The following is a 144179-nucleotide window of genomic DNA, read 5'->3' on the forward strand; positions in this document are numbered from 1 at the left end:
CTGTCTAAGGCAGTAGCGTAATATTTGAAGAAATTGTTCAGATCGGACCACTATAGCATATAGCTACAACACAAACTGGCCGATCAAAATTCTTGTGAGGAATTTTTTGTATTTGTCAAGGGTATCAAAGCTTCGGTGTAACCGAAATTTGCGTTTTGCTTATAATATATGCGGATGATTAGACCCATGGTGACTTCGTTTTTACCAAAAATTACTTCCTTATTGATCACCTCAAATAACAGTCAAAAAGAGGCAGCTGAATGAGTGGAATTTCATTTTTGTATTGGTAATATTATTCTTCATGCGGAATATCATCGCTGATTAGTCTGTGTCCCCAAAACTATGCAGAAAAAACTTTCTTTGTAAAATTACTTTGTTTAACCTTCAGAAATTTAGAATTCAAATCAGCTCCTATTAGCTCGATACTCTTGACCCATCAGTGTTCCAACTTCATTAGCTCAGCTGGAAAATACTTTTTCTGCAAAGTAGGCCTCCTTGACGGCGATAACGTACTCAAGCAACATTAATGTCTGTTCGTCGATCAAGTTCGGAAACATAAAGAACTCGCACGAAGTCGCCGATTTTTCTGTGGCGACGACGGAGGTGTGAACCTATGCGTTATCAAGGTGGAAGAAAATTCTCTTCGCACTATTAACATTACTCAACAAATCTGAAGGAAAAATTTGCGACTGATGTTCTAAGAGGTCTGTGAGGTGTCCTAATTACGAATTTTAGCTCAAAACTTTTCCATCACGTACGACTATTTTTTTTATTTTAGTAAATGGTGATGGTTTGAAATCAAAACTTCTTGTCTACAGCATCAAAAATCCAAAGTGCTAGGAAATTTTTACTAACATATTAGGGTTTAGCACTCCAAAATAAGTAAGAAACAGCCTTTAACATCACAGTCGCAAAATGACTGTAAACTAGTGTAAATGGCATAGTAGAGCCCTATGACCGTTTTGTCCTTCCTCATGGAGACGTCGTAGATGACACCTTGTGAAACATAGAGGATGGTGACCATTACCTTTCCGTCCGATAGGACTGCCTTCGCCTTCTTTTGGAGCAAGTTTGCCGAAGAAGTCCACTGTCTCGCCTGTTCCTTGGTCTATTATTGTTGTTGTAGCGGCCGAAAACTTTCCAGAAGTAATTTGGAGGAATGCTGCCGGTTTGACAGTCTTTGGCCGGCTAAAAATCCGGGTCTGTTCCGATTACGTAAACCAAACGGACGCAGGAACTGGTCTTGCTCTCTAGTATGTACCAGTGGTACCCCGTTTCGTCGGCGGTAACGACAAGACAAATAAATTCCTTCGGAAGGCGTTTAAACAGCGTCGCGCATTGCTGTGAAGTGGTCTTTCAGTTTAGCTTGTTATCTAGAGTCAGAAAACGGGTAATCCATCGCGCCGCCAGCTTTCTCATGTCCAATATTTCATGCAGGATGCTGATGTCTTCCGCTATCTCGCTCAGAACCGGCGGTCTGCCAATGGAGATCGTGAACTTTTGTCACGTCATCTTATATCTTACTGCACAACTCGACGTGATTCATCGCAGATCAACATGCGACTTCATTAAACCAATTTTTGACGAACGCCCTCAAAGAAGAAACGCTTTTTGATTTAACTGCGCGATTTCCCTTCCAAAAACAAGCATCGAAACATCGGCCAATATTGGTCTCTTTTGCAAATCCGCGTATAAACCGTTTCTATGTGATTTATTTAAAAGTAATATTTATTGAAATATTGTGGAATTATTGACATATTTACATATATGTAGATAATATACACTTTTACATTATACGAGTACGGAATCACACAGGGCTTGTCGCGCGAATACAGTACACAAGACGACAATTGTCCTAACACATTCACACACACACACACACACACACATTAAATGCATTCACACATACTTATGTAATACTACAAACTTAGTTTTGCTTTAATGACATGGCTAAGGCGAATATTTTCATGATAAACACTAACGGTGCTACAAGTAGTCTACTCTTTTTTTGGTTTTATCTTCTTTGAAAGCTCACAGAATCGACTCACTTTGGTGAGCGCGTCACAAATTATTAACTAACACTTAAAATTGTGTAAATAAAATTATATAACCTAAATAAAATGGGTTTCGTGCCTCCAACTACGCATTCTGATTGGGCTGTATGACCACCCAGCCGTCGTCGGCGAGCGCTTCGGGCGGCTGCTGCTGTTGTTGTGCGCTCACACCACCGCTCGACGGCGGCATTCTCGCATTTCCAGCGAGCAACTCCATTTGTTGCTGCGTGACGTTAGCGCCACTCGGTCGCACCGCCGAACGTGCCTGCTCGGCAAGCAGGTTTTCGCGTTGTTGCTTCAGATTGTTGTAGAGCTCCAACAGCTCTTGCTGCAGAACAAAAATATGTTATTTTAAATCAGTGCATAATAGGTTGGCATGTGTGCTCACCTTCTCCTTAATTTTCCTCAGCATCTCTTGCTTCTTCTGTCGCTCTTCTGGATCCAAGCCTAGGATAATTTTCTCCTTGAAATCCTGCGCATAGTAGAGTCTCGTGTCCACCCGCAAATATTCTTTGGCCAAACGTCGGTGTTCTCTGTAGATGGCTTGTGACTCTTCGTTGTCGGGTATCGGCTGTTCGGGTTGTAGTTCGGGATCTAGCATTTCAGCAAGCGGCGGATCGTCGCTGTCATCGTTATCATCCACATCTTCGTGTGCGGCCGCATTGAAGTCGCTGTCAGCCATGGAAGTACTCGTCATCATCGGCTTGGTTTCGGTAACGGTGAGTCCCTCTTTGCCATCGTTCTTTGCTATAAAATAAAAAATAACAAAAGTTAAACATTTGATTATTATTACTAAATATATACAAGTAAACAAGTATATAATAAATTTTTTATTTGATTAAATGAGACTTAGTTATATTTGGTGGCGTATTAACCCGACTGGAAAAAATATGTCCTTTGCCACTATATATACCGGACAGCCAAGACTAAGGTGTCAAAACAAGACAAGACCATTCGCAACAAAAACCCAAATGCTTTATTTGTTAATCTCAAAAACTTTGAATATAATTCTATCTCTCCCGACTTGTTTAAACTAAACGGTGTACAAATATCACCCTAAATGTAGGCAACGTTTTACAACTTATATGCTGTACGATAATAAAATCTTATATAAAAAATATAAAACAATTTTCTTTATAACTTTATAAGCAGTTAAATAGTTATTTCAAGCTTATACATATACATATATGATTATGAGCCATAAGTTCTGACATCAGACCCTGCTAGAATTTTTATCCAGTCAAGGAAGTCAACTAGACAGTATCCTTCATAATTAAGCGAGGATATACTTTTGCTCTGAATCAACTGTGGAGTGGAGCGGTCACGTAAATTTAAAAGATAATTGAGATGGATCTTTGCACAGAAGATATAGAAAATCCTTTCACATAATTCTTAAACCCCAAACCAAAAATATTCACTTAAATCAAAAAGACAAAAAAATGATTATATGAAAGCACATAGTGATCGTTCTTTTTGATCGCCCAAAATAGAATATCTCACTAGATATAATTAGGAGCATGAGTTTAGTGATCACTAGACTTAAAGTCTTGCGTGTCTTTGTATACAAGAAAAGGTAAGTTGCGTCTCTGGAAGATCATTACAACAGAGATTTTGTTACGAAAGGAGTAAAGAATGGTCAGATAATTCTAATAATTCCAAAGATAAAATTCTACACGTCATAAACGAAAGGAACTGCCAAGCTTTCATAGCAATCGCAAACAAGGCCTTCCACTTCTTTGTTCATGTCGTCACGAGCTGATGTATTTTTCCGTCTCGCGCACTTTGAAAAAGTAACGTTGGGACAATATTGTAGTGTGTATTTCTATCACTTTTATTTGGTCGTTCAGTAGGTAATTTCGTTTGATGACAACAGCTGATCTTATTGAATTTTTTCACAACTTCACACATAACCGCTTTACCGATATACAATATTTCAACAGCTGATATCGAAAGGCTTCTTTGGGGAAAAAATTCTTAAACTTTTTGGAATAGTTTATGTTTGGTGCCTTATCGAAGATGGAAATTAGAAACAGCACATTCGGCATATTTTTCTGTTTTACTATCAAAAGGGTAAAAATACAGTTCAAAGAAGATGAAATTGTGTAATGTGTACAGAGAAGATGCGTTGCCCGAACGCCAAAATTGGTTTGCAAAATTTCGATCTTGTCGTCGTCGAATAACAACTCAAGAGATTGCTTAAAGATTAAATTTGTCTAACCCGACCGTTCGCATGAAATGTCTAGGATTAATCTCGAAGCTTGACATTTAGGTTCCTCATATTCTGACAGAACGAAATTCGCTTCGTCGCTTAACGGCCGTGATTTGCTTACCAAACGTCAAATGAGTTGTTTAAAAAAATGTAAAGGCGCAAGAGATCATGGTCTAAAAAGAATGAACCAGCTCTAGTCACTGCAAATGGCGACAGTCACCAAAAAAAAAGTTATGTTGTCTGTTTAGTGGGTTCTCAAAAGATTTTGAGATTTTGACTGACAATCCCGCTATTAATTCTGAAGTGTGCTCTGTTCAGCTGGACAAATTGAGTGATGCACTCAAACAGAAGTTATCAGAATTGAACGATTGAAAAGGTGTAGTGTCCCATCTGGATAATGCAATACCTCATACAAATTTGGATGACTCGGCAAAAGCTTTTGCCGCTTGAATGGTATGTGCTACCCCACCCACCATATTCACCAAACTTGGCACCTTTAGACAATTACTTGCTTCTGTACCGACAACGAGAGTTCGCTGAAGTTCAACTAATGAAAATATTTAAAAAGTGAAAGATATGGTGCTTGAAAATCATCAGCTTAGTCTTAAAGAGATGGCAAAAGATCTCGACATCTCTCGCGAGTTCGTTCGAATGATTTTGGTGAATATTTTGGGTATGAAACGCCTTCTTGCTCGACTCGTTCCGATAAAGCTGAATTTTTTTTTTTCAAAAACATTATCGTAAACAGGACCTGCTTGACCGTGCGAGTTCCGATCCCACATTCATGGAGAGAATTATAACTGACGATAAGACATAGATGAATGACTTTGACATGCAAGCAAGTCAACAATCATCGAAATGGCACCCGTTTTCAGTAGTTTGAAGAGATAAAACAAAATTCGCTAAACGAGCTGAAGGCCATTCCAAAAAGTGATTATGAAAATATTTCGAAGATTGGAAAAATCGTTGGCATAAGCTTATTACATCTGGTGGCGATTGCTTTGAAAATGATGATTAATTAAATATTTTACGTTTTATTTACAATTTCCGGTTACTTTTTTGTGAAAATATAAAAATTATAGCTAACTCAATAAAAATGCGAGTTATTATTCTTTTCAGAACTATAACCTTAGAATAGAATAGATGGAATAGATTATTAACGAGGTAATGCACCGCGACCTAGGGTCTATTGTGCCCTCTCCTATATCACATGACTTCCCAAAGTTCCAGCAGCCCGAATAGTTCCAGGAGTTTGCCGGGCGCTATTGAGGTGATGTGATCCCTGCTAATGTATATGGAACCCTTCTTCTACAGATTGCTGTACAATCCAGAATTAGGTGTGATGGTGTTTCCTGTTCCAGATCGCAGAACCGGCAGTTAGCACAGGAGACTATGCCCATTTTGAACAAGTGCTTCCTGAGCTTGCAGTGCCCTGTGTAGACCTATCTATCTATCTACTATAACCTTACTATTAAGTGTAAAAAAAACATTATTAATACATACTATAGATAATCCAACAACTGTGTAGATCTGTTTGATTTGCTGTCGTCATTATTGTTGTAGCATCACACATTATTTTCTTTTGTTTTTGTACACTATTTCGTTTGTTTGTTTTGATTTGCGTTGAGTTTCTTAATAAAAATTATTTCTCCATATTTGCAACATCTTTTTTTCACAATTTTTTACTACTTTATTTAATACTTTTTAAAATTTTTTAATAGTTTGTTTACTATTTTTGCTTGAGTCTTTGGTTTGGAGTTAAAAAACAATCTATAATCACAGGTTTGAAATATTAAAATAAAAGCTGTTGAATATTTCTCCGGTGACTCAGTTCAATGAAGATAATTCAATTTCATAATTTCTTACTGCAGTAATGGTGCAACAATTTTATTGCGGAAGTGATGGGATATTTTAAACACAAAGCGAAATATATATCATGGAGTTAATGCAAATAGCTTTCGTAGTACAAAACCATGTGTAGAATGATCTACTGTTAAAACACAAAAGAAATTTTGAGAAACAATAAGTAAGGCTTGATATTCGCCAAAGCTTGAAAGGGGTTTTGAGAATAGTACCATAAAGTAATAAATTAGAAACTCTGCCAAAATTATTATAGACGGTGCTGTTGTATCTAGTATTGCAGCAGCAGTCATTGTGAACTTTTCGACACTCGCAGGACTAGAATATAATCTATGAACAAATATCACAAGTATCAGCTCAAGTTCGAAATGAAAACAATAGATCTTTCATAGTGACATACATACATACATAGAGTAAACTGAACAATAGTCTGTGCTGATTGGAAGGCGATGTCTCCCAACTACTCGTTTACTTCTGCACGAATGCGAATAGAGTTGGCAAGGAGATGCATGGAAGGGCTTTAAGGGGTTACATGGATAAACGTGTTTCAAAAAATCGAATTATTATTAATAAATTCTGCAGCACTTCTAGAATATTGCCCTAAGTTCTCAAGTTTATCCGACTAATCGTTTCGGAGATACAACCTTTGAGAACTTGTGCGCTTGCAGCTAGCTAGGCTAACTGCGCCGTCCTTAAACGCGTTTTTTCTCGAAACTGTGTTTTTGAAGTCGGTTGAAAAGGTTTCTCGAGAACTACTCAACCGATCTTCATGAAATTTTACACAGGTCTTTGAGATACAATTCTTAAAGACTTGAACGAAAGAATTTTTTTTGATTACAATTATTTGAAAAAAAAATGTCGCGAATTTTTTACTGAAATTTTAATTTTTTTTTTAAATCAAAGTTTTTTTTTCCTGTAAGAGTTATCCTGCCAACGCGGGCGCATCTTTTTCCCGATTTCAGGATTTCTTTGCTAATAGTGTAAGTTTGTAATAGTAAAAAATTCGAATAAACTAATTATTTTTATATGAGAAAAAATTGTTGAAAAAGGCTTTTTTACCCGAGGAAACCCATGTAAACCCTTAACATAAGTTACCAAAAGAGATACAAAAATAGACTGAAATTAACATTCCAATAAGGACATCGTTCAACAAATATATATTTTAGACAACTACAACAATAAAAAGTATTTCGAGCTATATTTGAAGATGAGTACTCTTCCTTGAGCTAACCGCCAGAATGATAGGATTTGAAAAGAGTTTACGATTATGCGAGTAAGATTGAAAGGCACACCTAGATCTTTTCCATTTTTTGATTGGTTATAACTTCAAAAATAACACAATAACGTGGTTTTTGAGTTGAAGCCTTTTAATCCCTGAGTCAATCAGCTATGATCAGTTTTTCTTTAAACGTGTTTATCTCGAAGCAACATTCTTTTTTCATTTGCTGAGACAAATAATCTGATCACTATCAAATTTGTTTCTGAATGTTCTGTATACAGTTCTCCATACAATATCCTAGCAGTTTTATGATCCGGTCAAAAATCGAATTTTGGCAGGCCAAAGACCAAAATTATTGGTACAATTCACTTTTTTCTCAACTTTTGAATTATATTTTTTTCGTCTGTAGCTAATTGTACGAACGATATATTCTACTGAAGGTCTTTCTTTTTTAGACTTTGCGCTTGGGGAAGGTCAGTATTACTGCAGCTGTGGAGGACCTTTTTTTAGCGCAGCCAGTGATCGCGTGAAACTCGAAAAATAATTTATTTTCTTTTCAAATATTTTACTTTGAATTCTTAAAATAAACTAAAGCTCTTGGTATTTAACTAATCGACTAACCGGATAGGGCATTATTGGAATAATAATATTCGGTTTGCAGTATCCAGTTAGTCGTAATTTGTCGACTTTTCGATTAACCGTCGTTTTCAACTATCCGGTTTACCCTTCGTTTTCGACCAAAAAAATCAAAGGTTGCTTGGATTCAAAACAATTTTCGTTTATTCAAATACTGGCAGTAGATCACCAACTTTACGACTAACCGGTACTAACCAGTTAATACTCATAGAACGGTTACAAACCGGTTACAAATTCGAAAAATCGCTTTTAAGGTTAGTCGAATAATTTTAAGAGCCTAAAAAATAACCTTAAAATTAAAAAAAAATATGCAGTCGTTTTATTTTATTCCCAAAAGCCGCCTTTTTATAGGCTCTCATACCAAGTATGCTTCTTAAACTTCAAATTCGGTACTCAACTCCGAAGTAAGTCCGCATTTCCGAAGTAATGCCTTTAATTTACAGTAATAATTGTACACATTAAATAACTAAACTGGCTATTTGGAGCCTAAGGACCTCGAAGGTAATTAAAATGCAATCGAAAAAGGGGTAAAGGAGCACATTTTCGGCATTTAAAAAAATTTTAATAACAAAAGTTCCGACAACCGTATTATATCCGACAGCATATTTAATAAAATTAATTAAAATATAATTTCTTTTTAATTTATCCAATTTTTAATTTTTTTTTGCTTTATAGTATTTCGCACTCAACACAACAAATCATTAAAAGCACACATCTCCACATTCACAAGTTTTTGTTTACATGCGTGTTGCGCGGCGCGATCAGGAAAATCGAAAAATCGATTGGACACAAATTATGTAAAGCAATTCTAGCACTGCTTTTACACATACAAACACACAGATGCCAAACTTATTTAATGATTTTTCGATAATTCGAAATCAGTATGAGTTTTGCACTAAAAAGTTCGAACTAAACAGTTATGAGAAATATTTCGATTTTCCTTGCGGCACAAAGATTCTAACACCTGTATGTATGTACATATGTATGTGCGTAGGTGAATAAATGGGGCAATTATTTAATGGATACCGCGCCGCGTACAATTCGAACGCCGACGAAAATTCTTCGTACAATGTACACAATCACGCTCGCTCACAGACTGAGACTAGCCGTGCGATCTCAACGTCGCCGACAGCAAGAACAATGAGCTATGAGTGTGGCAACGGATGCGGATCAGCATCCCCAACGAGATTTCCACTCCACGTCCACACATAGAGCCAAGTAATTACACAATTATGCACATTGGCGTTTGTCTGTATGTATGTATGTACGTGTGTATGTGAGCACGTGAAGTCGTGAGTGACGGAGAGCCATAAGGAGCTCATGCAAGGCGGCTCTTCTCAATTTGGACAGCGTTGACGTCATACAAGAAATACTGTGAAGGTATGTGCCCGCTGACGACTCATCACAATGAAAATTAGTCGTACGCACAGTGTGGCAAGCATGCTTAAAATGTGGTTAATTTTTTTTTTTTTTTGTAAATAAAAATAATAATATTTGGGAGCAATCAGCACATAAGAGATGGCTGGGATTTGAATAGCATCCCTCTTCGGGGTTAAAATGGGTTTTTACTGATAGAGGAGGCTCTCCAGATAAATATCTCAAAAACCAGCGGCAGCAATGCACATATATTTTCTTGATCTGGAGGACCTGCTCTATCCGTTCATACCCATTTTAACCCGAAATCGAAGGGTGATGTTCTAAAATTTACCCCAAGAGATAATTAGCCATGCTGTGTGGGTTCCTAAAAGTCTTTGCTAAGTTTGACTTTAATTCTTGGTCATTAGATTGATCTGGAGATTTGAATTTTTATTTTTGAGCAATGAGAGAAATTCTCACCACTAATTTCTCACTCAATCTAGAGTCGCAGACGGACAAGTTTTCTTTCGATTTTCGAAAATTACGTAGTGAAAACTATACTGTGCACAAAATTTCGCTTGTTGAACAAAATAAATACATTACAATCTAGGTAATAGCGACGACAGGAGTGTGATCAAAAAGCAAAGTTGTGAAAATTAAGACTTATTGAAAACATATGAGTGCAGATGAAGGAAAATTTTATAATTTGCGGGCTCTTAACCCGTCGATAAACACAACGAGTCAATATGACCGAAATATAAGTGTTATACAGTGACAGAAAATGATTCGCAAAACTGTTATGTGGAATGCTGTTGTGTTGACAGTCCTTAGCCGGATACAAATCCGGTTCATACCGATAACGAAGACCCGAGCATCGTGATCCTTGCGCAACTTCGTTCTGGATACTGTAGTAGGTTAAACTCCTACTTATCCAGAGTAGGCCCCCGACATACATACCCAATATATGGTCTGCATGCAATGAGTCTCCGAATGACACTGGCCACCTCTTTGCATGCCCCACAAACCCCACTCATCTAACACCCCTCTCCCTTTGGTCAGACCCGGTCGAAACAGCACGTTTCTTGGACCTTCTGTTAGATGACATCGACGACAACTTGGCAAACCCTTACCATCCTAACGGGTACTAGATACCCATTAGGACAACAACAACCCCGGCATCGTAGGAACATACGGAGATATGTGTTTTTTTATATTCTGGGTTTTTAAGCGGAATAAGTACTGTCTGCTAATATCCAACTCATGATATCGGTTGTCTAAATCTTAGAACCAAAACGGATATCGAGAATTGTTATAAAGCTTTTAGTAGTGGGCTTGGCTCGTTATAAAGCTTTTTGTAGTGGGCTTGGCTGATAGGCTAATAATTTCAAGTTTTTTGTCTAACAACTAACCAACAGTTCAAAGGTCAAAATCACTTTTTTATCTCAAGTACCGCCCTCTCTTCTACCTTACTGCATTCCAATCAATACACAGATTTCACGATGTCCATCAACCGGCTGTCGCTCACGAATTGAACGTGCGGACAACCAACCACCAGAGCCACTAGGGGCCAACGTCACGACGGACACTGACGCGCATATTGTTTTCACTTTTAAAGCTTAGGCATTTTGTTCTTGTACTTTGTATTTGGTAGGTTTTTTAGAAAATATTTATTTAGAAAACATGCTGACGTGTCAAAGTGATTTCTAAATTTGGGACAAGAGCCAGCGCAAACAAGTGATCAACGACAACTTGGGAGCGTTCATTTGACGTACATACATACATATATATTATTGTATGTAAGTAGATATGTGCTAGGTACAAATATTTACAAGTACATATGTATGTAAGACCACTTTGGTATGTGGAAATATGTACGATAATAATCACAGAGATGCCAACGTAATGGAAAATAGATTTCATGTAGCGAAATTGATTTTAAGAGGTTACTTTGGCTTGGTGGCTTCAGAAAGGAAGACATTTTTACTGTACTGTATTATTTAATTCTATTAGATCTTTAGATATTCGTTTGAAATCCAACGCAGAAGCGCTCTTGTCAACAGGTGCTACTTTGGACCTAGTAGGCGATTGAAAAGTAAAGTCCTCTTTGGACGAACAAAAACCAAACTCTATAAGTCACTCATTATTCCCGTCCTGCTATATGGTGCGGCGTCATGTACAATGACATCATCTTATGAGTCGGCCTTAAAAGTGTTCGAGAAAAAGGTTTTGCGGAAGATTTAGGGTCTTTTGCGCACTGGCAATGATGAGTACCTCAATCGATGCAGCGAGTTATATGACGACGTTGACATAGTTCAGCGAATCAAGGACAGCGGCTGTGCTGGCTAGGTCATGTTGACCGGATAGAAGATAACATTCCAGCTTTGAAGGTTGTCGATGGAAGCAGAGTAAGGAAGACCTTCACTCCGTTGGAGAGATCAGGTGAAGAAGCACCTGGCTGAACTTGGTATCTCGAATTGGCACCAAATTGAGAAAAGTAGAAACGATTAGCGCGCTGTTGTTAACTCAACTATATAACCTCTTAAATATGGAAGTAGAATCGATCGCTTGCAACGGAATTGCGTTGCACAACAAAATGCGTCACGCTAACAAGGCGAACTACAAAGAGAATAATTACAAAGTGAGTAATTTTATTTGCTTTGAAATAAATTGTAAGTTTGAAATCTTAGAAATATACATATTTGAACAGTGCTGCCACTTGTTAAAAAAAATATGTCAATAAATTTGATAGGATAAATGATAACAAATGGAAAGTTTGTGAGAAATTTTAAAACTGAAAATTTTTTTTCAAGTGTTGCCATCTTTTCACTTTTTTTCAATTAAAATAAATTAATAAATCGAATAATGTAGAAATAAATACATTGAAGATAGTTTTATCTGGAATTTTTTTTAGAGAGTTGCCACCTTTTTAATTTTGTCAATTCAAAAAAATTTACATGAATTCTTAAACCCAATAATGTGGAATTGAATGCATTGAAGATAGTTTTATCTCTGAACTTTTTTTTACAGAGTTGCCATCTTTTTACTTTTGTCAAATGAAATATATTTACACAAATTAATAAATCCAATAATGTGGAATTAAATACAAGATATTTTTCGCTCGGAATATTTTCTGGTTAGGGTTGCCGGTCCAAAAAATTTGTGAAAATAACAGCATTACAGTATTGGAATATATGAATTTTAGGGTTGGTCCAAAAAAGGAATACATTTGCGCTTGGTACTCTGAAAAACAGGTAGGAAAATCTCTACAGGTATGAGCTCTGGTTACAATCGACCTTTGGTCGCGATGCAATCCTCGTCTATTTATCTTAAGTATGAGCTTTTAATTGTAACGGGAAAGTCCTCCCCTTCACATTTCTTATGTTTTTCTTATTATTATGTAGTAAAATAGCTTGATTCCAACTTCGTGAAAAATGTCTGGTTTTGCTAGAAATTGAATGCTCTACAAAATAACGGGTGACCCAAGTAGAGTTAATCTTTTCAATAACATTTTTAAAAACGCCGAAGAATGTTCTTTCGAATAATAGAAAACATTCCCGTTAAATTAGAAGTTTTTGTGTTTTTTCTTAAAACTTCGAAATGGATCACCTTTACGTTTCTTACGTTTTTTCGTGAACCTAGCCGATTAAAAGATATAAACGGTTGAAGCTTGATTATTTTAAGGACATTTTTTTTGCTTTGCAAAACTCACAGTTTCGGGAATTTTTTTCGGCCCGCCCTAATGAATGGTATTTGAGAACTCAATGTTGGGAAGCATTTTCAATGGAAATCGACTTCAGTTAAGGGGTTATATCTTTCTGTTAGCGTTAAAAAAATAAAAAATAAAATCACGGTCACCGTCAAACACCTTTCATGGAGGTATTTCTGGAGATCTTAGCTTTTATTTTTATTTAAATAAAATATTGATATAAAAAACCTTAAGTCAAGTCAATAATTTGATTCCTAAAATATAGTATTTGAAGTTCTAACAAGAAAAAAGTGGTTTTTAATCTCTATCTTGATATCTCTTCACTGTTAATACCTTTCTATTTTAAACTCGATATTTGTGATACACTCATTGAAATTCCGCTTTGTTTTTGTAAAACTAGAACGGTAAGTGTCAAATATATGAAATAAAATACAAGATCTAAAGAAATATCATATAAGTTGTTGTTTAAGAATTTCGTTTTTTTGAAAAAATATTTTAAAAATACAACATGTAACTTACATACCTAAAATTGTCTCTGATTCACCGCATTTTTTTATTTATTTTTTATGATTTACTTTTTTTAGAAATATGAGCAAGTTATCAGTTTTATGCCTCGACAACTTTTCGGAAAACTTTTCTTATAAAAACCATAAATCTTTTATTTTATTTTAATTAATAATAAAAGCACTAAACGCACATCTGCTTGCATTAATTTGTACTAATATGAAAATACACATTTCATTTCGCTCGCAGATCACCTACACAGGCACAACACAGCTCGGCAATATCCTTCTAATTAATCGCGGCGATAATGACTCACTCGGCGGTGCGACGCGTAATAGTGCGTTGTGCGTTGTGAAAATCGCGCTCGATCTCCTCTACGTGCTATTTTCGTTCATTGAATTGGTCCGTGGCGTTGAACGGCTCACTACAAACATAAATCTCAATTATTGGCCGAGAAAACCCCTCATGAAATTCGTTATGTTTGTGCGAAGTGAAAGAAAACACAAACTTTCCTATTTAAAGACTATTTATTAGCAGATTTAGCCATTGCATGCATATGTCAGTACAATTGTGTATACTTTATGTAAGTGTATACACTTATACATATGAAAATACATGAAAATTCAAATGTTTTTGAATCTGTTAATCTTTTGAACTGGCGGCCACACTTTTACTTTGCAGCAAGAAAAACTATAACTTTTTCGCCTTTGTTTGTGTTTGTTTATGCGATAAACCGAAAAAGCAAATTTGAAAAATCGAACAAATTTCCTAGAAGAATGGAAAGTGTTTTACGATTGCGAGGTATTTCCAAAAACTGGAGAGTTTAGTTAATTTTCGCGGAATTACACTTTGTAAAATAAAGGTTAAAGTGGCTATACAGAGCTATATATAGCACGACATTGTGTAGAGAAAAATCTTTTCAAACCGACGAGGAGTTATAAGCAACAAATGGTAGCGTATCAGTCTTTTGGAAACTAGAAAATATAACATACATATAGGTTATAATAATAGATTGAACATTTTGGAGATTTTAAAGCAACATGGCTATCTTTTCAGTGCTTTTTCGACTTCAAAATCCTTATCTTAAAACAAGCAGTCTAAAGGAAACCTTTGGAGATATGTCGATCCCTTCACGATTAGAAAATAGGATAAATTCTTAACTTGTAACCCAGCATTCATTATTGGATAATATTCGACCGAACAAATCACGTCCAGCACACAGTGAAGAAAATATAGAAGCCGTAGCTGAGAGTGTACGAGTACATTAAGACCGCGGAGAGTCGATTCGCCGACGTTCGCATTAACTCAGACTGACATATCGAACGGTGCATTTTAGATCGAGATCTTAAATTGAAAGCGTACGAAATACAGCTTGTGCAAGAACTGAAGCCGCTCAACCTTCCCAAGCGACATCGCTTCGCTCTATGAGCTCTAGAAAAAATCCAAGAAGTTTTCAACGGAAATTTTGTCAGCGATGAGGTCCATTTCTGGCTCAATGGGTATATAAACAAGCAAAATTGCCGCATTTGGGACGAAGAGTAACCTGAAGATATTCAACAACTGCCATTTCATCCAGAAAAAACAACGGTTTGGTGGGGCTTGTCAGCTAATGGAATCATCGATCCATATTACTTCAAAAATGATGCCGGTGAGAACGTAACCGCCAATGGCGACCGTTATCGCGCCATGATAACCGACTATTTGATGACTGAAATTGAAGTTCGCGATCTCGGCGACATTTGGTTTCAAGAAGACGGCTCTTCTTCTCATAGATCTCATCAATATCTAGCCGTCTTCTTGAAACCAAAATGTTGCCGAGATTGCATTGGATTTATTGTGAGAACACTTCGGTGAGCAGATAATTTCACGTTTTGGACCGGTCGATTGGTCACCAATGTCGTAAGATATCATACGGTAAGACCTTTTCCTGTGGGAATATATAAAGTTTAAAGTCTTTGCGAAAAATCCCGCTTCGATTCAGACCTTAGAGCAAAGCATCACGGGTGTCGTTTGATCGTTACCAGTCGAAATGATCGAACGAGTCGTCGAAAATTGGATACAACGGATAGACCATCTGAGATGTAGCTGCGGCCAACATTTGAAAGAGATAATCTCAAAAAATAAATACAAAATAATGTTCTTTCGAATGATAATAAACATTCCTCATTAAATTTGACGTTCCTGAGTTTTTTTTTTTTAAGTAGGGAACTTTGAAATTATTCGCCATTTATATACGAGTATGAATATTAAATCGACATATTTAACATATCCAGCAACATTTCTGAACACGAAATGTGTATTCTTCATGCACGATCTGTTTTGTCATATTTTGACACATTTTTGACACTTTCAGTTCATACTCTTGTAATTAACACACCCGCGAAGTAAACTTCCTACTTTTATGGAATTTATGCAAATCACAAATCAAACCTAATATTGACTTATGTGTAACTATCGTGATTCACGACCTATTAACGATGAATAAGTGGGAAAGAACGCAGCTGAGACATGAGACAGTAATAAAAACAGAATTTACGAGGATGCGTAATTAATATTACACATTTCGAAGGTATTTCCAAAGTAGCTGATCAAATTATATTAACAATAATGCAATAAAAATTAATAAGCTCAATTTATAAATTTAGTGACCACCGCTAAATGACTTATCACTGAAAGTGTGAGTTCTCGCACTGTAAAATAATTACTCAAGTTGCTCGCATGGAAGGCCTACTGTAAATATATGTAAACATCTATCTGTCGCAATTTTATTGCTATCTGCCCATATAGCATCTAATGAGTCATAGGAATCGTCAAGTTGCCATTGGTGGTTGCTCATCCTCATCTTCACAGACCGTAGACAAATATATGTGTGTGTGTGCGGTGCGAGATTTTTATCCGCTGAATTTCGAAAAATTTTAATATAGACACGTAAATGTAAACAAAGGAAATAAAAAAATGCGATATTTTTTTAGGTTGTGTATACCCAGCTGGAAAACTTGTTGTTTTCAATTTAGTTGAGGTTATGTTAAGTCTGATTAAAATATAAGTCTAACATTAATATCAACTCATTTCTCAATTGGCCGCTGACGTCAGAGTTGAGAGCTGCTCATAGGATCGATTTTCGTAACCGGAACAGATTCGGACTGTCACTCGATTAATTTATAATCAATTTTATTTTTTGCCGTGTTGCTGTATGCAAAGTGTTGTGGGTTGGTGTTTTGGATGCCTCTCCGGTTCAGTACGCATTGTCAGTCTGTCACGCTCCATACAAACGCACACATTCAACGCAGCTGCCAGTTTTCTTTCTGTCAGTTTCATACTTTTCCGCTACGAAATCAACGTACCCATTCTGATGCCGTCTTAGCTGTCGTTGCGGCCTATATCCAAATCATCGCCAAGGAGATTATTGAAAAACTTGCATTTCAAATCGCAGCATCACATAAGCACTCGGAAGTGTCTTATAACTTTCAGCGGCTTCCTCGAAGCAAAAATGCTCGGATAAAAATAGAGCAAAGCGGCCAAATCATGAGATTCGACGAATATAGTTGTTGTTTTTACAAGATTCTTGCCGTCATCAGGATAAATAACTGAAGATCCCAAAATCTCGTATGGATCGACTCAACACATTTCGGTTAATGTTTCGGGTATGAAGCGTGTCAATGCTAGACTTGTATAAAAAGACCTCGCAAAAGAGATGCTTGACAGCATAGCTGAGGACCCTACATTCATCAAACGCATCATTACTGGTAGCTAGACTTAGGTTTATCAATATGACGTCGAAGCTGTGCAGTAATACAACGAATGGTGCCCAAAAAATTTTCCGAAATTAAAAAAAAGGCCATCTCAGACATGCTTGTAATCGCTCAAGAGCCTGTTTTGAAGGCATTTTTTTGTTCAAATTTGATCTAATCAAATCTCAGCCATCTCAGGCGAGGGGAAAAATGGATTAAGTGTTGACATGCTTGTATTTGCTCAAGAACCTATTTTGAAGGCATTTTTTTATCAGTCCGGTTCAAATTTGATCAAATCAAATCTCAGCCATCTCAGGCGAGGGGAAAAATGGATTAAGCGTTGACATGCTTGCATCCGCTCAAGAACTTATTCTGTAGACATTTTTGTCAGTCCGGTTCATATTTGATCAGGTCAAATTTTATCAAAATTTCTCAAGATTTAGCTTTGCATTCGTAGGTCAATACAGGCAAACCACTCTAGCGTGTTCTTGACGTTTCCCAACTATATAAAAAATAATAATAATAAATAATGCACCAAACTTTGAAGCATAATGAATATAGAAATGGCAAGTACTATTTATCATTACAATTAATTTTAATTAAAACCCAAATACTTAGCATTCTTAGACCGCCCGAGCATACCCGATCCCGCGTATTAGATCGCCCGTGCAACACTGCTACTTTCTTTCCACTTTCGCCAAGTTGACAATATTTCAAAGCCAATGCAATAATTTACAATTTCACAAGCATCGCACATTAACATAAATGGCATTTCGACATGCATAAATCAACAATTATATTACAGGTAATTTCAATAAAATATCACTTTGTATGAGACATTCATTCCGAGGCAGCAGATGCGGCGCACTCAGCAAATTTTTGCACAATTAAACAATTTTCGTTCAGCGGCTCTCAACAATGAACAGACAAGCCTACCCAGCACACACAACCACACATACATACATACATCTATATACATATATGTGCATATGTACATATGTATTATAAATGTCCGTATGTAGTGCAAATCATTGTGATGAGTCTACAAATGCACTACCGCGACGAAGACGGAGGCGGCGAGAGGGGGTCGGTTGTAGATGAAATTTTTCATAAATTATTGAAATTGATGAAAAATATACTTTTCGCGCGCACCGTGTGAAAACTTAGAAAATTTATATAGTCATAAATATTTGGTGAGGAAAATTGCCGCAACTTTTTGCGGTTCAGAGAAATCGACACCACACACACACACACCTACATACATATTAACACAATAGTATACAAATTTACTGCAGTGCCATTAATTTGGCCCAACAGATTTAATATTTCGAAAAGTCTTTGATTTGGACATTAAGGAGACGTTCTACCAAACATACACCCATACATATACAATATATATACTTATACATAGGTATACACATACATATGTAGATATGTGCTAAATTTATTGGCGAGTGCGTTGCTACAGCAACATCAAAATATTTTGACTGGTTGAGGCACTTCTACACCGATGATTTACTGAAGCGGCGTAAATGTCGCTGACGAATCCATTTCGACTTTTCGCTGAGTCAGCGCAGTTTCAGCGCTAGAGCTATAGTTTATGGCCCAAACGAATGCACGAAAAATTGGTCGGAAAATGGCGTGTTCATATGTATTAATTTATATATTTTGAAGTAGATATAGCAACTACTTGGCCAGTTGGTGAAGTGAAAAAAGTTATTAAAAAATTTAGAATGTTGCCTACTATTAGGCGCATGAGCTGAGGCATTAGTTAAGCTACTTAAACGTATAACTCTATAGGTCTCTTATTTAATTATATCTGCATACATATAAACACATAACTTGCTTTCAATTTCTTACTTCAAAACCTCATTAATGAATAACGATGCCTACAATTAGGCGCATGTGCACTTTAGTGTACCTAAAAGTAAAACAATATTCAACAGTTAAGAAAAATAAGTAAAAACGTTAACTTTGGTGGCAACGAAACTAAAATACCCTTCACAAATATTAAAGTTTCCATACAAGAATTTGATTCCGATCATTCAGTTTGTATGGCAGCTATATGATATAGTGATGCGATCTGAAAAATTTCTTCGGAAATTACACTATTGTCTTAGGAAATAATGCAATCCAAATTTGGTGAAGATATCTCGTCAAGTGAAAAAGTTTTCCATACAAACACTTGACTCCGATCACACAGTTTGTATGACAACTATATGTTATAGTGAATCGATCTGAACAATTTCTTCGGAACTTGCGCCATTGCTTTAAACAATAATCTTTGAAACATTTCTTGAGGATATCTCGTCAAACAAAAATGTGTTCCATACAAGAACTTGACTTCAGACTGATCAGTCAGTTTGTATGGCAGCTATATGCTATAGTGGTCCGATAAATGCAGTTCCAAACCATGAGCAGCTTTTTCGAAAGAAAAGGACGTATGCAAAATTTCAGATCAATATCTCAAAAACTGAGGTAATAGTTCTCGTATATGTATATAGAGGATAGACGAAAATGGCTAAAAAGACTCAAATTTTTGTCTGGCTAAGGAGTGTCAACTTGGCAGCATTCTGCATACATATTTGTGGAATAAAACATTCACACAACAATAACAACAACCGAATTTCTACTTTCGATTAAGTCATATAAATTAAAACGTCTAATATAAATTCATAAATATGTTTATGTGTGTTTCAAAATCATTTTTATTTCGATAATTTATAGAATTATAAATACGAGCATGAACATAAATGTGTTCTCTTTTAACTTGACTGCACGAAATTGTGCGTATTTTTGTTGATTTCTATAATTTAGCGTATTCACATAAATCTCCTAAGAATTTCATTTTTAATTTATGCGTTAATTTTATTTCTAATGTGACTAGTGTGTTTTTCATGGAATCAAACGATTAGCGGGAAAATTAGCATTATAATATTTTTAAAAATATTGGCATTATATTTGATTAGTTTCTTCAAAATTTCAAAAATTTTGGATATGCAATTTTCGAAAATGAGTTTTCTTTGGTATTAGTCTTTCTTGGATGACAATTCCTATACCATTCGTAATTCGAAATCGGGTTAGATGGTTCAAAAACTTGATTTTCTTATTTCATAAATTATTAGTAAAAGTATTGAAACATATGTTCCTAAAATTTTAAATAAAAATTCCGATTCGTGATGTGAATAGCTCTTCTTCTTCTTTGATATAGCATTATTAAATTTATTTCATTGATTCAATTTAAAACTAGAGATCAACCGTTCTCAAAAATAAAATATATGGATTCGTTTAGTTGATTAATATTTTTTATAGGTCGCTCAATAACTTCTTCTACTGTGAGTAGTTTTCAATCTCTTCAGTTTGATATACATATGTACATATGTATGTACATACCACTATGAGCAAAAAATAGTAAGACTGTTCAAAATTTTAAAATTCTTAATTTAATCTTCAAAATTTATGTCGTCTCCCTCAAAGTAATCACCCTTGACAACAATTTACTTGTGCCAAAATTTTTTCCAATACTCGAAATCGTTGTTAAAGTGAATTTCCGGAATAGCCTGCAATTCGTGTAGCGATTCAGGTTTAATGTCTTCAATAGACTCAATACTGTTTGACCTGCCTTGACGTTTTTCGGCTTCAGCTCTCCTTTGCACGATATTCGACCGATTGATCGTCTGCTTCCGGACCACAATCATAGATCCAAGACCCAACGTTTCATGACATCCTGGTAGTCGGAAAGCATTGTTTCACAGGCGTTAACGCGTTACTGTTTTTCGAAAAAATTTAGTGATTTTGGCACCAAACGTGCTTCCACTTTTCTTAGGCCCACATGATCTTTCAAAATGGTTTCCACTGAAATTTTCTATATTCCAACGCTATCCGTAAGATCTCTGACTTTTAATCGTTGATTCTTAAGCACCAGTTCTTTTATTTTATTGACTAGTTGATGATCAGTTGATGTTGATGGTCGTCGCGGACGTGGTTCGTCGTTAAAGCGTTTTCGATCCTCTTTGAATAATTTGTACCAATCAAAAACACTTGCTCGCGACAAACACTTATCACCGAGGGTCTTTTCCAACATTCTGAACGTTTGATTCCGTACACAAAATTTAATGGAGTTTTACTATTTTTTGTCCACAGTAGGATGGACATTAGATCGCGTTGATTTACAGTGTGTCAAAAATCGGAAGAATCGCATATGCCTAAAATATTCTAGGAAATATTCTGAACAAGTTTGTCCAAGAGACTATGAGTCCAAAACCGGTTTCGAGCCAACGATTTTTAATGCGAAGTTTTTTAGGGATCATAAAAATTTGTTCAACAGTTTTTGAGATATCCGAATGAAATTTAGTGGATAGGTGCATTTTGATATTGATCATTTGTCGGAATCGGTCGGATCAGATCGCATTTGTACAATTCCCCATACAATAAATAATTTTATTTAAATTTATTTTTATAGATTATTATCTTTTAAATGTCGCTTCAAATCGGTTTTAGACCCTAGTCTCTTAGGCAAAGTTGTTCAGAATGATCCGTACAACATTTTCCGCATACGCGAATTTGTGGAAAAAATCGTCCCGCTTACTATTTCACTTCTTTTCAACCAGATGGCAACTCTTTCAAAATATTTTCGATAGCTTTCTGTTTTAGTTTGATGTAAATACTGTATTTTTTATGTATTTTAAAAATTTAATCGCATTAAAAAATTAAATAAAAACAGGTGGCAACCTTTTTCAAAAAATATTTTTACCCATAACTTCTGTTAAAAAGACTTATAGGTTGAAAATATTTTCATATCTATGCTATTATTCATTATTAAATTTGTAAACATCTGGCAACTCTGCAATTTGTTTCTTGTAGATTTTGTAATATTTTATGAAAATATTTAAAAATTTTAAGTACATAAAAATTAAAAAAAAAAACGTGTGGCAACCTTTTACAAAATATATTTTTAACCTTTATTTTGTTCAAAGACTTGGAGGCTAGAAATTTTTATCTATGTACATACATATGTATGTATGTGTATTAATACTAGTGTTTAAATTTTTAACAGTTGGCAACCCTTTAAGTTGATTTTTTATTTAAAAAAAACCCCTCAAAATTTTTTTCCGAATTGTCATTATAGTTTGTAGTACATATAGTAATATTTTATGTATTTTAAAAATTCAAACAGGTGGCAACTTTACAAAAAAAAATTTCCAATTCTAAATTCTCGGTTTTTTGTGTTTATTTATATATTTCATATATGTTTAAAATATTTTAAATATATGGCAACTTTCTATTTTTTGTTTTTTGAGTGTAAAAAATATTCAAGCCGGTTTAACTTTCACTATGATGGCTTCTGTATACTGTGAGTGTGACGACATATTGTTTGTCACATAACTTCGTTGCAGGCAATCGATTTTATTGCCAGGTCTTAACAATTTTCACTTTAATGAAAAAAAAAAATTTAGGAAAGTATTAAGTTGTATAATATTTAAATTGAAAAATAATTTTCGTTTTTCAATAATTTATGTCGTCTTTATGACTGTAAACATTTGTATATTGTTATAGTTATCTAATATAAACATACAGTACGTATTCTTACAGATAAAGAATGTACTAAATATTATATATAGTATGTCTTTATGTATGTACATATACAAATGTATTTTAAAACACATTTCCGAATATAAAAATATAAAAAACCGATTAAATTTGGAAATTCTTTGGAGATTCTGAATACGAAGTCAAGTTTATGTGTGGCAACGCTGTGCGCTACACAACATCGTCGCAGTCAATTGATTTTACTTTGCTGCCTAATGAAATTCCACAGCAAACATGTAAACATTAGTAGCGAAAGCTGCTGCAAAACAAACGAACGTGTGCATACAGGGAAAAAGTGATAAAAAAATGAAATTTTTAGTGTGATAATAGAAATTGCAACGGTAAGTTTTTCAATCAAGTTACTAAATTCCAGTATATTGAAGATAGTAAATGTCATAGTTCGCGTTTCCACCAACACAATTTGTCAACAGCAATGGCGAAAACAGCTGCGGAACGCGCGAAAGCGTACAGAGCAAGAAAACGTGCAATGAAACCACCGAGAAGGCAGGCGAAGAGTGGAAAGCAGAGAAGCCAAGAATACAGGGAGAGGAAAAAATTATTGAAAACAAACGCGAACGAAATTTCTGACATAAACGGGGTTGCCGAACTACCAGCTGATGAGGAGGCAACAAGCAATTGGTCAACTAGTAAACAGACTAAAACATCGGCAGAACGTATGAGGGAATACAGAGAGCGAAAACGTGCTAGCAGACCACCGAAAAAACAAGCTAAAACTAATACAGAGCGGAGTCAAGTATTTAGAGCGAAGAAAAGATTATCGAGCCCTGACATTCGTAGCTTTGCTGCCATGTATGTTGTTGCGGAATTGACAAACGATCAGGAAACCACGAACGATAACTTTAACGACTTTGAATGCGCATCGAAGAGTTAGGGAGATTTAGTTTCAAAATATCCTTAAAACTTATCGATTTGGATGCTAAATTTCAAGTTTATGACACTCCTAGTGAAGCCTCAGTCTTTGAGGACGTAGTTCTAGGGCCATTACTTTTTTTTGTATTTTTAATTTTTGTTTTAGCTTAAGAAAGCATCCAGGGTATTTATGTATGTACTAGTTATATAGAATATAACAACGAGAAAATAAGTTTTGCAAATAAAGTAACTGTAATTAAGTGAATTAAGTCAAATTTCCCCAAGGTAGCTGAGCGCCATTTACTTGCTCACGACCTCTGGGTAGCCAAAAAACATACGTTTGAAGGTGAGCTAAAGTGAGAAGGCGGAAGAAACATTTAATACAGTTCACTCACTCAAAATAATGCGAGGAAAGTTTGGTGAACAAATGAAAGACTTGTAAACAAGAGATTTCCAAACAGAAACTTTAAAATGTCTTGGAATAATTATGGAGAAGTCCGTGAAGATCCGTGGGCTTATTGAATGATTTGTCATTGCATCTATTTTCTTCCGATTTTGACTGTCGTGTTGCCTACGAATGATGAGTAGACAAAAGGCGCAACTACCAGCGATCGAATGAGCCAACCAAACTCGTAAATATGAACTCGATTACGTTTCGGCGAAGGAAAATAGATCAAAGTTTTCAGAGGTAATTTTCAAAAAGCTAAAGAAATGAGTAAACTAGCCTAGTCTGGATAAAAATTTTGTCGAGAAATAAACCAAGAAAGAAAATGGATTTGGAGGCATAAAGTAAAAGAGGGCTTGGGTCTTCAACTGTGACCCAAATATTATATTAGCACTTTTATGTTTATAAATAAAAGTACAAAGTTTAGCAATGTTTTTGCTCCCAATTTGATTACGATTGACCAACTGTTCGCCACCGAAATGCCAGATGCTATTGCCAACATGGCTGGTGACTCATTGAGAGCATACTGAGTGATGGCGTGTCTTCAGAAAGCCGACCAAAAAATCCACACTAATAAAAAAATCAATCTACGATATATACATACATATTTAAAAAATATTTAATACATATGCATGTATCTATGTATGTATATAGAGAAAAGTGAATGATTGTTTGTGTTTTTATTTTGAGAAAAGTGGGAAACTTGTTTTCAGCTCGTCGCGAAAATCGTCACGCGGCACAGCCTCGCAGCCTCGGCGGCTACCAATAACAATATAAAATACCGCTACAAACACACACACTCAAAAATAATAGATATAATGGGTGATCCAAGTAGAGCCGCTTTTTCAATAGCCTTTTTTCTTTGGTGGATCACGCGTGAGTCGTGTCAAGCTGTCATGTTATTTTTGTTCAGTATTGTTCGACATTTCATCATGAAAAGACTTACGCCTGAAAATCGTTTAAAGATATTTCAACTTTATTACGAAAATTCTCATTCCGTAAAGAATGTGTTTCGCGCGCTTCGCTCAACTTATGGTCAACATAATCGGCCTACTGAGCGCACTATTGGATAATATTCGACCGAATAGACCACGTCCAGGACGCAGGGAAGAAAGCTGAGAGTGTAAACGAAGGCCGTGGAGATTCGATTCTGCACAGTCCGAGTGGCTGTGATCGGCGCCGAATCGAACGTATGGAACGACTTGGCACATTTTACGTCGAAATCTTAAATTAAAAGCGTGCAAAATACAGCTTGTGCAGGAACTGAAGCCGCTCGACCTTCTCATGTGAATCGCATCCCTCATTGAGTTCTTGAAAAATTCCAAGAAGAACTGACGTTTTCAAGACAAATATTGTTTGGCGTGGTTTCTGAGCTGGTGGAATCATCGGTCCACATTTCTTCAAAAATGATGCCAGTGAGAACGTAACCCGTGACATTTGGTTTCAACAAGACGGCGCCACTTCCCACACATCGCGTCAACCAATGGATTTACTGAGAGAACACTTCGGTGAGCAGATAATTTCACGTTTTGGACCGGTCGATTGGCCACCAATATCGTGTGATATCACACCGTTAGACTTTTTCCTGTGAGGATATGTAAAATCTAAAGTCTATGCGGACAATCCCGCTATGATTCAGGGCTTGGAGCAAAACATCACCCGAGTCATCAAAAAAGAAATGCCAAAGAATGTTGTTTCGAACGATAAAAACATTCCTCATTAAATTTGAATTTTCTGTGTTTTTTTTATAAACAAGTAGGGAACCTCGAAATGGATCACCTTTTACATACGTATATACATAAGAAGAAAACAAAAAATAAGAAATATCGCAAAATTCTTGTAGACAAACATCGCGGCTCATTTTACGACTGCCGCCAAATACAAAACCAATGAAAATTTCTCCGCACTAATAGTATTTTGGGCTTGTTGGTCTATGGGGCGGACCGCGAGCGACGAGGCTGCAATGCTTTGACTGCTTACGCATCTCGAAAATGTTTTTTGCACACATGCGTTGCAGATTTACTGCAGCGATACAAAATTGCATCGCAAAATTTTAATGATCTACGTTAATTCGGCCGCAGTGTTGGCACTCGCGCGCTCTTTTGGCTAGACCCCACACCCCGGCAGGCATAACACACTCGCGTAATGCAGCGTATTTTGAGTGCGCGCTGAAACGCAAATATGACGACTGTGAGGTTTATAGACGAGAATCTATAAAAAAATATATTTCAATAAAATTAATTTAATCCAATAAAGTATAGAAGTGATAAAATGTTATAATAAAACTAAAGAAAGGCAATAAATTAAAAAAATATATATATGAAAATAAAAACAAAGCAAATCATCGAGTTTATAAAAAATATAAAAGGAAAATAAAATAGGATATAAAATTTAAATAAAAGAATTAGAAGTGAAATTAAAAAAAAATATTTTTTACATATCTCTTTAGTCCATACTTTTCAAAAAAATATTCGAAAATTTTAAATGAAAATTTCAAATATTTTATGAGTTATAAGTTTCCAAAGTATATCCACTCAGTTCAACCAGCTCGATTAAAGAATAACTCAAACATTTTTTTTTTAGAAAAATTGCACTGTGTACTTTTAAAATACATACATACTATATGTATGTAAAAATATATCTTGAATATTAAAAAAAAAGTATACACTACTTTTTTAACTGTGTCCCTGAAACGTTTGCTTTACTAACCCTGTAACATGGGTTTCAAAACTAGACTTTTTTACTGTCTTATTATATTGTACTACAAGCTTAACTTGCGCCGAGTAATGGTTTTGGAGATACAGCCCTGAAAGAAACTTTGCATTTATTTTTTTGAAGGTTATCTTTTTCAAATGTTGGCCACGGCTACTTCTCAGACGATCCAACCGTTAAGTCCAATTTTCGATGATACGTTCGAGCATTTCAACTGGCAAGTGACGAATGACACGCGTGAGTGTTTGCTCCAAGATCTGAATCAAAACGGTATTGTCCGTATAGACTTTAGACTTTACATATCCTTACAGGAAAAAGTCTAACGGTGTGATATCACACGATATTGGTGGCCAATCGACCGGTCCAAAACGTGAAATTATCCGCTTATGGAAGTGTTATCTCAATAAATCCATTGATTGATGCGATATGTGGGAAATGGCGCCATCTTATTGAAACCAAATGTCGCAGAGATTCAATTTCATAAATCAAATAAGCGGTTATCATGGTGTGATAGCGGTTGCCATTGACGGTTACGTTCTTACCGGCATCATTTTTGAAGAAATATGGACCGATAATTCCTCTTCAAGAGCCCGTTGAGCGAAGCGATGTCGCTTGGGAAGGTCGAGCCACCTCTGTTCTTTCACAAGCTGTATTTTGTAGGTTTTCAATTTAAGATTTCGACGCAAAATGCGTCAAGTCGTCGGACTGTGCTGTGATCGGCGCCGAATCGAATCTCAGCTTTCTTCCCTGCATGCTGGACGTGGTCTATTCGGTCGAATATTATCCAATAATGAATGCTGGGTCCCAAGATGGGTTATGGTGCTGGGAATGATACGCTAAGTAGGCCGATTATGTTGACCATAAGTTGAGCGAAGCGCGCGAAACACATTCTTTACAGAACGAGAATTTTCGTAATAAAGTTGGAAGATTTGTAAACTATTTTCTGGCGTAAGTCTTTGTGTATTCAAGCCAAGAACTACTCAACCGTTCCTAAAAAATTAATTTTTCGAAATTGAATCTTGTTGCAAAGTTACAGGAATGAGAAAGTAAGTAAGGTCTATAGAGGGCGTGGCCCAGACACCTGACAAATTTTCAAATGTGTTTTTCTCGAAGCTACACTTGCGACCAATATTTCTGAAAAACTGTTGCATCGATTGCTTTAAAATTTAAATGGATTATGTGGCTATCCTCCGAACTAAAAATTTTGAAAAATAACAAACCATTTTTGTTTTTCATGAAATTTTAGGGTTTCATGTTTAAAAGCATTTCAATTTCATTTTTGAATTATATCCTTTGAAAATGTCAAAAAAAAAACCATGTAAGCCCTTAAACACAATCAAAATTCGATTAAATCTTAAAAAAAGGACTAAAATTTTTCTGTTATTAAATCTTGTACCCACGAAGGATAAGTTTTCCAGAAATTAACCTGCTGTTATCCGTAGGTATTTATAAAAAGCATAAAAATGAGTTTCAGTTAATACGAATGGTGCTTCCCGAAGCAGCACACAACAACAAATACATAAATTACTGTCGCAGAAATGCTGCAGACAGATCGCCACCACAAAAGACAAAAAAAAACAACAACAATATGAGTCATTTATAAATACCCAAATGTAATGTACATACTATATGTATGTAAGAGTTTCTTTCTTGTAGGAATGTGTATATGTATGTATGTGTGTAAGGACATTTCTTCATCTTTAAAAATAGCCTGTGTAACCAACCATCTGTTGTGATTTTCGTAAGCTGCTTAACAATTTTGTTTTATATTATTTTATAATATGTCGTTATTAATCTTTTTAGAATGCTTATTTTGTGTGTGTGTATGTGTGTTTTCTATAATTAGTTTTTGTTTTTCGAAAATCGCTTTTGAGTGATTGTAGTTTGCAGAATGCACAAGTCAAGTCTGCTGGTGTAAAATAATAAAAAATGTTGTTATTTTTTTTTTTGGTAACTTGGCGATTTTTGAACTCGATTTAAGGAAAATTGTTAACTTGGAATTTTGTTTATATTTAAAAAAAAATTTAACTAAAGTTTATTATAACCAAGTTGTTGTTGTTGTAACGTCAGAAAATGTTTTAAAATAATTTTAAAGAACTCTGCAAAATAAAAACCGAATCCGTAGACTCGTTTGTTGTGGGAAGTTTTTTAACTATCGTATCGTAACGGTTGTTGTTGTAGCGGCAGAGAAATATGCTGAAGAAATTTCAAGGAATGGTACCTTGGCTGGAAAAAAAGCTGGATCAGTTCCGGCTACTTAGACCCGACTGTCGTGCGAACGGTTATCGTAGCGGTGAAATTAATCAGAACGATATTTGCCCAAAGGACGTGAATTGAGGTAAAAATTTAGAAATACTAGGTAAAATTTTTTAAGGTTATGCCCAATTTTTTCAATCGTACTAAAATTTCATGTTCTTGCTGCAAAAACTTTAAAAAGGACTAGTTTTTTTTAAGATGGGCTGTGGGGTTCAGTGTGGTGGTGGGTGTTATGGTGGTTGTTGTTGTAACGCTTATCTAGTTATTTAACGGTCGGCCAAGGAGGACGGGCGAGGGTGCTTGGTTAGTCCTGCGTGGACCGATTTAAAAAAAAAATGAAAATCAAATATTAAAATTAAAAGATAAAATTATAAAAAAATAAAATTAAAAAAAAATTAAATTACAATTAAAAAAAAAAAAATTAATTAAAAAATTTCAAAAAATTAATTTAAAGTTTTCAAAAAATTATTTCATTGTTTAATTTAATGTGCAATTCATAATAAAATTATAAAAAAATTAATTAAAAAATTTTTAAAAAAATTAATTAAAAATTAAAAAAAAAATTAAAAACATTTAAAGAATTAAATTAAAAGAAATTTTAAAACTAAACTTAAAAAAATTAAAAAAAAAGAAATTAAAAATTAAAAAATATATTTGAAAAAATAAAAATTTTTAAATATGATATAAAAAAAAAGTTTAATTAAATAAAACAATATTATTGATATTAAGGTCAAATAACTATATCAGTTCACATATTGTTTGATTTATAAAAATTTAAATTAAAAAAAAATATTTGAAAAAATAAAAATTTTAAAATATGATATAAAAAATAATTTATAATATAGGGCATCAAATCAAAATAATAACTGTTTAATTTATAGTTTGGCTCATAACACGGCTCTGCAACTCAGATAAATTCATAGTTCTTATTTATGCATCACTTTCTTATATTGAGGTTATGTATTGAGTAAAATTTTGGGTTTATAATAGTTACCAAAGAAAGATATTTTCTAAATTCTCTCCCAACGGCTGTTTTTGAATGCAATTTTATGTGCTAACTACAACTATATAGAATATTGCGAGATTTTAAAATTCGTAAATAAATAAAATACAAATTTCTATGTAATTTTAGAACTAAGTTCACTCACCCCGAAATAAATCCCAAGCACGCTGTAAAAGCACAAAAATAAAATATAGTTACAGGTTATATATAATTAAATTCGATAATAAATGTATAGCTCAACTCACAGGGTCCACATCGATTGACAGCGGATTCATATTGAAATTAGCTTTTTGCGTTATGCCGTTGCGTATAGTTTCATAACGTTTTGAAGCCGAAGGTGACGGTGTCATATTGAACATATCTCCACTAGTGTTCTGCTGACTTGAGGAGGATTCAGACTCTTCGGGTATAGCATCCCAACATGTTAATCCAGCTATACGTGCGGTTGGTACAGGTGTTGTTGGAGGCACAGTGAAGTTGGAGTAACCCTCTGTGCTGTTTGTAGGTGTTATCGAGGAATCTGTTGTGTTTGTGTTATCTGCTGTATTTGTTGGCGTTAAATCTAAAGTAGTGCTGGAGTTTTCGGTGGACCTCATACTGCTGAAATCAAGTTGATAACTGTCAGTCGATTGTGTGGAATCCGTGCAGACAATCTAAGAGTACATACAAAATCAAAATGTGAGTAATATGAGAGAATCAAATTAATCAAGAAGTGTTTTTTGTGTCTTTTCTGTAGTAATAACCAACCTGAAGATGTTTAAATTCATATTCTAACGGCACGTCAGCTCCCGGGAAATCAGCCGTTACCCTTTTCATAAAAGCCAACACTTGTGCCATGGGTGGACGCTTTGCTGGCTCCTTCAGCCAACAATCTTGCATAAGATTTTGTATTGGTTGCGGTATTTTAGCATTCATTGGAGGACGATGGCCTGCAATAAGGGAGTGGAAAAAAGTACTATATAGAAAACTATCGAAATTGATTTGGAGAAAAATTCAGAATGTGAAAACTGTACAATATTTATTATTTTTTGAAATTTTGTATTCTTAAAGACTATAATTTTGACAAAAGACACACTTATCACTTCAAGCCCAACTTCTCACCTTTGTGTATTTGCCATTGTATTGAATAGGCGTTTGTGATTTCGGCAAAAGGCTGTTGGCGCATCAGCACCACCCATAGCACTGTGGCCCAACTGAAAACATCACATTTTTCGTCATACATGCACGATGAGAAAACCTACAATTTTAGTGGAAAATTTTAAAATTTTGGTAAATGAAATTATCTAGAGATATGTATAAACTTACCTCTGGTGCCATGTACACAGCCGTTCCGCGATTATTAGTCATCTTTGTAGCCTGATCTGCAACAGTTCCGAAATCACAAATCTTCAAATGACGTCCCTTGTTCGTAAGTAACAAATTCAGGGGCTTTAAGTCACGATGAATTAGAGGTTTAGGTTTCATTGCATGCAAATAGGCGACACCCTATTTAAAATAAATATTATTTTACTAGTAAAACAGTATATAAAAAATTTGTTGAAAAAGGGTTAGCTTACCTCTGCACATTGACAGGCCCAACTCATGGCATGCGCTGTCGAATAGTAGGGTTTCACCTTGCCATGTAGAAATGTGTGTAAGGAGCCACCTTCCATAAACTCCATTATGAGGTATATTGATTGTTGATTTGCAGTTATTGCATAAAGCTCTATAATGTTGGGATGGCTTACCCGAGATAACTGTCGTACCTTTACATATGAAGAGTAATAATGAAACTTATTTAGAAATACTTAAAATACATTTTTTTATCAAATAAATACAAGAAGAAACGTTAACTTCGGATGCAACCGAAGCCTTCACAAATAAAAAAGTTTCCATAAAAGAAAATTGATGTTGGTGAGTCAATTTGTATGGGCAGCTTAATGCTGCTCGGGGAAATGGATGTGTGCAAAATTTCTGGACGATATGTCAAAACTGGACATGACTAAATCGATCTCCGGCTACTAACTTTGTGGAAAACTTAATATCCCCTGTTCAGGGTATACAAATTTAATATAAATTTTCATATAGATATTAAAGAAATCAAAGAAATCGCGATAACTACCTCTGTTTCAATAGCTTCCGCTTGATCCGGATTAGCCATGAACTCTTTTGCGGCTACCTGTCGATCCTGCCATTTAACTTTGTAAACAACACCAAAGGAACCATGTCCGATTTTCTGTAACAAATAGCATCACGTATATATGTAAAACTAATTGAAACGATCAGCAGTATTTTCAAAATATTTTCCACATACTTCTTCGAATATAAGATCTTCAAAAGGTATGATAGGTTTAAACTGCTCCAAACCTTCAGTTATACAAGGCAGATATGTTGTAAGACTTGGTTTTGAAAGTGTAGGAGAGGGCGATGGTGCATTTATAGTCACGGCTTTGGTTTTTGGTGAAGTCACCATTTGTTCTGCTGTATTACTTGTGGAATCCTCAGAATTTAAGGATGGTGAGGATGAAACAAGCGCTGTCGCTGTTGCTGTACCATTTTGTGACGAAACATCTTCGGCATCCGTTCCAGCAGGCATGTGATTGGTGGTATTTTCTAATTCTGCCATCTGCAGATAACACTTTATTAGGAATAAATGGTGTATGAAGGCTCCACAGCTGTTTCGGTATGGGCTAATGTAGCTGGCGCTTCCAGCGTTGAAACGCAAATTGTTTTGCTTTTATCTTTGTTAACAACTAACACATTCTGGTACTTCAATTGCACATAATTATGTTTATATATTGCCTTTATAAAATAACGAAAACTATTGGTTTATGTGATATTAAGAGCAAACTACAGATATATGAAATAAATAGACTAAATAATTAGAAATTAAAGTTACGACAATTTTCAATTAAAATTATTCACTTTTTAATCGGTTATCAGCTGTCAAAAATATAGGATGTCATGTTAAAGAACAATTTGAAATTAAAGCTTAAAGAAATGTGCGACATCTATGTGATTATATAGAAACACCCGAGAACTGACTTGAGAATAGAAATGTGCTTATATTTTTTACCGTGCATTCCGTTTTAATAATAAATTACGTTACGAAAATTGTATATATTTTTCCATGCATTCTTACATTCTACGAATCTACGTTTACGTTTATTACGTTCTCTGCCGTGCGAATAAAAAAATGCATATATTTTTCACCGTGCATTTTTACATTCCGTTTTAATTATAAATTACGTTTACGTTTATTACGTTCTGTGACGTGCGAAAATAGAAAAGTAGAAATATTTTTTACGATGCATTTTTACATTCCGTTTTAACTATAAATTCGCTACCTGAGAAATTTTCCTATTCGATTTTTTGTTATAAACGCCATCGATCAAAGATTCAATAAATTGACGCAGAGTGGACAACATATTGCAATTTGTTATTTACCAACAATTGCAATCTCAATCCGTAATCAACAAAGGCCAAAGGCGAGAACAACTTAAAAACGACGAGAGTAATTTTGGTCGTTTTCTTTAGCGCTTTGTTTTAATAATCAACGAAGCGGCCCTCACTCATTCGTCTATAGAGACTTATAATTATTATCAACTCAAGTCGTGAATTAGCATTACCATCGAGGTAGATCATTCAGTCTTTGTTTGCCAGCGAAATATTATAGTTGATGTTTCAGTTAAATTGTGCATTGTTCAAGATATAAAACAAAGTGTTCCGTACGCAAAAGCTGTTCAAAATCTGAAAACCTTAGTGCCTTAGCAACTGATACCTGCCGCGTAGAGCAAAATGAAATTGTCATCAATGGCAAAAACTTTGCTGTCAATAGCTTTTTTTACAATCGTCATTAATTGTGTTTTGGGTAGCAGCTCTTCGTCTGGCGACATAGACTTAAGTCAAATAAATGTTAACGACCTGAAGCAAAACTTACCTCCAGAGTTTGCCAATACAAATTTGACACTGGACGATGTTAAGACTCTAGTCCGCAACAAATGTATTGAAGTAGCTGGCAAAGAAGAGGGCGAGGCCGCATATACTGAGATTGTAAATGCTGTACCAACACTTTCCGAATGTGCTACAAACATACTTAACTTTACTGCACTGCAAGCGGAAATTGAAAAAGCAAGCCCGGATGGTGAATTGGATGTTGTTTTTAATAAATATTGCAACAAACAGCCCGAGGCATTAACTTGCGTTAGTGATTTCAACAATAAATTAGCAGCGTGTCTAGACAAAGAGGAGAAAGAACATCAAGATGTCTTCATGCGCATCATTAAAAGTCTGCTCAGCTTCATATGCCACAAGGGTGGTGATCAAATAGCGCTGTTTATAGCAGAAAAAGGACCAGAATGTCTGGATTCAAAGAAGGATGATATTCAAAATTGTATCAATAGCACATTATCAAGTTATATCCCGAAAAATGGATTCGATGATATCAAATCTTTGCCAAAATTCGTAATGGGAATGAAACAATGTAGAGAAATGGAGGAGCTGGAGAAGTGCATTGTGCAGAAGTTAGAAACCTGTAATGAAATCACACCAGCTAATATTATGGAATCAATGTTCCGCTTTATTAAAAACGAAACTATCTGTCAAAATGCACCCCGCGTAGCAAAACAAGCATCAATAACAAGTGGTGTGGATAGTAGTGCAATAACGGGGGGCGTAATCTGGCTGATAGCTGCACATTTATTGTACCAAATTATAAAATCCCGTGTGCAGACGTAGGTTGGTTCATACACATATCGCAAACACTAATTCAAGCAAATAGTAATACGGTGTATAAAAATACCCCTATGATTCGTGTATACATTATAAGCACACCCCTTTAAGTGAATCGTTTTCAGAATTTTATTTTTTTTTACACCAACCGATATAGTAATTGCAATGGTAATGCGGATGTATTTAGTGCACTAGTAAAATGTTTGTAAATGGGGTATTTGAAAATTTGTGCTACTTGATGCAAGAATTAAATGTGCCGAATGCTTATAAATATAACTTCGTGTAATATTAAAAATTGGAATCTCATGAAGCACAAACACTCCCCATTCCACTTTAAACATATTTATTTAGGTTCTTAATTGTTTAAGACTTAAAGTTTTTTATTTACGCTACAACTTATAAAATTAAGCCTTAATAAGGGTCTTTGGTCGAAATTACATAAAAATCTCATTTTATACATTTAAATTGAAATATGTTCGAAATTTTTTTTAAATATAATTGATAATTACAAGGCAACTATGTCATATATAACTATTTAAGGTCAATCAAAATATATTTTGTATTGAACCGGATAACTGCGATAACACACTAAATGTCGTGAAACAAATTTAATCGAAATACATGCAAAATACAAATCATGTTTCTAATGCTTATTGTATATGTTTGTACATACATAGGTATATTGTGCGAAAAATATTAAGTGTGTATTATAGTTAAGTAGATGGTTTGTACTTTTGTTAGCAACTACATATGTATGTAAGAATAATATAAAACGAAGTGTTTACTACCTGTAATTGAAATTGATTTATTTCAATAAAGCGAAATACAAAATGTAAATACTATATGGTTTCTTTCATGTCGCAATTGTCAAGTGTCAAAACGCCGCTTGAGAAATAGCCCTACTTAGCAAACGGTATAATGTTACATAAATAAGCATACATACACATGGTATGTACAAATGTGCTTTCGTGCCAATTTCACTAACTAAAACAGTTGCTACAAAAGTTATTCGCAACAATTTCTTGGCTTTTCCTTCTATCTGTTCTTTTTCCTATTTCTTTTCCCTTTTCTGTGATGCGTCGCATAGAATTTCTACTGTTTGTAATTTGAACTTTGCCCAGGTTTGATTCAGACACTCGTTTTCTCACTTATAAATGTACATATGTACATCGGTTTGTATGTGTGTGCTCTGAATTCCGCGCTTTCAAACTGGTTCAAATTTATGTTAGTATGTATGTATGTAATTTTCGTAATTTCCATCAAAAGTTTTACAAATATTTACACAAGTACATACATACATATGTATAATAAACTTTTGCGATACTAGATTTATTTCCTAATTCTATGGCATAACTTCGCAAGATAAATAAGTAAATACATACATACATACATACATAAATACACAAAAATATGTATGTACCTATGTATGTACATATATTATTTTTCATCTATTGTTTTTATATTTATGTTATCACATTGACTTGAGTTTCCGTTATAAATACGTATGTATGTATGTATGCAAACCATATCATTGGGGAAGTGCAACTTCTAAAGTAAGGCGAGCAGTCGTCTGACATTCATTCTTCTTCTTTATTGGCATAGGCACTGGAGTGCCTGAAGTGCGAGAAAAGGAGCTCTTCCGCTTCCTCTGCTTCTCCCGGCGTTTACTGCTTGTTTTCATCCATTGAGACGACGTGACCTGGCCATGACATGACCTGGCGTAGCCGCTGTCTTTTAATTCGCTGAACTAGTATGTCAATGTCGTCGTATATCTCGTATAGCTCATTGTTCCATAGACTTCGTCGTTTCCACTTCGTAAAGGACCATAAATTTTGACATTTATTGGCAACTTTAATTTAAATATTTTATGATTTGTTTTATTTCCATTTGGGTTCATATTTACATTGTATGTACATATGCAGGTGTGCGTATGTACGAGTATTCATTAGCAAATATTTTTTATTTGCTTATAACTGTTTACTGAAATTGTTTGTAATATTCAAGCAGCAACATGCATACATACGTAAGTATTTGCAGTAAGAGTGCATTGTGGGAAGTTGAACTTTATAATACAAAAAATCTTGAACTGAACTGATTTCTCGGGCAGGAACTTCGTGTCACCGGCTATTTATACAATCTTCGATTAAAATTTTGAAATATAGAAAAATTTAGTAAAAGCTGCAAGAATTTTAAATAAAGAAGTTAACTAGGTGGGGCTGCTAGGCTCCATAAACAATCCGATACTGAGTCAGTGATCCCTAATGTCCTCTGGTAGCAAAGCCGTTCCATGATTCGTCACGATACATCTGTGAGATGTTGTTGAACTTGATAAGAATATTGTCGCTCGGAAACATGACCGGAAAGAACAATTGAATTATAAAGTGAAATATGGAAAATTTACTACAACTTTATTAAGTTTTTTATGAGCATGTTTTATTTTTTCTGAAGATTATACTTGATTGCAAAAAGTATTTGCTATGGGATCAGAAACATTTATACATATATTATATATAAACATATCAGTAAATTAGTATGTAGCCAACTTACGGGTCCATTTCTTGAGATTAATTGTTCTCCGAATTTAAAATTCTTTCATGTAGCGCCATCTTGTTGTATGTCAACCAAGTTCAGTTCTTCCATTTTTGGCACAAAAGTATTGTTAGCATCGAACGATAGCATCGCCATTCACCGTAACGTTGCGTCCAACAGCNTCTTTGAAAAAATACGGTNCAATGATTCCACCAGCGTACAAACCACACCAACCAGTGCATTTTTCGGGATGCATGGGCAGTTGGCCACCAAGATTTAAATGAAATTATCTTCAAAAAGTAAATGTCATGAACCAATCTAACGTTTCAAATAAAGAACATGATTTTTACAAATTTTATGCGTTTTTTTTTTACAAAAAAAATCACCTGATAGAAGTACATATAAATTAATACATTTACAAATTCTTTCTTTCTTGTGTATGTATGTACATATATCTCGAATTTTATAGCAGTTTTTTTATAAAGATATATATAAACATTCATTCTAACATACATACATATGTATGTATGTGAGAATACAACAAGTAAGTACATGTGTACGTGATTGGCAATTGTTAAGAGATGTAAGTAACAAATCAAAGTTCATTCTATTTGCGAGCGAATGAAATTAAATTGTTCTAACCACAACGTTTACGTATAAATACGCTTACAATGTCAATAGTTGCATTGAAAACTAATTTCTTCTTAATTAATTTATTATAGAATTACACTTTTACCTATAGTCTCATAAATATTATACCTATCTATAAAGTGGTGACTAACAGCTAATTCAATAGATAATTACCTAATCATTGGTTTCTCTATCCAGACAGCATCCAATTAAAAAATCTGTTCCTTGGTCTACCTTCCGCTAGCTGCTAGATATGCACCTGCAGATTTAAGTGCTCTCATTTCAAGTCAGAATTGGGAGATTTAAGCAAGATTTCAGATATTCCCCCATATAAAATTTGAAATAATAACAAATAACAGTACTAGGTAGCTTTTGTCTTATATATTTATTTTTGTGTTCGCGCCCCCTTCTTACATCGATATGCTTTCTATTGGTTTCCAACAATTATGTGACACATGATACTTGTAACCGCCATAGGTTGCAATTAGGTAAGCATATTATTGAAATCGTTGCGTATATGAAGGCAGTAGCTGAAAAAAACTGTGACTAATTAGCAAACCAATTATAGCGGTTGAAAGTGTTGTCGGACTTGACCTCGACGGTGGTTTTGCACATTTTCCACCTCAGTTTTGTTGTTTTCTTAATTGCGGTTCCCAAGTACATTTTGTCCAAATAAACCAGGAATTATCGATTATTTTTACGCAATAAATATATTGTACATTCAACAATGCACTTAAAATAACCATTTATTGAAAAACAAGTTTAGAATCATATAACTCGAAACTCAAGGGAAGTTAATCAAATATCTCATACGTTTTTATTTTCCGTTTGGGAAGGCCTAACTGATCCATTATTAAGATCCGTATGGTGGTGCATTTGCTACGGTGCTTTCTAAACTGCCATAGGAAATGTTTCCCATAAAACCAACAACAAACACATGGCAGTTATTAAAGTTCGTTCACAATAGCGATCAGCTGTTCCGGTATGTGATAATACGAGCAATCAAAGTGATTACGTTTGACAAACTTATATTTTTATCATTTATTAAACAAAATTTTTTTAGGAAATCGTCAAAATTTGTATTAGTTCATATATATAAAGAAACAAATCAAAAATATGTTTATTTTTAAGAATACGAGGAGAATTAAAACGCTCGGCAAATTTGGTAACGATAATGTGTCAAATAAGCTATATGGCTTGTATTAAATGTGGAACCTTTTTCTCTAGACCACAAAGCATTGTTATCATCATCATCATCAGCATCGTCATCAGATGCGCCGGCTGCTGCAACACTGAATAGGAGTTTCTTGCAAACTTTACGTTCAGAAACATTTGGTCAACCTACTTATGTGACACATCCACATCTTATAAATGAGGGTGAGCTTGTTATTGGACAAAATGTGGAAACATTTCGAGAGCGACGTTTGCGCCTTATGAGTGGCATACAAAAGTACGCAGAAGACCATAAAGTTGACCAACAAACGAAAAAATCAAATTTGGTAAAATAATTAATAAATAAATGCTATAATTTTCTTTTGTGTGCTTACAAACCAAACAACTCTTCAAGGTGATTGTGCCGTCCGCTTCCAAAAAATACATGAGTGATAAGATTCCCTACGTTTTTCGTCAAAATTCTGACTTCTATTACTTGAGTGGTTGTCTGGAGCCCGACTCTGTGCTCGTTATGTCCATAAACGAGAAAGCAGACATCAAATCCATATTATTTATGCGGCCAAAAGATAAGCACGCTGAGATGTGGATGGCGCACGTACTGGTGTTGAGAATGCGCCCGATTTTTCGGTGTTGACGAAGCATACACAGTGCAACAATTTCCAGAAATTCTCAAAAAACACATTACAAGCGAAAAACCACACGTGTGGTATGATATGGCCGCATCAGATCAACAGAGCCTAACCAACGATGTTCAAAATGTGGCTGGCGCTACATCCGCTCCAAACTCACCCGCTACATTTATACAAAGCATGCGACTTTTTAAATCGATTTGTGAACAAGAGCTCATGCGTAAAACGTGCCAAATCGCTTCAAGAGCAATAAATGAAGTAATCAGCGAATCGCGACCAGGCATCTCAGAGCATCATCTATTTGCTGCAGTCGATTACAAGTGCCGCATGAAGAATGCCAGCTACTTGGCCTATCCGCCCGTGGTGGCCGGCGGCAATAACGCGACTACAATACATTACATAAACAATACGCAGCTGACCAAAAGTGGTGAAATGCTGCTTATGGATGCTGGTTGCGAATATGGCGGTTACACAAGTGACATCACACGCACATGGCCCACAGATGGTACATTCACACCCGCGCAAAAAGTCTTGTACGACGTGTTACTGCAATTGCAGAAGGAATTGATATGTAAGCGTTAAATATATGTATGTATTATTCAGCATCGAGACTTATTATTCCATTTATATGCTTGTAGGTACCTTATTGAAGCCCGGTGGCGAAACATTGGACGAACTATTCGATACGATGTGCATAAAGTTGGGCAAGTACTTGCAAGAAGTCGGTATCGCGCCCAAAGATATAGCTGATGATAACGGTTATGCACGTGTAAGTTTGGGTTTGAATTTCAATCAGTACAAATGTTGTTCTAACATATTTCTTGCAGGCCGGTTACAAGTTCTGCCCACATCATGTATCCCACTATCTCGGCATGGACGTGCATGACACACCCTTAATGCCGCGTTCATTGCGTCTTTTGCCGGGTATGGTGTGCACGGTGGCACCGGGAATTTATATAGCACAAGACCGAAAGGATGTGCCAAAAGAGTTTCGCGGCATCGGCATACGCATTGAGGACGATGTGCTCATCACCAGCGACAATAACGTGGAAGTGCTCACGGCGGAATGCGTAAAAGAGCGCGAAGAAGTTGAAAATATATTTCTAGCGAAGCGATAAAAAAAAAACACTCACTCATTTTCAGTTAAACAAAAAACACTCACTCATTTATAATACAAAAAAAAAACAATACATTGTGGTTGTAATGTAAAGACTTTGCGACAAAGCCAGCTTAATTTATTCTGTTCTAGTGTTAACAATCTTAAAATAAAAGGGTATTATCAGCAAACTAGATAAAACGTTTAAAAAAATTGCGTGCTGTATTTTTTCTTGCCAATGAAAATGGCCATACGTGTCATGGCGTCCGCATTCGCAGTCACGTAAGTGTGTTCTGGATCATAAAACTCCGTTACAATACCTAGAAGAGTGAATTTTGTTATTATTTACAAAAAAACAAAAAAAAAAATCAATGACAATCAGTTACTCACTCTCTTGTACGTCCTCATAAGCTGAGAAAAGGTTTACAGGTGCCGGTTTCATCTCGCTTAAATGAAGGCACTTCAATTCACCCAGTATTTCGAGTAGAAACATTATTTCCACTGGTGGCAAATGTGGAAAGTTCGTGCAAATATCCGAAACCATGCAACCCGAACGGCTAATACACTCGGTTAGTATTGAGCCCAACCAACGATCCAATACACGTCGATTAATGGTGCCATTCAGACGGATCCAGGCATGGGGCTTCATTACAATAACATCACTGCAAAGGAATATGTAAATAATTCGTTTAATTTTACCGTTATGATTTAAATTAAATTGTGTAAAAAATATTTGACAGATAAAACGCTACTGCGGATATTAAAATATGATTGGATTACCTCTTGCTGTCCTTTTCCTTGTTCTTGCTTTCTTTACTTGCGCTTTCAAAGCGTTTTACTGGCTTCGGTACACGCTTACTTAACCGTTGGTCGTCTGCATTGACTCTCTAGTATCGTCAGCTAATTTAGCTCTTTTACTGGTGCTAGGTCCATCTGCATCATCGCTATCCGCTACTTCCGCATTACCACTTGGGCTTTGCTCGGCATCGCTTGCGCCGCGTTTGAGACTCACTGTACCATCAGGTCCCAATTTTTCGCGCTCCAGCCTTTTCAGATGGAAGGTGTGCACGACCCACGGGCGTATGTGGGTTTTATGTACATACATCATGGTGGCAACACCAACACGTTTCACGAGATAATGCTCGGAGAGTAGACGCAAAGCGCGCGATAGAAACTGGGCGTAGGGGAATTCACGCTGTGAGAAAACACTCGTATTTTATTAATTTGCTATTTTTTTTATATAAAAAGTAAATACCAGCAAATCCGCGACGGGCACGCCGAGCTTACGCGCTTCAATAAATCGCAGCAGGTCTTCAACGTGCTGCTGTTCCATAGCATTAAAGCCCAATTTGCTCAACTTTGGCTTAAGTGCTTCGAAGGTGTTCTCTGTATACTTCCAATGCGATTCACTATTGAAACAAATTGAATATACTACATGTATAAACTTCCAAGCTCAGCTCATTTACTTACTCTACGATTTTCCTCAGTATATTTTCACGATCCAGTTCAGTCTCCGCCAAAAGTTGGGATACGAACACGTCATTGTGTGCCATTGTCATATCTTTAAATGTGTTGGGCACACATGGCTTGGCTTCCAACTGCAAAGTGGGCAGGTTCACTACAAACACATCCTGTGCACGCGCAAGACGCTCCTCCTTGTTTAGCGTCGGCTCATACTCATCGTTTTTGTCATTGTCCTCCTCGGCCATATTGAACTGCAGTATTTCACAACACAACTGATGCCAATCAACGGTTTTGTTGATCTTTATATTCGCCGACACACGTCCCAGATCTTTGCGGTCGTAGGCGGTCTCTTTCTCGCGCCAAAATGACTCCAGCATGCGTACGAGCGTCAGCAAATTCGACGATTCCACCGTCACGGAACAGCCACTCAATGCGAGATTCAGCAACTTTTGTGGTGGCATCTCAGTCAACTCGCGCAAAATGTTGCGCTTCTCCTGCACTATCAGCTCGATGGCGTTAATGTAGTTGGCATGTTTGAGCACACAGTTGAAAGGGCATTCGATGCGCAGTGTATCGTGTTCGTCATCTTTATGCATCAAGCGGCTGAAATTGATCTCCACCTCCTGGTTGAGGTGGTCGAGTGCGCAGAAGAAGTGCAGGTGCCGCGTAGGCAGTTTGGATATGAAGTCATAGGGGCTGTAATTGATTTTGTAGCTTAAGTTGGCGGGTTGGAACTTAACGCGGACCTTTAAATAAAAAAAGAACAAGAAGTCACGTTAATTTCGGTTGCCAGAAGCTATAATATCCTTCATAGTAGCATTTCCTATAGCATAGGAAATATAAAAAAGTACAAAAAGATCTTTATCTTAATTTTTGTCGGTCTGTTTGTATGGCAGCTATATTCTATAGTGGTCCGATCTGAACAATTTCTTCAGAGGTTGCGTCCCTGTCTTTCCACACAATCACTGCTTCCACTGTGCCTGAAGAACGGTGATTTCGAAAGATGAGCAGCTTTTTGAAAGAAGAGCACGTGTGAAATATTTCAGATCGATAGCACAAAAACTGAGTGACCAGATGGTATATACAAACAGGTGGACAGGCAGACCGACACTGTTAAACCTACTGAGCTGTTGTTGTTTTAGCGGGTACCTAGTCTCTGTTAGGATGGAAGGATTAGCTAAGTTGTCTTTGACGTCATCTAACGGAAAGCCTAAGAAACGTGCTGTTTCAACGGGGTCGGACCAAAGGGAGAAGTGTGTTAGATGAGTGGGGTTGGTGAGGCATGCAAAGAGGTGGACAGTGTCGTGCGGAGACTCATTGCACAAAGGACATACATTGGATACGTCGGAGTCTTTTCTGGGCAAGTAGGAGGTTAATCTGTTACAGTATCCAGAACGAAGTTGCGCAAGGGTCACTCCCGTTTCTCGCGGCAACTCGAGCTCTTCGTCTGCAATGAGTGGTGGTTTGACTTCGAGTACGTCATTCACTGGAAGGGAGTCGGTGAAGGTGTTGATGGCTCTATTGTGAGTGTCGGTCAGTGCCTGTTGGAAGTTTGTTTCGTCCGAAGTCTGGTCGACGTATTGTCTAATTTCGCCAGCTCAGGTCTTCATAGGTTCTCCGACGTTTCCTTCTGGCTATTACAAGCTTAGTATTAGCTAAATAATTCAGAATTGTAAAAATGGATTTTCGAAAGTTTTATAAAGGCAACCCAAGACCCTCACACAAAGCGCTCAAATATCCATTTTTGTATACTGTGCCTTGAAACGGTCGAAAAAAGTACTTGAAGACCGAATGGTGGAAACAAATTTGAAATTTGTATTGGCCTTTGATGTTCAAGCAATAGAATAACGGTAAATAATTTCCCGAACATTACCTGCTTCTCGCTGGCTTCATTTTCGAAGTTCTTCGTATATTCCGTTTCGGGCGCATTATCGAAAATGCAATGATAGTGATCGAGTATACGGTCCATTGAAGACAACGTCTGCCTTTGTTCAGCATCGACAGTCAATATATTGCTGGGAAATTTGATATTACAATCCCAAAAGTTTCGCGCCAAACCCTCGGTAATGAAGAAAAGTTGACCTGCATTGGGCGATCGTAGCTCCACCAAGTTTTTTGCTGGCTGCGCGCTACTAGTTGATGCCAAGTCCATAAATTCCTCTACGGGCTTCATAAAAACACCCATTGCGCTCTCGAAGAAACCAAAGAGAGAGTCGTAAACAAAATATGGTATGCGCAGATAGAATAAGCGACGTTGGTATTGCACCGACAGCGAGTAAGCCGGGCTAGTTAGTTGATTGGGTAGCTTTTCGATGTTTTTGCGCTTATTCGCCACGATCAGTGCGCCATTGCGCGCTATATGGAAGGCGCGTTGCAGTATTTCTTCCGAGAATTTTTTGAAAATCTCAAAAGTTTGTGCCGTATAGGAGGTCTTGTCGAGCGCCGAACATAACGAGCTGTGCAGCACGTTAATGGCCAGCATTGCCAGCGCATCCTGTTCGTCGGCGGGGTCAATATATTTCATAAGCTTCTCTTCCGTTGTCGCCATGCGTTTCACGTACAGACGCTCGAACTCATCGATACTGTCGGGTATGGTGAAGCGTGGTCGCAAAGCGGTAATCGCCTCTTTGCCTTTGGTGTTGTGCACCAACAGATGTAGGAAATGCAAAATGTTTATGAAATGCACCGCCAAAGCATCGCAGTACTCCTCACGCACCGTATAGACACCTTTTAGTTGTTGTAGAAAATTTTCACCATAGCGTTCCTGGATTTCCACATTGGTCTGCAGCATGTGCACCCAAGTGGGCACCTCCGGAATATGCCGTCCTTTCTTCACGATGTACTGCATACGCCGATGGCACGCTTGCGTAGTCTTGTTGCGTATGCCCAGGTTGTGTCTGATGACGTCACGACAAATTTTACCAACCACAATGAGTCCGAGTACCGGCACCGGCGCCGCTATGTATATATAAACGGCGCGTGCTAATTTCAGGAAGTCATCCTCATCCTTGCCCCAGCTGGCGCGCAGCGTGCGCATGTTCTTCAGTGCATCCCGATCGATGGCATCGCGTATGGAGGCCGGCTTCTTTTTGGCACTACGTTTGATTGCCACCGCATGTGGCAAGCGCTTCACGTGCCCGCCACGACCGCCGTGCAAACGTGTCTTGCGCAAGCCCATGAGACGCAAATGTTTACTGCTGCCGTTGCGCATTAACGGTATACGGCCCGTGCGTGTTTGCACCGGTTTCACGTTCGTGCGCAGTATCCACGACCAGCTGCGCAACGCATGCGCAAACAGATGCGCCGCAAAACCGGCTGCGCCTGCGCGATCGCCGGGCACTTCACCGTTATCGTAGTGTGGTGCATCGTCAAAGCTTACAGCGGGTAAAAAGTGAAACTCTCGACGACTTTGCGACTTCTCATTATGCTTGGCACTTAGCAGGCCGAGTTTGGTATACACACAAATGCGGTGCACATGCGTCCAGTACTGGGTGATGTCCTCAAATGTGGCAAAATGAAAATTCAACTCTTCATATTTGCGTTCCATATTGACAGTGGCGAAGCTGGCTTCCGAAGGTGTTGTATCGAGTATTTGTGTGCGCCGATTTAGATACACCCAAATCATCATAGTATCTTTGAAATTTTGGCTCTCACCCACTTGTATTAGACCCATGTGATTTAGTAGCTTCAGGACCATCGTGCAAATGCGTTGCAAGTAAATGCGATTTATTTGATTCTGCAACTCCATTGGCAGCTGTCGTATAAGATAGTGCTGGCGTATGGGGTGGGTCAAGTAATCGTCGAGCACATTGCCGCCCGTCGGCTGGAAGCGAAATATTTTATTGAATATTGAGAGTGGCATGCGTTCAATGGCGTCCAAAAAGTTCACCCAACCGGCCGGCTTGTCGGCATACTTCGGCAGCGGCGGTATGAATGTGCGCCAGTTAAGCTCCGACATATAACTGTGCTGCACCTCGACGCCAGCATGTAAACTCTGTAAAAACTCGTTCACCTGCAGCGATGGCTCCGTCTCTTTCCATGTGCGGAGCAAAGGTTCGTCGATTTCCAGCATCTCTTTATTTTCATTCAATTCCACCACGATATAGAAAAGAAACTCGTGCATGTAACGGGATATGAGGAATTTAGGTGGATTAGGCAACTGCTCGATGGCGGCGTTCGGCGTCGTACTTTTGGTGTCGAGGGCTTTTGGCGCTTTTCGTGTTAATTTTGCAGCACGCTTTCGCAGCATGCGTAATTTATTCTGTTTCTTTTGCTCCTCCCGCTGTCTGGTGCGCAAGAGCATATTTTTTAAACGTTTCACCTCCCTATCCACCAATAGGTGGTCTTGATCAATTTGCGGATGTGCTACATAATGGTATTTACGCATGTGTTCTTGGTATTTTAAGCGAATCTCGTATGCCTTCAAATTGTCGGTTTTCTTCATTTCCATGAGCATGCGCTGCAAGGATTTGAAGCAAATTTCATCTTTGAAACCACGCTGCCGTTCCGTTTCTTGCAATTTATTACGTAAAGTAACGTTATTCATTATGGCGTGCTCGTTCAGCTGTTGAATTATAAAGTCGCGACGGGATTGCTGACGGCTGGTAAAGGTTATACGGAATGGCTTGTCCTTATGTACGTACTCCTCCACCGTGGCTTTGACTTGTGGACAGTCTACGGCCAAGGTTTCGTCCAGCTGCGGTGTGGGCTGCAATTGAGCTAAATGTTAACCACTTAGTTACTGATGTAAATGTGCTTGACATACCGGCATGCTGCTGCTGAATTTGACCACTTCCGCTGGTTTTTCAACGCCCTTTTCTTTCGCCAACTTCTCTGCATTAATCACTTCTAATGCAACAAATCTAAAACGGACAAGTTACAGATATAAGTTATGCAAAAATATTTGATTTGGCAAGTACTTGTGGATGCGTTGGCGTCCCTCATCAACGACATGCGGTACTATCAAGCCGTCACGTTGCATCGCTTTGACCATCTGACGCACCACGCAGTGCGATTCGCTGAGATAATTGGATAGCTCTGTGTGACTGCAACCGCGCGTGCCATGTCGCAAGACAGCGCGATAGAATTCCTCCTTCAGCGGCATATCTACAAAAGAATGCTTATTATCGGTGAAAGCGTCTTTAAAGCTGATTCCCGTCTCCTTTTCCTCCTCCGCAAGCTCCTCCTCTATAAGCTCTTCTAAGGGTCTATCAGGGCTCCGCAAAGTAATCGCAAGAACACTTAGCTCTTTGCTTTTTCCGCTTTTGCGTCCAGTCAGCACTTTCTGAAAAATGAAATGTAAAACACCATTCATACTAAAATATATGTATGTAGGAATATGATTGTTGTTGTGGTTTTTGTAGTGGCAGAAAACATTATTTAAGTAATTTCAAGGAATGGTGCCGAGTTGACAGTTCTTTGCTGGACAAAAATCCAGGTCCGTTTCGGTTACCTAGACACGACTGTCGTGGGAACGGTTTAGGCATATGATCGTTTTACTTACTTTCACCTCAAAGATGCGCTGAAAGAAAGGAGTGAGTACAAAACGCCGGAATTTGGATTTACGTGCAAATATTGGAACCAAGGTGCGAAATTCTGTTAACGGTAAGTTTTGCTGTTCCGACTTTTTTACTAGCTCATAAATTTTTTCTATGAGAGTAATTATATTTCGGGGAATTTCCGGCACGTACTGCGGTAAATTGAGTAGGGATGTAACAACGGGACGATCACCACGAAATTCATGGAAAGGTTGGTGCTTTATCAAACCGAAATGAGCCAATTTTTGTCTAAAAGTATGTATGTAATTAATAAATACTCGTCACCATATATGTGATTAGTGTGTGCTCATATTTACTTGATATAAAAAATCACAGAGGAGTCTTTGCAAAACTGAAATAGGGAATAAGGGCCAGAGGTTGTCTCCCCATTGTAGCGTGAACGTCCTACAGCTTCCCAGAAACAATATTGTACCAGAGTTAAGTCTCGCGGAATAGGTTTATTCCGCGGTGTAAGCACGCAAAAGCGCAATTCTTGTGAGGCCACCACAACAAAGCGTTTATCCCACCTGCAATCAATGCCTGTATTAACAAAAAACTCTTATTTTATATAAATGTGTTGGTCACCTTTCCAAGATAGCTTCGACATTTAAATCACTAACTTCAACGGCTTCTACTTTCTTCCGCTCCTTATAGAATTCACACGAACCGCGTATTTCACCATCTTCAATTGGTACATATTTGTACCGCATAAATTTGTTGGGATCCTTTGAATGGAAATGATATATTTTGTGATATTATCATTATTAAATTTACTGGCGGTACTACCAACCGGCATAATGGGTACTCCGAAATCCGGGTCCACAAGCGTAAAGCGACTCTCACATTGCACAGTTGCTCTCTCCGTTGGTAATTCGTAAAAATCTAGCTGATGGTTGTTTTGTTTGATGAAATTCCACACACGGTTCATCACATCTGATGGCAGAGGTAATTCCACACCCAAGTCGATACTTAAGTAAGCCCATAGTGCTACAAGAACAAACATTAATATGTATTTTGGGAAAATTTTTATATATGAAATTTCAGTACATGGTAATGTTATGCCTTCTAAACCTTCCAAAGCAATTTCTTCTAATATAGCTCGGGAAATCGGACAACGTCGGATGGGTCGAGCCATATTTCAATGAATTTTGTTCCACTATAAATTGATTTTCTCCAGAGCCAGCATTCAGCACACTTTATGAAACACTTAGGCACTACACAGGAGCTGTCATTGTGTACTTTGGTAAACAACTTTATTAATGTTGTTTTATTTTTGGTTTCGGAGATACGAAGCACACTTCACTATCTATTATTTTGTTTAAGAAACTTTAATCATATGTTTACAGCAGCTGTTTCAAAATATTTGTGAAAAGTGCCGTATATTTATATATTTCTCAATGGATGTCAAACTCTCAGTCTATGTTCAGACATGAAAACCTTTGTTGCTCATTATCAGCAACTTCTCGCTCTTTGTTGCCAGAGGTATCAAATACTGATGTGTGCCAATCTTACAAAAACTACAAACTAAGCTGAATTTTTATATAATGAAAAATACTTGTATTTAACATACATATATTAATAAAGTTAATAGTGTCTAATTATTTTTGTTTTTGCAAGAACTTTTTTTTTAATATTTGTTTGTTTAATCTTTTAAGCAATTGCGAATGATTCCATTCATTCACAGTTTAATTGCCGGCTGTTTTATGTTTTCCTCTTCATAAACGTAAACATTTTATATTATCAGTTTTTATTTTGCTCTAACAAAAATGTGTCACAAAAAATATACAAAAGGAATTAATATATATTAAAGATACACATTCACAACAATAAATTTAAGTTTCTCTAACCATCTAACTAGTGTTTCGTTAATATTTTAAGCTATACATACAATTTGGACACATCGCGTAAACGTTCTTCTAAGGATTAGCAGATGAAAAATGTCTAAATCGTCCAAACATTTTAAAAAATCGAGCTCTTTTGGAGAGGAAACCAATTTAATTAATTTTTCATTTTGCGACCACAAGTTTGTCTTCCGGCATTTGCTGGAAGGCAATGACAAACATTCGGCCCCCATTGTAGAGGATGAAACCGATTTTTGGAAATTTGTAAATAAGTATGAAAGTATGTTACGCAGCGCGGGTCAACCAATACTCGGGAAACCCTTATCAGACGCTGAATTAAGTAATCCAGCATCATATCATAAGCTCAAATATATACCATTGCAATTGGAACGCGGCAGTGACTCCGAACAACTCAGACGTGGATGTCACAATAATGATGAACGAATATTCACAAAACTGAAAGCACGACAGTTCCGAGAAATTGTGCTCATCTATCTGGATTTTAAGCAAAAGGAAAGATTTACGAAAATTAAGAAATTACGCCTAGCACAAAAATCGCTACCCATCGCAAATTTCAAGCAAAAAATACAAGCTGAGCTCAAAGAAACACGAGTACTGATTATAGCTGGTGATACAGGTTGTGGAAAGTCCACACAAGTGCCACAGTATTTATATGAATTTGGTTATCGTAGCATAGCGTGCACGCAACCGCGTCGCTTAGCTTGTGTTTCACTGTCCAAACGGGTTGCGCATGAGATGCTTGACGATTATGGCTCCAAAGTTGGTTTTCAAATAAGGTTTGAAAAAAATAAAACAAAAAATACGAATATAGTCTTCATCACTGAAGGGCTACTATTAAGACAAGTAAGCACACATTTTTTTTACATACGTAAGTGGCTCAAAATTAATATTTTAGCATTTATTTTTCTAGTTGGCAGTGGAAGCTAATTTAGAGCAGTATGATGTGCTCATTTTGGATGAAATACACGAACGTAATCTCTTTGGCGACTTTTTGTTGGGTGTCACCAAATGCTTGCTACATGCCAAGCCAGATTTGAAGCTGATACTTATGTCAGCCACTATAAATGTGGAATTGTTTCATAATTACTTTAAGAATGAGGGAGCAGCACTCATTGAGGTGCCAGGCCGATTATATCCGATTAAAACTATTTTTATGCCACCACCAAGTTTGGAACTGAAAGGGGGTGCAAGCGGCAGCAAAACTGCTAAAAGCACGAATCGCTTAGATCCAGCACCTTACATACAAGTGTTAAGTTTGATTGATCAAAAATACCCTAGTGAGTAAAAATTAAAATTGCTATTAACTAAAAAATTATATTTGGATGACATTTCTTTCTACATCGAGTTAACTAATGTCAACATATGTATATATTTTTAGCAACTGAGCGCGGTGATGTCCTAATATTTGTTAGTGGCGTAAACGAAATCACAACGGTTTGCGATGCCGCCAAGGAATACGCTGAGCAAAACTCACATTGGATCATATTACCGCTGCACAGTGGTTTGGCGCTCGCTGATCAAGACAAAGTTAGACTCTTAAATAATAAATAAATATGCATTTTCTAACTGTAATTGCGTTTCATAAATAGGTATTCGACTATGCACCGGACGGCATGCGCAAATGCATAGTGTCCACAAACATTGCAGAAACTTCACTCACAGTCGATGGCGTGCGTTTCGTCATCGATTCTGGGAAAGTGAAGGAAATGAGTTACGATTCGAGTTGTAAAGGCCAACGCTTGAAAGAGTTTTGGGTATCAAAATCCTCAGCCGAACAACGTAAAGGTCGTGCTGGACGCACAGGACCCGGCGTAAGTGTTGAAAAATAAATAAATCACGTATGTAAGTATTTATGTGCGTATTTTGCAGACTTGCTTTCGCCTCTTCTCAGAGAAACAGTACGATACTTTCGAGGCATATCCCACACCAGAAATATTCCGTGTGCCTTTGGAAACGATACTTTTGCAAATGACTTCAATGGGTTTGCCGAATGTGCGTTCGTTCCCGTTTATTGAATCCCCCGAAGAAGAGTGCATTGAGCAAGCCATTTGGTCGCTTAAGCAGCATGTGAGTTTCGTAAATTTTTCCCTAATAAACTATCGACAGTGTGTTGTTTTGCATTATAGAATGCGCTTGCTGTAGATGAAAAGATCACACCACTTGGCAAGTCACTCTCCAATTTACCGGTTGACATTACAATCGGCAAAATGTTGCTTATGGGTTGTGTTTTTCCCGATGTTGAGAAGATTTTAACGCTGGCTGCTATCATGAGCGTGCAGAATCCGTTTACAAATCGCGCCTACACGGATCGCAAGTGTGAGGTTAGTTATTGATACAGTTAGTTAAAATTATAAGATGTTTTTTGTTTTTTAATATTTCATTTGCATCGCAGCAAGAACGCGAGCCTCTTCAGTCCGATCAAGGTGATGTGTTTACCTTACTGTGCGCTTATCACGAGTGGCTGCAATTAAAATGGCATAATGAGAACACCAGAAAATGGTGTCATAAACTTGGTATTGAGGAACAACGGTAAGGGTATTTATTAAGAAAAACAGAATTTTCACTTGTAGAAAATAGTTGAATAGTTTATATGTATATATGTATATATCTCAGCAACTATTTGAGATACCTCAATCCTACTCGGAGAGAGGGTTACATTTTACCTCGAAATGGTAAGGTCGAATATAGTGAAAATAGGTGACTATCACGTCCATCTCTCTGATAACGATATGTATAAGCAGAAACCACCCAGAAAGAGAGGGCTCCGACATTCCCACGACAGCCGGTTCAACGTACCGGAATTGACTCGGATTTTATCTCACCAAGGGCTGTTTTTTCGGCGATCTAAAAAAAAAAAGAACGATCCTGGTAGCGTTGGACTTGCAAAAAGTCTTTGAAACAGTCAGTCACACAGCGCTAGTGCAGGACGTCGAAAAAACTACGGTCCTCCAGAACTGAAGAGGTGCGTTTCACTGCATCCAGGCGATTAGACCCAGACTTATCAGAATACTGCTCTCGGGACTACGACAGGATGCCTCTTGATGTCTCTAATCGAACACCTGCATAGTGAGGCCCGTATGCCCCCAGTAAAGGAGCACAATGAACTCTGTGCTTTCGCAGAAAGCATCCTTGTAGTCACCTGCTTGGAGCGGAACCGCCTCCTAGGAACATCAAGAGGTCATTTCTTAATAACGTCGACGACAATAGACAGTACGCAGACCAGACTTCGGACGCAATTAACTTCCGACAAGCACTGAACGCCATTCCCAGTGGAGCAATCAACACCTTCACCAACTCCCTTTAGGTGAATGTCGTATTTGGAGTCAAACCACCACCCATTGCAGACGAAGAGCTCGAGTTGCCGTGAGAAACGAGAGTGACCCTTGCACAGCTTCGTTCTGAATACAGTAGCAGGTTAAACTCCTACTTATCCAGAATAGACCCTGACCAACCCTGTCGAAACAGCACGTTTCTGGGGCCTTCCTTTGGATGGCGTCGACGACAATTTAGCTAATCCTTACCATCCTAACGGGGATTTGGTACCCGTTACAATAACAACCACATATCTTATAATGGATATCGGTGGTTCTAACAAATGAACGGTTTCTTCGGAGAAAACGACGTGTTCAAATTTTCAGATCGATATCTCAAAAAGTGAGAGAGACAGACGGTCATTTATATATATATACCTTATAAGGTCTCCGATATTTCCTTTTGGGTGTTATAAATTTCGTTGTAAACAATCAGAAAAAGTCCCCTAATAATTTTAAGAAATACAGGGTTGATAGTCCCTGGTCGGATAAAAATATTCGCTATTCCTGTTACATAAGTATACCCGACTTATGCCGATTATTTCATATTCAAAATAATTTTTTACTCAAATCTCCCTTGTCCCCACAGGTTTTATGAGATCACCAAATTGCGCAACCAATTCCAAAATATACTCGAAAGTTGTAACATGACCTGTAAGAATTCGGATGGCGCACCACTGAGCAGCGCTGAGCGTGCGCGCCGTCATGGTGAAGTGCGCCAGCTGAAGGCGATCAAACGCAAACAGAAATACCAAGAACCGCGCAAACGCAAAGTCCTCAAACACAGCGGTTACGGTGCAGGCGATGATGAGTACGACGATGCTGCCGCAGGCGATGACATACGCGACGTGGACTTCCGGCTGCAGCACGATGCTGGCAAATTGGAGGTGCTCTTAAACTCTGCCAAAGGCGACAAACTGCGCGATGTCTTGCTGCTCAAGCTAATCTTAGTCAGCGGCTTCTATCCGCAAATCGCGATTGCTGACGAGTTCAACTACTGCAAAAGTGGCAGTCAACAGTTCTTCCACACATTTCTAAAGCCCTTCATATCCATACATCCGAACGCGTATTTTGCCAAATATTTCGATGTGCTCAAACTGAACGATAGCGACATACTGGACAAGCCAAGCTACTACACGCCGAAGCAGCTACTAAGCACGCGACATCAGGTGTTGTGCTATCAGTAAGCAAAGTCACATATTTCATAAGCGCTCTTTTTAACATTAATCGTTTACTACACTCTTAGAAATTTGCTGGAGACCGCAAAGCCCTATTTGATGAATTGCATACGCATGCCTGCCGCACAGACGCTACTGCTGTTCTCCTATTCGGTGGACACCAATGCATCCGTCACACGCATAGTGTGCGATTCGTGGTTGTGCCTGGAGTTCCCCGTGCCGGAGACGGGCTGTGAGCTGCTGTGCCGCGCCATTAAACTGCGCCGTTTGTGGGCCAAACTGTTGTCACAAAAACTGACCGGTAATCATTCTACACTGCATAATAGACACTGAAATGCTTTCAATAACATCTTTATACACGTAGATTTAGTAAACAATGTGGAGAGCCAAAGTGTAAAGAAGACGAAACACGCCAAAGACGAAGAGTCCGAACTCTGGGAGTCACTCATCGACTTCATAAGCGCAAATGTGAGTTATACGATAAAGCGCTTGCTGCCCGCCGACTTGAAATCGCTTTACACGCAACAAAAAGTTAGTAATTTCGAAGCTTTCGACGTCAATCCGTTCGCTGCCGACTATACGGTGAGCCATAACGAAGAAAAAGGTGGCATAAACGTGCTGGAAAATGTGGTTTATGGTTGGTGAGTGGAAGTAAAATTATATAGCTCAATATATTAGATATTTCGCTGTTGATGTCCTCATTAATATATCCACTACTCGCCAACACAGTCTACAAGAAGTGCAATGGACGCTGGCAATGGAGGCGGAAATGCGTCAACACACGTGGATTTGCAAGACATGCGACACAGAGATGGCGTTGGACACCATAGAGAAATTGTTGCACAAAACAAGTGAGTAAATAATGGAGACAGTAAAATATTTATGTCAAATATTATATTCAATATGTACTGCTTGCAGCTTGCCGCGCCACGAGCTCTTCTACAACAATTAAAAGCGAAGCCGTTTCACCAACGTTGCCTGGCACATCGGGGTCGAGCAAGGGCAGCGCTTACTTCTGCGAGTTCTGCCAAAAGGAATTGCAAAATATGAGTAAAATTGATATTTTGAAGCACAAAAAATATTGCAACAAAACTGATGCGGCGAAGTGAAATGCAAATAAACAGAAAATCAAGAGAACCCGTTAACTTCGACTACACAAAAGCTAAAGGTTACAAAAATATATTTATTTTCCTTTTGATCGGTCAGTTTATATAGCAGCAAACTATATGCTATGGTAGTCCGATCTCAGCAACATGTTTGGAAATTGTATCGTTGTCGTCGGTTTAACTAAATTTCGTGAAGTTATCTTGTCAAATAAAAATGTTTTCCATACAAAGACTTGATTTTCAGCGATGTTGTTGTTGTTGTTGTTGTTGTAACGGTTATCTAATATCTTTGACCCCAAGTACGCCATTCACTGAAAGGATGTCGGTGAAAGTGTTTACTGTGAATGGCGGTCAATGCATGTCTGAAGTCAGTTGCGTCCGAAGGTCCGACGACATTATCATGCAATCATCAGCGTGCGAGGTAATAGAAATTCTCTCTGTTGGTTGAGGGAATTTCGAAGCAATTATACGTAACCACCAATTCTTCTCAATTTGAAATTTTTACCTCGCAACAGTATGGATGATTGCCGACCGCTCAGGTAGTTCATAGTCCGCCTCTTCAACCCCGGAGGGAGCGTAGATTTTTCGATGTCCTCAAGTTGTTGTTGTAGCGGCAGAATTCTGCCGAGTTGATTGTCCTTGGCCGGATGAAAATCGCACGCAGACCCGACTATCGAAGGAAGTAGCTTTGTGTGGTTGACCATGTCAAAGGCCAACGCTACGAGGTTTGTCCCCCCGAAGGGTGAATTTTGGTTGAGGTCATGAACTATCTTTATGACGCTAAGTGATGTGCGCTTTACAGAAGCCAAGTTGGTGGTTTGCTGGACTCAGGTGGTGAGGGGAAGTCGGAAGCAACAAGACCTCAAGTGTCTTCACTTCTGGGGAGAGGAGAGTTATCGAACGATAGGACTCCTCTTTGTTGGCGAGTTCCCAGGTTTCAGTAGCGGCATCACTCTTTTGATTTTCTACACATCGCGTATTTGAAGAGTGGTCAGCGACAGGTTGAGGACCTTGGTGAGGAAGTTTATTCCAGTCGGTGTTATTCCAGCCTAGGTGCTTTAGCATCAGCATGTTTATTTCATCAGGGCCAATGGAATTGGAGGTTTTTGCTTTATTGATGACACTCCGAATCTCCTCATCGGTGAAAGTAAGTAGTGCACAGCCTTATGACATTTTGCGCAGCCGTTGTGTAACACATCATTTGGCTTTATCTACCGAAGGGTGCAGTGTGAATTGCCAGCTAAAATAACTCGCGCACTTCTTCGGGTCTGAAGAGGCATGGCCTTTGAATTGTATTTCATTTCTCTTCGGGTTAGACAAAGTCTTGGCAGTAGTCCAAAGTTTTCTCACATCGGTGGAGAGGTTGCAAGACTTCAGGTGCTCTATCCACTTATGTTGATTTACCATTTCTCGTATCTCAAAATTTATATCTCTGTTGGATATCACAGGGATTGGTATGGCGTCTCGTGCTCACGCTAAAACGTGTTTCGCAATTCCGCAGCTGCGATCACCTTGCGGAATTGACGATCGCAAACGATCACGTCCGAAGAAATTGGTAATGCGGTGAAAGTGTTCTCATAAAATTCTGTGAAGCCGACCCAGTAAGTTTTGCTAAAGTCAACGAAGGTACGGTTATCCACAGAAATAAACATGTGAGGTTTCTGGATGGAGATAATTATGGGCTGTGACCAGAATCAGCATGGATCGCCAGGTAATGCTATTTATCAGACCACCACCAACCCATAATTCTGATATGGGCTTCGTCATTCATTGTGCAGAACGTCGAATTGTCTATCTGTTCCGCCAGCTTTCCACTATCCTCTTTCGACGGGAATGGACCGTAGGGTGAGGGGTGTCTGATGTGTAAGGTTAACTGGGCATACAAAGAGGTGGTTAGAGTCATGTAGGGACTCGTTGCACATATATGTATTTGGTATGTCTGGGGCGATTTCGGAAAAGTGGGAGTTTAACCTGCTACAGAATCAAGAACGAAGCTGCGTAAAGATGAGTTCTGGATTGATTTTGATCGATGAGTATGTAAGGCGGTCTTATAGTGGTTCGATAACGGCGGTACCGACAAATGAGCAACTTTTTAGGGAGATAAAGACGTGTCAGAGTATTTTAGAGATTGCATATATGCAGAGGCACAGACGGGCATGATTAAATCGACTCCGCTCGTTACATCATCTGATCATTCATATTCGTAGTCGGAAAAGTCTTTTCGTATTTTCAATCAAACTTCAACTATTTTTTTTATCTTTATACTACAAAATAAATAAACAAATATGTACCACTTTTTGCCATTTTTCCGCTAGAAACTTATTCCATCAGTGTAAAACTTTCATTAGTGTAAATCGAACTTTCGAAATTTCCAGAACGAAAGCGAGCGATCCATTGTTGTGCTTTACGAACTGAGACAGCATTGTCTCCGTGAACTTCAAAAATTTTATTGGTGGCTTGCGTGGCATTCTTCCATTTTTTCTGTAACTTTATTCCAACTTCCCTGAATTTTATTTTTTTTTTCGTTAAATGAAGCTTAAAATCTCACCTTTCCAGCACTATATGGTATGACACAATGTGATTGTGTGATTCCCACGACAGTCGGGTCTACGTAACCGGAACGGACCCGGATTTTTATCCGGCCAAGGACTGTTAACTTGGCGGATTCTGTCGCTACAACACAATGTGATTAGTAGCACTGGTGATATACGACTGCAACGACATCTATTGACAAAATACGAAAATACTTTTTCGACCACCCAATATATTTAACTTTGAGGGTCTCTGACGTTTTCTTCTGAATGTTACAAAGTTCATGACCCTGTGCAGGGTATAATAAAAACAATATTTGTTATTTTTTGCTGTATGCCCAATTTTTTGTTGTTTGGTTGTTACTATTAATGTACATAATATGGCCAGCTAATACATATACATATATAGTTGTAAGTCTAGGCGCGGCCAATCGCTTCTTTTTAACACTTAACCGTTAAACTAATTACAATAATTAAAATAATTTACATACATGAAGAAGTGTGTGTGTGTGTGTACTTTTTTACAAAATATGAGATTGGGCATGGGGAATACATATATGTATATATATTTATGTATGTATGTATGTATGCATACGTTAGCATTAGTAAAGTTTGTATATCGAATAATTAAGCTTACTTGCGGAATTTTTTTCTTTGCTTTTTTTCTTAAATAGCGCTAGATTTAGATTAATGTAATTATGTGATGCGATTCATCATCGGAAAAAACAATATGCAGCTATACAATAATTTATATATTTAAGCCTACATATGTATGCATATGCAGATGTCCAATAATTTACATGTGAAGCTCGTTGGGAAAACAAACTGAATGGTCAAACAACATGAGATACTCCAAATTTAACTCTAGCAACTAGCAATTAAACGTAAAACAATTTTGCGAAATTTGTAGGACTTAAAAATGCGCTGCATATAATTTTCCTCTTTTTTTGTGATTTTCGAAATTTTTTAATTTTAAATTTTTTTGTATTTTTTTATATATTTTTTTTTATAAAAAGGTATGGATGTGTTCCACAGCTATTTGATCAACAATAGCTGCCTCTATAGTTTCACACAAAGAAAATAGCTCACTGAGCGTTGTCAAAACGTGCACCGATCTTGGGGACGCGCGGCGAACGTTTTCTTCTCGGCTGCTGCAAAGGCAAGAAATTTAGTGAGTGAAGAACAAGAAAAAAGCAAAAACAAAATTAAATACCTCAGCTTTAGCGCTGCAGCCCTCATTCTTGGCGGTACTAGTTGCTTCTGTGCTGCTTTGCTCCGGCAGCTGTTGCGCATTTTGTGGCAGATTCTGCGTGTTTGATGCTTCGGACATGATTTGCAATTTGCTCAACTGCAAGCAGTGTTTGAATATAGAAAATCTGATTTTTTTTAGAGAATTATTAACTTACATTTTGCTGCAGCGCCTCCACGTTGGCCTTCTTGGTGTTTATGGGTGCGCCTTTGACGGCGCTGACGGTGCGCTGGCGCTCTTGGTGCGGCGTAGGCTGTTGCGGTGATGCCGGGACGTGCGCTTGTGCCTGCTGATGGGCGTTGCCGCGCAGCACCTGCAGCGGTATGAAGGCGCTTCGCGCATGACCCATGTTCTCCGGTGTGGCGTTAGGTAGGGGCTTTTCATTAATCGGATGGATCATCTAAAGGAAGCAAAAAAAAAAACGTAGGAATAAAAATTAGATGTCTGTCGGTGAGAAAATGTCGTAAGCAGCTTACTTGGAAGGGCAGCAGCGGCGGGTGTGGCGGTGTGTGCTGCTGCATTGGGTACACTGGCGCATGAAGCATCTTTGGTGGATAGCAGCCACCACCCATGTTGTTGTAGTGTGTTGGCGGCGGTGGTGGCATCGGCTGGCCAGGCAGCCTATTGACGGCTCCGTAAGGTATCAGCGGTGGAGCCAATTGTGGTGGCTGTTGTTGCTGTTGCTGTAGTGGGAAAATGGGCTGCAGCGGTCGGTTGAGCGCTTGATAATGTTGCCGCCTATTTGGTGGCAGTTGTTGTGCTTGCTGCGCATCGCTGCGCCAACCAGCCGGCGGTTGAGGTAACTGTTTCTTCAACGGTTGCGGGCCGTCGCTCTTGCCCTTTTGATTCGTTTGCGGCTGCACAGTGGCTGGGTTCAAACCGACACCGAGCAGGCTCTTCAACGCTTGCGTGCCCGCTTGACAATCGCTCGCTTCGCTTACATTCGCCGTTTTCGGGGCGGCTGTTCGGTTGCCGAGTAGTAACTTTTGCATTAGCTGCTCTTGTGGATTCTCCGATTTCGCCGTTGTATATTCGCCTTTTGTCGTCGAATCAATTACTTTGCTTTGGATTTTGCCATTCCTTTGCTCCGCATTGGCCAGCGCTAATTCTTTCGCCACCGTGTGCTTCACTTTGGTTTCCGCCGCTGGCATCCAGAAGTCATCGGCGTCAATTGCACCGCCACCACCGGCACGTTTATATGTGCTTTGCGCGGGCAACAATGCCTTCGGCGGCTCGGCTCTCGGTTGCAGTATGCTAATTTTCGCATTATTACTGCTGCTAGGCTCGTTGGAGCCGCTCGGTTCACTTGGCTCGCTCGACTGTTGTGGCGTCAGCTGCTGTTGTTGTTGTTTTTGTGTTTGTGCAAAGCCATTGTGATTGTTCTGCACATCTCTGTCTTCGTTTGGTAATTGATTCGGCTTCGTGTCCTGCATTTCGTTTTGTTTGTTATCTATCATATGGGGGGAAGAGAGAAAACATAAAAGGTGTGAAGTAGAATATATACAAATATAAAGTAAAAAAAAAATCTGTCACTCACCTTGTGCGAAAATGAGCAACAACGCCGACTCCGATACCCTGTAAACGCGCTCCTCGGCAATACCGTACACATCGTTGCCGCTCGGCAGATGCTTATCGAAGAGTATCTCATAGAATATGTCTACGGACTTCACACATTCCATGCGCACTGGGTTCGGATCGGTTATCGGATACACGCCGATTACGGTGCCCTTTGCACCTAGCGGTACCATGTAGGTGGTCTTCACCACCACCACACGATCGAATAATTTCACAGGTCGTTTGGGCTTGTAGATATTTGCCAGCGTTACGTCAGGTTTGAGCAGCAGGTGGGGCTTCACTTGCAGCTTTACAGTCTTCACAGGTAAAGTCTAGAAACAAGAATAAAAATAAAATTAAAAAAATCAAAATTAAATACAGAAAAAAAAAAAAATTTCAAAAAAAATTAAATTAAAAAATTAAAAAAAATAAATAAAAAAAAGTTTTATTAAAATTAAAAATAAAATTAAAAATAAAATCAAAATTAAATCAAAAACAAATTAAAAATAAAATTATAAAACAAATCAAAAATTAAATTAAAAGAAAAATCAGAAATAAATTAAAAAAAAAATAAATTTAAAAAAAATAAAATTAAAAAAACAATAAAATAAAAAAAAAATTAAATTAAAATTAAAACGAAATAACATAAAAAAAGTTTTATTAAAGAAAATTAAAAAATAAAATTATAAAACAAATCAAAAATTAAATTAAAAGAAAAAATCAGAAATAAAATAAAAAAAATCAAAAATTTTTTAATTAAAAAAAAAATCAAAAATTGTTTAATTAAACAAAAAATCAAAATAAAATAAAAAAAAAATCAAAATAAAATTATAAAACAAAACAAAATTAAAAAACAAATCAAAAATAGAATTGAAAAATAAAATAAAATCAAAAATAAAAAAGACAAAAAAAATTAAAAAACAAATCAAAAATAAATACAAAAAAGTGTACAGGGTGGCAAAATTTTAAATTCAAAAATTGTGGATTAAAAATTGGATTTTTCATTTTTGATTCCAACATCTTGGATTAAAAATTTAATTTTTGTATACAAAATCTTAAATCCCATTTTTATTTTTTTCCATGTAATACCTTTAATTGTTCGATGGCGTCCAGCACGCTCTCAACGGCTTCCTTCTCCATTGTTTGTGAACCACATAAACGTCTGTCTGCCTTTACATGTTCTTGGCTTTTTAGCCACGTGATAATCTCATCTAATTTATGCTCACCGACTTCTTCGGGGAAGAGATCTTCTTCAAAGCAGAATTCATTGCGCTCCGAGGAGCGACTTAAGTAATCAAAAACCATGGGATACTTTAAATAATACTCTTGTATCAGTGATATGGCTTTGGATGAATAAAACCACTGATTGTTTATGCGACGGCAATAGCCTGCGCGCTCTTCTTGCTGCAAAGAAAAACAATAAAATTAAAATCATACTAAATAATAATGAGCTTCTTTACTCTAACACACACACATACCTGCTTGGGAAATTTAAGCTGCAAGCCAATATTGACCTTAGACACATTCTCCGGCAATTCCTTTCGCCGCGCGCCCGCCACCACCAAAACCGTGCCAGTCACGCGACCAAGACAACGCATTTGTACACTAACTGTGGTGGCAACTTGGAAGGAATTCACGTAGTCACGCTCCAATTTGTGTTGCAAGAGCCGTGCGGCCGTGAAATCAGGCTCGGGGAGTACCGTTATATTTACTGTAATTAAAATTATTAAATAAATGAACAAAATCATGTTATAAGCGTTGTTATACCTTTCAAACGACCACATTCATATACGAGCATGGGATTAAGTACAGTGCCTTCGCTACCAAAGTAAGGACTGCCTAAGAAGAACACTGTACTGTCGGTAGGAAAGAAGTTCTCCACCTTTTTGGGCTGCGTCACCACGCTTTTTTGTACAGCAATCTCAGAAACTACAGCCTGCGAATAAATAACGGTATAGCTTAAAAAATATTTAAGGACAACAACAAATTTTAAACTAACCTGCGCCGGATAGGCGGTCACCGAATAGCCCCAGGCATCGTTGACGATGATCTTGCCTTGATTGCCACAAACGCAAGTGGTGCCTATGTGTACGCGCACATGCACCAGCACCGAAAAGTCGTCCAATTCAATGCCCATGCGTGTGCTGAGGCTGGAGGAGGGGAAAAAAAAACAAAAATATATAAATCATAGTTAATTATAATAAGTCAAGTAGTTTGGGCACAAGCAAGCATATTTAAGCACTTACTGGGTACCCGTCACAACAACAACAACTTACTGTTCCTGTGCCGTCTTCATGTGGATTTGAAATAGCCTTGGTTCCATGTCTTTTATGCCTTCGGCGTCAATGTATTTTTCCCTGTTGGATATGCCAACTACTTTGGATTTGATCAAATGCGGCCAGCCAGTATAAACGACTTGATTCAAATACTTTTCAGCAACAGTGTAAATATCATCTAATCCCTTGCGCATATGTGGCTTCAGTATTAGATTTTCGCTGCGACTTGGTTGCTCGAAAACGCGTACGCGCGCAAATTTCAACTCGAACTATGTAAGAAATGGCATTAATGGACAATATATAAAAAGTAACAGTTAAACTCAACATACGTCGTATTTCAGATGCTTCATGGTCGGAAAGCCAGGGAAGAAGACTGTACGTGCGGCATTTGGCAGCTCCACACATACAGTCTTGTCGGACGGCACAGCGATTTCTTTCGACCAAATCTGCTGTTCGGTGCAGAACACACTATATAACGGTCTTAACGAGAATATACCGGGCGCGCTGCCTTGCGATTCCGGATGGTAATCGTACTGTTGCATTGGACCATGACGATTTCGCTTCATTTCGGCTGGTGTGAGATTTTTTTCGCAAGCTCTCATTGCATCTAGCAAACGTTTCTAAGAATATGCATATATTAAAATTTAATTAGTAAGTATAAACTAGTAACATGTGTGCGTTGCTTACTTCGTCAATGAATGGTATTAGGACGACCGCTTCCCATTCGTGTTTCTTGCCATTTAAATCGGTTTCGAAGTCTTTTGGATAAAACTCGAGCAACTCGCTGGTGGTGCTGGTCATTAGTTCACGGTATGCTTCCGGCAACAAGTCCTTGCTAGCGGCTGGTAGCACAGCTAAGAGCTTTATATAAATTGCAGTTAAATTTTTGTTTTGTATTTTCTCATTTGTGTGGTTAACTTACCTGTTCGAATGGCAGGAACGGTTCACCCAAATTAAACTTAATTCTATAGTCTTTAAAGTTTTTCAGGTCACTGATAAACGGTGCATAATGATGGGGATAATACCAATCCCATGACTGCACACCTCTGTAGTAGTAGTCCAAAATCCATTGTAGTGCGGTTATGTAACAAATAGCTTGCTCACGCTTTGATTCACTATAATTTGTAAAATTTATTATATATTTTTATATCATTACCACCATTATAATCATGTATTTACCAATTCATATCGTTTTGATTCAACTTATTCATATAATAATTGCGTTTATAAGTCTCAAACTCATCCGCCAAGTGTTGTTCTTCATCGGACAAATCTTCATTGTCGTCTTCTAAAAACTGTAAAAAAAGCAATTATTAAAAAATAGTTATTGGAATTGCTTCGTGTGCTCACCTGTCTGCTGCTCTCAATTAGATCAGCGAGATCAGCATCTTGATTGTCCAACGTTATCTCATTTACATCAAAATCGAATGCTTCATCTATGCCGTTTTTAGTTTGTTTGGCTTCGAAATATTTCAAATCTGCGTGATTTTCCTGAAATATTTCGTATTCGACATTCGAAAGTTCGGCGAAATATTTCTCCAAACGCTCCAAATTTAATTTTCCCTTCACATTAATGTTGCCTAAAAATAGTACAATTAATTAATTTAAAAGGAAAATTCATAAAAAAAAATGTTATGCTGTTACCTCCAAGCGTTGGGTAAACTTTGATATAGGTCTTATATAATAACGGCAACGCATTTGAAGAGATATGCATACACGGCAAATGTGGTATAAAATCATTGCCCACAAGGAATCCCATCAGTACCCAGTCATCGATAAGATTTGATATGTTAAAATTGTCATAATTTTTCTTTAATTCGTCAAATTCCAGCTCTAGATATTCACGCAACAATCCTAAATGTAGTAGGAAAAAGCGCGTCTCCTCAACAGAAGCTTGCTTTGTCTTACGTCCGAATTTTACTTCTTCGCGCAATACTACGAAATGGAGCTCGTGCGTACATTGTCCCAAAATAATTAAATCTGCATCCAATCCATAGAGGCAGTGGCGCGTATTCGGATCATAGTCTTTTTGTGATTTGAGGTATCGAATGTAATCCATTATTTTATGTTCTCCCTCGCCTGGTGCCTAAAATGTTATTATATATTTAAATATATACACATACGTATTTGAGTAAATTAAACGTTATACAAAATATAACTCGACCTACATCATGCCCACTCAGTATAACACGGCACTTTTGCCATAATGGATCTGAACTGATTTTACTCTTTATGAAATAGCGCAGTGCCTCTTGCAGACGCACCATAAATTCGGTGCCAGGCGTAATGCAGTTGCTATCAAAGCGTTCAGTTTCACGCACTTCACCGCGACTTTTGGCTTTCGCTTCTAATATTTCAGCATCTTTGGCAGAGCGAAAACGCCGACTGCGCTGTTGATTCATTTTAGCGCGAGGGGCTACGCCGTCAACGGCCATAAAAAATAGCTTTTGTGGCTTAATTAGAAAGAATAACTTATCGATGTAATTAAAAATGTCTTTAAACATGTTTTCCTCTGTAATAGTAAAGTGAAAGTTGCTGTCATCAGGATGTGAACATGTATGTATAATTCCGTTCATGTCAAGATAAAGATTGTCAAAATCCGGAATCTGGAGGAGAAATTCAAAAACATTTATTTGATAATTGCCTTAAAACATAGTAAAAATTTAACACTTACACTTTGTTCTCTTGCCAACTCACTCAGGCAAGGGTAACGTTCGCTGATGTAGCGGAAAAATTTTGGTACTCCCATATTTACAGTTTTTTTCCAGAGGTCACAGTCACAGCCCACAAACTATATTATAAAAATAAGATTTTTAAATTGTACAATATCAAAACATTCACTTTTTTTCAAAACAGTATAAACACCAATTTTAGTGGTGTCCTTCAATTATTCTGCATCCAACAAGATTTGCAATCTGTTGGTTTGTTGTTGTGCTTCTTGAAAATATTTCCACGCGCTAACAATAAAAAAAACATACCAAAACAGGGAATTATACAATTCTAGTTCCTAACAACTTTCACTGTTTGTTGAATACAAATAATTGCGGAATTTATGCAATGTATTCTAATTTAATCACTATAAAAACAAGTGAACTAAGACCAACTTTTTTGCACCATTTGTTGCAATGAAAAGCAAATAAAAACGAAAAATTTGGCAATTTATTCAATTCAAAGTCCCGTTCGATTTAGAAGAATACACATGGTTGCATTTCCTAACGGTGGTTGTAAAGTGATGCCATTAAAAATATCAGAAGAATTATAAACAGATATATATATAAATTAATGCCAAAATTTTAATAAAATTACTACATGTAATAAAAATCAATCAATTAGACTTCAAACAAATATTTTTTTCAAAAAACACACAATTATTATAAAGCCTGTATTGAAATTTGCATATAACACGACTCCGAAAAAGTGGGATTTTCGCCGATCGTGATTTGTAAAAATTCGATAAAAATTTAGTTTATTAAATATATTACATAATAAAAAGTATTTATATATAAATATACAAATTTTTCATAGATACGTTTTAGAAATTTAGTATTAAAAATATTTATATTATTGGTATTAGATGCCAGTGCATTAAAAATTCCAACACTGCTTCCAGGGTATTGCACGAAGTATACCGTGAACTTATCATCCACACATGTGGATTTCAAATTCGGAATGTCAAATAGTTTTGCTGCTTTTTCGCTGTCTGCGTATTTTTTCCAGTAATTAATTAGTAAAAAAGTACTTGTAAACAAAAAGAAAATCAGTTTTTATTAATTTTAGAGAATAAGTTAAACATTTCGTATACGATCTGTGTTATATGTGAAGAAGAAAAGTAAAAACGTCGCTATTTTAAGCTAAAAAACATGCTCCGACGCGAGCAACGCCTTCGGTGAACAGCAGCGGAGGAGCAGCGCCCAAGCCCCACTGTTAACCCAACCCAAAAGAAAAAAATTCTTGAAACTTCGTCGGGGTATTAAAATGCTATGTATTGATGCAAATTAATGTTATAGCAAAAACAATAAGAGTGTATGAAAACAATTATTCTTGAAATATAAAGTGATACGGAAACAAAACAAATAAATAAATTTAGCACTTATCGAATTTATAAAACACATACACACACAACAACAAAATGGACGCAGATAAGAATAGTCATGAAACAAAAGTCATCTATCACATTGATGACGAGACTACCCCTTATTTGGTGAAAATTCCCATACCCTCGGCGCAGGTTACACTAAAGGACTTCAAAATGGTGCTCAATAAACAAAATAACAACTACAAATATTTCTTTAAATCTATGGATGCGGATTTTGGTGTGGTAAAAGAGGAAATTGCTGATGACTCCACTATATTGCCTTGTTTCAATGGGCGAGTAGTTTCTTGGCTGGTTTCAGCTGACGGTACAAATCAGTCTGATAACTGTTCGGAGTTGCCAGTAAGCGAATGTGAGGTGCGTCCAAATATGCGTGGTGCTCAACAACAGAAAATCGGTGGTGGAGGAGGAGTTGTCGGTGGCATGATGGGTGTAGGCATGTCTTCTATGGGAGTTGGTGGTGGCGGAGGTGGAGGCATGGGTGTAGGTTTAGCGAATACTGGCGTTATAACAAATCCGATGATGCAACATACTCTTACATATCAATCTGCTTCAGTGCTCTCAAGTGATTTGGATTCGACCAGCCTGTTTGGCACTGAATCTGAAATAACACTTGATCGTGACATGACCGACTACAGCAGCGTTCAAAGACTGCAGGTGCGTAAAAAACCACAAAGGCGTAAAAAACGTGCTCCAAGTATGTCACGCACATCCAGTTATTCATCGATAACTGACTCGACAATGTCGTTGAATATCATCACCGTATCCATAAACATGGAGGCGGTTAATTTCCTGGGTATTTCGATTGTGGGCCAATCGAATCGTGGCGGCGATGGTGGAATATATGTCGGAAGCATAATGAAGGGCGGCGCTGTAGCGTTAGATGGTCGCATTGAACCAGGCGATATGATACTGCAAGTAAACGAAGTAAACTTTGAAAACATGACCAATGATGAGGCTGTTCGTGTGCTGCGTGAGGTTGTACAGAAGCCTGGTCCCATCAAATTGGTTGTAGCTAAATGCTGGGATCCAAATCCAAAAGGCTACTTTACCATACCCCGAACTGAGCCGGTTCGTCCCATCGATCCGGGCGCATGGGTGGCACACACTCAGGCATTGACTGCACACGATAGTATTATTCCCGATATACCAGAGCCGATCAAAGAGCGTTTGGATCAAAATAATTTGGAGGAAATTGTAAAAGCCATGACAAAGCCTGATAGTGGTTTAGAAATAAGAGATCGAATGTGGCTGAAAATAACCATACCGAAGGCATTCATTGGTGCCGATGCCGTTAATTGGGTACTAGAGAATGTTGAAGATGTGCAAGATCGCCGTGAAGCACGTCGTATCGTATCGGCAATGCTACGTAACAACTATATTAAACATACCGTTAACAAGCTGACATTTTCTGAGCAGTGCTATTATGTCGTTAATGAAGATCGTAATACACATTGCCGTTCAAATATCAGTCATGCCGATACGGAAAGTATTACAAGCGACATTGGACCTCTGCCGAATCCTCCAATCTATATGCCATACTCAGCCACCTATAATCCCAGTCACGGTTATCAGCCCATACAATATGGATTAACAGAGCGACACATCTCTTCCGGTTCGAGTAGTTCGGATGTGTTGACGAGCAAGGATATATCAGCATCGCAAAGCGACATCACATCGGTTATACACCAGACCAACCAAATGACCATCGCTCATGGCTCAAATAAATCTTCCGGTTCGTCGAATCGTGGCACCAACGAACAGGATGCGTCGGTTTTTAATTACGTACTGTAGAAATTGCAATGAAATTGTGTTTATTCTTTTTATATACAAGTACATACACACATAATTATACATAAATACATTACATGCATACATACATAATTTTGGATAAAATTTGGAGAATTTAGTAACCACAATGATAATAAAAATAATTAAATACCACATAACGATAACCATAAAGTAAATAAAATAATAAAAACATATAGTTTTGACTTATTATTTAATATATTCTCATGGTTTGTAGAATTGAGGGAATATTTCAGATATGTAAGACTCTATCGATGCCAAAGTGAATAGTGGAAAATATACCATTAATTGTTTAATTCAAAGCGACATCCACTAATACATTTATTACAAAATTTCATTAAATTAAAAGTTAATGGTACTTTAAAAATGGTAAATAATTCCAGCTTTCTGATTTCTTATACATATGTATGTAAGTATAAATATTTCAATCGTACGAATGCATAAATTATATTTTTTTTATATTTTTATAGGCTCATTTATATTTTACACCTGGTCTTTCCAACTTAGTAGATGTCTTCCTCTTCCTTTGCTCCTCCCGACGGGTACTGCGTCGAATACTCTCGAAGCTGGAGTATTTTCATCCATTCGGACTACATGACTTAGCCAGCGTAGCCGCTGTCTCTAAACTACTGTCTAACTATGTAAACGTTGACGTATAGCTCATCGTTCCATCGGCTGCAGTATTCGCCGTTGCCAATACGCAAATGATCATAAATCTTTCATAGAACCCTTCTTTCGAAAACTTGTAACGCCGACTCATCAGATGTGGTCATCGTCTATGCCTCTACACAATATAGCAGGAAGCGGATGATGAGTGACTTGGAGGGTTTTGTCTTTGTTCGTGACTTTGAGAGAAGACTTTACTTCTCAATTCTTACTCAGTCCGAAGTAGCACCTGTTGGCAAGAGTTATTCTGCGTTGTATTTCGAGGCTGATGTAGTGCAGGCTTAAAAAACACATTTTCAACACGGGTATAGCTTCTAGTACAAGCTATCAGTTTTACGACATGAAGCCAGAAACTCTTGAGCACCTGATTTTAAACTACACAGCAGTGTGTAGACGCAGTGTCAAGGCCGTTGGATCTATATACCCGAACTAACAAAGTTAGAACTACGAAATCACAGACCTGCTAAAATCCGGCATAATTCTGCTGCCGTAGAACGCCTGTCGGTGCATTGAAATGATTGCGATGATAGTGAATTTTGCGCTTTCTTTTAAACAATGTGTTGATATTCCACCATAACAACAACAATCAGCTATTTTTCTGTGATTGCTTTACATGACCTTCAAAATACATTTTCAGAAAGAACACGATGACAATATTGTCCTATAAACACATCAGACACATAAACTTCCAAATAAATGGGGTAAATGTTTTTGTATCCATCTAGAAAGAAGCCTTCGTGAAACCGTAATCATCCTTACACAATTGCGTTCTGGTCATTTGATTGAAGTACTACCTACTCCGGCGCTGAACTCCAACAAACTAAATTTATTCATTTAATACTCCATTCTTTAAGATCCAACACCAATGAAAGAGTACAATTTCTGGTACTAACGTTAGATGCCATTTTCAGCAATAAATTGGAGTGAAGTCGCTGCTACGATGACAAAGCAGGAGACTTTCATACGTTTCCACGACAGTGGATACCTAACCAGTATGATCATTCATCCAAATTACTTCAGGAATGTTTTCTGCGGTTAAAAAAACAATAAGCTCCAAATTTCAAAATTATATTTATAATTTCAAAGAAAAAATATCTACTGCATACTTTCTGGCGCTAAGGTATTGTTTAAGAATTATTGAAAGTTAATAATACAAATTATATAGTTTTTTTAACTGAATTTTTTTTGTAGTTTTATTTTTGTTTAAAGTTCTAAACTTATCTGGGGAAAAAATTCTTTCATTATATTCGCATATGACAAACGCACTTCAGTGCATACATATATACATATTATATATGGATAGGCATAATTAGTGAAAATTAGCATGTTATGTGAAATATTTGCAGAGAAAGGGAAGTTGTATGCAGTTTTTAACAAAATATAAATTTATAAATTCTGTATTAGAAAGTGGACCATCGGATTTAGTTCATTAAATTTTGCTAACTAATCTTCTTCTTTGTATGGTTACTGAATGAAAACACTAAACTATGATGTTTGTAACACACAAAACGAAACGTCAGAGATCCTATATGATTGTTCATCCGTTGAGTCCAATTTTCGATACTTGTTCGACCATTTTGACTGGTAACTGGTGAATGACATGCGTGATGTTTTGTTCCAAGCGCTAAATCGGAAATCGGGGAATCGGGATTGTCCGCATATTCTTTAGACTTTACATATCTCCACAGGAAAAAGTCGAATGGTGTGATATCACGTGATCTTGGGCTCAAAACCACCGATCCAAAACGTGAATTTATCTGCTTGCCGAAGTGTTCTCTCAATAAATCCATTAAATGATGCGATGTGTGGGAAGTGGCGCCGTCTTGTGGAAACTAAATGTCGCCGAAATTACTAGCTTCAACTTTAAGCATTAAATGCGCGATAACGGTTGTTGTTGTTGTTTCAATGGTTATCAATCCCCGTTATGGTAAGGGTTATCTGTGTTGTCATCGACGTCGTCTAACGGGAGGCCCAGGAAACGTGCGATAACGGTCTCCATTGACGGTTATGTTCTCACAGGCATCGTTTTTGAAGCAATATAGACCGATAATTCCGCCGGCTCACAAACCACACCAAACCGTTGTTTGTTTCGTTGAAGTCGCTTGGGAAGGTCGAGCGGCTCCAGCTCTTGCACAAGCTGTATTTTGTACGCTTTCTATTTAAGATATGGATGTAAAATGTGCCGAGTCGTTCCATACGTCAGCCCGAGTTGCTGCGAACAGCGCCGAATCGACTTTCCGCAGTCTTCGTCTACACTCTCAGCTACGGCTGCTATATTTTCATCATGGAATCATTGCATTTATGAAGGGTATTACAAATTTTCTAAATGTCAAACTAACTGACGATGCTTCAGTCCAGACCTTGAAACCTTTTTTTGATTCGGTGAAATAACCGAGTTAATATCTCATTCGGTTCATAACCTCGGTTTACTTTTCAAAGGTACATAATCGTGAATTACCACGCCCACAAAGATCCAGCCAAACGTGCCGATTTTGCTGATTTGTCATATGTTGCCCCACTTGTCCTTCTAGTTAAAATTTGAGCATTTTTTGATAGGAAGCGATATTCTCTTACTTAGAAGTGTGTATGATAATGTCTTTGACACCGCTGCCAGAACTGCCAGAATAATGAAATGAAATGTGGTCAGAGAGAACAAAATGCTGACTTCTTGGTGAAGAAACTGTGATTTGAAATGCTATTTTAGCGAATTTGGAGAAACCTTTTTACTACCAACGACCAATATCGATTGATATTTTTGAACCCAACAGAGTTGAAAACCCCGGTTATATCGATTTACAGCCAACTTGTCTCCCAGACTTTAAGTAACATCGACCGAATTCAAAATTCCTTCAGTAAATAACTCCAAAAACAGACATTAAGTAGCGATTCCGTGTTTGTATCAACAGCGGCTAACGGTTAACGGCTAGATTATCAGGTTTCTTGGTCAGTGCACATCACTAGTTTATTTTGTAACACATTGTCAAAAATGCCAACGTTAAGAGTGGCTCATCGCCAATGGAGGAAAGATTTCCTAATGTTTTTTTAAACTTCGTGGTTCTTGTGTAACAATATACCGCTTCATAACCTAAAATATTTTTAACAATTTTCTCTATACAAAATTATTTCGACTTCGTCGACTCTGACCCTTATAGAAACCGCTTTGACTAATTTCTCGATTGAAGCGCCAGCTGTTCAAGTGGATTTATCACATCTCAAAGTGTTGACAAATAGACTCTTCACTGCGACTTTGCATGTGGAACGAGTCAAACGCAGATTTCGTCTCAAGCGTTTGAGCTGAGGTATGTCTCCACTTTACACTTACGATAAATTTGGCATATTGGCATTTCGTATTTATTTATTTGTTATGCTAACTGATTAACGCCTTCTCATATGGACCTCGCCGAGACATTTGTACGTGCTCACATACACACCGACAGACATAGACGCATGCTGGTAATCATTTTAGCCGCTAATAGAGAATATCTAGTTTGATGTCATTTCGAGCTGAGCACCGGAGATCACAAGTCGTGACGGGATTTTTAATTTATACACACAGTGCTTGAGTGCATATTGAGTTTTCGATTGGAAGCAACTGAAGGTAGAATCGTCTAACTGCCGCTGCAGTGGTTGTTTGTTGCTGTTTGGGACTGTTTCGAAATGCGTTTTGAAATAAACGTACTCGTATTGCTGGCGCTCGCCTTTGCGCGTCACTGTGCGGGCATGATGCGACCGAGCGACGCGCTGTCCGTAATGGCTGGTGAGGGTTTCACGGCCTACTTGGATTTACCGAAGACCTTTGGTGCCATCGAGAATTGTTGGTTTCAATTTGGAGGTAAATAAATGTGCGTCCAATTTTTGTAAGCAACTTCTATAACTCTGCAGTGTTCTTCATTTATAGCTGAGGAGAAAATTAAGCTTGACTTGAATGCCGCTAATGCCATCATAACGGCGAATGCTGAGGAAGTCTTACCATTCTCAAGTACCGTTTGTGGTGTACGCGTTAATAAAGTGTCCTACGTTTCCGCGGACACTTGGAAGCTGGAGGTTGAGAATGCGTTTGGTGATTATGAACGCGGCGAGCTGAAGCTCTCCGTACTCGCTACGCATAAGAAACACTTCAATACTAGCGTCCAGTTGGCCATCGGAGAGGGCGCTATATCCTGCAGTTTGTCCGACACAGCGACAAAGGAATGCAAAATCATCGATCATAAGAGAAACCAGATTTGGAATTCGTGCAATATTTATACAACCATAAAACCGAATCGAACATTCGATTGTTATACCAAAAATTGGGGCAGCATGACGCAGAGCCATGAACACATAGTTGTTGAGGCTAAGAATAGCAGTTTGTATACCACGGCTAGTTTAACGGAAGGCGACGACAGCATTGTGATGCGTTGCCAGTTCAAAAGTGAGCTACGCGGCTGTCAGGCCGAATCGCCAGATGGGAAGACTGAGTTGTATCTTATGGAGGGATTGTATAATGGACGTTACTCGGCTTATGACACATTGTGAGTAAAATTATGCATTTTGTAAATCTTAAAAATTATAATTATAGTGCGTATTCTTCGGTTCGGTTCTTCAGTTTAGAAACATAACGTTCTTGGGGCATGCAGACTTTTTATTTCTTTAGCTAAACTAACACATTTTGGTTTGAATTAACTTGTGGGTTTGATACGACTGGCGCGCTGTTGTTAACTCGGATATAATCGCGTAAGCGGTGTCCACGCCAATTAAGAAGAAGAAGAAGATACTGTCTGACAAGTGTAAACCTTTGATTTGAGAAAATTTAAAACTCGACAAAGGTTACGCCTCAATTGAAATTCTAATGAAATTGGGTTGGACTGTCAAAAAAGGGTACTGTTCAGATCAAACACTGTATAATTTCGATAAAGTGTTACTAGCGGTCTAGTAATGTTGAACATACTCCTTCAGAGACTCATAATTCACACTTTAATTTTCCAGCTCGAACAAAAGGTCTTTCATAAAGTCGTATCAGTTTTCGCCGATTCAGGTTATTAGATATAATGAAGCTCTCTTTGTGCTCTCAGAATTCACTTGAAATCCCTGAGTCATCAAAGAAGAATATATATCAATTGAAAAGTCCCCGGTATACCATATTTTTGGCAAAGTTCGTTTTTTTTATTCAACATAGTTCCCTTCAGTGTATCATCCTGATTATTAGAACCCTCCAACTCTTCGATACCATTTTTGTAGTACGTTTTGTACTTTGCTGTAAAATAGGCCTCGGCTCGGGCATTCTTTTGATATCTTAGAATAGGAAATAGTCTCGGGGGGCGGATCTGGAGAATACGGTGGATGCGTAAGCAATTCGAAGCCCAATTCATGGATTTTTTCATCGTTTTTACCGACTTATAACACAATGTATTGTCTTGGTGAAACAGCAATTTCTGTTTCTTCAAATTCGGACGTGTTTCCACGCATTGGAGCGGCTTCATCAGGTGCAGTTTACTCGGATGACTGTCGATTGGACTTCGGAGTAAAATGATGGAGTCATATTTCATCCATTGTCACAAATCGATGCAAAAACTCGGCTTTATTATGCTTGAACACAGCCCCGAATCATCAACTCGTCCAAGTTTTTGGTGAAAAATGAGCTCAGGCTGCACCCACTTTGCACAGATCTTTTTATACCTTTATGTGAATAAATGATATGACGTACACTATCAGTTGATATCTTTAGAGTGACTGCTATCTTAAATAACTTCACTTTACGGTCTTCCAAAATAATTTTGTGGATTTTTTTGATGTTTTCGTCGGTAATAACCTTTTTTGGACGTCCACTGCGTTCAATGTCTTCGGTGCTCATTTCACCACGTCTAAACTTTGCATACCAATCCTTGATGGTTTTCCTAGGGTCGAACTAATTTCCCTCTTACCATTTCCATTTTCAGATATTCAAAGCAGCGGTGTGCCTTAGAAATCCCTAAACCACTGAACGAATCTGAGTTGGGTCTATGGCGTATATATAATACAGAAGTAGTCCCGCCAACAGGTTGTCTCTTCTACATTGGCAAGTCAAAAGCACAAATTATGGCTGAGGAGCTCAATACACTAAACGATATAAAACAAGTTCACGCTTACGATACAGATAAAAACATCGAGTTGTTTACCTGCGAAGTACCCTTCATTATATACGACTGTTACCTACGTGATCCCAATAATACGGTATATTTTCCGGATTCCATTCGATTTGAGCGCACACGCACCTATGGTCAATGTCATTTCAGCAATATGCCGGTAATTGCAGGCAGCTGGATTTGTGGCGCGCGCGGGCATGACTATGCCAAAGAAGTACTGCAGAATTTTGAGGTTAGTTTCATTGGAACTACACTTTCCGCTAAATACTTACAAGTTTTTCGGGTTTTTCGGGTTTTTAGGTTATAGTTAAGCCGAAAGTCGGTGAGGTACTCACTGAATCGCTGAAGTTGAGACGCGGCAAGGCGGTGGAGTTGATCTGTCAGAGCGCCTTCGAGGAGCCACTTACCCATTGCGCATTTATCGATCCATTGGGACGTGTACACTTGGTGGGCACAGCGCATAGCATCAAAACCGCAGGGTAAGCTCCTTACTTATTTCATTTTATTATTTGTATTTTTAACTCTGTCGAATTACAGTCACGTGAAATACTATGGACGCGGTTTACTTTGGGGGGATTGCGGCGCGCAGATTATGGAAACTAACAGCGATGATTATGGCATATGGAAGTGTCAATTCGTCACATTCGCCGAAAAACGCACTTCGATTTTTACACTTCGACTGCGTGAATCCGGTAGGCGACCATACAAAAGAAAACTTTAAGGTTTTTTCACACACAAATTTTTATTCGTTTCGGCAATCTCCTCTCTTGTTTTCCAATAGTTATTCCGGGTTCCGCGATCGGTCTCGGCGTTGGCATCACAATCATACTTGTACTTCTGTTGGGTTTATTACTTGCAACTGTGGTTTACCGTCGTCGAAATCGCACAGCACAGCACAATTTCACTTCATCCGATCCGCTCGAGGCGAATTCGAGCAACTCTGTGGTAATGACTACGTTGGGATCCTTTGAACAGCCAAGCATTGAGAGGTTATAGTTGATATAATATATTTCCTTAAAATATTAGAAGTAATCTTTGATCCAATTATGGGTGGGTTTTATCTTAAGCTATATGTATTACTTAGGACTGTGTTCATTACTTTGTATTATGTATAATATAATTAAATGGTTATTAAAAAACTTAAGTTTTATAAAAAGAACGTGTTTTGTGTGGAAATATATTATTGGTACTTATGTATATTCTTGATAGTTATGGGATCTCTTATCTTTTGCTATTTATGCTCTTCTTCATGTAAGAGTGGGAGCCGTTGTCGGCAGGTTACGGCGTGAGGGCTATGCTATTTTAAAAATATTTCTGTGTAATGTTGGACTTCGATTTACCTGGGAATTTAACCCAAAATTCACCGAAATGAAAGTAGCATTAAAATTAAGTCCTCATGGTGTTATATGTGGGCTTGGAACTAGCTAATTAAAAAGGAAACTTGATGAAAATTACCAAATAACCTAGGATGAGATCCTTATTGTTTGTTTTAACGACCCCAGATACTGATTTTAAGGTATGTACCGCTTCAACCGGTCTCTTTGTGAATGTAAAAGAATTTCTTTACACGGAGTCTTAATCAAAAATGATAAAATTGTCGTACCATTACTTCATTACTATTATTGCAAACGAATTAGTGACTGAGTTATTCAAATAAGCTCCAAGTTTCCATATCCTCCAATTCGTGCCAAAAATATTCTGTTGTTATTGAGTGTTGGCGATTTCCATTCACAGTAACATGCCGGTCTTGATGGTACGGTCCAATGACGCCGCCGACCAATAAACCGGCGCCGCACCAAACCGTAATTTTTTCGTGATGCAATGGTGACTAATGGAGTATGTGTGGATTGCTGCCTGACCAATAACGCATATTTTTTTTCTTATTATCGGAGACATTCAGCCAGAAATGAGCCTTATCGCTGAAGATGATTTTTCGATGAAAATCCGGATAATTTCAAGCTCTTGCTCAGCCCAACTCACGAACGTACAACGATTCTGGTGGTCAAGCGGCTTCAGTTCTTACGTCAATTGGGTTGTTGGCCAGATCTCTTCGCAAAATTTGCCACAACGACATCACAGAGATACCCAACGCTTAAGAACGACGTCTGAGAGAATGATTTCTTCCTCAATTGATCCGCTAGCGGCAGTATTATTAACGACACTACGGGCACTTCTTTGCACTGGCACGAGAACATTTTGTACTGTGCCTGTTTTTTCCACTAGAGACTCATTGATCTGACGGGACGATTATGACGACCATAGCGCTCTTAAAGTTGAGGCCACTGACGCAGAATTTATATGGTGCCGTTTGCTGTCCCTATGGAAAAACCCATTATATAGTAAGGAAGGTTCCGAGTCACCTTCTAAGTTTACGGCGCCGTATCTTGAGTTTAATAAATAAAAAAAAACTCTCTGATTTTGTAAAAATGAACCCCCCCCTTCCAAAGGCTTTTACAGAATAAACAATTATTTTAAAATTTTAGGAATTTCAAGTTTTTTAATCGTCCAGCTCTAAAACAGTTGTAATTTGTTCGATTGGCGCGTAGGCACACGCAGCGTAGGTGGCTGCGCAATCGCCTCCTTTTCGGCCAATGTGTTCCGCGTGTCCATAATCTTTGTCATTCGGGTTGCCGAGCTCATCACGTGAGCGTGAAGGACTATGTAAAGAAGAAATAAAGTAGTATTAAAATAGAAATTATATATGTAAAAGAGAGAGAGAAAACTAATACACAGTAATGAAAAAATATTAGCTCTTAAAACCAACGATTAAAAAAAAAAAGTATCTTAAATTAAAATGAAGATATTGAATAAAATGAAAAGCAAAACAGGATAACGTTATAATGTCTGATCAAATTTGACCCGGATTGGCAAAAAAAGAAAGTAAAGAGAAAGGTTCTGCGGAAGATTTATGGTCCTTTTCGCATTGTCCATGGCGAATACCACAGTCGATGAAACGATATGCGATGTTCTGTACGAGATATACGACGACATTGACATACTTCAACGAATCAAGAGACAGCGGCTACGCTGGCTAGGTCATGTTCTAGGTTTGGTTCTGAGAGTATTCTACGAGGACCCGCTGGGGAAGAAGAGGAGGACCTCCATACCGTTGCAAAGACTAGGTGGAGAAGGACCTGGTTTCGCTTGGCATTTCTAATTGGTACAAAACCGCGAAGAGGAAGAACGACCAAGGCCGTGGTTGTAAACTCGGCTATAAGTACGTAAGCGGTGTCTACCCATAAAGAAGTATAAGGCAAGAATAAACTTCGTTTCATCGCACAAATTCTTATCATTGCCTTTAAAAAAAGGTGCTACTGAGCCAGTGCAACGCTTAATTCAATGTCTCATACACTTGTTATAAGCCTCGGATGCGAATTCCTTTAGCGAACTTTGGTTTTTTCCGTTTGTGCTCATTTTTGAAGCGCTGTCCGATAGATCGTTGGACAGATTCGACTTCATATTTATAAACCCACGCCTTGTCACCAGCGATAATGTGTTTTTTGAATGTGGGGCCCTCAGCTCCGTTATCAACCATCTCTTTGGAGGCCTCTACTTTACGACGTTTTTAAAAAATTTTCAGGCCTTTTCATACTGCCGTTGACATGCTTCATATCAAAAATATTAACTAAAATGTGTTCAGTCGATCCATAAGAGATGTTGGGACCCTCTGATCTATCGCCTTTGATATAAGACGATTTTTAGGCACTGTGTCTTAAACTCTTTCGATGTTATCGCATGAAGCAAGTTTTCGAAGACATCACTACCTTCACTGCCTTTCAAATATTTGCGTCCGTGTTAAAGTACACTCCCCAAAACAGTTCTGCAACATTTTCCCCGATTTCGTAGCTATCAGTCCATCCGAAACACAAACTCGTTCCATGCTATTTTATGTTTCCAAAAAACAACACTTGGCGATCAAGCTTCAAACGAAAATAGGATGTACGAACCTAATAAATTTTTAATCGATTTTTTTGTGCACCAGTCTGGGTAAAATTTGATCAGATGTAATAAAAAGTTAATATCTGTGGTATGTCAATAAAAGCAAACTAAATCTTATAAAACTAGTTCCATTAATGTCTCTCAAGTTCGCTTACGTCAAAATAATATGCAGTATCTCTCCCAAAATGCCATTATCGTAATGTAACGGTATTGCCGCATGCTCACAAATGCTCCGCAGCATACACTCACGCCCCGCGAGGCCCGCTCTGCTTCGACAAAACGAAAAGAAGAAGAAGAAAACATAAATACATCGCATGAAAAAGCAACCTCAAAAAATTTTATAATAAATGAGATAAATCAACAGCTTCACACGCACCTATTCATTAAGATTTCCATGGCTTTGTAGATGAGCCAACGATAGGCCGCTGCCGTTTGCTGTTTGCTCTGCCAATTAGTGTGGAAGCTGGCACTTTGCCGCCCGCTGGTCTTCTGCGCATGCGTAATTGTGTTGTTGTGATAATCATCGTCGTCCCCAAAGCTGCGTCTGTTTACCGATTGTGGACTTAATTGTGTTGGACGCCATTCAGCCGCCGTTTCGGGCAGAAAATATTCTGCTTTGAGTACATAACCAGAGGTGACCGATTCATAAGTTAGATCCTCGACGGGTATACCAATGCCGCCAATAAACTAGATTGTAATTATGGTGAGAATAACGGTATAACAGAAATAATCATGTGTGCATATTTGCTAGTTTAAAGAGCGCAAGAGCGCATTTTATGATTTTCGAGAGCAATTCTATTTTTACTACAAATTAGGCATTTTATTTTAGTTTGCTGAGTGATTATTAGACTTATTATTAGTAATTTGTAAGTGCAATGTATTATCAACTTAATTTGGGTGCAATACCGACCTGAAGGCTTAATGAGGTTACACTTATAATATGGTTAGGTTTGTTTGTTTAGAAGTGAATGAAAAGTGATTTCAGTGAAATTGAGGTTAATTTTTTAAAGAAAGTAAAATAATAAAGGAAGTAACAGGTGATCCAAGTCTAGGTACTTTTTTAATAGCCTATTTTTGACTGATCACGCGTGAGTCGTGTCAAGCTGTCATGTTATTTTTATTCAGTATTGTTTGGCATTTCATCATGGAACGACTTGCGACTGAACGTAAACGTTGGTTCAACTTTATTACGAAAATTCTCGTTCTGTAAAAAATTTGTTTCACGAGTTTCGCTTAACTTATGTTCAACATATTCAGCCTGCTGAGCGTACTACGCTCAAATACCATCACCCATCTTGAGACCCTGCATTCATTATTGGATAATATTCGACCGAATAGACCAAGTCGAGTACAGTGAAGAAAATAAAGAGTCGATTCGGCGCCGTTCTCAGCAACTCGGTCTGACGAACGACTTGGTGCATTTTACATCGAGATCTTAAATTGAAAGCGTACAAAATACAGCTTGTGCAAAAACTGAAGCTTCTCGATCTTCCTAAGCTGTTAAATTTTTTTTGTTGGGATCCGTGAAGTGTAAAGTTTATGCGGATAATCGCGCTTCGATTTAAGTCCTGGAAGGAACAAATTACGCGTGTCATTCGCCAGTTACCAGCCGAAATGCTCTAACGAGTCATTGAAAATTGGATTTAATGGATAGACTATCTGAGACGTAGCCGCGGTCAATATTTGAAAGAGATAATCTTCAAAAAATAAATGCCAAATAATATTCTTTTGAAGGATAAAAAACATTCCCCATTAAAATTGAAGTTTCTGTGTTTTTACTTTAAAAAAGTACGAGACCTCGAAATGGTTCACTCTTTATAAGTATGTTATGATTTATTAGCTTCGTTCGATTTGCAGAATATCCACAAATTTCATAACTTCAACTTTTTGACTATGGGATACGCGACTTGCTGCTTGCTCGATTGTCTCAAATACATATCTCCGAAATATGAAGTAATAATCCAATAGTTGTCAAAACCTTTCAACAGAATTACGAAAAGCATGTTTTTGAATAGAAATGAAAACTACGATGAAATTGCCTAAGTTTAACTTCGAACAGTTTTTGCATGATTTGGATTGGTAAGATATTTTCTTCACTTTTCCGATCCGTAAAGCTAAGATTGAGTGGTCGAGAACTCTGCTTTTTTTATACGAGGTTTGTTCAAAATGTCGGGCAAATATAAAATTTTCGCGGACTACGTGTACTCGATTTTCGATTGCTTTATTGGGTTTGTTGGCACTCATATCCCTTTCATATTCTGAACAGGTCAGCCATTTTGAATGTTTAGTTAATTTTTTACAGCTGTGTTGCTTGAATGCGTTTTGGTTCGTCTTCGATTTTTTTTTACCGAAATTTCTCACTTTCGACCAGAAGCAGCGCGGCGTTGACATTGCTCGGGAGATGTTGGACCCTGTCCGCGCCGACCCAGATTTGCTCCAAATCATAAGTGGTGACGAATCATGGGTTTATGGTTATGACGTGGGAACCAAAGCTTAATCATCTCAATGGAAGCAGTCGCATGTGATCAAGATCCAAAATGCGCGCCAAGTCAGGCAGAATGTGAAGGAAGTTTTCTCATCTTTAATTCAATAAAGAGCATTAGCTGTAAGTTATGCGCAGTTTGTGTGAAGCCAGCCGATAGAACCGTTCGGATTTGTGGAGAACAAAAATTGTTTTGCACCATGATAATGCCCGTATGAACGGATCTTTGCTTGTGTGCGAATTTTAGCCAAAAATAACACTTTAAAGGTGCCGCAGTCATCGTATTCCACAGATCTGGCCCCAGTGACTTTTTTGTTCAAAATAAAATAACACTTTAATGGTGCCGCAGCCATCGTATTCCCCAGTGACTTTTTTGTTCCCAAAACTGAAGCGGTCCATAAAAGGACGATGTTACGCTACTAATGAGGAGAAAAAAACTGTATCGAAGGAGGATCCAAGCTAGATCACTTTTTAAGTGCTTTGAGGATTGTGAAGACGCTGGCAGAAGTGCAATATACGGTATATCGGATATTACTTTGTTGGCGACAACATAGATATTCATGAACAAATAAACACTTTCATAAGAAAAATAAAACTCGTAATATTTGTTTTTTTTACTTATTTCTTTTACTTCTATTATTTTTCTATTGAGTCGAAATAGTTTATCGAATCTGTTAGACGAAAACAACGCGAAATATTAAGGGGTCAGTACGGTAATCTTTTTTAAATTTTTTTGTTTTGCATTTTCTGTTCCCTTATGCCCTTAGAATTAACGTAGAAATCCACTTTTCTATTGGAAGGTTTCGAAAAAGGCCCAAAAATAATAATACCGCTGGACGTTCGGAGCGCTCGGAGTGCACACCTCAAACTTTAAACGCGTTTTTCTCAAAACACACTTTTTTAAACTGGCGGACATGATTTCGGTCGAACTACTCAATCGATTTAATTTTTTTTTAAATGTTCACAAAACGCCTGGCTACCGTCCCTATATTTTTCATAATTTATTGATAATGTTATGACAAAATTTATGTAAAAAATATATGGGGAAAAATTAAAAAAAAAAAAACGTTAACTACGTATCCGCCAGGGAAAAACGCATCTCACCTTCACCCAGCCATTTCATGCCGTGAAAAAATTCCGAAAAAAGTTGTTCATACACTCCACGATATATGTACCTCATGATATGTGAAAAAAGTTCTATTTATAAAAATTTCTATGAAAAAAAACATATGTTACATAGGTTTACGGGTTTTAAAAAATCGAAATTTTTAATTCTTTTATTAAATTCTACAACACGTCTAGAATATTGTCCTAAATTTTCAAGTTGATCCGAATAAATAGTTTCGGAGATACAGTGTCCCGTCTTTAATCGCGTTTTTCTCGAAACTGTGTTTTCGAAGTTGGTTTGCAAGATTTCTCGACAACTACTCAAACGGATCTTCATGAACTTTTACACAGGTCTTTGAGATACAGTTCTGAAATATTTGGAAGAAGGATTTTTTTTGATTACAGCTATTTCAAAAAAAATATCAGGAAGTATTTTAATACTTTTGTCAAAATGTCTGCCAAAAATCCAATTTTCAGTTTTCGTTTTCTTCCGTCCAAGTTCTAGGTTAAGGTTTTAACTAAAACACGTATTTTTTCACTTTAGATGATCCTGTAAGGAGTTATTCTGCCAACGCTGGGTTTAAAATATTTTTATCCAAAAAATTCAGATGTTTGTAACAATAAAAAATTCGAATAAAATATTAAATTTTTTATATGAGAAAAAAATTGTTGAAAAAAGGCTGTTTTTTATCCGAGGAAACCGAGGGAAGCTCAGCAAACAAAGGGTTCATCCAGGCATACACTAACTATACGAGCTTCGCTTCGGTTTTAAAGTATGCTTCTCAAGCAAAGCTTGGAAAGTTTTATCTAAATACGCCAAGAGAAATTTATGCCCCGCACGAAAAAAAGTAAACACTGAACTTATGTCCCACTTATTTCCCGCTCTCACTCGATAATGAGAGTGGTGTATTTTATTTTATTCTGATAAATTACGACAGTGTCGTGATGCGTTAAAAAGTATGTAGAATTTATTTTTCCACCCATTTGGATCACAAACTCAATAAATTTTATTATAACAGTTTGTTAGTCTGAGGTTTTCGTTACTTTTTTGTTTAGTACGGAAGCTGAATGTTATTTATGGTATTTAGTAAAAGAAAGCTCACTGGGTTTTCACAGTTGAAATGGTGTGCATGTAGAAATTTTAAACTCTTTTATAGCTTTTTTCACATTTTTCACTTGTTATATTTATTACTTTTTTAAATTTTCGTATTAGTTTTTTTTTAGTTGAAAGTGCAGTTAGTTAAATTTATTTGGTTTTATTGGTTAAAAAACGTTTTCCATTGTGTGTGTTTACAGTTTCTCAGTTCCTTACTTGTAGACGAGTTGGCGCTGTTGGGGGATATATCAGTGTCCTAGCCTGTCTATGTTTTCTTACGTTAAATGCATGCGTTGAAATCACATAATCAAAACACAGCAGAAATGGCCAGAGTGCCATGAAAACCGTTCTTAATGCCATCTTTCCGATGAGAGACCACGAAACGCAACACTTTCGAATTTATATACACGATATGCTTCGCTGACGACGCGCCATTAACTGATCTAAAACTGTCAGTTCAAATGGAAATTCTGCTTACGAAAGTGACAGCTCGCACTTAGCTGTGAAGAAATGTTCTGGCTTGGAGCTTTCTTTGTACATAATACATACAAACACACAGCTATGAAAAGAAACATTTTTTTGTAGGCTCATAGTATAACCATTTAAATCTCATGAGCAGCTAAGTGAAAGGTGTTACTTGCAATGTGTTTACGCACTTATTTATTTAATGAGCGCAGACGTAATGATTAATTCATGCGATTAAGTGTAAATCTGTTCATAACGAATTTTTAAAACGGTTCTCTGTGCTTGCCCATGATTTTTACATATTTGAGAACAAATATTTGAGCACTTACAGGCCAAGCACTTCTCAGGCACGAGTTGAGTAAAAATAACGGCATTTGAATAAAACTTAAATACTGTTCTAAGTGTACAACATAAATGGGTCACACGGGTGATTTTATTCGCACTCAGAAAAAATATTTATAGCACAGTACTGTTTATCAATGCTCTTTAAAGGACTTTTTAAGAAATTGACTCGAGGTAATCCATCAGTTTCGACGGCAGTTTAACTAAGATGAACTCAAAAACTACCCTTAATAAAAATTAGAATGAACATCTTACAGTTTTCAGCTTAAAAACAATTCTAAATTTAGCAAGTATAGCCAGACCGAGAGAAAATATTTAAGTTCTATTTCTTCTTTTCGATACTGCTGGTGCGTGGGTAAGAGTGTTGTCACCTTGGGCTCAATTAGCGCTGAATGCGGCATTTTGATGCACTATCGTAGGACCTTAAAATCTCGCTATTTGGTTTCATCGTTGCGCTCAAACCATATGGGGCTCTCAATGAAACTAACGTGGTTTTCACCGCTACAAAACCGGTTTAGGATATCAATGAAATTCTTTATTCCTGAGAAAGTAAATTCAATGAAATTATGTATGGCATTGAACCATTGAACCACCACGGGTACGCTTGCGAAGTCCAGACGCTGATCCCAATTTTCGACGGCTTTTAACATAAATCGGTCGATACCGCTGTAATTTCTTCAATCGTCGCTGTCTTGTTGGCATAGACCATAGACTTGACGTAGCCCCACAGAAAATAGTCTAACGGCGTCAAATCTCACGACCGAGGCAGCCAATTGACTGGGACATTTTGTGAGATATCACGTTCACCAAACTTGGGTTTCAATAAATTGATTGTGACATTCGCTCTGTAGCTTGTGGCACCGTCCTGCTGAAACCACATACTGGCGAAGTCCATATCATCGGGCCAAAAATATTCGGTTGTCATTGAGCCATTGAGGCAAAAGTGAGCCTCATTGCTGAAGATAATTTTTCGATGAAATCCGGATCATTTTCAAGTTGTTGCTCAGCCTAATTCACGAACATACGACGATTCTGGTGGCGACGGCTTCAGTTCTTGCGTCAGTTTGATTTTGTTAAGATCTAGACTAAGATCTTTTCGCAAAATTCACCACAACGGCGTCACAGAGACGCTCAACGCTTGATAACGACGTGTGAGAGACTGATTTGGGTCCTCCTCAATTGATGCCTATCTCACTGGCACGGGACAATATTTTTATATATTTTTTTGGATTCAAAATTTTCCACTAGATGGTCAATTGTTGATCTGACGGGACGATTATGACGACCATAAATTGGACATAGCGCTCTTAAAGTTGAAATCACTGACTCCGAACTTCGGTAGTAAATTCTGATAATTTCAACACGTTAGTGGATCGTATATCTTTCCATTATATTATGGCAAACCTTACAGAAGAGAAATGTCAAAAAGCGGGTAAAAATTTGGCGTCGTTTGCTGTCCCTATCGGTCAAGTTTTTTTGCCTAATGGGTTCCAGGTATTTGTGTCGGGTTTGAGATAGAGCTCTTCCACAGATAAGTCTAAAGAGGCTCTTAGCTGTGTCAACTCGTCTGCCTTTACGTTGCCGAAAAGTTTTCTGTGTAACGGTTGTTTGTAACATCTAGAAATAATATATATTATAAAGATCAGTTCAAAAATTAACTTTGGCTCATGAAAAATTTTCTCTCGATTAATACCCTCCATTAGCAATCTGCTGCCCTTTAAACTTGAAAAATTCCGAAGTCTTAAGCGGAAACGAGGGTGTTATGCAAATCTTGCTACAATTTCTACCGCTTGTTGCATTATGGCAAACATATGAGGAGATGTAGCTTAATGTAGAGCAGCTTCGTTAGCTTACAGCTTTTTACTTCGTTCACATAGTGTATCACTTGAATATGTGGTCGGATATATGCTTGTGGTTGCTCTGTAGGAATATTCATTCTTTAAATGGTTTTGATTTGCTTAAAAAGTTTCTTCTTCTTTGATGTTACAACGGAGGGTTGGTTTGGGCCGAAAACATAAAACTTCGCCACTTGCCTCTATCCATAGCGATGTCATGCCAGTTGTACTTTCCAAGTGCTGACAGGTCGCTATGTACTTGGTGCTTTCAATGGATGCGTGGGCGTCCTTGCTTCTCTTATCTACCCATGGATTTCGAATCGAAGAAGCTTTCCGGTGGAACATCATCTTCCATGCGAACAATATGGCCTAACCAGCGTATTCGTTGTATTTTTATGCGCTAATTATAACCATGTCGCCATAGAGCTCATACAGTTCGTGCTTTCATCTTCTTCGATATTTATCGATCAGGTGGATGGATCCAAAGATCTTGCGAAGAGAAGTTCTCACGAAAGCTCCAACTGCTTTTTCATCCCGGTTCGTCATCGTCTGCGCCGTATAATAGGACTGTGAGACTGTGTAATTCTTGTTCGTCGAGAGGGCGATCTGTTTCTCACTTGCCTTTAGGCGGTTAATATCGATCTGCGTTGAATACGAGAAAAGCAAGCTTCAAGAGGAAAGTGAGTTGGCGTTTCAAGGGAAGAAGAAAGCTTGAGTTCTAAGAGGAAGGATGGTAGGACTTTACAAATCGGATAAAAATATAATATTTTCGAGTGGATTTGAAATTATATTATCACTGCATTTTGCCATAAAACCCTTCTTTCCAATTGATGATAAATATTCAAGACTTTCTTCAAATCATAAGCGATACTTTTCTTACGCGGTCTTCTCTACAAGTAACAAACAACAACCACATACATCCATATGTGTAAATATTTAAAGGCACTTTGTCGTGGCAGTCGCTTGTTGACTGCCTTAAATCTGATGCATGAGGCATGCAACATGTGCATTATGTGCCACAGCGGCATCCTGCTCAGCTAAACTTTCTGCTCCTCAACAAAGGACGAAATCTTGATTCAATTGCGTTTACTTGCTTCGCAAGCCTGTTTGGGTTCATGTGTGTGTCGCGTTGCTTGTTTGCCTTTGGAGGCGAGTGCGGTGGTGTGTATGTGGCGACTGTTAAGCAGATAATATACTGACTCACCATGGCGCTTGACTCGCTTAGCTGCCACAATGTTCACATCACTTCCGTTTCATTTTGCTTCGGCTTAGGCGGTGCAACACAAACGCTTTGGGATTATGCGAACAGAGTGCAGCTAATAAAATATGCTAAGTTTACACATTTTCTTAGCATCTCATAAAAAAATTATTGCAGGGGATGTGAATATATGTATATGTACATACATACATATAAACATATAAAGTTGTTGATGTACATATATTTGCGAGAAGAGCAGGTCATACATCAAGAAAGTTAGTCTGTAAGTTGAAAGTGTGCTGTTTCGATGCGTATATGAGAGAAATTGGAAGTTAAGAAAAAAATGTTATTGAGAAAAAAGGACGCACAAATCTAGTTAAACCTTCATGTGATTATTGTTAGAGTTCGGAAGAAGTCAAGCTGCTAATTACCCTTGGCAAGATGCATGTTTCCATCCAGACAAAAAATATTCGGAACAATTCGTGCTTCGCGAGCCTTTATAGGTTTTTGGTATATTTCGGTCAGACATGGGGACGTACTCGAACTAATCTAATTAATTTGTGGACCCAGTACTTTTGCCATCTTGCTACTTTATCTTGTGCTTAAATTTTCATTCGTAGCTTTTGATGACTTCTTATTCATCTTCTTCTTCTTTACTGGCGTAGAAATCACTTTCGCGGTTATAGCCGAGTTAACAACAGCGCGCCAGTCGTGTCTTCTTTTCGCAAGGTAGCGCCAATTGGGGATTCCAAGTATAGCCAGGTCCTTCTGCACTTGGTCTCTCCAACGGAGTGGATGTCTTTCTCAGCTTTCACCGGCGGGTACTGTGTCGAATACTCTCAGTGCTGAAGTTTGTTCATCCATTCGGACGACATGACCTAGCCAGCGTAGCCGCTGTTTTTTTATTCGCTGAACTATGTCATTGTTGTCGTATATGTCGTACAGCACATCGTTCCACCGACTGCGGTATTCGCCATTGCCAATACGCAAAGGATCATAAATCTTACGCAGAACCTTTCTCTCGAAAACTCGTAATGCCGACTTATCAGATGTTGACATGATCTATGCCTATGAACCATATAGTAGGACGGGGATGATGAGTGATCTGTAGAGTTTGATCTTTGTTCGCCGAGAAAGGACTTTATTTCTCAATTGCGTCGCACTGAGAAGTAGCAGCTGTTGGCAAGAGTTATTCTGCGTTGGATTTCGAGGTTGACGTTGTTGTTGCTGTTAATGCTGGTTCCACGATAGACCAGGCCAAGTCGCGAGTGAGATGACCAATTTCTTAACTTTCTTATCCAGTCTGGAGAAAGCAGAACTAACGGCGCGGTTGTTGAGCCCAATGATATCAATATCACTGCGTACGCCAGCAAATGTACACTTTTATATAAGATAGGTATCTTCTCTATTTAGTTCTGCAGTTCGAATAATTTTTTCCAGGACTAGATTAAAGAGGTCGCACGATAAGGAGTCGCCTTGTCTGATCGAACGGCTCGGAGAGGTCCTTCCCGATGTTGACGGAGCTTTTAGTCTTGCTCAACGTCAGTTTACACAGCCGTATTAGTTTTGCGGGGATACCAAATTCAGACATCGCGGCATAAAGGCAGCTCCTTTTCGTGCTGTCAAAAGCAACTTCAAAATCGACGAAGAGGTGGTAAATGCCGATCCTCTTTTCACGGATCTTTCCAAGATTTGGCTTATGGTGAATATCTGGTCGGTTGTTGATTTTCCAGGTCTAAAGCCGCATTGATAAGGTCCAATAAGTTTGTTGACAGTGGGCTTTAATCTTTCATACAATACGCTCGATAGAACCTTATATGCGATGTTGAGGAGGCTATCCCACGGTAGTTGGTGCAGTTTGTGGGTTCTCCCATTTTGTGGACTTGGAACAGCACACTTAAATTCCAATCATAGAGTTCTCGTCCGACCGTATTTGAATATTTCGGTCGGCAATCCATCGGCCCCGCCGCTTTGTTGTTCTTCAGACGGGTAATTGCTATTCGAACTTTTTCTTCGAAATTGTTCTCCTACTTGCTATTTAATACCCTATCTGAATCGGATGTTATGATTCTCAACGGTTCTTTACTAGATGTCAGGTCGTCCAAGATGAAAAAATGGGTAATTTGCTGATATCGTCGCCGTGACTTTATTTCACACTTGCCTGATACTATGCACGGTTTCAAAGCTGACTACCATTACTTTGTAATGTCCTTAACATCACATTAAAGCAAAAACTATAATGATTCACAGTGCCTGTAATCTCGTTTATTATCATGCGGGCTCCCGCGCAGAAGATTCTAGAATACACCACAGTCCCATGAGTCCGAACAGGGATCACATCGCCTCAATAGCTCCCAGCAGGATACTGGAATTTATCACTGTGCTGGGACCATGTGATTCGTTGTGAGAGAGGGAAGGGCATAGGTTTAAGCCTAAATTTATTTATATCATTCAAAACGGCACTAACTTTGTTCCTAGTCACGAAATTGTCAATGGAACCGAGTATGCAAAACGTAAATGTTCGAATCCACGATAGTTGACGAAGTACGACGAATTCCACTTTTTGTGAATTGAAAACTGGGACTTAAGTTCCAATTCTGTTAGAACCTGAGATCTACCATTTCTCAGTTCTTTACCGCCGATGATGGATACACCATGTAATTTTCTTTCTTTTATCATAAAAAAAGTCATCTTGTCTTAAAATCTTTAGTAAGTTTACGAACTCAACACCGGGTTTATAAGAATTCGTAATTATTTTGGTTTCTAACTTTGTTATTCGATAGCAGCTCTTTCAATTGTTCAATTACAATTGATTTTGCTCACTCATAGATCATCGTGTGATTGAGCGTGACTTCAGTAGCGTATTTTCCCGGCGTTATAGCACAGCACTATTTGAAATGTTCCGAGTCTATGTTCAATCTTGATATCTACATTTAAAATCGCAAAAAAATATTGAACCATGCGCCGATCCTTTCGCCTTCGACCAAAAATAGCGTCGCGTTGGCATTTTTCAGGAAATGTTGGACTCAGGCCGCGACGACCCAGATCTGTTATAGAGGGTCATAACTGGTGACGAATCATGGGTTTATGGTTATGATGTGTAAACCAAAGCTCAATCATACTAATGGAAACTGCTGTATGAGCCAAGACCGAAAAAGCGCGTCAGTTTTCTATTTCTATTGCAGGGGGGTCGTGCTTCATGTGCAGTGAATAAGGTTACGCGCAATTTAGGTGAATCAATCCTTCAGAAACACTTGGATATGTCGAAGAACAAAAATTGGTTTTTGCACCATGATAAGGCCCCTACTTACGCATCGTTCCGTGGGCGCAAATATTTGGCGAAAAATAACACATTAATGATGCCGCAGCCACCGTTTTCCCCGGACCTGAACCTCTATGACTTTTTGTTCCCAAAACCAACGATATGGCACGCCATTGAGGAGATAAAAACCGCGTCAAAGAAGGAACCAAACAAGATCACGAAAAATGACTTTTTTAGGTCTTTGAGCATTGAACAATACGCTGACAGAACCGTCAATTAAATTACTTTGAAGGGGACAAAACTGATATTCATGAATAAATAAACACTTTATGAAGAAACACAAACTGCGCGATACTTTTTGAACAAACTTCGTAGTACCACTTACTCCAAAGAGCCTCTCTGTTCATTTTCTCTCCACCTCATAGTGTAATAGTGGCTCCTTCCGAGAAGAAAGTAAATGGAATGGATTTATAGGTTAAAGCTTAAGCCGGTTAATGACCAGGTATTAGAAAATTAATTATACATACATATTTAATTTGAAGTAATTTCCTCCACCCTCACTCCACAACTTGCTGAGGCACAAATCGCAGCGCGCTGTCGAATGATGTCAGAATATCATGACTGAGCGTCAGCATTTCACTTTACTTTCAAAGAAATTGAACGTTCGCCGCTGCTTTTGCTGTTGCTTTAGCTATCGCTGTCATTGTTTGTCGTATTTTTGCTGCTTTTGTTGTCTTTGTCTGCCGCCGGCGATTGTGCAACGCTTAAATGTCCTCATTATCGCATTGGCGTTAACGACGGTAATGACAGTGATGGCTACGCCGGCTCAGCTCAGCTCGTTCGCACTTGACTCCAACTCCATGCAGTCAGCAATACGCTCTACGCTTTGACATCCCTTACGTTGCATGCCCAGCTGTGGCATGTGTCGCATATAGCTTGCGGCATTGAATGGAATTTGAAAGTTGATGCCAGCAATCAGCGCGACGGCACTTTACGTCAGCAAGGCGGCGTAGCAAAAGTCATCTCTAGCGTCACTTTTTCCTTCTGCTGCAGTACCACGCGTGAGCGAAATGTATGAGTGTGTGCGTGTGCGTGCGAAGTGAGCGGCGTCAGTTGCCGATACTGTGCCACGCGCTTTTGCATAATTTGCGCAATTTTGCATAAAGCATGAATGCAAAGTGCACATCGCCAGCCAGCAGCCAGCAGCTAGCATCCAGCTTCAGTGCAGCAACGGCAGCTCGGCACTAGTTTTTATGTTTGCGTCGCTGCTGTTCAAGTCGGAGCGCCGTCAGCCGTTGCACTGCAGCTTTGTTGCAGTTGTGGCCGCGTCACATAATGAAGGACTACCAGCCAGCCATTTGTCACACGCGTACACTCACACACACACATCCTCTCACACTCACTCGCACATATATCTACTTAAAGTTTGCATTCTTAATCCTTGCACTTTGGCTCCTCCGCTTGCGGCTGGCCGCACACACGTACATACCCTTTGCGTTGTGGTTTCGTACGGCTCGACATTTGCGCTCGTGCGGACGGTCGGTCGCTTGCCGGTCCATTCCAGCGCTTCTGTTTATGTGCTAAATAGTAGACGGTTGTAGTTTGCTGGAAAATGCAAGTGGTTGCATTACAGTCCTTGACTGCAAAGCTTGCCTCCATTGAGTAGATGATACAAGGGTTTTAGTTGCCATTTAGAGCACTGTGGGGTGATTCGGTTAGTAAGTAAAAGTTAAACGTTTATTTCATAGGTAAAAGGTTCCAAAATTGTGCGCCAACAAGTTATACAAGGTTGCCAGAATACTTTCTCCGATTGTACTTTTTAGATGGAAATACAATAGTGCTAAAGGAACACACTATAAAGTCATTATGCGAAGTTTGTTACTTCTAATTCGAAACCCGTTTTTCCATATATTCTTTTGTAGACTTATTTTGACCAAATTTTCGAATCACTTTTACGTATTCGATTTAGACCACTTCGAATACAAGCGTTCTGAATGTTTCAAACACTTTATTTGGCTTTCAAAATCATTGAATATGTAATTAGTAATCGATTTGAGGGATAAAAAAGTTATTAATTTGTATCAAAAACGTTTTTATTTAATTTTTCTGTCTATAGCTTGGGTTAGGTTATCCTATCGGCCAATAAGCCACGCATATACCAGTTTGGTTCTTTGCGAGACAAGATGCAGCTGTGTTGTTGGGTCCAAGAAGAGTAGTCAGCCTTTCGGATTGCGCTTGACGCGAATTTTAACAGACTCTGCGGCCTCACGATCGATTCCTCCTCCAGTGTATCATACCGTGGGGACCTCAGATGCTTACAGTGTAGTCTTATCAATACGGAACAAGTGCACAAGAGATGCACCATTGTTCCCTAATCTATACATTTTCTGCAGTCTTCTCGTTCTGTCAGCACCATCCTGCAAGCATGTTTCGCCACAAGACAGTGTATTGTCATCATGTTCTTACAGTCTCTTCTATCGGAAGCCAATAGGAATTTTGTGTACCTCTGATCTACGGTTTTGCACGTGACTTTTGCAGTTTAGCACCCTGGTAGCTCATTCCATCGGGTTTTGCTTGCTTCTGTCGAGATCGTCGTATAAACAATGCATGGGTTTCCCAATGTTTATCAAGTTTTTGGATGTTAGTCGTACACCATTTTTGGCAATCTCGTCCACTATATCATTTCCCTCGTTGCCTTTGTGGCCTGGCACCTAGTAGAAGTGAACTTGCTTGCTTCTGGTAACACTTTCCACTGCCTTCCTGCTTTCCAAGATACTTCTGGCCGATATGCGATACGAGGTTATTGACTTGATTGCTGTTTGGCTGCGTAGATGTTGACTCTGGAGTTTCCTGCAGGTACATTAGAGGCAAGCTCTGCGGATTTCGCAATAGCAAAGACCTCAGCTTGAAATCAACTGCAGTTGTCCGGCAACTTGAAAGGTTGCCTTGTGCCTAACTCTGGAAAGTGTATTCCCGCACCAACTCCATCGTCCATTTTCGAGCCATCCGCATAGATTTTTAGAGTGTTGCGCGTAGCTAACTTAATTTCACGCCAGCCGTCTTTATCTATGTTTACTTTGAACCTTCATTCCTAGTTGGAAAGTCGGATTATATAGTCAGTGTTTGCCCAACCGTCATTACCTACCGAGATTCTATATGTAAATTCTCCTGACCGTCCCGTTGATTTTGCTGTGCTGTTTTCAGCGAAGAGATCTTATAGGTGCATGTTTAGAATCAGTCTTTAAAGCTCTTGTTATGCACAGCACAGCGGGCCTTTGAACCCTTTCCATTGGCTTCGGGTAGATGGATTTCTGTAGGCCTGTCCACCATACTACTGAAGCGTAGAGCAGAATTGATCTTACATTAGCTGAGTAGCACTAGTGCATGAGAGAGGGAGAGGGGTTGTGCCGAGCATCTGCCTACAGCATATACAATATTTCTAGCTTTGCTCACTCTTTCTTCTACCTTGTGCTTCTATAGCAGTTGCTTTTCAAGACTACCCCAAGGTACTTGATGCGGTTCTTGAGAGAGAATTGTTTCTCATTTATCAAAGGTGGCTTCCATGGAGAAATTTTGTGATTTCTTTTGAACACGTTTTCTCCATTTTAAAACAAATTTTGTTATTAATAATAGTTAATATTATAAATATTTACACTGTGCAACAAATTATATGCAACAACTAATTTGAGCTTGCCACTTACAGCGCTTTCCACTTTGCCACACTTTAGAGAAATATGTTAGCATAACCTTAACACATGAACCTGCGCGAGAGCGCACAGGCAAGCACGAGTGTTTGTTTGTGTAACCACTTATATCTGATAAATTATTGTTGCGTTGATTTATAAGTGACTTTTCGCTACCGTCCGCAGTTGAAGATTAATCTCCTCACCTTGCAGTGACATTTGATTTCACTGCTGCAAATGTCAAATGGGCACTTAGGCGGTCGAGTGCTGTGGAAAATAAATTCTGGTATGAAAAGATAAAAAAAATGAAACCAAAAAAAAAAAAATGGTTATTTGGTATATCCTTATAGGACTGTAAAGAAATAATAATTATGAATAATAAAGTATATTTCTTGCCTTAATATATTGTCGAAATAAGGGTGAGTTTACACACGCCTGTAGACAAGCCTATTTTTGGCACTTTGATCACCCTAGCAGTTGGCTCGTTACTTAGCGACCGTTAACCAAAACAAGGCAAGGAATGATAACAAAATTCATTTTTGTTTCGGCGGTTAGTGAAAATCCGTAAAAATAATTTTTAAAGTTAAAAAAAAAGAATTAAAAATAATATGGTCAGTTAAAAAATAATATATATTCAATTGGAAATAAAGAATTATTACTTCTCCTTTAAAAACAGATTTTATCCAGAGGTAAAACGGATTCGGCAAACTCACGGCAGGCAGTTAGTGCCACACTTGTCAAACGCCTACCCAATTCACTGGAGGATTTCATACTCAAGCGCGATTACACTGGTGCTAGAGTTTTTCTCGAGGTACACATTACAAGTGAACATATATTCTTTGAGAACTAAAAAATTCTTATCATAAGCTTAGAGTTTTTTCATTATAAACCAAAAATATCGAATGGGTTAGGGATATCAATGAAGTTCTTTATTCATATGAAAGTACATTCGATGTCATTATGTATGGAACTCGATTTCTTTTGCATGGCCACCACGGTCACGCTTGCTGAAGCCCAGGTTCTGAACGCAATTTTCGACGGTTTTCAAGCATAAAGCAGCCGATACTGCTGCAATTTCACGTTCGATATTCCTACGAAGTTCATTAATCTTGGTTATCGTGTTGGTAAGACCATAGATTTGACATAGCCACAAAGGAAATAGTCTAACGGCACCAATTGACTGGCTCACTTCGTGAGATAACACGTTCACCAAACTTGGTTTTCAATAAATCCATTTTGACATTCGCTGTGTGGCTTTGGGCGCCGTCCTGTTGAAACCACATAATGTCCAAGTCCATATCATCCAATTTGGGCCAAAAATATTCGGTTAGCATTGAGCGGTAGCGATTCCCGTTCACAGTAACGTGCCGGCCTTGATCATCACGAAAGAAGTACGGTCCAATGACGCCGCCGGCTTATTAACAGCACCAAACCGTAATTTTTCCGGAATGCAATGGAGACTCATCAAGTACGTGTGGATTGCTGCCTGACTAATAACGTATATTTTGTTTATTAACGAAGTCATTCAGGCGGAAATGAGCCTCATCGCTGAAGATGATTTTTTGATGAAAATCCGGGTAATTTTCAAGTTGTTGCTCAGCCCAATTCACGAACATACGACGATTCTGGTGGTCAAGCGGCTTTAATTCTTCTGTCAATTTGATCTTCTAAGAATGTAGGCCGAGATATTTTCTCAAAATTCGCCACAAGACGTCATAGAGATGCCCAACGCTTGAGAACGACGTGTGAGAGTCTGATTTGGGTCTTCCTCAATTGATACGCTAGCGATAGCAATATACTCGACACTACGGGCACTTCTTTGTCTCACTGGCACAGGAATATTTGGTACTGTGCCTGTGGTTTAAAAATTTTCCACTAGACGCTCAATTGTTGATCTGGCAGGACGTTTACGACGGTCAGAAATTGGACGTAGCGCTCTTAAAGTTGAGACCACTGACTCCGAATTTCGGTAGTAAATTTTGATAATTTCGACTCGTTGTTGGATCGTATATGTTTTCGTGATAAAATGGCAAACCTTACTAAAGCGAAATGTCAAAATAGCGGGAAAATATATGGCGTCGTTTCTTGTCCCTATCGATTTCATTTTGTGTACCCCCATTGAAAAACTCGTTATAAGGTTTCTTCAGCAAGTGATTCAGTGTTGTTGAGGGGTTTTTAACTGGTACACTTTGTATAAGGCTAGAATAGAAAATACTCGTCCAATCTTGTATGCTGTATTGTCATCGGGATACTCCTATGGTACGTCCAGTAAAATTATGCATTCGATAGTGCCGATTATAATAAGGCTGTTCCAGAGAAAGGTTGGTTTCCAAAGTGATTAAGGTGTTCGAAGTTTGAGTTTGGATAGGTTAGTTCTATTAGTTCTTTAGTTTTCTTAGATAAGACCGAACAGCGATGTTCCCATATTCCTAGCGAAGGCAAGAGACTAAGCAAATAGCTTTAATTTTGCATTGTCGATAAGAAACACTGGAGGAAATATAGAATGTATTGAAGAAACATGCGACATTTTTATGAATCTGTTGACTCAGCCTGAAACCAGTTCTGCTTTCATATTGAGCTTCTTACATACACTTGCTTTTGGGACCTACAATTTGTTGATAAAAATTACTAGTTTTCTGTTGGAGATTCCATTCTGGATTATATAGGTTGGCTTTAAAATAGGCATCACCAAATATTTTTTGTTTTAAAACTTATAATATTTCTACTGATTCTACTTCCTCCTCAAGTTTTCCAGCGAAGATGAAGACGAAGAACAGCATTTGATCAAGGAACAGTGGATTGCGTTCTGCAGCTTCCACTTAGGCGACTATCAGCAGGCCTTGCAACAATACAAAAGCATACGTGATGCTGAACCCGCTACTGAAGACATAACCCATAATGTCGCCGTTTGTATGTTCTACCTCGGCATGTATGAGGAAGCACACCGACTAATGGAACAGACACCGAACACGCCGTTGAAGCTGCGTCTGCTCTTTCACTTGGCACATAAGTTTGGTAACGAGACGCAGGTGACACAGTTGCAGGATTCCTTGCAGGAAGATGTCGAGGATCAGCTAAGTCTCGCCTCGATGCACTACTTGCGCGCACACTATCAAGACGCAATTGATATATACAAGCGTTTGTTGTTGGATAACAAGTATGTTGATCTGCGGCCAAACGGTTTCAGCGATATTCACGGGGTTCTTGTTTACTTGCAGAGACTACCTGGCTATCAATGTTTATCTGGCGCTTTGTTTCTACAAACTGGACTACTATGATATGTCACAGGAGGTGTTGGATGTTTACTTGGCGAAGCATAAAGACAGCACCATAGCCACCAATCTGAAGGCCTGCAATCGCTTCCGCTTGTTTAATGGGCGCGTAGCCGAGCAAGAGATACAAAATATCGCAGACAATGGCACTTTCGGTGCCGATCTAATACGACACAACTTGGTTGTGTTCCGCAATGGCGAGGGTGCCATGCAAACATTCCCGACTCTCCTAAATATCGTGCCAGAGGCGCGTCTCAACTTGGCTATCTATCATCTAAAGAGCGGCAATGTGCAAGAGGCCCACGCATTGATCAAGGAACTCCAGCCGACTGTGCCGCATGAATACATTTTGAAGGGGGTTGTGCATGCGGCGCTCGGTCAACAGATCGGTTCGGTGAGGCTTTTATCGATAGCGAAAATTAAAATCTGCTAGCTGGCTAGTATCAACTCATTAACTTTTCCTATAGAAAGAGCATATAAAAACCGCTCAGCAGAATCTACATTTGGTTGGTAGCTCAGCTACTGAATGCGACACCATACCCGGTCGACAGAGCATGGCTTCGGCTTTCTTTCTCTACTCGCAATTCGAAGAGGTCTTGGTCTATATGAATTCTATAAGAAGTTATTTTGTCAACGACGACACCTTCAACTACAATTATGCTCAAGCGAAATGTGCCACGGGCTACTACAAGGAGGCGGAAGAGTTGCTCATGCAAATAACGGATATGGACATAAAGAACCAACACACTTACTGCATGATCATAGCGAAATGCCATATACACGCCGGACGCCCGGAGTTGGTGAGTTTTCATGTTTATTTTTGAGTTTCGTAAACTTCCGTAAGACCTGCTCTAAGCTATCGGACGGATTGGTTCAACCGAGCATAGGCAGCTGCAAGAAGTTAAACTTAGAGATCTTACGCTGAGTTGCTCTCTATGGCAGAATACGAAATAGGAAAATATTTAAAGAGGATAATTACATTATCGATATTACCGGACGGACGGACTTATGTGTATGAATGAAATTTGTAAAGGAAATTACTCTGTAGTCTTTTGTTGTCGAAGGGTTTCATATTTCGTCGTCGTCACAAGACGAAGAGCTTGACAGAGCTGTTTTTTAGGAAGGTCCAATTCATCGAATTACTCCTCGGAGTTTATAGCAAACCCTCTGCCATCTGAAATCTAGTCTTTGTGAACCTCTTTAGCCACAGACTTGAATGAACTCAATGCGATTTTTTCCTTTACAGGCTTGGAATGTTTTCATCACACGCGACACGAACTCTGAAGCATTCTTACTACTACAACTTATTGCAAATGAGTGCTACAAATGTGAGGAATTCTGGGTGGCCGCCAAGGCTTTCGATATGCTGGAAAAGTAAGTTCTACTAGAAATATAGGTGAAATTCCTATTTTTAAATTATTGAATTATTCTCATCAATAGACTCGATCCAAGCCCAGAAAATTGGGAAGGTAAACGTGGCGCTTGTGCTGGTGTACTCTATGCTTTGGCTTCGAAAGCTGACAAGGGTTGTCCACCGAATGGCGTAACCGATGTGATCGGTTTACTGCGCGACTCGTCAAATCCACAGGCAGAAGCGATGATAAAAGTCATACGCAAACATATAAATAGTTTGAAATAAGTGTAGAAAGTTTATATTTAAATTAAATTTTGGACCCTTTGGAAGGAAATAAGAATAAACCATACATTGATGATATTGTTATCGAGTTGTTTTAGGGAAGGATTCGGCGAGAGGTACTTTTAAGCTAATCTTAGCTAATCTTTGAATAGACAGTTCAACTTTGAGAGTATATAATATAATAGCATCTAGTAGTAAAGCCTTAAAAGAGTCACGTTAAGATGAAGGAGAGTTTGACGTCTTATAACGGGTGATCCAAGTATTCAATAGCTTTTTTTGACAGATCACGTGTGAGTCGTGAGAGTACACCCAAAAAAATCTTAAATTGAAAGCGTACAAAATACAGCTCGTGCAAGAAGCCTAAAACCGCTCGACCGTCCCAAGCGACATCGCGTCTTGGTTTTGAAAAATACCAAGAAGATCCGCCGTTCTCGAGCCAAACTTTGTTCAGTGATGATACCCATTTCTGACTCAATGGATTTTTAAACAATCAAAAGTGCCGCATTTCGAACGAAGACCAACCTGAAGAGATACAAAAGCCACTATTTCATCCAGAAAAAACAACAGTTTGGTGTGCTTTGTGGGCCGGTGAAGTCATCAGTCCATATTTCTTCAAAAATGATGTCACTGAGATCGTAACCGTCAATGGTGACCATTATCGCGTCATGATAGCCGACTATTTGATGCCTGAAATTGAAGTTCGTGATCTCGGCGACATTTGGTTTCAACAAGACGGTGCCACTTCCCACACATTGCATCAATCAATGGATTTATTAAGAGAACACTTCAGTGAGGAAATAATTTTTCGTTTTGGGCAGGTTGAATGGCCTCCACGATTATGTGATATCACACCGTTACACCATTTCTGTGTGAATATATAAAGTATATGGGCTATGCGGACATTCCCACCTCTATTCAGGCTTTGGAGCCAAACATCAAGATTGTCATTCGGCGGTAACCAGTTGAAATGCACGAACGAGTCATCGAAAATTGGACTCAACGGATGGACCATATGAGACGTAGCCGCGGCCAACATTTGAAAGAGATAATCTTCAAAAGATAAATGCCAAAGAATGTTCTTTCCAATTATAATAAACATTCCTATTAAATTTTAGGTGTTACTTTTGACAGTCTGTGCTCCTTCATACCTCATACGACCGCGATTATCGCCAAAGTACAGAGCCGCAACAAAATCCTCAAATCGCTAGCCAGCAGCAGATGGGGAAAGAACAAAGAAACGTTGTTGGCAACTTGCAAGGAAATAGGCCGCCGGTACTTAACTACGCCACACCAATATGGTCGCCAGGATGCAGTGAAACGCAGACGAGGAAGCTCCAGACTTGTCAGAACACTGCAAACCGGACTACAACAGGATGTCTCTTGATGTCTCCCATCGAACACCTGCACAGTGATGCCCGTTTGCTCCCCGTTAAGGAGCATAATGAACACCTCTCCAAGCAGTTCTTGTTCCTTGCAGTCACCTGCTTGGAGCGGAACCGCCTCCTAGAAACATCAAGAGGTCATTCCTCAACTATTTCGACGACATCAGACAAACTACGTAGACCAGACTTCAGACGCAACTAATTTCCGACAAGCACTGACTGCCATTGAGAGTGGAGCCATTATTAAAACCATCACCGACTCGCTTTCAGTGAAGGGCGAACTTGGAGTCAAACCAGCACCTATGGCAGACTAAGAGCTCGAGTTGCCGCGAGAAACGAGAGTGACCCTTGAGCAGCTTCGTCCTGGAAACTGTAGCAGGTTAAACTCCTACTTATATAGAATAGACCCCAGACCCCCTACGTGCAATGAGTCTCCGTATGACACTGGCCACCGCTTTGCATGTCCCACCAATCTCACTCATCTGACACTCCTCTCCCTTTGGCTCGACTCCGTCGAAACAGCATGTTTCTTGGACATTCCGCGGGATGACGTCGCCGACAATTTAGTTAGGTACCCGCTACAACAACACTAGATCGAGAAGTTCCAAAATATTTCTAAGAACGTCTAATCACTTTAAGGGCTTATGCTTCTGGTGAAGCTCATAAACAATAAGTTTTTCAATCGCATAACAATTTTCATATCTCAAAAATATTTTTAACAATCAACACGCTTGCGTAAATCCCCAAAAATATGTTATGCTAATAATGTATCTGAATGCCACAAGCTTGTTCCTCCCAATCCTCCCGAAAACGTCGCCAGCAACACTACAAACTGGTGTAATAGAATTTTCAGCGCGCATCATGAGCTGCTTTCAAAAGCATCTATGCATGGGCGATGCCTTAACTCGCACACACACACTACCTGTGCTGGTAGAACCCGTTAGCTTTGATGGTTAGCAACTTCAGTGAAAATATTGCAGAATGGCAGCACTTTGGACGCGCAAAGATGTGACGCTGCCACAGTTTACAATTGGCGCATTTGCAATTCAACGGCGACGGCGTCAATGGGACTACAACAACTGCAATAACAACAGCCAGCACATGCACAGCCACGCCAACAGCAGCGTTTGAATGACACTTGTTCATGTGTGTGTGTGTGTGTGTGTTGTAAAGGCTGCTGACGCTTTGTGTCAATGTTGCCTGCCACTAGGCGCCTGTATGTGGGTGTATGTGTGAAGGGGGTGAGTGCGCGCTGATGGCTACATTGAATTTGCATATTTGATATGAGTGTGCGGAGCGCAAATATTTACAGGGCGTGCGGTGTTCATTACGAGACACTCACACTTCCAATTACATAGTCACACACACACTCATACACGTGCATACGCGCGCGTGCTCATCATCGACACTCACTCATTCAAATTCATGATGCAACTATGCCATTGCCACAAGCTTCCACGCCATCATCCACAGCGCCTTCAACACCGGTCCGCCCTCTGGCACCCACAACGCGCCCTTGCCTGCCACCAAACATTGTTGTTGCATTGCCTTGCTGCCTTTTTCCTTCCACTTCGGTGGCGTGGGCGTGCGGCGCTGCGCGCTGGAAGACTGTGCAACACGCTTCTGTAAACGATTTTCCTTTTGCATTTTTCATGTGGCAAATGAATGCATGCGGTTGGTTGGTTGGTTGGTTGCATGCCACTCAGAATGCTAACGGGTGATTGTGGTATTTATATTCAATGCCTTTTAATTGCATTGTTACCGTTCCAGTTGTTGTTGTAATAACTAATTGTCGTTGCGTGTGTTGTTGTTGTTTGGCTTTGTTTGTTGTTGTTGCTGCAGATTTGCACCAATCAAATGAAATAGAGTAACCATATCGTTTGCATTATAATTTATGCCATGCATTTGTTGTCTTTAGCTCAGCTTTGCCAACGGCTGACAGTCGCTGAGGTGTCTAAGCGGCGCTTCTCTTTGTCAGGCGCGCTTTTCATTACGTCATATGGATGCAAATGCGCGTTCGAATATTCCGTTGTCAAGATGAGGCGTTTGCTAATTCATGCAACACGCCCGTGGCATTTATAAATTGCGGCAGTTAACCCATTTAAGTGAGGTTAGCTTGCGCTGAAGTGTTTGGAGTGTTCTGAAGCATTCAAAGGCGCGTAATTAGAGAAAGTAGATCAAGTGATTTCTTTGCTGCGAAAATATTTAAAGAAAATGGGGTTATTAATGCTTCCCTGATTGTTTCTAAGGCGAGAAGGCATCCAAGATCCATAGAAGATTTCTAGGAGGTGAAGTAAGCCTCGAAATCCAGCGCAATATAACTCTACAAGTCACTCATCATCTCCGTCCTGCTATATGGTGCAGAGGTATGGATGATGACAACACCTGATGAGTCGGCGTTAAGAGTTTTCGAGTGAAAAGTTCTGTAGAAGATTTATGGTCTTTTGCGCTTTGGAAGCGGAGAATACCGCAGTCGCTGGAATGATGAGCTGCACGAGATATACGACGGCATTGACATAGTACAGCAAATTAAGTGGCAACGGTTACGCTGGCTAGATCATGTCGTCCGAAAGGATGCAAACCCTTCAGTTCTGAAAGTATTCGACGCAGTACTTGCCGAGGGAAGCAGAGAAAGAGAGAAACCTTCACTCCGTGTTAAAGACCAGGTGGAGTAGAACACTGTAACACCGTCCGTCCGTCTATGCATAAGTGACGTATTCCCGCAGTTCTTAAAATATTGATCAGAAATTTTGCATATGGTCTTTTCTTGCCAAGAAGCTGAACATTTGTCGAAATCGCCGATATCGGACTACTATAAGATATAGCCTCCATTCAAATTGACTGATCGAAGTCAAGATTAATAAGATAATGACAAAAAAGATCTTTTTTCTTATTAGGTAATCTTCGGTTAGGTTACGTTAAGAGCACGATACTAACAGGAATATTACTTAGACAGCTTAGAACGCCGGTCCGTTGTGTTACCTGCAGCTCCTATATAATAGATCATAAGACCCTTACAAATCGACAAAGCACTACGAGCTAACCGGTTCCCCGAAAGTAAGACTGTCGACTTGTTTCATTCTTAGGCTTGTAAATGCTGGACAATGAGGAAGAAAGTGTCTGTATGTTTCCATCTTACCCTCTTCCATACAACTTGCGTCTGTCAAGATTTTTAATCTTAGTGCAATAAGCCTATAGGACAATGTCCTATAGGAACTCCCTTTATTACGGCAAAATGAACTTTGCTAAGGGCAAGTAATTCATATATTACTTTCTTTTTCTTCTTCTTTATTGGCGTAAACACCGCTTACGGGGTTATAGCCGAGTTTACAACAGTGCGACAGTCATTCTTTCTTTTCGCTGTTTGCCGTCAATTGGCGATTTCAAGTGTAGCCAAGTCCTTTTCCACCTGGTCTTTCCAACGGAGTAGAGGTCTTCCTCTTCCAAAACACTACAGCTTCCGTAGCGTAAAGCTGAGATTGACGGAGAGCTTTTGCAGAAAAATCCAACTCCAATATTGTCTCCCAGCCTCGACCCATCCATGAAAAGGCTCACTACGTCTATTCTCCAGTGACTTTTCCCCATCGATATATCCCTCGTCGGTATTTTAGCAGAGCAAAAGCTGTCACGAGTGGCCTCTGCGATGCAGTGATCCAAGTTTTCACGAATGCAGTTGAAGGAAGAGATAATTTCCTTCACATACCCACTTTCTCTGAACCTTAGAGCACACTTCGCAGCAATCTAGTACAGTGGTAGTATATAATGAACGTAGTTTCTGATTTATTTTTTAAGTGGATAGATTAAGTCGCACACTCTGCGAGAACAGTTTTATAGTCGTTTAAGCCTGGTAGGTCAGCTTCAGCCTTAAAACTTGTTAGACTACTACCCATACTACTTAATATTCTCAAATCGTAATTAATATCTTCTATAATGCTAACAATCAACACCCCCGTTGTTGCTCTTGCTTACTTTGAAGTTTTTTGACATTTTACTGTCAAGATATTCACATAAATTATTTCTAGATTAAGTTTAGCTATGAACCTATTGATCGCCATTTGGTGTTAAGGAATAGTAGATACAAGAACGTCTTCTTTCAAGTCTGCTTGAAAAATATAGCTCGAATTTAAATAAGGTTCCATAATAGCGCCGTTGAAGTGTATCACTACTTGGCAAGGGATTGATAAAAAGCATATGCTAATATATTTAGGAGAGAGAGAAGCTCTTACGACATGTTGCTCTTCGTGGGTATGAAAAAACTGTGTTATGCATTTATACGACACTTAAATAGGTGTAAAGCAATTTAATCATTGGCACGTCGCGGCTATTCGAAGCGTTGTGAGTAACCCAGTGAACCAAAGGAGAGAAAACGTGACGAGTTGGCTATTTTTAATGAGAAAATAATTTTATTAAAAGCAGAAAGAAATCTTAAAATCTTAATGAATAATATGAAATAATTTTATATAACGGGTGATACGAATAGAGGAACTTTTTACAATAGCTTTTGACATACTGTATTACCTGTAAGTTGTGTTAAGGGGCTATACCAGTGTGATACTTAAAATTTTTTTTTATTTGCTTTTCGATAATTTATTTTTTCAAAAATATCCTGCGAAATCGGCAAGGTCGTATCTTGAATAGTTTTTGAATGGCAGCGTTCTAAAGAGCGACCGCTCGGAGGTGCAAAGATATATAAGTGAAACATTAAACGCGTTTTTCTCGAAACGACATTTTTCGAAATTGCTGACATCATAACTCAACGACAAATTAACCGAACGACTTCAACAACGTTTACAAATCGTTCAACTTTATTACGAAAATTCACGTTCTGTAAAGAATGTGTTTCGCGCGCTTCGCTCAATTTATGGTCAATATACTCGGCCTACTGAGTGTAACTTAACACCATCACCCATCTTGAGACCCAGCATTCATTATTGGATAGTATAGAGTCGATTCGGCGCAACTCGGACTGACCTAAGGAACGACTTGGGTCATTTTACGTCGAGATCTTAAATTAAAAGCGTACAAAATACAGCTTGTGCAAGAACAGACGCCGCTCGACCTTCCCACGCGACATCGCTTCGATCTATGGGCTCCTGAAAAGTTTCAAGAAGATCCGACGTTTTCGAGCGAAGTTTTGTTTTTAGCGATGTTTTGTTCATTCCTTGCTCAATGGGTATGTAAAAAAGCAAACTTGCCGTATTTGAGACGAAGAGCAACCTGAAGAGTTTCAAAAGTTGTTATTTCATCCAGTATAAACAACGTTTTGGTATTCTTTGTGGGCCGTTGGAATCATCGGTTCATATATTTCAAAAAATGATGTTGGTGAGAACGTGACGCGCCATGATAACCGAATATTTGATGCCTGTAGTTGAAGCGCGTGATCTTGGCGACATTTTGATTCGAGAAGACGGCGTCACTTCCCACACATTGCATCAGTCAATGGATTTATTGAGAGTACACTTTGGTTAGTAGATAATTTCACGTTTTTGGACGTTCGATTGATCGCCAAGATCGTGTAATATCACACCGTTAGACTTTTCTTGTGGGGATATGTAAAGTCCACAGTCTATGCGGACAATACCGCTTTGAATCAGTCGAAATGTTCGAATGAGTCATGTTAAAAGAGATACTCCTTAAAAAATAAATACCAAAAAATGTTCTTTCGAATGATAATAAATATTTCCCATTAAATTCGAAATTTTAATCGTTTTTTTTAAGTAGGAAACCTCGAAATGGTTTACCCTTTATATATACATTTGTGTTAAAGGGGCTGTTGGCTGTCGGAGTTGGCTCTTTACTATCTGTAGTACTACATTTTTGCCATTTTTTGTATTTGCTTATTTATTTACATATTCATAGACTTGCCTATATTTAGACATGATATTACAGTATTGCTTGGCAGAAATGCACCTCTATTTTTTTCAGTCTTACTGACACTTATTGTTTTGCCACTCAAACTTTTGCGTTTAAATCACATCGGAAAGTGGGACAATTGTGTAACATAAACTCTTCAATATTAGTTACAACCTCCAATTATCTTATATGAATGTAAATTTCGCAAAAATTTTTTTAAATAACACCTAATAGATTTTTTTTGCTTACATAAGTGGAATGTGTGCTAAAACTTCTCACCATATTGTAGAAAGCACACTCACACATGCGATTCCATATGCAAATGAAAAGTGTAGAAAAACATTGTAGCATTCAAGGTGCTCGCTTTACTTTTCATGTATTTATGCATGTATTTATCTATTTATATATCCTCATCTCAACTTACATTTGTATGTACGTAAATAACTGTACATACTCATAACTGCTATGCGCAAGGCGGACGTGATTCAAATAGCAAAGAGCTTACATTATTATTATCTACACACAGAGCTAACAGTTAATGCTACATATCTATGGCGGAAATTTACAGTAACCGAACGAACACACGAAGAGAAAGATATGCATGTGGTTACTAACCGCTAACTAGTACGGTGCGGTAGTAAAGCGGAACAGTTGAAAAAAAAAATATGTGCTGTCGAAATTTCAATAAATTTTTTTGAAGTAAATAAGATACCTTAAATCGATTAAAATAATAAGCGAAATAAGTTTTTTTGCAAAAAAAAATCTTTTTTTTTTGGAATTATAATAAATAATAGTTATCAATTTGTTTCAATTTTCAAATACATAGGTGGCAACCCTTTTTGCAATTATACTAAACAGAAGTTGTCAATTTAAATTTTCAAATAGGTGGCAAACCTTTTTTAATTACTATAAATAATAATTATCAATTTGTTTATATTTAAACTTCGAAATAGGTGGCAACTCTCTTAAAACTTTTCAAAAAAAATGTTCTTATACTTAGAAAGTTTTGTTAGCCATACTGTAATATTTAATTTTTTTCTTTATTTATTAAGGATTTTCAAATAGGTGGCAACCCCCTTAAAAATTTTCTAAAAAATAAATTTGTCTTATACTTATTTAGTTTGTTGCCCATAATGTAATTAAATTTGGGTTATCAATTTATATGTAAATGAACAGAAAGGTGGCAGCCCTGTTCAAAAATATAAAAAAGAAAATATTTCTTTACATATTTATATTGTTGCCAATACTGTAATAACTAAAATTATTTAATTAATTAATTAACAATTTTCAAATAGATGGCAACCCTCCTAAAAATATTTTAGAAATAAATTTTTCTTACCATATACTTATTTAGTTTGTTAGCCATATTGTAATATTTAAAATTGTTTTATCAATTTATTACTATAAAAATAGAGAAGGTGGCAACCCTTTTCAAAAATATCTATTAAAGAAGAATTTCTATATTTATTCAGTTTGTTGCTCATACTGTGTGGAATTAATTTATCAATTTATTATTATTTATATTAATATGAACAGAGGGCAGCTCTTTTCTAAAATATTTTAAGGTTTTAGCATTACTAAAAGAATTTTTTTATAAAAAATTTAGTAATATAGTACCATCAAAAGACATCTTAAACGTTTAGCCTACTTCAATTTCTCTTCTTCAATTTTTAATAAATTTTTTGGACTGATGATAACATCTTGATACACAATCTTGATAGTACCTACCATTTTGAATAAAAAATACTTATTCAAAACATAAAATGGACGGGCGAAAACCAGTACTGGTCCCAAAAGAGTAAGTTACCCGTGCCATACTACAAGAAAACTTTCATACACGTGTAAAAGCTTGTGTCTTCTGCCATATGTGCTTGATTGGACAGGTGTTAGTTGGCAAGTGAATCCAGATAATTGAGAGTTTATAATGAAAAGGCTGAGAGCAAAGTCAATGTGAGACGTATTTTAGTTAACAGTAAATTGTTATTGTATATACTTCAACTAATGACATTGTCGGAAGATTACCACTTCCTCAAATATGGTACTCCCCTAGCACCTAGTAATAAGAGATAAACTCAAGTAAAGAGAAGAGACATTAATGCTTACATATGTAGGCTTAAATGCGCATAGAGATGTACAGCTGATTTCCAAATCCCTTAAAGCGCTTTTATTATAATAAATTACTATAAAAGTTTCTTGCTTTCTTTCTGAGTTGTTATTGAATGACAGAAGAGATTGTGGTAATCATTTATTGGTAGTAAAAAATATATTTATTGTATAGTATAAAAGAAGCTCACGCTTGAAACTCTCGAAAAGCTTTACCTGGAGTATTGATTAGGCTGTAGTCCTCAAACTGTTTTTAATAAGTTTCGGCAATTTCCAGTTATGTACATTATCTCATAGAGAAAGCAAAATCATGGATCTATATCGCTATAGAACTGCCTCAACTACTATGGTTTCCTGCTCGAAAACGTTTGCCTATGAGTCGAGTATATTCTTTTGCCTTTAAAAAAAATATGTATCTAAATGATCAGCGTGATGAGCTGAGACCTCTGTCTGTATATAGGCAAATTAATCTTTCAGTTTTTGGGATATCGAACTTTTCACATGTTCCTTTCTCCCCAAGAAACTGGTCATTTGTTGGAACCGTCGATATTGGACCACTATAGCATATAGCTGCTATACAAACTGAACGATCAAATCCAGTTCCTGCATAACTTTGGGCAACGGAAGTTAACGTTCTTTCTTGTTTTATATATGTTTCATAGAGATATTTTTTGCCAGATACTTTGAAGAATGCATCGGTCATAACAACCGATGTTCCTAAATCTGTCTCGCTGACCCAGGCGATATTTAATTTATTGGTTTTGCCTGTAGACGAATTTTAGACGAAACCGCAAATATCCCTTAAAAATTCATCAATTTTTACTTAAAAAAAAACACGGACACTTCAAAATTAATGGGAATGGTTATTATCGTTCGAAAGAACATTTTTTTGCATTTATTTTTTGTTGACTATCTCTTCCAAATGTTGGCCGTTTTAGATGGTCCAACCCTTAAGTCCAATTTTCGAGGACTCGCTCGGTAACTGGCGAATGACACGCGTGATGTTTTACTCCGAGGCCCGTATCGAAGCAGCATGTCCGCATCGACTTTAGTTTAACGGTATGATATCACACGATCTTGGTGGCCAATCGAAAGGCCCAAAACGTGAAAATATCTGCTCATTGAATTGTTACCTAAATAAATCCATTGATTGATGCGATATGTATGAGAAGTGGTGCCATCTTGTTGAAACCAAATGTCGCCGAGATCACGAGTTTCACTTTTAGGCATCGATAGCCGGTTATCATGGCGCGATAACCATCATTTTTGAAGAAATGTGAACTGATGATTCCATCGCCGCACAAACCACACACTAACCGCTGTTTTTTCTAAATAAAATGACAGCTCTTGAATCTCTTCAGGCTTCCTTTCATCCCAAATGCGGCAATTTTGCTTGTTTACACACCCATTGAGCCAGAAATTGGCATCACTGCTGAACAAAATTTGACTCGAAAATGGCGGATCTTTTAATACGTAAAATACGCATAGTCGTTCCATTCAGTCCGAGTTGCTGCCAACGACGCTGAATTGGCTCTTCAGGGTTTTCGTGTACACTCTCAGTTAAAGATGCTTTATTTTCTTCACTGCGTGTTGGACGTGGCCTATTCAATCGAATATTATCCAATAATGAATGCTGGGTCTCAAGGTGGGTGATGGTGTTACAAATAAATACGCTTCAGTAGGCCGATTATGTTGACCGTAAGTGGAGCGAATCGCTCGAAAGACATTCTCTAGAGTACGTGAATTTTCATTGGAAAGTTGAACGATTTGTAAACAGTGTTCTTTCTGCCATGAAATGCCAAACTATACTGAACAAAAATAACATGAGAGCTTCACACGACTCTCGCGTGATCTGTGAAAAAAGCGTATTGAAAAAAAGTACTAAAAAACTAGTTCAACGATCTTTCTATTCGAGGTTTGTCACTTCAGAAATGTAATTAATAACTACTGAAGCAATCAGGTAAAGAAATTAGTGTGTTAATGAAATCCCAGACATGAGAACGCAGAGTGTTGATTTTATAGAAATTGGGTTAATGGACCTCTGGAACTCTCTTCATTGGGAAGTTAATGGTTTGTTAATGCCATAGAAAGTGAAATTTATGTATATTTCCAAAACATTAAAATGAAGTCAAAATGATTTTATAGAATATTCAATCAACTAAAAATATCCTAAATAGTTATTGAATACATTTAATCTTGATATTCAATGTTCTTTTGCGCTTAGTTCGTTAAAGGTCATAATGTACTTATGTCGAAGCTTAATGAGTAGTAAAACCAATAAATCAGAGAATATTGCAATTGTTTCACGGTAATTATGTGGGTCATTAGGTATTAATCAGAACATATTTAATCAAAGTAAAAATGCTTTAATTAAGCATAGCTAACGACATTTGTATACCTACATGTCACACATATGTATACTTACATAGCTAATGATATCTGCAAAGCCAATGACAGCAAGCTGTGGTATGCTTATACCGTATATATAAACAAACAAACAAACATGCACAGATACATTCATATGTTAGACATAAATGCATAACATTTAAAGATACCTTTGAAATACTGATAGTAAAATCAAATTTTAGGTTATAGTATGTGGTGATTGGGTATGAACACAATTATGTGTCTATGCAGTAGGAAACAAATAAATTGTTGTACAAAAATCTCTATGAAGCTTTGGTTATACTTGTTCAATTGCAGACCAGCAGAGACGTGAGCGAAGCTAAGAACGGTTCGATAATAATGCGATGAGGTTGCCATTTCTTTCAATCTCTACAGTTTATACTTTTAACGGGATTCTATAAAGGTTAGGCACCTATATGATGCTTACCAAGAGATACCTTTATGAATACGGAACTGAGTTTAAGGAATAGCTTCGAACTCATGTTTAGTGAGCCCTGAATTAGTGAATGGCTACCTCTCCAAAAAATGGCTATCATTCGGAGTGCTTTACTGACTTTCTCAAACGTACACTTTCATTTTAAATTTGTCAGATCTCTTCTTGTTGTTATCGCTTTGAATTTGAATGAGAGGTGGAAGATCTGATGTTCTTCGCGGAGACAAATATAACCTTCTTTCATGTTCGTGTGGAGTTTCATCTCCATATGCCAATTAAAAGTAATCTGTGTTGACAGCTGTTTGTTTGATCAGATTGCGTACTATGAGTACAATCTATAATTTTCAGAGAGCTCCTATGTATAAATGAAAATTAAGAAAATAGAGCATAACTATTCCTTGACTTCTTTGCGAAACATACGGAATTCAACACCAAGTTTAACAATAAATACCACATTAGTGACTAATGGTCGCTCGCTTCCCTACCATGTGTACTGCTTTCTAACTCTTCACTGGAAGCAAACCTACAACCAAAATAAATACAGTTATTAGCCTGAACCCAGTGTAAGGCTGGTTTGGGGTAAGACTATTATATTTTCGCTGATTTTGCTGCTTTCCTGCTGACTGCAGGCGGAAGCGCACGTTTGAAGATTTAAATTACGTATACGCGTAGGTATGCACGCTCTCCACACTCACGGGAGCCGCCTCAGTCCACCAGAGTACGTGAGCTGCCTTCGGACGCGTACATTTTCAATTAACTCTCTCCAGCCATTGTAATCGCTTACTTTTATCTGCTACACTACTACAAATACACACACATAAGTTGCTGGCTCGCAATCCTCCTCCTGCTCCCACAATTAGTTTTAGCCAATTTCTCTCTTCTGCTTCGAAGCAGGTGCTCACCACTCGCATTACAACTTTATTGTCTATTCAGTTCGTATATTTTGCTTTTGCTTCATAAATTTCTGCTAATTATAATTATGATTACTTTTTCTTTCTTCCTGGTCCAGTGCACTCTCTGTCTATTTATTTGCTGTTGTTGTTTTCATTATCGAAATTGACAGATAATTAGCAATTAGAAGACATTCAGAGTTCAATATCGAAGTGAGTGAGGGAAAATAAATGTGGCGTAGAAGGCGAGTGTGATTTATTAAATTCTGCTTTGCTGATAATTAATAATTTATGCTAAGTGTTAGTTCAATGTTACCCAACCACAGTTCTAGCGCTTCAGAATATGGAGTTGTGTTTGGAATACTTAATAACTGGAGGAATCAGAACTTGTGTTAAGATTTGGTCATCTTGAATGAAACTACATTTTCGGTAAGCAATAATTGTAAGAAATGAAATTCCTTGATATACTCGTAGTAGTTTTTCAGAACCGAACGAAAACGAAAGGTGCGATTCTTTGCTTTTTGCATAAGCAAATACTCCAACCAACAGTTTGATCTTCGATCATCGGAAATATTGCTTATATGAGTTTCATAAATCCCTTAAACGGCTTGGTGTCTGAACCGCTAACTTGAGAAATTTAATCGTCACTGAAGGCGTATAGGCGTCTCAGTCAACAAATAGGGTGCGTGTCTTGACTAAAGTATCGCTTTTTTCGTAGGATTTGGTACCTACGTCACTTTGAAGACAAAACTTTTTGAAAGAATTTTAGAAATATCTTCTACGTGGATGGTCTTTAATGATGACATTAGTTTCATTAGAGCACTTCCACTGCAGGGTTTCGATACCTTATCGTTGTTCTTTGAGTAAGATTTTGAATAGTTTTGCCCGTACTTAAAAATTTTTTCACAGTAATTTGCATTTATTCCCTCTTTTTTGCTGTACTTAAGTTATTTGATTAATTTAATTGGATGTAATACATTTTGAACAGGTGGCAACGATTTTAAATATATTTTCAAATGTTAACTTTTTAAAATATTTTTAACTTGTTAGCATTACCCAATTTATTTCATCATATTATTGAATTACAAATTGGAAATAGTTGGCAACCCCCCAAAAATTACAATTACCATATACGTATGTACATACATATGTATGTAAGGGCCATACTTAAATATTTTGTGCACATCATGTAATTCATTATTTTTAGTTCCTGTTTTTTAATAATTTAATGGAATTCAACAATTTTGTAACATGTGGCAACCCTTTTAAAAATATTTTCAAATAGAAGGTTCTTAAAAATAATTTCAACGTATTACGCCTACCAGATTTATTTAATTTTTTTCATTAATTTAATGGAATACAACATTTTGTAACAGGTGGCAACTCGTTTAAAAATATTTTTATATGCAAGTTTTCTTAAATATTTTCAACTTATTACGCTTACCAAATTTACTTCATCCTTTATTCATTAATTTAATGTGATATAAAAGTTCTGTAACAGGTGGCAACTCTTTTACAAATATTTTAAGTGCAAGTTTTCTTAAATATTCTCAACTTATTATGCTTTACAGATTTATTTCATATTTTTTTAAATAATTAATTTTAATACAACAATTTTGTAATATGTGGCAACTCTTTTACAAATAATTTTAAGTGCAAGCTTTCTTAAATATTCTCAACTCATTACGCTCACCAGATTTATTTCATATTTTCATCATTAATTTATTGGAATACAACAATTTTGTAACATGTGGCAACTCCTTTACAAATATTTGCAAGTTGTCTTAAATGTATTCAACTTATTACGTTTACTGGATTTATTTCATAGTGTTTATTGAATTAAGAATTTGAATTAGGTGGCAACCCTATTATTTTTTTTTACATAATTTTTTTAAATAACATTTTCTTCTTCAGTTTGTGAAGTTTTCTTATTTTATAATTTTATGTATTTTCTGACTTCAATTTAAAAAAGGTGGCAACCCTCTGTCCGTATTTTTAAATTTTCCGCATTTTATACATAACAAATTAAACTTAAGTTTTTATAAATCATTTTAAAATACACCAGGCTAATATACCGCAAGCGTGACGCTTTCCGTTGCGCTACACACTTTCGTTGCAGTCAATCGACCTTCTACCGCACTATAAGCAGCTCTACATTTCAATTAAAAATAATGTGTTATTAAACCCCAAGCTAACGAAACTTTAAAGAAAATTGTCTAAGATTAAAAAAAAAACGAGAAAATGCTTAAAACAGATTTTCCCTCCCAGCGTCCTGGCTGCGTTTTGTAGACAACAAATTGAGTGAAGTTTGGAGTGGCTTTGGTTGTCTTAAAACACAAGAAGCATAGAAAATTGCACTCTTGGCATTTGTGCAACATAATGCATGCACCTAAGGCATGCACTAATGCAAAAGTGCACACGTGTAAACATGTTTAAATTTGCATGTATGTGAGTGTGCGTGTGTGTGTGCCACACTGCATTGCACGCGCATCCTCTTGCTTTTGACTTGCTGCCAGTGAAATCTAATTTACTGCTTCACGGCTTCACAAGCTCGTTCGTAAGCATACGAGAGTATATGCTCTGCAATTTTTTTGGCAAGCTTGAGCGCCTATAAGTATGCAGTGCATGCGCCTATTTTTGTTGTTTGTGTTGCATTTAGTCGAGGTATAAACTTTTACCTGCCAGCAACAGTGTTGGAAGGACAGTTTTTGTTTTTCGGAACGGAAATTTTATTAAAAGAAGAGAGATAGAGATGTACATACATATATACTTATATATATATAAGCATTATTTCCACCAAATTGTTTTTCCAGCCTTCATTACTATTACATTATCCTGTAGTGCTTCCTTTGAGCTTGTTGTCAATCAGGACCCACAAAGACAGTGATTATAAAATGGCAAACAAATTTCGGCATAAACACATATCTAAGTACAATATATATATACAGCTTCAGAGTAGGCGATATTAGCTTGCTCAGTGGGCGTTGCCTGTCTGTCAAGCCGTAAGTTCTCAGCTCATCAAAGCCTTTTGTTGGCACACCAAATTTGCACTCACGTGGCCATGGCTACCCACCTGCATTTAATATTGTTAGCCGCAGTGTCTCCTCCGCTCCACCACTCCGCTGTTCTGCCGCTCGCTCTCTGCATGCAACTGATTGCGCTTGGCGTTGCATATGCAATTTATATGCTAATCGCTCGCCATTGCCGAAGATAATCAAGTGTCGATTTTCGTGTGTTGCTATTAAACATACAAAGGTTCTAAAGGAGGAAATGCTAATTTTTTGTGGCAAGTAGTGAACATGGCTAAACAATGCTCGGTGTTGCAATAATAATTAAATTCATATATGCAATATTTCAGAGAGCTGATATGTCGTCCACAAACATATTCATAGCAATATGTATCAATAGCCATCGATGGTTATGAAATTTTGAAAGCAGATGCTCTGTAGCATACTTTTGGCATTAATTATTGCTTTGCTTTGATGTTAATAAAAAGAGTTTCTTTGTTGAGCTTCTTTCTGGTAGTTCAAGTTTTTAAAAAATGTATATTAATAGCAGATATTTTGGTAATTTTTACTCATCCTTTTCCTTCTACATATCTTTATAACGATTCTTTAGCAGCATCCAAAATGTAGGCAATACTTTCATTTATGTAAACTATTGCCTACAATTAGGCGTGAATACGATATGACAAAACTTGGCAGACGCTGTTTTCCAAATAGTTATTGACCGATACTGCAGTATTCTCGAACTCTGTTAAATATCTTGGAGCTATACTAGAAAAAAACCGAGCTGAAGAGAACACACTGAAAGGAGGGCTTCTAAAGTTAATAGAATTAGAAACTGCTGCAGAAAAGCCATTGCTCTAAAGCAGGGCTTACGTACCCATATGATCTATTGGTTCTATGCAAGTATAATCCGTCACATACTTATTTATAGTGTGGTACAGTGATACCAAAAAAGGGTCGTACTAAACACTTGGAGCAGGTGCAGCATTCCTGCCTGCTGTGACTTACGGGCGCAATGAAAACAATCCCAACATAAGCTCTTCGAGGATATTTTCGACATCGACCTTAATAATAAACTCAGGCCAAGCTGGCAAACCGACTGAAAAAAGGACACCCACGAGGAACTAAGCATAGCGTTTTCAATCCCCAGTAGAGTTGGTTGGATCAATGGTTCTGTGATCAACAATTCCAACGTTGAAATCTACAAATTTGACGGATCACTGACGGATCAAAGAGTAAAACAAGAACAGGACGGGGGGGTCTTCTGCAGTAATCCCTACATAAAAAGCAGCTTTAAACTAAATAACTCTAATTCAGTCTTTCAGGCCGAAAATGCGGCTATAAAAGAAGGTGCCAAGCGGAATTCTACCAAGTCCATAAATATTCCAGAAGAGACGTAACCGTTCCGTAACGCAAATACGAAGTCTCATTGCTTTTAGTTATACAAGACCTTTAGGAGGTAGCTCGGTTAATATCATCTGAGTACCCAGTCGTATAGGAATAGAAGGAAGTGAAAGGGCAGTTAGGGACACAATTCCCCTATGCTGACCAAGTTATTCAGCTCCTTCAAGAGTTGTTTGAAACAATGGACCCTAGAAGAACAAGAACAGATCTTAGAACGCAAGCGAAATAGAGCATGCAAAAAAGTTACTTTGGGGTAGTGTTGATGGTGAACATACTATAAAGCTCATACTTCTAGGCCAAAGGGATGTTAGTGACATTGTAGGGGTCATCATATGGTACCTGGCCCTTAAAATCCCATCTTCTGAAAATAGAATAAGTGAAGTCGGCGGAACGCAGAGACAGATGATGAGGCGCTGGAACATTATTTAAGCGAATATCCAGCCTTTAGCCGGATGAGAAGTGGCATATTCCACGGCTCCCAATACTCCAACTCAAAAGACATTGTGTAGTAAAAAAAAATAGGTCAATCACCAAATAATCTGAGTCGTTGGATAAGGCTCAAATCGGTTACCACGTGGGAGCACAATGGATCTTATGACAGCCTAAGTGCGGCCGCCTGCGGTCCGGCACTCAGGCGCATCTTTTTTTATCAACCAACCGGGCTTGCAACATAAAGTCAAAAGCAGTGTTGATATAAGCTCATAATATAGCATTTCTTTCTCATGCATTATCATTACCTCATGGTTATTTGGATCTTCCGTTGATTGGCTTGGTCTTGATGTTGGTTGGCCAGGTTTCACACGTCGATTTTTTTTGTAGCTTTCATTTTCAACATGCAATATCATACTTCAGCTCCTCTTAGCTTCTATCTCTTTGCTGTAGTGCTGCTAGTTCCTCATCTTCAATACTTCCTTTAGCCCCCATATACCTTATATAAAGGTTTTTGAATTTCTCTGTGACTTTATACCGCATATATCGACCAATATGTGAGTTACATATCTTAATAAAATTGAGAGAGCGTGTTTTTCTTATAACGGTGCATCTTTGTGCTTAGAATGAATAAAATCGAATGAAAACTCGCTCTAGATCCCATATAACTAACAAGCCTTATGTACTTGAAGGTACTTTCATGGCTTTAATCCTTACAAGTTGCAAGAGTATAAAATGTTCGGTTATACCCGAAATTGTTTAGCATTCAATTTCAACATTTAAGCAGTGCTTTTTAGGAATAAAATCTTCTCTCTTAAAGTGCTCTTCTTTTAAAAGGTCGATAGTTGTAACGTCAGTTGGTGGGTGTGCAACTTTGCTGACATATTAAAAAATCCACCCAAATGTAGGCAACATTTTATTTGTATTACTTTTATAAAGAAGTTAAAAAGTTGCGTTAAATTTTTATAACGGTAACAAATCCTGAAAATACACACATTAAGTAAGTAAGTAATTTGAAAACGATTTACGGCCAATTTGACGCAATTTAACTCTAAATATATTATGCAAACATTGCCATGAACCTATAATTCAGTAGTCTACTAGTTATATATGCAGTAGAATTAACCATTTCACTGCATAATTCATCGTTTTTTTCGATATAACTATTATCGCCTTTATTTGCATTGCAACACTGCGGAGAGCGTACGAAGCGCCATATTATTTGATGCCGCAACATTCACTCCTTTTATTAATACTATTTGCATCATCAAACAATACTTTCCACATATTCACCAGCGATACCACTGTGGTAGCCAATAAATTGCGCAATTGCCAATTATGCGTATAAAAGTATGAAAACAATGAAAAATCGCCAAAAGCGAAATTGTGATGAGAAAAAAATGGCTGAGAAAAAACAAAAAGTTGGCTAAAAATACGAGCATAAAAGAGTCGTGAATAAATTGTGGCTGTGAAACGCATGAAGGCGGTGAAATGGTGTGGTTGTGGTGTTGATGCATGACACTCGCTGGACGTGGCTTCTAGCCGCAGGCGGAGGCGACTTTCAAAACCCTGTTGGGATGATCGAATGCTCAGTTGCTTTGTTGTTCCAATTATTAGTATGGACTGAATCCTAACTAGTTTTGAAGCAGTTGAATATGAGGCAGTTAATAATTAGTAACTATCTTCTCTACATTTTTTTTTATCTTTTAGCTACTTTTACTTATAGTAAATCTTAATTTTTGTGGCTAAGTCAATTTTCTTGTTTATTAAAATTATCGATACAATAAATTGATATAAAATGATAAATTAACGTATTTTTTAACGTGACAGTTGATATACATAAGTATGTACATATATCTAATAGAAATATAAAAATCGATAGAATTATCGATACAATTAATCGATATCAAATAGTCAATTAGAGTATATTGTTTCGACGTGACAGTTGATATAAAATATATCTAATAGAAATATAAAGAGCGATAAATTTATCGATACAATTAATCGATTAAAAAATCTTTTTGTAAACTGTCGGTTTGGCAAATATATCAAATAGAAATTGATGCATATAAAAAATATGTAAAAAATTTGAAATTTATCGAGAAATATCGAAAAATATTTCATACTGCATGTTTGTCTAAATAGGAACCCCAATATTTATTCTCAATATGCAATTTAATCAAAAATAAAAGATAACTTTCGAATTTTTATTATATAAGAATATCAAAAACTCTATCGCTGTTATCGGTAATAGGGTCATAGTCGTAAGAAAAATATCGAAAATATATATTCGTTACAATAATATTGCTATCGAGTTTTTGTCGTAAATACAATATATAACTTTAATCGATAATGATAGAGTTAAAATTTATCGAAATAAATGTAAAGAAAATATAAAAACTTTCGATTTATCGAGAAATATCGAAAAATATTTCGTATCGCATGTGTATCTAAATAGGAACCGCAATATTTATTCTCAGCAAGTAATTTAATACAAAAAATTTCGAAAACATTTTTATGAAAACAACCGAAATCTCGGTTATCGATAATAGATTTATTGTCAGAAGAAAAATATCGAAAATATATAATTGTTAACAATAATATTGCAGTCGAGTTTTTGTCATGAATAAAAATATCGAAACTTGTTATCAAAAATATCAAAAATTTCATCATTGTTATCGATTCTTAAATTTATCGATTGCAAATCACCAAAAGATTATAGCTCAAAATATGTTCTGTAAGGTAATAAATAACTGTTATCGAAAATATTACTGTTTAAAATTATCGAATTTAAGTTAAATAGAAATCAAAAACATCGAAAATAAATAACTGTTGTTGATAACAGATTTCTTGTCATAGGAAAACTATCTAAAATATATTATTGTTGTCAATGATATTGCAATCAAGTTTTTGTTATAAATAAAAATATCGAAAATTATATCGTTGTTATCGATAATATTACTGCTTAAATTTATCGATTGCAAATCATCAAAAGATTATAACTCAAAATATGTTCTGTAATGTAATAAATAACTGCTATCGATAATATTATTGTTTAAAATTATCGATTGCAAGTTACTGAATTTGAAAAGAAATCAAATAATTTATCTCAAACTATTGATATTTAAAAAATACTAAGACACAAGTTATAAATAATAATAAATTAAAATTATATAAAAATTTTTGAGGGAAAAATATATATAATTTTTTAAATATGTTGTTAAGAACTATGCAACAAATTTTGTAAAACTAAAATTTTCTAAAATTGCGTTTAGAAAAAAAAATAAAATATTCTTTCAAAAAAATGTATACTCCAACACAAACAAAAATTAAAGTCAGATAAAAGCGCATCCATTCTGCCCAGGATTTACTTATACCATCCTACACACACCTACACCCATACACTTGCGGAGATTTAAATGCGAATGCATATGACGATAACCACACACGGTGATAGATGAAATTGTGCACAGCCATAAATGTGATTAATCGATGCGACACGCCCGAGTGACTCCCAACGGTGTGTCAACAGCATCAGCAGCCGCAGCAACAGCCACCGTTAGCAATGGCGATGGCGACAGCGACCGTAGCAGCAGCAGCGCTGCCAGTAGTGAAAGCAGTTTGGCGCTCATATGAATGAATTTTTGATATATCGCTATAAATATATGTATGCATGTGATACCTAAGGTGGCGAGTACTGTTAAATGAATGAATGGCAATTTTAGTGTTTTTATTATGATTGTTGTTGCTGCTGCTTTACTGCTACTTGCAAATGTCAGTGAAGCATGAAGCCAATGTTTAATTTGGGAATACCTTCATTGAGTACACATACGTACATATGTATATACACACATTCACTCATATGTAGACAGTGGCAACTGTTATGTAATGAATATGATTCGAAATGAAAATGATGTTGAAAATGAAAGAAATTATAACTGAAGTAAGTGAGAAAGAAGTGGATAAATGAATTTGAAATGGCGAGTAAAGTGACAGGAAGGCATGGATATTGGTTCGATGTTGAAAAGAGGTGAGAACAGTAAGCCATACATTAAGCATGTTTTGTCACAGAAAAGACTGAAGTTGCTACAAAGCAATAATAAATAAATTGAGCAGCAAGAACTTGCAAAAAATCGTGTCTAAATTATTGAGAGGAATGACTAAAGAGGGTTGCGATTTTTTATTAAAAATTTTTGATTTAAAAATTGCAAAAATATTTTTTAATTAAAAAATTGGAGTAACGAAAAAACAAGATTTTTCTGTCAAAACCTGATAAAAGTTTTTTCGGTCCGGTGTTCACCACTAGAAATTAGAAAATTTAAATTTTTTTTATTTGAGTTATAAAAAGAACTATTTAAATGTTTATTCAAAGTATTTGCAATGTATTATTGGAAGACCTGCAACCGAGAGACTGTATTTGTTTCAAGAGAGAGCTCAATATGATAGAATTTCATAAACATGCCGAAAAATGAGCTTTTCATTAAGCCGTTTGGTTTACGTCTAATTTTCTTTTAGTCTTTTCGAGTTGGAATTTATCCAGAGTATTGGCTTGAAAGGAAATGACAACTCGAAGGCAATCTTAAATTTGTACCAAAAACTTTTAGCCAACACTTTATTAATATTTGCAAAAGTAGAATTCTGGAAGATAGTTCAAAGTGAGAAAGACTCTCATTTATTTGAAAAAGAAAAATATTGAATAATAATTTAACAATCTCCAACTTTAGTTCTTTATTATCTCAATTAGATATTCTTAGAAGTTACAGCTTTCATAAACACACTTTAATTTTTCACTGAATTTTATATTTTCCAATTTCCTCAGTAAAATATTGATTTTTCAAATGTTTATCTGCAGAAATTACTCATACGCCATGTTGCATAGTACTGCTACTGTTATTTTGAAGAAAAATTATGTTATTAAGAATTGCATTTGCATTCATTTATTATTAATTCATTTATTAATTATTAATCGACTCAACTCGTTACGATGATCAATATATACCTTTCCGTTACAATGAAGAGCCGATACTTGGAGAAGTTTTTTTTGAGGTGTCCAAGAACATATTTTTCAGAATACCCAAAAAAAATATTTAAAAAAAATCTAACTAATCTAAATCTAATCTAACCTAAACTAATTTAATATAATCTAATCTTATCAAATCTAATTTAATCTATTCTAATAATCTAATCTAATCTAAACTAATTCAATCTAATTCAACCTAAACTAATCTAATCTAGTGTAAACTAATTTAATCTAATTCAACCCAATCTAATCTAATCTAATTTAATTTAATCTAATTTAATGTAATCTTATAATCTAATATAATCTAATTTAATCTAATCTAACATATTCTATTCTAACTTAACCTAAACTAACCGAAACTAATCTAATCTAATCTTATTTGATCTAATCTAATCTAATATCATCTAATCTAATCTAATCTAATTATTTAATCTTATTAAATATAATATAATTCTAATATAATATAATTCTAATCTAATCTAAACTAATTTAATCTAATTCAACCTAACCTTAACCTAATCTAGTGTAAACTAATTTAATCTAATTCACCCCAACCTTAACTAATCTAATCTAATCTATTCTAATCTAATCTAATCTAATCTAATCTAATCTAATTTAACCTAATTTAATCAAATTTATTCCAATCTAATCTAATCTACAAATCTAAAAATTTGCTATCTCTATTTTCCCAAATTCTACATTTTCCCTTTGTGTATTATGTCCAGCTGAACAGACGATTAATAAAAGCTTGGATCCCAGACAACACAACACAACAAAGCGCTTCAGCTTTCGAAGAATCAAGCGGTCCCAAATAATATATTAAAATTAAGAATTTATCAACCCTAACAACGCCTGAGTACAATTCACCCACTAGCAGTTGCATACATCATGCACACCACACTGCGTATGAGTAACAATACTCTCATTGTATTTCCTCAATGTTACTGTTGCTGTTGTTGTGGCGGCAGATAACATTCCAGAAGTAATTTTGAAGCATGGTGCTGAGTTGAAAGTCCCTGTACGGTTAAAAACCCGGGTGCGTTCCGTTTACTCAGACCAGATGGTCATGGGAACGGCATGTTACTCATACGCAGTGGTCAACTGCTTGGTCTGCCACTCATACAACATAAACGCCGCAGGGCTCAAGTATTAAACAAATAGCATTTATAACCAGCGCTATGTATTTCAGCAGAGAGTTTGTGTGCAAGTTGAGTGTGAGCGCCGGCTCGTGGCTGTATTTTTAGTTATTTTAAATGCAATTGGAATTGAACTTCGCAAATATATTCGCTTGTCCACACAAATTACCACAAGAATTTATGCATTTGACGGCGCAGTTTTAGACAAATGCTAAAAGCCAAGAGCTATGAACTGCGCAGAGAGTGGTTAGAGCATATTTGTATAAGGCTTGTGCTTTATTTTATATTCGGCGTTGACGAAAAGGAATATTATGTCAAAATATAAGCGTAATTTGTAATAATATTATATTTTTACATCAATGGTCAGTCTGACAGCCGGAAAAATATACTTTTAAGTTGCCACTTTATTCTTGAATACAGCATTTATGCAATGAATGTGTGATTTTTCTGCTTGCATTATTACACAAGTGTCACAACGCTAAAGAAAATATCAACTTTTTGTTCCCTTATCACATTTCGGCCACGATTTCTTGTTTGCTTGCTGAAATTTTATTTGCCCTGTGCACACAATTTTCAAATATCATTTTGAAATCTTTTCGTATGTTTACTTTGAAAATGGTTTTGCTGTTGACTTTGCATGCGTTCTATGTGACTTGTGAAGAATTCGATCAGAAAATAAGCGAAAAAGTTTGAGTAATAGATTTTTTAGTTTTTGTGTGTCAAAAATATTTGTGTGGTGGAAAATGGCTTGACTAATTTGGTGAGATGTGAGGATGTCTCGTTATTATAAAAAACTTTATAAACTTACTTAAGAAAGCAAGGATTACTAAAAATATATGTGCTGGTTTCAATTCATTTTAGTCTTGCTTTTCTTCTATATCTTTCTAAAAGAATACATGATGAACTTTGTTGTGATTTCTTATGTATTGAATTCACAGCTTTTGTATAAAAAAAAAGTTAGGGTTATTTGAGAAAAGAGGCGTGACATTTACCTTGCAATATTAATTGTTGAGATTACAGATTTGAAAATAGTTTTAGTCGCATTCTTGTATTAATATCTATTCATAAAAGAAACAAACTATTTGTAAATATGAACATTGAAATTTTAACTCTATTGAATACCTTGATTGTGCTAAGGCCGTATGCGATAGCCAAAAGTTTTAGTAAAAATTTGAAGCCAAGAATACCTCTAAAAATCTCAACATGGTGAATTTTGGAATTAATTGGATACGCATTAACACAAGGATGCTTCTTTCGATGATTCGAATTTAATAATTATTTGGAGTAAATAAAGTGAAATACTGTTGTGAAGTTAAAATTTTGAAACATCTTTTGAAACTTATATACTATACTAGAGGACCCGCCCACGTTTTACTGTGGCTGATACATAGGTAGACTACTAATACCATCTATATGATTTCTATTAGTTAGATTATAAGTATTAGTTAAGGAATAATCGCATTTTTGGTGAAGCAACAAAAATGAATCAAAAAGCATTTCGTGCGTTAAGAAAGAATTGGTTTTTGGGGTAAAAATACTATTGAATTTGGGCTGTGGATCAGTGAAATCAATCGAGTCCAATCGATTGTCAGCCTGGTGGACTGCATATTAAGAAACGGTGGAAAGACAAAAAAATCGGCTGGCAAGGTTATGGCATCAGTCTTGCAATGCTTCGAAAAGATTTCTGTATATCTCAAATTTTAATAGACCTTTTTATCAACACTTCAGTTATGCCGCTATTTTTTTATGCCAGATCTTTTGCAATTTCAAATTGCCTGTCAAGATACCCTCTCCAATAGTTAGCAGGTATGAAAAAAATGTTATAGCTACCCATAGATGTATTGAATCACCCAATTTATTACTTAAGAACGAACAACTCTGTCCATGTTATGAAAACTTTTCTACAGATTTCGCCTTTTACTTTGGCATCGTTTTGTTTATTGCACGTTTACGCCAATTTAAGGTTTGCGTATTGGATACTGCGATGGTAGCGCAATCTATCGGTCAAAGATTCCAAAATTAGCAATTAATTACAAATGAAAAATGAATTAAAAAAACATTTTCCACTGGACCAAATTGTGAATCTAAACCATTCTCGAATCTCCTTGAACACACACAAAAAATTTCATCGAAATCGGTAGAGCCGTTTTGGAGCAGTTCAATTACAAACACCCGGTCAGAAGATTTATATATATAAAGATATTGTATTACATCATATTCATATGTATATGATCTATCAATTAATTAAACTGAGCGCTTCCAAAAGTGGCAATTATTAATCTGGGGATGGCTTCATGTAAGATAATTTTTTGACATGATTTCTCAAAGGAATTTCAAACTTGAATATTATTAAAAATCTTTTTTTCTAAGTTAGTTTAGGTTAGGTTATCTTATGGTTATGGTAGGTTTAATGCAAAATTTTTTGCTCTCAAAACAAGTTCGCTTTTTTCTCAGTCTCTCAAAAGCGGGACAACACTGGGCGTTTCATATCTGTTAAAAATCTATGAAAAATAAAAATTTTGTATAATTATACACATTTTTATAAAGATTCTTAATCCATTGTTCTCTTCATCCATCATATTTTACAGATTTCGTAAGTACAATCACGCTATTTAAAGTATAAAAATGGTGATTTTTGGAATTTTGTTTAAGGAAAACTACCAAATGAATTTTAAGGATGTATTAATACTTAAATAGAAAAGTAAAAAAAAAAATAAAACGAAATTTCCGCTGTTTGTAAGTTAAAAGGTGAAAAAGGTCTTCCACTGTTGTAATGATTGCGGCCCTCATTGTGGTTAAAATCATTAAAAATAAAAATATAATTAATCTGTAAGATATTGCCCATTAGCTTAAATTTAACAAAATGACAGTTTTTAAAAGAACAAACTCGAATTGCAAGCGGAAATGAAAATTTTAATACTATCGAACAATTTTTGCGTGATTCTCAGAGAATCATATCGTCACCTAAAATGCAAAACAACGTATCATAAAAAAATCGAAAATCGTAGTCAGACAAAATAACCAATATATAACCATTTTATAACCAAAACTCATATTTTGTTTCAAGATGCGTGATTTTTATTATGTCGTTTTTCCCTCGTCTGTCAACTTATGACAAGTGATGGTACTTTTCATTTTAGGTGACGTTATATAAAATAAGAAGAAAAAAATTTAAATTCTTTAATATTTATTTTGTCGCCTTCAATGAAACCCCCATCAGATGTAACATGCTTCTCCCAACTATTTTTTCACTTCTTGAAAACCTTTTCATAAGTAGTTTTTGGGATGGCATCCAGCTCTTTTAGGAAATTTGTTTTATCTATTAGATCGAAGGTATTCATTACGTTTTTGGCTTTAAATTTGATCATAATCGTGGCTCGATGCGATGGTGCATTATCATCGGATAAAATTCATGAATTGTTCTTCTATACAGGCACTCGAAGTGTAACCAATTAAAAAAGCCATAAATTCGGTTTGGAAAATTATTTCTATTTATTTTAAAGTACAAAATGTGTGAAAATAGTCATAAATTTAGGACCAACTCACTTTTGCTCGATATAACCACCTTTTGCCTTAACTATGGCCTTGAGGCGGTCAAAAAACGAATCGCAAGCTGCCCGAATGTGACTTGCCGGTATTTTGGCCCAACTCACGGACAATGGCTTTCTTCAGCATCTCGAGACTGGCGTATTTTTTACTTCGGACCTTGCTCTCCAAAATGGCCCAGAGAGAATAATCCATTGGATTCGCGTCTGGTGAATTCGAGAGCCATTGTGTGGTCGTAATGAAGTTCGGAACCTTGTTTTTCAGCCATTCTTGGTTCACTCGCGCTATGGGAGACTGGTGCTGAGTCTTGTTGAAATGTCTATGGTTTGCGACCGAAATGTTTGTTTGCCCACGGCTTCAAAGCAGCCTCCAGAACACTTTCCCGATAAAATGTCGCATTTACTTTGACGCCAGGCTCGATGAAAACAATTGGAGAGCGACCATCTGCGGTGACAGCGGCCCAAACCATTATTTGTGGCGGGCGCTGCCTCCTGGTGGCCAACCGATGACTTAGATTCTCGTATGAACGGTCGGTCAAGTAAACCCTATTGTTTTGAGAGTTTACGAATTGCTCAAATGGACAAATTTTTTCCTCAGAAAACACAATGTTCGGAATTTGACCGCTTTCTCTCAAGTCTTACTTGTTGCTGCTTCGGTGTGAGATCATGGGCCTTTGGAACTTGTATGGCTTGACCTGGCACTTGCGTCGTGGATTTCGCTCTTTAAGTCGCTTCTTCACTTCCATTTTCGAACCATCTCACGTGACGTTGCAGTCTTTTGATGACCACCGCCATGGCGTTTTGCGATGCTGCCAGTATCATTGTAACGAGTGATGGTCTGCTAAACTAAAACTTTATTCACATTAAGGTGTTTGAGCTCACGAACAATTGCTTTTCCAGCTAAATATAAAGCAATCACACTATTACGTTTGAATTCCATCGCTGATCACTTTTTTTCACCTTGATCACCTTGATTTTTCAGCGACTTTGACGTTGTTTTTTGGTTTCGATTCGCTTTTCTTTCCATTTCGATGATTGTTGACTTGTTTGCATGTCAAACTCATAAATCCATGTCTCATCGGCAATTGTAATGCTCTCCAAGAATGTGGGATCAGAATTCAGCTTTATCGGGATAAATTGAGCAAGAACGCGTTTCATAACCAAAATATCCACCAAAATCATTCGAACGGACTCGTGAGAGATGTGCACGTCTCTTGCCATCTCTCTAACGCTTGCCTAACGATTTTCAATGACCACTTCGCTTATATGAATAACTTGTAAAGTGTGCCTGGCAAAATGAGCAATTTACATACATACATGTGTACATATTCAAAAGCAATTATTCTATTAACCTAAATGCAATTTATACAAAACTTTAAGGGACTTCTTGAGTTTATATTCTCTCAACTTTCAAAAAGCCAACAAATATTTAGTTTTCTTTAAAAGAAAACGTTTTTATTATTCCAGGCCACACAATGTGCCACAAGTAATGAGAATTTGTTTATACAGTTATCTATTTATTTATTTATTTTAGTGCAATGACAGCGCATACAAAGCAAATAAAACAAACTTCTCCAGCAAATTGTGTGACTTGAATACATTTTCGAAACTTTGCTAAATTTAAATTCTTCGAAGACTTTTGAATAAATTAGACGGCAGCAAAAGGGCCGAGACCATTGTCCGAAGTAAGAAGTAATTATAAATTCAAAAACAACAATATTAGTGACAATGTGACAGAGGAAATTGCTAAACGAGAAAAATTGCAGCAAAAGACACAAAATATATATTTACTATATTAAGATATAGTCATGTAATGTATGTGTGTGTGTGTGCTTGGACTGAAAAATCGTAGCAATGACATTGAGAATTGACTGGCGTTCAATGCAAGTAATTTACAAATACAGGCACACATACACAGGTAACGATATATATTTCGGTGTGTGTGTTTGTGTGCTAAACAAACAGCTTCGGCGTAGAGCATCATTGAGCGCCGGTTCAAGTGTTTGTCATGAGCGAATCTGTAAGAAAATTGAATACTTGAAAGTCAATTTAATCTGGGCGGTCGTTGCTGTTTTGCATACGAAATGCGAAATGTAAATAATATCATCAAAATGCCAAATAGGCGCAGCACACAGCGCACGGCGCGCTGAGAATGACAACAATGCGAAGGCAAGGTGAGCGATAACAATACAGCTAGAGACTATATACATGTACATATAGATATGTATACAAATATGGTGTGTGTATTTGAATGCATGAGTGTACTCGATACTGATACGGAAAGCAAATATAAACATAAAGATAAATAGAAAATGAAATAAATAAGAAGGGCAAAGGAAAGCTCTTAAGTCGAGACAGTGTTTTAGCTGTAAAATTTTTTAGAAAATAAAGAAAAAACTTTCTTATAGTATGAAAGAGTATATAAAAATCTTTATCATAATTAGGCTCCTTCAGTTTGTATGACAGCTCTATGCTATAGTGGTCCGATCTGAACCATATGTACGGAGATTGTAACGTTGGCTTAGAAAATAGTCCATGCCGAATTTCGTGAAAATATCTTGTCAAATAAAAACAAGAAAAAACGTTAACTTCGGCTACACCGAAGCTAATATACCTTCACAGGTGCATTTATTTTAGCAACTATGAGTCCAGTTTGTATGGCAGCTATATGCTATAGTAAGCCGATCTCAACAATTTCTTCGGAGATAACATTATTATCTTCGAAAATAACCTATGTCAATTTTTGTGAAGATACTTTGTCAAATGTGAAAGTTTTCCATACAAGAACTTGATTCCGATCGTTCAGTTTGTATGGTAGCTATATGCTATAGTTAACCGATCTGAACAATTTCTTCGGAGATTACATTGTTGCTTTAGAAAATAATCTATACCAAATTTTGTGAAGATACATTGTCAAATGTGAAAGTTTTCCATTCAAGAAGTTGATTCTGATCGTTCAGTTTGTATGGCAGCTATATGTTATAGTGGTCCGATATCGGCAAATCCGACAAAAATGACGTTTACAAAATTTCAAAACGATATCTTAAAAACTGAGGGACTAGTTCGAATATATACTTTAAATTCCTACAGATTAGACGGTATTTCATGACCTGTTCAGGGAATAAAATTCTTATAAGGAATTTATTTCGATGGATCGCCTTATATGGTAACTATATCTTCTAGTGTTCTGATATCGATGGTTTTGACAAATAAGAATATTCTAAATCTTAGATCGATATCTCAATAACTGATGGACATATACACAGATAAGGCACATGGCTAAATCGACACAGCTCGTCACAGGTATATTTTCGATGTGCCCTTCTGATTATCGTATTACAAAAATATTATAATAGTGTAAGTACTAATAAGTATTTAAATAAATCAATGTTAGAAATTTATATGCAATAACTTGATCCAGTTTCGATTTCGAATCAAGCTTTCTCAAAATATTTTTCATTTATATAAGTTAAGTCGCGTACGGACTGACATTTTAACCTAATTTTGTTCTAATTCATCCTTAGTCACCGATGTCAGTTTTCCGATAGTCAGTCACCGATATATAAGCTTCATAAAAATAAGGAGCAAAACTATCATGAAAACTTTTGTAAGACATTGACCAATTTCATCTAATTTTGGTACTAATCTATTACAATTTTAATGCAAATTGACCTTCTCTGACCTTCTTCTTCTTTATAGGCGTTGACACCGCATATGCGGTTAGAGCCAAGTTAGTCGTTTTTCCTTCCCGCTGTTTGGCGCCAATTGGAGATTCCAAGTGTAGCCAGGTTCTTCTCCACTTGCTTGTGCTTCCCCCGGTGGTTACTGTGTCGAATACTTTTAGAGCTGGAGTGTTTTCATCCATTCGGAAGACATGACTTGGCCAGCGTTGCCGCTGTCTTTTAATTCGTTGAACTATGTCAATATTTTCGTATATCTCGTAATGCCCAAAGGACCTTAACCTTCCGCAGAACCTTTCTCTCATTACGCCGACTCATCAGATGTTATCATCGCCCATGTCTTTGCACCATATAGCAAGACGGGAATAATGAGTGACTTATAGAGTTTGGACTGTGTTCGTCGATAGAGGACTTTACTTTTCAATTGCCTACTCAGTCCGAAGTAAGTAGCACCTGTTGGCAAGAGCTATTCTGCGTTGGCTTAAGAGGCTAACGTTGTTACTGGTGTTAATGCTGGTTCTAAGATAGACGAATGTGACCACTGTTAGTTTGACGACTGTTATTTGATGATGACAAGAGATATTTGGTATTTTCTTCGTTTCTTAATGGACCCATTTGTTTCTATTCTTTGTCCAACCGGGAGAAAGCAGATGTCATCAGTGTACGCTGTCAATTGTACACCCTTGTAGAATGTTGTACCTTCTACTCTTACGAGGACATAAACCAGCTGGTTAGCGACACCTTCCCAATGAAGGGACCGGACATTCCAGGTGCATGCCTTTAAATCGTAATCCTTAATACCTTTGCAGTGGTCGTCATCAAAAGAGGGTCTCTCATCCGAGGCTGTTGTGTTCTTTTTTATTGGTGGTGCCTTTTAAAGGGCGGGTTTCAAACCCAGCGCAAACGGTTCTTTTTTGGCTACCCAGATAATACTGGGTCTACGACCGAAAGTCGTGCGCTGCTTTAGCCATATGTAAAATAATCGTTTCAAAGCCATTCTCAAGTGAATGGCGCTCAGAGAACTCACTTGCGTGAACTTCTGCACATGGCTCCATCCTCCTGTGCTGACTTACATATATATATTATAACGATATATGGGAGACTCGAAAGATTTATGGTCCTTTGCGCGTTGGCCACGGTGATTATCGCATTCGATGGAACGATGAAATGTATGAGATACGATGTCATGTTGTCCGACCAAAACACTCCATCTCTGAAAGTATTCGACGCAGTACCCACCTTGGGAAGCAGAGGAAGAGGAAGACCTCCACTCCGTTGGAAGGATCAGGTGGAGAAGGACCTGAGTTCGCTTGGAATATCCAATTGGCGCCACGTAGCGAAAAAACGAAACGACTGGCACGCAGTCGTTGGCGTTGGCCAATAGCCGTCAAATGTCATTATATAATTTATATTTTTGCACACACTTTCCGATAGTTATAAATTTCCGAAATTAAAATATTTTGAACTGAGGTCTACAAAGAGGTAGTTCCAACTTCGTGAGAACTATTTGACAATTAATAATACGCCAGAGAATACAACTTGATGAAAGGAATAGTCTAAAATTATTTTGATTTATTTATTATGATTATTCATTGGAGGGTATCTAGATTCAGTATTTCTTTGCTCCTCACTTTTTTCTCTTCGTTTTCTGTAGAGCATGCATTCTCAGACCTAATGAAAAAACATATTAACAAAAATTAAAGAAAGGGAGATGTTGGTAGTTGTGTAAAAAAACTGGAAAATGTTTCAGAATTGCTGGAGAAATATCATGAAGGATAGCACTCGTTTGCAGTAATTTGCTTTGATATCAGAGGCTACTTTTTATGAATTTGGGGTTGTTAAAACCGGAAGTGATAGTAAAAATTCCCTATCACGCAGAATTTTTTATGTTGTTGTCAACGGGCTTAGAGATCAAAGCATCAAACAAAAACAGCTGTGCCTGATTGAAGATTTTGAACTCAAATTCATAAGCAGGACATCTCTAATATCTCACAGACCACTTAGAACAGTAGTCGAAAAGATTTCCCACAGACTTTTTTGGGTAGTGCAATTAACAAGCCAAGATTCTAAAGTGGTAGACGAAGCTCGGGTTTTCAATATTTTTGGCTAATCGACAACAGAAGCTAAGAAAGTAGGTTCTGAAGATCAGCATTAGCGTGTGTGAGTGTATTTTTCTCTCCGAGAGATTGGTGTTAGAACTTAGAAATCCAAAAACGAGCAGTAAAATTGTGATTTTTTTGGAAATTATTCACCAACTCGTCTCCAGTGTTTATCACTCTTGGAATATATGACGAAATCAGCGGCAACCACAAACAAAACAAGAACAACAATCACCGCAAATATATTTAACAATAATAAGAAAAGTTGCAAACAAAACAACAGCAGAATGCAGGAAATTATTCATTGCGGTAATTGTTGTTGTCACGCTGGTTTTGTTCGCATTTCTTCTTCGTGTCTACAGCTACGTGTGCTATTTGGCCACACGTACGATAAGGCAAAAACAATAATAACCAGCATGAGTTACGACAAAATGCCAAAACAAATATTTCGCCACGCTGTGGTTGGTAATCAAAGCCAAAGCAGCACGGCAACAACAACAACGCGAACAACAACAAGGGAGCCGGATGGCCACTGACGCTGCGGCAGTTAGCAAGCCAGCCGACAATAATAACAACACAACCGCAGATATAAAAACCCGCTGTCCAGGCCAAGGAACGCATTCGGCGCTCGCATTCAAGGCATTGCGACAAATAAAAAGTGGCACAAATAACTGTAACCTAACCGAAACGGGAATGCGACACAGTTATTGTTGTGTTGTTGTCATTTCGCAGTTTTTGCTATCACTGTAGTCGTATTGTCGTACTTCCGCCGCTAAAATATCGTCTGCCAGCGCAACGACACAACTTTCACCGCGTTTGGGGGGGATGCCGCAACGCCGTTGCTGCCCCGACCGGCGGAGCGCGAGTTGCTGTTTCGGAATGATTCACAGCCCTCATTCCACTTGGGTTTTGTTGTTTTTGTTTTTGACTTTGCTTTCTGTTTTATTTTCATTTGCAATTTATACCGACTAGCGGTATTGGCTGTTGGATGGGCGTCTCACCGCGCGACAGGCGAATCCGCTGATTTATTGGCGTTTGCCGGCGCAGACACAGTCGCCGCAGATCATCCTGGCTGCAGTGATATTCTATAAACAATGAAAGAAATTCGATTCAAGTTATTAAGCACACATACATACATACTTTATTTTATACTTAGGTGAAAGAGAATCTTTAAAATTTCAAGGATATTTATGCATTTTGAAAGTACACTTTATTAAAATGAAAAATATAAAATATTTGATTTAAGGCTACGCCGTAGATTTAAGAAAGTTACATTCCAAAGACAATTATCAGCAGGGCCAGATATTATCTCAGAAGTATACTGTCCGAACCATCAGTTCCGATGACTTTTCATCGAAGTCATTTATCCGATTGTTTCTTAACCGGCGAAGAACTTAGAATTAAATCGCTCTACAGTCTAAATATAACTTCTCCAAAACTTCATTGATTTTCGGCTGGCTGAAATATTATTACGCTCATTTGCAGAACAGGATGTTTTAGACATATCGTCGATCTGATCTAAAGATCGTTCAGAAATCTTTTTTATATTTAATAGAATTTTGCCAGGTTTACCAGCAATTTCTGGATCTTTTGTGAAATCAAACTAATTAATAATGCTTCAAGGTTAGGCTAGATGGCTGATCTAGAGCGATGCACTTGGACTGCTATAAGTGGTCTTTTGTGAAGCCATAGAAAAGAAGAACTCCTGTATTCGAACTTATATTTAGGAAAACCAAATTTCCACGTGCGTTTAATTTTCTCTTCCGCCAGTTGGGTGAGATTTTTGAAGGTATGCACTCCTAAGTGTTTAAATCTTGACCTCACAAACGTGGGACAGTCAAGAAGGAAGTATTGAGTTGTTTCCGCCTCATCTTTTTCCATACAGCTTCTGCAAATGACGCCTGGTAAGATTCCCAATCTTATAGCATGAACGCATGTAGGGCAGTATCCACTGACTTGCCTTTACAATAAGCCTGTTGCGCTCCCGATAAATAGTCCTTCGAAATGTGCCTACTTATGTATCAGCTCATCAGTCTCTCCAGAGTTTTTAGTAAGAAGGAGGAAAGGCTGATTGGCGTAAAGTCTTTGGCCGTAATGTGGGAGCCCAACCACCCTTTGGTATGAACGTAACTATGTCTCGTCTCCAGGTTGCGGGATTTAACCCAGTCTTATGCAGTTCGTAGGACACTTTAATAACCTTCCCCCATCCCATTGCTCGTATCCATCACCCCAGGAGTAGCAGTCACACCCGGGATAGATTTGAGTATCCGTTTTGATGTCCCTTCACTTTCTTTGGTCACCTTTCCGTTCGTCTTTTTGTTTTTATTTTTGTCCATGAAAAAAAGCTCCCCACGCAGAGCCGCTATCTATCTCCGGCAGTACTCGCTTTAATGGACCCAATGTTGCCTCAGTAACGAGGCGAAGGCGAGAATTGACGCATGTCCAAGGTTCTACCAAAATCCTATGGAGCTAATCCTACTCAAAATCCAGTTTCAAAGCCAAAGTCGTTAAGGAGTTGAAAGGCCGGAAGGCTACTAAGCGTTACCCAGGATGCACCAACTTGGACGCAACCCGTACTACATCCCAGTGCAGGTTATGCTATTCGAGGTTACGTTTTTCGAAATGTTTCTTAAAGGAAATTACTTCTCTGTCTAATGTTTAATATCCTTGGGAAAAATGGATCATCCTGGAAATGGGAACAAAAATTAGGACCTACTAAAGTTTTAATCTTTATCTCGTTAATAACAGCCCGGACTCCGAGCGCGTAGCAACAAAAGCTTGCTGTTATTAGTTCTTGGAAAGTTTTTTTCCATGTGTGAGCAAGTTAAACTCTTAGCGCTGATAGAAAATATTGTCTTGTCCTGCTACAGACAGCCACTGAGATTCTGAATCTTAGTCCTCTACGTTGATTTAGCGGTAGGAATTGTTGAGTGAAGGAGTAAAGAATCCAAGGCATATAAGTTTTCAAGGGTGTAATGCTCACTTGTTTTGTTGCGTATGAGAAAGTGGAAAGTGCCTTTCGCATCATCGGAGCTGTCCTCACAAGAACGGCATGTGCCACTTGCAGGTAACTAAAACCCCCCTTCTAAGGATTTCTTCAAATTTGCGACTTTTCCATGTGTTTAAATCTCTTACAAGTCCGGCCGTCCATCTGCTGTGACCTTCATTCTTCCATCTTCGTTGCCATTACCTGAAACAGGCCCTCCTATGTTGGCCATTAGTTTGCTAAGATAGGAGGTGGTTTTCGCTGACTTTCCTGCGGCATGCTAGATTTTTAACCAGAAGGTTAATCTGGGGTCCAGTCTTACGCTTAGGTAAAAGCTTCTTCTGTCCAATATATTTAGTCGTTTACATGCTTTCTACGAGAGGAATGTGCTTGTTCGTCAGCAGTAATAGCTCCGTTTTTTCTGTGGCCAGCTGTAGGTTGTGTGAGTTAAGTAATGTTTGCGTTCGAATCATGACCTGAATCTGCTTTCTTCGGGCTTAATCCATGCCTCCGGCTGTCAATATAGCTGTTACAGTTGACCTTCCGGTTCTAAGACCGTGCTGACTGGACGTCGGTCTGCAGCGATTGTTTTGAGTATTTCTGATGGGACACCGGCCAGGCCGGGCGATTTGTTAGTTTTCCGCTTGTTAGCGGCCAGTTGCAGTTCCTTGAGTGTAAACTGGGGGATTTCCGAAAGGCTTATAATCTGGTTCTTTGGTCTATAAAAATCTGGTGATCCATATCTAAGAGTTTTAGGAATCACAAAGGACCAGCGTTCACAGTGAGAACCTGCGTCACCTTTAGTGCATTGATCAGTCCTATTATCTAATCTTATCAACAGATTGACAGTTTTCAAGAGAAAGATTCTGCTGAAAATTTATGGTCCTTTGACTGACATAGTTCAGCAAGAAAGCGGCTATACTGGTTGAGTCATGTCGTCGGAATGAATGAAAACACTCCAGCTCTGAGGGTATTCCACGCAGTTCCACCGAGGGAAGCAGAGGAAGATTTTCACTTCGTTGGAAAGACCAGGTAGATCTGGCTACACTTGGACCAACGACTGGCGCGCTGTTGTAAACTTGGATATAACCGCGTAAGCGTAGACGCCAATAAAGAAGAGGACTTTGGACTTTTTCAACATATTCAAATACTTAAAAGAATTTCGTTCGAAGGATTCGAAGACCCATGCACGGTAATGCAGTTAGCTCCCTCTTCTCTGGGTCAAGGTATAAACGGAAGTAAAAAAACCATAGTTTATTACTATATTAAGGTCATCTTTCCTTCATCTTTCAAATTCGTTTTTGTTATGCTACAAAATCCAAAGTTTTAAGCGTTTTGAGCGTTTAATTGCAGCAGTCCAAGGTTTGAAGGATTTTCATATAAAAATACAACAAGATTTGGTTGTCAGCCTTTCTCGTCTTCATTGCGTAAGGATAACCGGTCAGGCGGCGCCCAGTCAAGCATTCATTCATTCGTGCGCTCTCCAAGATGTCACACGCAGTCACCTTTGGAAATGATGGCAACAGATTTATGGCGGTTTATCTCGTTCCGCAACAGTGAATATGAACTTCGGCGCTTGAACGACACGAACTTTGGTGTCACATTTGCAACACTAAAATATAATCAAATAAGAAAATACCAAGCGGCTAAGAAAACTGTTTGACAGTAGAAGAGAGCTCAACAACAACACGCAGCCACAGAGAAATAAATTGCAAAGAACGGTATAGTAGTATTGAAGCAAATGCCATTGCTTTGGCCAAGCTTTCAAGGTGTTGCATATACATAACTGTTTTCTTACAGCCACACTCGAACAACAATAAAAGGCGTGTCTTCCCTCGACTGACTATCGAAAGTCTTTTGGACTTAACACGTCACAGAGTAAACGAGCCCACACACACGTACAAATAGTATGGCTTGTAAGTATGTTTTCGTGGAGAATCTTCGCTGTGACCAAATCGAAGCTCACTTGGCTGACTGGTTTCACCCCGTCCTCGCTTCTGTGCGCCGATACCTCTTGTTTGCCCAGCTCAACGCTGCTTACTGCGGTCATGCTGCGTGCTTCGGCACTGCCGTTAGCTTCAACACCGTCCATCAGGCATTGATTTTGCAACGCGTCGAAGAGGCGAGCTGGACAGTGCGGTGGCAACCCTTTTTTCGCCAGATAAACAAAATAAAGAAGAATTTTCGGTAGACGTATAGCAGGGCATAGCATGGCTTGGACGGTCGGCAAGCAGATGCAGCGTATGTGGCGTGTGGGCGAGATGGGTGAAGGGTTGGTCTGACCTGTATGATCAATGGTGCTCATGTGGAGTTTATCATCCTGCAATTGACTTCACTTGTCGGTTTCGTTTTCGATTTCCGCCAACTTTGCTCGCTTTATTTGCTGTGCATTGTTGTTGTTTCGCGTTCGGCATTTCTCGTGCTTTTTCTGCATTTATCCACCACTTTACGTGCATTTTGCGAACAAATTTTTCTTCGGTGTCGGTTAAAGTATCGTTTTTTGCATAAATTTCGCCGCCTGCTTTTCCATTTTTTCGTTGCGTCTTTCGACTTCTCGCTCTACGCATTCAAAGAGACGTCTGTTCGATTTGGACAAGCTGACTGTTTTGCTCCTTTACATGTACTTCGTTTTTCATATTCACAGCTTTTTGAAGTCTCCTTTTTTAAACTTTTTGCGTGAAGTGCTTGACTCAAGTCGCAGTCAATGGTCCGAGCGTAAGGCGAGTAAATTTCGTTCGACAGATTGTGGCCAGTCCTGCTTATAATGTAAGCGTGTGTGTGCTTGAATTTGTGTGGATGCAAGAAAATTGTGGAAAAATATAAAATTGTTTCCTGAAACGAACTTTTGCAATATAAGAAATTGACATTGGAGTGAGAAATGTTGCCTCTAAATGGTAAATATGAATATATCCTCTGGACTTTAGTATGATCAAAGGAGAATATGAATAATAAAAATTATTTAGAAAGCTGGAAAAATACTTAAAACTTAGTCCTGAATTAATTAAGATCTTGAAGATCTTCCGTTTTCCTAATTGGCATTTAAAGTTTACCAAAAAGTAATTGGCATTGTAACTTCTTCCAAGCGAAAGTTGTCGCCGTCAAGGTAGCAACTTGACCGGTTTGGGAGCCTGGCAAAATAGCGTTAGTCCAGGAAAGTGCAATGCTGAAGAACTTGTTAGTGAGGTTCTTCAGTTTCACTAACTGCCGGACTGGAGCGGGTAGAAGTTACGTCACCTTCTTGCGGTTCACTACTAGTCCCTGGTCAGTTACTAAAAACGTAAGTTAGTCGTAAGGTTGCTCTTCTTATTTTTCTTATTGGCATAGACCCCGCTTACATCGCTCAGGTCTAGGGTTAATCGTAAGAGTTCTAGTGGACTCATCGCTCTCAGCAAAGTCTACCTTTCAATAGTTGTAGAGATTCTAAGTGGACCCTGACCGATACGAATTGCCAGTTGCAAGAGCTGCTTGGAAGAAGATGAGAGATAATCATCTCAACACTTTTTCCTCGAATGTTGCGCTTTTAAAACACCTAAGAAGATTTGTGAGAGATGCGAGGAGCTTTGTGGAAAGATTAGTATTCCATTACAGTAGTTTAATCTAGCTTCACAAACAACTATACATAATTGTCTATGTGTAATTCCTCTCCATTTTTAAGGATTAGTCATCAGACCTAACCCTACTTCACCTAACAAATAATCTGTCTAATAAATGAATGATAGATTTACGCAATAAACTTTTTCTAGCGAGAAATATTTACAATTCCTAATAAGGGGTGATTCTTTTTATAGGTACTTCATTTGGCCTAGACTGAATCTTCAACTCCTTACTTCATAATTTGTGGTCATGTACTCACCGAGCGAGAGTACCAACTTATAATTTGAAACCCGACTAAAGGTTAGAAAAATAAATATTTTTCCTATAGAAGGATTTACTTTAGGGATTTATTTCTTCCATAGAGGTATTCAAACTTAAAAAAGTGGTAATATATGCACCAACAATGCCAAATTTGTATTTAGACATCTGTTCTATTGAACTCTACTTGCTGTACTCATACCTAATCAACACAATCCGTTATCTCTCATGAAAGAGAAAGACACAAACGACAATATAAGAGTGCATTTCAGCGATGTTACTGGAATATAACTTTCGTTTGAAAAATTACACTAACCGTTGCCTACAATTAGGCACATTTATAAATCGTTCCCACGTTAGTTGGGGTCACGCAACCGAAAGGGTCCGGGATTTTTAACTGCTGTGGAATAATCTTAACCGAAATAAGTTCAATGGACCATTTATTAAACTAAACGGTTAAATATCTCAAATTTTATCGAAGACACGTACCTAAATTAGCAAAGTTCCACACCAAATATTTGAAATTAATTGGTCCAGTAATGAATGATGTTTTTTTCATAACAGGTATGTTTTCAAGTTATGACAATTATTCAGTTCATTAATTGTTGATCTCAAAAAGGATGAACCCCTTTTCTGTCAATAAATTAATTGAATTCATATTAATTTGGTAAATAGTACAGCAAAGGCCTGAAACGAAAGTTCAATAGAAGCAGCACGCAGGCTGGCTTTCTGTCTTCTTTCTTCTGCAACTTAGTGGTAAATGTCCTATTAAAAGAACTCGAGGGATGAGGCTGTCGGGTGATAGCCTAAATAGATGATGTTGCGCTTATTTAAAGGAAAATTCCTTGAATACCGTTTATGAGTTAAACATTTGTGTTAGCTAGCTGGGCGAAATAAAGCGGCTTAGCTGTCAATGCAAATAAGACTGAATGGGTTTTATTTACTATTAGGTATAAAATGCCGGAGTTACCCCTTCTCTCATGGAGGGACTCTCGACTTCAGTCTGTCGAGGCGGTCAAGTAATTCTGCTTCATCCTTGATAGAAAGCTATCATAAAAGCCCGATGCTGAGGAGAGGATGAAGAAGGCTTTGGTTGCGCTATCACACACTTCCTAAATAGCTGGAACGTGTTCATCGAGCAGCTCTCATTGCTCTCAGTGGTGGATAATGTACAACACCAACGAAGGCACTCAATGCCATTCTATATATAGCATTCTTGAACATCACCAACAGATGTATTGCTGAAAAGTTTGTCATCAGATTCTGGGAAGCTTGACATTAAAGGTCCAAGAGAGAGATATTCCGAAATCCTCTCACTTTGATTGCATCCCTGAAGACTTGAACCACCGCGCTGCAGAATCTACTCCTAGTGGTATCTTCTTCGCACACATACATACATTCCTTCGAGAGATGTGTGGATGGGGCGTAGGCGCTGTGCTTTTTCGTGGAATACCCAAATTCTATCAAGACGGGAACGAGCAGGAGTTCTGCTGTTATTCGGGAGCTTGATTTACGACCTTCGCGCCAGCTCAAAAAGCGCCAGCAATCAGCACTTTCTTCTCCACTATCCAGCTTTCGAGAGACTATTGCTGAAGCATCTCGGTTGTCATATTTATTCCGAATCTGGCGAGTTGGCTGGAGTAGATATTAACCGGCTCTAGGCGATTTTTTTATCCATATCTCGGAGTTCTGAGCATCACTAAGCCTAAGCCTCTCTATCAGTCCAAGTGGAATTATTTTTGGCCACACGAGTAATCAACTTATCTACCTAACCTAACTTAACCTAACCAAATGACAACCTGAAAGTAAATACGACCATGTATTTGAATGGAATATATAAAGTTACTTCCAATAATATTCCTGTGACTACTTACTAAACTACATAGCTCTTATTCTATTAGATTTCTTTGTGACACCGTTAAACTCCATTAAGTGAATAATATCTCAACTGTAATAAATTCCTGCAAAAATTCATAGAAAATTCAGCGAAAGAGAATTAAGCAAAATTCCAGAAAAAAACGAAGTTGCCGAAGTTCACAAGGAAAGTATACAGTTAGTATTGCTCACTCAAACACGAAGTGAGGCGAGAAATGTAAATATCAAATATTTAAATTCACACTCGAAATTCGATTTCGTTCGAGTTTTAACATTTGTAAACACAGCATCTTGACTGCGGACGCGCTGCCGCTTCAGCCATGGCGCTTCTTAACATACTTTTGTGCGTTCTCCACCCATTTGACTTTAGTGTATTTATGGGGCTCCGTTGAATTTCTCACACACCCACGACTAGAGAGCATGCTGGCGGAAAGGTCGGTGTCAAGGATACATTTGCGAGTGGGTAAGTGTGGTCTCGTGTAGGTGTGTGTGTGTGAGTGAACGCTTGAAGTTGGCCGGAAGTGGAAATGAACACTTGCAGTTGATTGTTGTAAGTAACAAAGGAGAGCAAAGAGAGAGAAGAAGGTAAAGGCGATGGAGGGGTATAGGTGGTGTAGTTGGTAAACGCTGCGTTTGTAGTGTGAGTATGACTAAACGTTGGCAATCGGAAATGTATAAATACCGTTACATGGAAGTACTGTTATTTTTAAAGAAATAAATGGGTTTTGCAAGCATTTTAACTTCGTATTTAACGCAAGTCAACAGCGTTCCCGGCACCTCCCTTCAATCATATTGCTATTTGCTTTTAGAAACCCAGCTCAGTTTTATACTCACATATATCTTCCAGCTCCACTGCTCTCCGCTTATTTTCACCTAGAATTCCCGTTGCTTTGCTGTTGTTTGTATTGCTTTATGTCATTTTCGCACTTGACTAACTCTGAAATGTGGGATTAAATCGTCTTCACTCTGGGATCCAGCGCAAAAAGGAATAACAAGAAATAAAAGTGAAGGCAAATAAATTCAGTTATCCTGCTAGCGGTTGCAGGAATGCGTTTGCAACACTCAAATGCGGCAATAGAAATCCTACGTCAACTTCACCTTTAGCTGTGCAGGTGCGGAGGTCAACAGCGGCGTGGCAGTGCGTCTAACACTGACGTTATCACGGCTATCCTGCGTCTCCTAGCAACCCTCCAGCTCTGCCTTTCCTTGGTGCTTGCGGCAAAGCCCTGCTTGACCAACGGTGTGGCCAAGTAACCAAAGGCAGTTGGAGGTAAAGCTGCCTGTGACGCGCTGGCCGACGCGGGTCACATTTGGGTTGGCGACGCCTGCTTATAGTTACATGGGGCATTTACGGAAGAACGTGTGCAGTTGTGTGTGAGAAAATGTCATCCGACTGTGGCATAGAAATGCATATCAGAAGGTGCGAGCGCATGCGAAGCGAGAGGGATTTATTTTAGTCGAGTGTAAAAGAATTCGGACATCTGCAGCCAAGCGCGAGTTTTATGTTCCCTTTAGCAGCTGACTGTATGTTCTTCTCAATTTTTTTTCTTATTTTTCTGTGTTGTTGTTGCTGTGTGAGGTTCATGGGTATGGAAGGCGTGCTGTGTAAATTTGTTGTTGTTTCGAAACTTAAAGGAAAGTGAAATTGAAATGAAACTAACGCACGACTGAGTCATGTTAGAGTAGGGTAATGGAGTTATATTTCCGGTAAGCAAATTGGATTTAAATTACTTTTTTGAAGACTGCCTGACTTCAGAAACAATTTGTTGGAATAATTTCTAATACCGAATACTTGAGGTATTCACAACTAGTTTAGGGGCCCTTAAGTTGAGTATAAGAATGCTGCCGAACTCAGGAAGAAATTCTTCGCTGAACTTTTCTTCTTTGTTGGCGTAGATACCGCTTACGCGGTTATAGCCGAGTGTACAACAGCGCGCCAGTCGCTCTTTCTTTTAGTAAGGTGTCGCTGAATGGAGATTTCAAGTGTAGGCAGTTCCTTCTAAGCCTGGTATTTCCTACGAACTATATGTGTTCCTCTTCCTTCGATTCCCTCGGCGGGTATGAAGCCCGCCACGTAAAAAAAATGAAAATAGTACGTTTCTTCTTC

At 37.7% G+C, this 144179-nt stretch overlaps 10 protein-coding genes across 11 annotated transcripts; 6 read left to right on the plus strand and 4 right to left on the minus strand.

Annotated features, from left to right (window-relative positions):
* Window positions 1–1710: 1710 nt before the first annotated feature.
* Window positions 1711–33056, minus strand: LOC126758539 (mitogen-activated protein kinase kinase kinase 7-like). Its single transcript, XM_050472853.1, has 10 exons — window positions 32444–33056; window positions 32252–32365; window positions 31707–31895; window positions 31456–31635; window positions 31252–31387; window positions 30898–31079; window positions 30396–30803; window positions 30296–30317; window positions 2443–2801; window positions 1711–2382 (listed from the first exon to the last, which is right to left on the minus strand). Exons 1-10 carry the CDS (start codon window positions 32753–32755, stop codon window positions 2140–2142), a joined length of 2145 nt encoding a protein of 714 aa, XP_050328810.1. The 5' UTR covers window positions 32756–33056; the 3' UTR covers window positions 1711–2139.
* Window positions 33057–33466: 410 nt separating this feature from the next.
* LOC126758541 (27 kDa hemolymph protein-like) lies at window positions 33467–35697 on the plus strand. The gene has a single exon (XM_050472856.1). It carries the CDS (start codon window positions 33928–33930, stop codon window positions 34864–34866), a length of 939 nt encoding a protein of 312 aa, XP_050328813.1. The 5' UTR covers window positions 33467–33927; the 3' UTR covers window positions 34867–35697.
* A 2961-nt stretch (window positions 35698–38658) lies between these two features.
* On the plus strand, window positions 38659–41126 carry LOC126758057 (xaa-Pro aminopeptidase 3-like). Its single transcript, XM_050472052.1, is given in 8 exon segments — window positions 38659–39001; window positions 39083–39184; window positions 39247–39518; window positions 39587–39776; window positions 39779–39811; window positions 39814–40392; window positions 40460–40590; window positions 40649–41126. Coding segments are annotated over 7 exon segments (1545 nt in total). The 5' UTR covers window positions 38659–39001; window positions 39083–39135; the 3' UTR covers window positions 40940–41126.
* LOC126758056 (general transcription factor 3C polypeptide 1-like) lies at window positions 41014–49293 on the minus strand. Its single transcript, XM_050472051.1, is given in 14 exon segments — window positions 41014–41237; window positions 41308–41579; window positions 41698–41792; window positions 41795–42112; window positions 42173–42326; window positions 42388–43127; window positions 44255–47089; window positions 47147–47243; window positions 47301–47665; window positions 47885–48167; window positions 48236–48445; window positions 48504–48643; window positions 48709–48905; window positions 48966–49293. Coding segments are annotated over 14 exon segments (5910 nt in total). The 5' UTR covers window positions 49054–49293; the 3' UTR covers window positions 41014–41121.
* Window positions 49294–49654: 361 nt separating this feature from the next.
* On the plus strand, window positions 49655–55612 carry LOC126758611 (probable ATP-dependent RNA helicase DHX34). The gene is made up of 12 exons (XM_050472950.1): window positions 49655–50623; window positions 50691–51057; window positions 51159–51307; window positions 51370–51591; window positions 51650–51847; window positions 51907–52101; window positions 52173–52309; window positions 53681–54274; window positions 54338–54570; window positions 54634–54910; window positions 54999–55120; window positions 55188–55612. The coding sequence occupies exons 1-12, from the start codon at window positions 49856–49858 to the stop codon at window positions 55376–55378; spliced, it is 3453 nt and encodes a 1150-aa protein (XP_050328907.1). The 5' UTR covers window positions 49655–49855; the 3' UTR covers window positions 55379–55612.
* A 2610-nt stretch (window positions 55613–58222) lies between these two features.
* Window positions 58223–66114, minus strand: LOC126758143 (5'-3' exoribonuclease 1). Its single transcript, XM_050472217.1, has 19 exons — window positions 65964–66114; window positions 65660–65776; window positions 65154–65591; window positions 64630–65071; window positions 64336–64565; window positions 64165–64280; window positions 63908–64100; window positions 63673–63846; window positions 63315–63605; window positions 62986–63254; window positions 62709–62859; window positions 62477–62645; window positions 62188–62420; window positions 61799–62113; window positions 60693–61041; window positions 59632–60605; window positions 59313–59555; window positions 59120–59254; window positions 58223–59057 (listed from the first exon to the last, which is right to left on the minus strand). Exons 2-19 carry the CDS (start codon window positions 65732–65734, stop codon window positions 58992–58994), a joined length of 4863 nt encoding a protein of 1620 aa, XP_050328174.1. The 5' UTR covers window positions 65735–65776; window positions 65964–66114; the 3' UTR covers window positions 58223–58991.
* A 539-nt stretch (window positions 66115–66653) lies between these two features.
* Window positions 66654–69063, plus strand: LOC126758609 (segment polarity protein dishevelled). Its single transcript, XM_050472948.1, has one exon. It carries the CDS (start codon window positions 67115–67117, stop codon window positions 68870–68872), a length of 1758 nt encoding a protein of 585 aa, XP_050328905.1. The 5' UTR covers window positions 66654–67114; the 3' UTR covers window positions 68873–69063.
* Window positions 69064–72793: 3730 nt separating this feature from the next.
* On the plus strand, window positions 72794–76797 carry LOC126759232 (uncharacterized). 2 transcript variants are annotated; one of them, XM_050473940.1, is made up of 6 exons: window positions 72794–73385; window positions 73452–74064; window positions 75469–75886; window positions 75955–76133; window positions 76192–76346; window positions 76436–76797. In XM_050473940.1, exons 1-6 carry the CDS (start codon window positions 73211–73213, stop codon window positions 76648–76650), a joined length of 1755 nt encoding a protein of 584 aa, XP_050329897.1. In that variant the 5' UTR covers window positions 72794–73210; the 3' UTR covers window positions 76651–76797. The 2 variants fall into 2 exon arrangements, with proteins under 2 accessions (XP_050329897.1, XP_050329898.1); XM_050473941.1 differs by having other exon boundaries at window positions 76192–76376; window positions 76436–76524.
* Window positions 76798–78151: 1354 nt separating this feature from the next.
* LOC126759939 (uncharacterized) lies at window positions 78152–84652 on the minus strand. The gene is made up of 4 exons (XM_050475174.1): window positions 84495–84652; window positions 79970–80280; window positions 79749–79859; window positions 78152–78311 (listed from the first exon to the last, which is right to left on the minus strand). Exons 1-4 carry the CDS (start codon window positions 84636–84638, stop codon window positions 78152–78154), a joined length of 726 nt encoding a protein of 241 aa, XP_050331131.1. The 5' UTR covers window positions 84639–84652.
* Window positions 84653–95574: 10922 nt separating this feature from the next.
* LOC126759936 (intraflagellar transport protein 56) lies at window positions 95575–100055 on the plus strand. The gene is made up of 7 exons (XM_050475171.1): window positions 95575–95674; window positions 95740–95874; window positions 97811–98220; window positions 98282–98729; window positions 98803–99135; window positions 99582–99709; window positions 99776–100055. Exons 1-7 carry the CDS (start codon window positions 95672–95674, stop codon window positions 99972–99974), a joined length of 1656 nt encoding a protein of 551 aa, XP_050331128.1. The 5' UTR covers window positions 95575–95671; the 3' UTR covers window positions 99975–100055.
* The last annotated feature ends 44124 nt before the right edge of the window (window positions 100056–144179 follow it).

The sequence above is a fragment of the Bactrocera neohumeralis genome, chromosome 5 (assembly GCF_024586455.1).
Source record: "Bactrocera neohumeralis isolate Rockhampton chromosome 5, APGP_CSIRO_Bneo_wtdbg2-racon-allhic-juicebox.fasta_v2, whole genome shotgun sequence".
Taxonomy (NCBI): Eukaryota; Metazoa; Arthropoda; class Insecta; order Diptera; family Tephritidae; genus Bactrocera; species Bactrocera neohumeralis.

Excerpts from the sequence above, each read along its gene's own strand:
- LOC126759936 (XM_050475171.1), top strand. Across the intron at positions 95,875-97,810 it reads GTGCTAGAGTTTTTCTCGAG|TTTTCCAGCGAAGATGAAGA; the intron begins GTACACATTACA and ends TTCCTCCTCAAG. Across the intron at positions 99,136-99,581 it reads ACGCCGGACGCCCGGAGTTG|GCTTGGAATGTTTTCATCAC; the intron begins GTGAGTTTTCAT and ends TTTCCTTTACAG.
- LOC126759232 (XM_050473940.1), top strand. The coding sequence starts at position 73,211 with ATGCGTTTTGAAATAAACGTACTCGTATTGCTGGCGCTCGCCTTTGCG. Across the intron at positions 76,134-76,191 it reads CATAGCATCAAAACCGCAGG|TCACGTGAAATACTATGGAC; the intron begins GTAAGCTCCTTA and ends GTCGAATTACAG. Across the intron at positions 76,347-76,435 it reads ACTTCGACTGCGTGAATCCG|TTATTCCGGGTTCCGCGATC; the intron begins GTAGGCGACCAT and ends GTTTTCCAATAG.
- LOC126758609 (XM_050472948.1), top strand. The coding sequence starts at position 67,115 with ATGGACGCAGATAAGAATAGTCATGAAACAAAAGTCATCTATCACATT.
- LOC126758143 (XM_050472217.1), bottom strand. The coding sequence starts at position 65,734 with ATGGGAGTACCAAAATTTTTCCGCTACATCAGCGAACGTTACCCTTGC. Across the intron at positions 62,646-62,708 it reads TGACCGCCTATCCGGCGCAG|GCTGTAGTTTCTGAGATTGC; the intron begins GTTAGTTTAAAA and ends ATTTATTCGCAG. Across the intron at positions 61,042-61,798 it reads ACGCCATCGAACAATTAAAG|ACTTTACCTGTGAAGACTGT; the intron begins GTATTACATGGA and ends TCTTGTTTCTAG.
- LOC126758541 (XM_050472856.1), top strand. The coding sequence starts at position 33,928 with ATGAAATTGTCATCAATGGCAAAAACTTTGCTGTCAATAGCTTTTTTT.
- LOC126758611 (XM_050472950.1), top strand. The coding sequence starts at position 49,856 with ATGTCTAAATCGTCCAAACATTTTAAAAAATCGAGCTCTTTTGGAGAG. Across the intron at positions 51,592-51,649 it reads CTGGACGCACAGGACCCGGC|ACTTGCTTTCGCCTCTTCTC; the intron begins GTAAGTGTTGAA and ends CGTATTTTGCAG. Across the intron at positions 52,102-52,172 it reads ACACGGATCGCAAGTGTGAG|CAAGAACGCGAGCCTCTTCA; the intron begins GTTAGTTATTGA and ends TTTGCATCGCAG.
- LOC126758539 (XM_050472853.1), bottom strand. The coding sequence starts at position 32,755 with ATGGCAGAATTAGAAAATACCACCAATCACATGCCTGCTGGAACGGAT. Across the intron at positions 32,366-32,443 it reads AAGATCTTATATTCGAAGAA|AAAATCGGACATGGTTCCTT; the intron begins GTATGTGGAAAA and ends TATTTGTTACAG. Across the intron at positions 31,636-31,706 it reads GGGCCTGTCAATGTGCAGAG|GGTGTCGCCTATTTGCATGC; the intron begins GTAAGCTAACCC and ends TATTTTAAATAG.
- LOC126759939 (XM_050475174.1), bottom strand. The coding sequence starts at position 84,638 with ATGGCATTAAGAACGGTTTTCATGGCACTCTGGCCATTTCTGCTGTGT. Across the intron at positions 79,860-79,969 it reads ATGGAAATCTTAATGAATAG|AGCGGGCCTCGCGGGGCGTG; the intron begins GTGCGTGTGAAG and ends TTGTCGAAGCAG. Across the intron at positions 78,312-79,748 it reads ATACTGCATATTATTTTGAC|TCCTTCACGCTCACGTGATG; the intron begins GTAAGCGAACTT and ends TTCTTTACATAG.